The 127,517-nt window shown below is 45.5% G+C and overlaps 1 protein-coding gene, 1 long non-coding RNA gene and 1 pseudogene across 4 annotated transcripts; 1 reads left to right on the plus strand and 2 right to left on the minus strand.

The window, feature by feature from the left end:
- Positions 1 to 52,308: 52,308 nt before the first annotated feature.
- Positions 52,309 to 105,385, minus strand: LOC140000909 (kinesin-like protein KIF27; annotated as a pseudogene).
- LOC140000910 (uncharacterized) lies at positions 93,674 to 97,228 on the plus strand. Its single transcript, XR_011806121.1, has 2 exons — positions 93,674 to 93,786; positions 96,515 to 97,228. It is a non-coding gene; the product is annotated as an uncharacterized lncRNA (long non-coding RNA).
- A 2,656-nt stretch (positions 105,386 to 108,041) lies between the features above and the next one.
- On the minus strand, positions 108,042 to 120,700 carry LOC140000908 (serine/threonine-protein kinase RIO2-like). Of its 3 annotated transcripts, XM_072032014.1 has the most exons (10): positions 120,543 to 120,699; positions 120,233 to 120,371; positions 119,294 to 119,410; positions 118,198 to 118,373; positions 116,138 to 116,517; positions 114,333 to 114,524; positions 113,844 to 113,936; positions 112,454 to 112,964; positions 111,669 to 111,762; positions 108,042 to 108,359 (listed from the first exon to the last, which is right to left on the minus strand). In XM_072032014.1, exons 2-5 carry the CDS (start codon positions 120,363 to 120,365, stop codon positions 116,428 to 116,430), a joined length of 516 nt encoding a protein of 171 aa, XP_071888115.1. In that variant the 5' UTR covers positions 120,366 to 120,371; positions 120,543 to 120,699; the 3' UTR covers positions 108,042 to 108,359; positions 111,669 to 111,762; positions 112,454 to 112,964; positions 113,844 to 113,936; positions 114,333 to 114,524; positions 116,138 to 116,427. The 3 variants fall into 3 exon arrangements, with proteins under 3 accessions (XP_071888115.1, XP_071888117.1, XP_071888116.1); XM_072032016.1 differs by lacking the exon at positions 116,138 to 116,517 and having other exon boundaries at positions 120,543 to 120,700; XM_072032015.1 differs by lacking the exons at positions 116,138 to 116,517; positions 119,294 to 119,410; positions 120,543 to 120,699 and having other exon boundaries at positions 120,233 to 120,253.
- Positions 120,701 to 127,517: the final 6,817 nt, after the last annotated feature.

The raw sequence follows: 127,517 nt of genomic DNA on the forward strand, positions 1-127,517 counted from the left end.
CAGAAAACGCATTCCGAGCCCCATTCGCCCATCCAGAAGTGCCCCCAAAGGAAGGCTTTGGGTACAACTGAACTCCCCAGGGGAGCCTTTATGCAGCCCTACATGCAACTGGACCCTCCGCGTTCACTCTTTCACCGCAAGCCTAAATATATCCCTCGGCGCAATGGGAGAAGACTGAAAAAGCGGGCTTGAGCGGGTCCAAAGAAGGGCGACGAAGCTGGTGAGGGGCCTGGAGAGCAAGTCCTATGAGGAGCGGCTGAAGGAGCTGGGCTTGTTCAGCCTAGAGAAGAGGAGGCTCAGGGGTGACCTTATTGCTCTGTATAAGTACATTAAAGGAGGCTGTAGCGAGGTGGGGGTTGGCCTGTTCTCCCATGTTCCTGGTGACAGGACGAGGGGGAATGGGCTAAAGTTACGCCAGGGGAGTTTTAGGTTAGATGTTAGGAAGAATTTCTTTACTGAAAGGGTTGTTAGGCACTGGAACGGGCTGCCCAGGGAGGTGGTGGAGTCACCATCCCTGGAAGTCTTCAAAAGACGTTTAGATGTAGAGCTTAGGGATATGGTTTAGTGGGGACTGTTAGTGTTAGCTTAGAGGTTGGACTCGATGATCTTGAGGTCTCTTCCAACCTAGAAATTCTGTGATTCTCAGAAAAACGCATTTCGATTCGCTTGGACCATCCAAAAGTGCCCCCAAAGGAAGGCCTTGGGTACAACTGAACACCCCAAGAGAGCCTTTACGCAGCCCCACATGCAACTGGACACTCCGGGTTCGCTCTTTCCGAGCAATACTAAATATAGCCCTAGCTGGCATTGGAGACGACTGAAAACTCGGGCTCCAGAAAACGCAATCCGAGCCCCATTCGCCCATGCAGAAGTGCCCCCAATGGAAGGCTTTGGGTACAAGTGAACTCCCCAGGGGAGCCTTTATGCAGCCCCACATGCAACTGGACCCTTCGGGTACGAATTTTCCGAGCAACCCTAAATATATCCCTAGCAGGCATTGGAGACGACTGAAAAATCGGGCCAAATAAAACGCTTACAAGCCCCATTCGCCCATCCAAAAGTGCCCCCAAAGGAAGTCTTTAGGTACAAGTGAACTCCCCAGGGGAGCCTTTATGCAGCCCCACATGCAACATGACCCTCCAGGTTCACTCTTTCCGAGCAATACTAAATATAGCCCTCGGCGCTATGGGAGAAGACTGGAAAAGCGGGCCTCAGAATACGCATTGCGATTCCCCTTGGACCATCCAAAAGTGGCCCCAAAGGAAGGTTTAGTTACAAGTGAACTCCCCAGAGGAGCCTTTATGCAGCCCCACATGCAACTGGACCCTCCGTATTCGCTCTTTCACAGCAACCCTAAATATAACCCTGGCCCGACTGGCAGACGACTGAAAAATCGCGCCCCCGAAAACGCGTTACAAGCCCCATTCGCCCATCCAGAAGTGCCCCCAAAGGAAGGCTTTGGGTACAACTGAACACCCCAAGAGAGCCTTTACGCAGCCCCACATGCAACTGGACCCTCCGGGTTCGCTCTTTCCGAGCAATACTAAATATAGCCCTAGCTGGCATTGGAGACGACTGAAAACTCGGGCACCAGAAAACGCATTCCGAGCCCCATTCGCCCATCCAGAAGTGCCCCCAAAGGAAGGCTTTGGGTACAACTGAACTCCCCAGGGGAGCCTTTATGCAGCCCCACATACAACTGGACCCTCCGCGTTCACTCTTTCACCGCAAGCCTAAATATATCCCTCGGCGCAATGGGAGAAGACTGAAAAAGCGGGCTTGAGCGGGTCCAAAGAAGGGCGACGAAGCTGGTGAGGGGCCTGGAGAGCAAGTCCTATGAGGAGCGGCTGAAGGAGCTGGGCTTGTTCAGCCTAGAGAAGAGGAGGCTCAGGGGTGACCTTATTGCTCTGTATAAGTACATCAAAGGAGGCTGTAGCGAGGTGGGGGTTGGCCTGTTCTCCCATGTTCCTGGTGACAGGACGAGGGGGAATGGGCTAAAGTTACGCCAGGGGAGTTTTAGGTTAGATGTTAGGAAGAATTTCTTTACTGAAAGGGTTGTTAGGCACTGGAACGGGCTGCCCAGGGAGGTGGTGGAGTCACCATCCCTGGAAGTCTTCAAAAGACGTTTAGATGTAGAGCTTAGGGATATGGTTTAGTGGGGACTGTTAGTGTTAGCTTAGAGGTTGGACTCGATGACCTTGAGGTCTCTTCCAACCTAGAAATTCTGTGATTCTCAGAAAAACGCATTTCGATTCGCTTGGACCATCCAAAAGTGCCCCCAAAGGAAGGGTTTGGGCACAACTGAACTCCCCAGGGGAGCCTTTATGCAGCCCCACATACAACTGGACCATCCTTATTCGCTCGTTCACAACAAGCCTAAATATAGCCCTGGCCGGCATCGAAGATGACTGAAAATTCGGGCCAAAGAAAACGCATTATAAGACTCTTTCGCCAATCCAGAAGTGACCCCAAAGGAAGGCTTTGGGTACAACTGAACTCCCCAGGGGAGCCTTTTTGCAGCCCCACATGCAACTGGACCCTCCGGGTTCGCTCTTTCCGAGCAACACTAAATATATCCCTAGCCGACATGGGAGACGACTGAAAACTCGGGCCCCAGAAAACGCTTTCCGAGCCCCTTTTGCCCATCCAAAAGTGTCCCCAAAGGAAGGCTTTGGGTACAACTGAACTCCCCAGGGGAGCCTTTATGCAGCCCCACATGCAACTGGACCCTCCGCGTTCACTCTTTCTACGCAAGACTAAATATATCCCTCGGCGCAATGGGAGAAGACTGAAAAAGTGGGCTTCAGAAAACGCATTGCGATTCCCCTTGGACCATCCAAAAGTGCTCCCAAAGGATGGCTTTGGGTACAAGTGAACTCCCCAGGGGAGCCTTTGAGCATCCGCACATGCAACTGGACCCTCCGTGTTCGCTCTTTCACAGCAAACCTAAATATCACCCTGGCCCGCCTGGCAGTGGACTGAAAACTCGGGCCCCAGAAAATGCGTTAAAAGCCCCATTTGCCCATCCAGAAGTGCCCCCAGAGGAAGGCCTTGGGTACAACTGAACTCCCAGGGGAGCCTTTACGCAGCCCCACATGCAACTGGACCCTCCGGTTTCGCTCTTTCCGAGCAAAACTAAATATATCCCTAGCCGGCATGGGAGACGACTGAAAAATCGGGCCAAATAAAACGCCTTACAAGACCCTTTTGCCCATTCAAAAGTGCCCCTAAAGGAAGGCTTTGGGTACAACTGAACTCCCCAGGGGAGCCTTTATGCAGCCCCACATACAACATGACCCTCCGTATTCGCTCTTTCACAGCAAAACTAAATATCGCCCTGGCCCGCTTGGCAGACGACTGAAAATTCGGGCGCTAGAAAACGCGTTACAAGCCCCATTGACCCATCCAAAAGTGCCCCCAGAGGAAGGCTTTGGGTACATCTGAAATCCCCAGGGGAGCCTTTATGCAGCCCCACATGCAACTGGACCCTCCGGGTTCGCTCTTTCGGAGAAGGACTATACTTAGCCCTAGGCGGAATGGGAGACGACTGAAAACTCGGGCCCCAGAAAACTCATTCCAAGCCCATTTCGCCCATCCAGAAGTGCCCACAAAGGAAGGCTTTGGGTATAACTGAACACCCCAGGGGAGCCATTACGCAGCCCCACATGCAACTGGATCCTACGCGTTCACTCTTTCTACACAATCCTAAATATAGCACTAGCCGCAAAGGGAGAAGACTGAAAAATCAAGCCTCAGAAAACGCATTGCGAGTCTCTTTCGACCATCCCAAAGGGCCCCCAAAGGAAGGCTTTGGGTACAAGTGAACTCCCCAGTGGAGCCTTTATGCAGCCCCACATGCAACTGGACCCTCCGGGTTCGCTCTTAGCGAGCAACACTAAGTATAGCTCTAGCCGGCTTGGGAGACTACTGAAAACTCGGGCCCCAGAAAACGCTTTCCGAGTCCCTTTCGCCCATCCAGACGTGCCCCCAGAGGAAGGCTTTGGGTACAACTGAATTACCTAGTGGAGCATTTATGCAGCCCCACATGCAACTGGACCCTCCGTGTTCACTGTTTACGAGCAACCCTAAATATAACCCTGGCCCGCATGGCAGAAGACTGAAAACTCGGGCCCGAAGAAACGAGTTACAAGCCCCTATCGCCCATCCAGAAGTGCACCCAAAGGAAGGCTTAGGGTACAACTGAACTCCCCAGGGGAGCCTTTATGCAGCGCCACATGCAACTGGACCCTCCGTATTTGCTCTTTCACAGCAACCCTAAATATAACACTGGCCCGCATGGCAGACGACTGAAAACTCGGGCCCCAGAAAACGCGTGACAAGCCCCATTCGCCCATCCAGAAGTGCCCCCGAAGGAAGGCTTTGGGTACAAGTGAACTCCCCAGGGGAGCCTTTACGCAGCCTTACATGCAACTGCACCCTCCGGGTTCATTCTTTCACCGCAAGACTAAAGAGAGCCCTAGCCGCAAAGGGAGAAGTCTGAAAAATCATGCCTCAGAAAACACGTTACAAGCCCCATTCGCCCATTCAAAAGTGCCCCGAAAGGAAGGCTTTGGGTACAACTGAACTCCCCAGGGGAGCCTTTATGCAGCCCCACATGAAACTGGACCCTCCTGGTTCACTCTTTCACCGCAAGCCTAAATATAGCCCTCAACGCAATGGGAGAAGACTGAAAAAGCGGCCTTAGAAAACGCATTGCGATTCCCCTTGGACCAACCAAAAGATCCCCAAAGGAAGGCTTTGGGTACAAGTGAACTCCTGAGGGGAGACTTTATGCAGCCCCACATGCAACTGGACCCTCCGCGTTCACTCTTTCACCGCAAGCCTAAATATATCCCTCGGCGCAATGGGAGAAGACTGAAAACTTGGGCCCCAGAAAACTCATTCCAAGCCCCATTCGCCCATCCAGAAGTGCCCCCAAAGGAAGGCCTTGGGTACAACTGAACACCCCAAGAGAACCTTTACGCAGCCCCACATGCAACTGGACCCTCCGGGTTCGAATTTTCCGAGCAATACTAAATATAGCCCTACCTGGCATTGGAGACGACTGAAAACTCGGGCTCCAGAAAACGCAATCCGAGCCCCATTCGCCCATGCAGAAGTGCCCCCAAAGGAAGGCTTTGGGTACAAGTGAACTCCCCAGGGGAGCCTTTATGCAGCCCCACATGCAACTGGACCCTCCGGGTTCTCTGTGTCTGAGAAACACTAAATATATCCCTAGTCGGCATTGGAGACGACTGAAAAATCGGGCCAAATAAAACGCTTACAAGCCCCATTCGCCCATCCAAAAGTGCCCCCAAAGGAAGTCTTTAGGTACAAGTGAACTCCCCAGGGGAGCCTTTATGCAGCCCCACATGCAACATGACCCTCCAGGTTCACTCTTTCCGAGCAATACTAAATATAGCCCTCGGCGCTATGGGAGAAGACTGAAAAAGCGGGCCTCAGAATACGCATTGCGATTCCCCTTGGACCATCCAAAAGTGGCCCCAAAGGAAGGTTTAGTTACAAGTGAACTCCCCAGAGGAGCCTTTATGCAGCCCCACATGCAACTAGACCCTCCGTATTCGCTCTTTCACAGCAACCCTAAATATAACCCTGGCCCGCATGGCAGACGACTGAAAAATCGCGCCCCCGAAAACGCGTTACAAGCCCCATTCGCCCATCCAGAAGTGCCCCCCAAGGAAGGCTTTGGGTACAACTGAACACCCCAAGAGAGCCTTTACGCAGCCCCACATGCAACTGGACCCTCTGGGTTCGCTCTTTCCGAGCAATACTAAATATAGCCCTAGCTGGCATTGGAGACGACTGAAAACTCGGGCACCAGAAAATGCATTCCGAGCCCCATTCGCCCATGCAGAAGTGCCCCCAAAGGAAGGCTTTGGGTACAACTGAACTCCCCAGGGGAGCCTTTATGCAGCGCCACATTCAACTGGACCCTCCGCGTTCACTCTTTCACCGCAAGCCTAAATATATCCCTCGGCGCAATGGGAGAAGACTGAAAAAGCGGGCTTGAGCGGGTCCAAAGAAGGGCGACGAAGCTGGTGAGGGGCCTGGAGAGCAAGTCCTATGAGGAGTGGCTGAAGGAGCTGGGCTTGTTCAGCCTAGAGAAGAGGAGGCTCAGGGGTGACCTTATTGCTCTGTATAAGTACATCAAAGGAGGCTGTAGCGAGGTGGGGGTTGGCCTGTTCTCCCATGTTCCTGGTGACAGGACGAGGGGGAATGGGCTAAAGTTACGCCAGGGGAGTTTTAGGTTAGATGTTAGGAAGAATTTCTTTACTGAAAGGGTTGTTAGGCACTGGAACGGGCTGCCCAGGGAGGTGGTGGAGTCACCATCCCTGGAAGTCTTCAAAAGACGTTTAGATGTAGAGCTTAGGGATATGGTTTAGTGGGGACTGTTAGTGTTAGCTTAGAGGTTGGACTCGATGATCTTGAGGTCTCTTCCAACCTAGAAATTCTGTGATTCTCAGAAAAACGCATTTCGATTCGCTTGGACCATCCAAAAGTGCCCCCAAAGGAAGGGTTTGGGCACAACTGAACTCCCCAGGGGAGCCTTTATGCAGCCCCACATGAAACTGGACCCTCCGTATTCGATCTTTCCGAGCAACCCTAAATATAGCCCTAGCCGGCATGGGAGATGACTGAAAATTCGGGCCCCACACAACGCTTTCCGAGCCCCTTTCGCCCATCCAAAAGTACCCCCAGAGGAAGGCTTTGGGTACAACCGAACTCCCCAGGGGAGCCTTTTTGCAGCCCCACATGCAACTGGACCCTCCGCGTTCACTCTTTCTACGCAAGACTAAATATATCCCTAGCTTTAAAGGGAGATGACTGAAAAAGCGGGCCTCAGAAAATGCATTGCGAATCTCTTTCGACCATCCAGAAGTGCCACCAAAGGAAGGCTTGGGGTACAACTGAACTCCCCAGGAGAGCCCTTACGCAGCCCCACATGCAACTGGACCATCCGGGTTCACTCTTTCACCGAACGCCTAAATATATCCCTCGGCGCAATGGGAGAAGACTGAAAAAGTGGGCTTCAGAAAACGCATTGCGATTCCCCTTGGACCATCCAAAAGTGCTCCCAAAGGATGGCTTTGGGTACAAGTGAACTCCCCAGGGGAGCCATTACGCAGCCCAACATGCAACTGGATCCTCCGCGTTCACTCTTTCTACGCAAGCCTATATATAGCCCTAGCCGGCATGGGAGACGACTGAAAACTCGGGCCCCAGAAAACGATTTCCGAGCCCCTTTCGCCCATCCAAAAGTGCCCCCAGAGGAAGGCTTTAGGTACAAGTGAACTCCTCAGGGGAGCCTTTACGCAGCCCCACATGCAACTGGACCCTCCGGGTTTGCTCTTTCCAAGCAACACTAAATATATCCCTAGCCGGCATGGGAGACGACTGAAAACTCAGGCCCCAGAAAAAGCGTTTAAAGCCGTATTCGCCCATCCAGAAGTGCCCCCAAAGGAAGGCTTGGGGTACAAGTGAACTCCCCAGGGGAGCCTTTATGCAGCCCCACATGCAACTGGATCCTCCGCGTTCACTCTTTCTACGCAAGCCTAAATATAACCCTAGCTTTAAAGGGAGATGACTGGAAAAGCAGGCCTCAGAAAATGCATTGCGAGTCTCTTTGGACCATCGAAAAGTGCCCCCAAAGGAAGGCTTTGGGTACATCTGAACTCCCCAGGGGAGCCTTTATGCAGCCCCACATGAAACTGGACCCTCTGTATTCGATCTTTCCGAGCAACACTAAACATAGCCCTAGCCGGCATGGGAGATGACTGAAAATTCGGGCCCCAGAAAACGCTTTCCGAGCCCCTTTCGCCCATCCAAAAGTACCCCCAGAGGAAGGCTTTGGGTACAACCGAACTCCCCAGGGGAGCCTTTATGCAGCCCCACATACAACATGACCCTCCGTATTCGCTCTGTCACAGCAACCCTAAATATAGCCCTGGCCCGCATGGCAGACGACTGAAAAATTGGGCCCCAGAAAACGCCTTACAAGCCCCATACGCACATCCAAAAGTGCCCCCAATGGAAGGCTTTTGGTAGAACTGAACTCCCCAGGGGAGCCTTTATGCAGCCCCACATGCAACTGGACCCTCCGCGTTCACTCTTTCTACGCAAGACTAAATATATCCCTAGCTTTAAAGGGAGATGACTGAAAAAGCGGGCCTCAGAAAATGCATTGCGAATCTCTTTCGACCATCGAAAAGTGCCCCCAAAGGAAGGCTTGGGGTACAACTGAACTCCCCAGGAGAGCCCTTACGCAGCCCCACATGCAACTGGACCCTCCGGGTTCGCTCTTTCCGAGCAACACTAAATATATCCCTAGCTGGCATTGGAGATTACTGAAATCTCGGGCCTCAGAAAACGCATTCCGAGCCCCTTTCGCCCATCCAAAAGTGTCCCCAAAGGAAGGCTTTGGGTACAACTGAACTCCCCAAGGGGAGCCTTTATGCAGCCCCACATGCCACTGGACCTTCCGCGTTCACTCTTTCTACGCAAGACTAAATATAGCCCTCGGCGCAATGGGAGAAGACTGAAAAAGCGGGCCTCAGAATACGCATTGCAATTCCCCTTGGACCATCCAAAAGTGCACCCAAAGGAAGGCTTTGGGTACAACTGAACACCCCAGGGGAGCCATTACGCAGCCCAACATGCAACTGGATCCTCCGCGTTCACTCTTTCACCGCAAGCCTAAATATATCCCTCGGCGCAATGGGAGAAGACTGAAAAAGCGGGCTTGAGCGGGTCCAAAGAAGGGCGACGAAGCTGGTGAGGGGCCTGGAGAGCAAGTCCTATGAGGAGTGGCTGAAGGAGCTGGGCTTGTTCAGCCTAGAGAAGAGGAGGCTCAGGGGTGACCTTATTGCTCTGTATAAGTACATCAAAGGAGGCTGTAGCGAGGTGGGGGTTGGCCTGTTCTCCCATGTTCCTGGTGACAGGACGAGGGGGAATGGGCTAAAGTTACGCCAGGGGAGTTTTAGGTTAGATGTTAGGAAGAATTTCTTTACTGAAAGGGTTGTTAGGCACTGGAACGGGCTGCCCAGGGAGGTGGTGGAGTCACCATCCCTGGAAGTCTTCAAAAGACGTTTAGATGTAGAGCTTAGGGATATGGTTTAGTGGGGACTGTTAGTGTTAGCTTAGAGGTTGGACTCGATGATCTTGAGGTCTCTTCCAACCTAGAAATTCTGTGATTCTCAGAAAAACGCATTTCGATTCGCTTGGACCATCCAAAAGTGCCCCCAAAGGAAGGGTTTGGGCACAACTGAACTCCCCAGGGGAGCCTTTATGCAGCCCCACATGAAACTGGACCCTCCGTATTCGATCTTTCCGAGCAACCCTAAATATAGCCCTAGCCGGCATGGGAGATGACTGAAAATTCGGGCCCCACACAACGCTTTCCGAGCCCCTTTCGCCCATCCAAAAGTACCCCCAGAGGAAGGCTTTGGGTACAACCGAACTCCCCAGGGGAGCCTTTTTGCAGCCCCACATGCAACTGGACCCTCCGCGTTCACTCTTTCTACGCAAGACTAAATATATCCCTAGCTTTAAAGGGAGATGACTGAAAAAGCGGGCCTCAGAAAATGCATTGCGAATCTCTTTCGACCATCCAGAAGTGCCACCAAAGGAAGGCTTGGGGTACAACTGAACTCCCCAGGAGAGCCCTTACGCAGCCCCACATGCAACTGGACCATCCGGGTTCACTCTTTCACCGAACGCCTAAATATATCCCTCGGCGCAATGGGAGAAGACTGAAAAAGTGGGCTTCAGAAAACGCATTGCGATTCCCCTTGGACCATCCAAAAGTGCTCCCAAAGGATGGCTTTGGGTACAAGTGAACTCCCCAGGGGAGCCATTACGCAGCCCAACATGCAACTGGATCCTCCGCGTTCACTCTTTCTACGCAAGCCTATATATAGCCCTAGCCGGCATGGGAGACGACTGAAAACTCGGGCCCCAGAAAACGATTTCCGAGCCCCTTTCGCCCATCCAAAAGTGCCCCCAGAGGAAGGCTTTAGGTACAAGTGAACTCCTCAGGGGAGCCTTTACGCAGCCCCACATGCAACTGGACCCTCCGGGTTTGCTCTTTCCAAGCAACACTAAATATATCCCTAGCCGGCATGGGAGACGACTGAAAACTCAGGCCCCAGAAAAAGCGTTTAAAGCCGTATTCGCCCATCCAGAAGTGCCCCCAAAGGAAGGCTTGGGGTACAAGTGAACTCCCCAGGGGAGCCTTTATGCAGCCCCACATGCAACTGGATCCTCCGCGTTCACTCTTTCTACGCAAGCCTAAATATAACCCTAGCTTTAAAGGGAGATGACTGGAAAAGCAGGCCTCAGAAAATGCATTGCGAGTCTCTTTGGACCATCGAAAAGTGCCCCCAAAGGAAGGCTTTGGGTACATCTGAACTCCCCAGGGGAGCCTTTATGCAGCCCCACATGAAACTGGACCCTCTGTATTCGATCTTTCCGAGCAACACTAAACATAGCCCTAGCCGGCATGGGAGATGACTGAAAATTCGGGCCCCAGAAAACGCTTTCCGAGCCCCTTTCGCCCATCCAAAAGTACCCCCAGAGGAAGGCTTTGGGTACAACCGAACTCCCCAGGGGAGCCTTTATGCAGCCCCACATACAACATGACCCTCCGTATTCGCTCTGTCACAGCAACCCTAAATATAGCCCTGGCCCGCATGGCAGACGACTGAAAAATTGGGCCCCAGAAAACGCCTTACAAGCCCCATACGCACATCCAAAAGTGCCCCCAATGGAAGGCTTTTGGTAGAACTGAACTCCCCAGGGGAGCCTTTATGCAGCCCCACATGCAACTGGACCCTCCGCGTTCACTCTTTCTACGCAAGACTAAATATATCCCTAGCTTTAAAGGGAGATGACTGAAAAAGCGGGCCTCAGAAAATGCATTGCGAATCTCTTTCGACCATCGAAAAGTGCCCCCAAAGGAAGGCTTGGGGTACAACTGAACTCCCCAGGAGAGCCCTTACGCAGCCCCACATGCAACTGGACCCTCCGGGTTCGCTCTTTCCGAGCAACACTAAATATATCCCTAGCTGGCATTGGAGATTACTGAAATCTCGGGCCTCAGAAAACGCATTCCGAGCCCCTTTCGCCCATCCAAAAGTGTCCCCAAAGGAAGGCTTTGGGTACAACTGAACTCCCCAAGGGGAGCCTTTATGCAGCCCCACATGCCACTGGACCTTCCGCGTTCACTCTTTCTACGCAAGACTAAATATAGCCCTCGGCGCAATGGGAGAAGACTGAAAAAGCGGGCCTCAGAATACGCATTGCAATTCCCCTTGGACCATCCAAAAGTGCACCCAAAGGAAGGCTTTGGGTACAACTGAACACCCCAGGGGAGCCATTACGCAGCCCAACATGCAACTGGATCCTCCGCGTTCACTCTTTCTACGCAAGCCTATATATAGCCCTAGCCGGCATGGGAGACGACTGAAAACTCGGGCCCCAGAAAACGATTTCCGAGCCCCTTTCGCCCATCCAAAAGTGCCCCCAGAGGAAGGCTTTAGGTACAAGTGAACTCCTCAGGGGAGCCTTTACGCAGCCCCACATGCAACTGGACCCTCCGTGTTCGCTGTTTATGAGCAACACTAAATATAACGCTAGCCAGCATGGAAGAAGACTGAAAACTCGGGCCACAGAAAAAGCGTTTCAAGCCCCATTCGCCCATCCAGAAGTGCCCCCAAAGGAAGGCTTTGGGTACAAGTGAACTCCCCAGGGGAGCCTTTATGCAGCCCCACATGCAACTGGACCCTCCGCGTTCACTCTTTCTACGCAAGACTAAATATAGCCCTATCCGCAAAGGGAGAAGACTGAAAAAGTGGGCCTCAGAAAACGCATTGCGATTCCCCTTGGACCATCCAAAAGTGCTCCCAAAGTATGGCTTTGGGTACAAGTGAACTCCCCAGGGGAGCCTTTGAGCATCCGCACATGCAACTGGACCCTCCGTGTTCGCTCTTTCACAGCAAACCTAAATATCTCCCTGGCCCGCCTGGCAGTGGACTGAAAACTCGGGCCCCAGAAAATGCGTTAAAAGCCCCATTTGCCCATCCAGAAGTGCCCCCAGAGGAAGGCTTTGGGTACAACTGAACTCCCAGGGGAGCCTTTACGCAGCCCCACATGCAACTGGACCCTCCGGTTTCGCTCTTTCCAAGCAAAACTAAATATATCCCTAGCCGGCATGGGAGACGACTGAAAAATCGGGCCCCAGAAAACTCATTCCAAGCCCCTTTCGCCCATCCAGAAGTGCCCGCAAAGGAAGGCTTTGGGTATAACTGAACACCCCAGGGGAGCCATTACGCAGCCCCACATGCAACTGGATCCTACGCGTTCACTTTTTCTACACAATCCTAAATATAGCCCTAGCCGCAAAGGGAGAAGACTGAAAAATCAAGCCTCAGAAAACGCATTGCGAGTCTCTTTCGACCATCCCAAAGGGCCCCCAAAGGAAGGCTTTGGGTACAAGTGAACTCCCCAGTGGAGCCTTTATGCAGCCCCACATGCAACTGGACCCTCCGTGTTCGATCGTAGCGAGCAACACTAAGTATAGCCCTGGCCGGCTTGGGAGACTACTGAAAACTCGGGCCCCAGAAAACGCTTTCCGAGTCCCTTTCGCCCATCCAGGCGTGCCCCCAGAGGAAGGCTTTGGGTACAATTGAATTACCTAGGGGAGCATTTATGCAGCCCCACATGAAACTGGACGCTCCGTGTTCGCTGTTTACGAGCAACCCTAAATATAACCCTGGCCCGCATGGCAGACGACTGAAAACTCGGGCCCCAGAAAACGCGTTACAAGCCCCATTCGCCCATCCAGAAGTACCCCCAAAGAAAGGCTTTGGGTACAACTGAACTCCCCAGGGGATCCTTTATGCAGCCCCACATGAAACTGGACCCTCCGGGTTCACTCTTTCACCGCAAGCCTAAATATAGCCCTCAACGCAGTGGGAGAAGACTGAAAAAGCAGGCCTTAGAAAACGCATTGCGATTCCCCTTGGACCAACCAAAAGTGCCCCCAAACGAAGGCTTTGGGTACAAGTGAACTCCCGAGGGGAGCCTTTATGCAGCCCCACATGCAACTGGACCCTCCGGGTTCACTCTTTCCGAGCAATACTAAATATAGCCCTAGCCGGCATGGGAGACGACTGAAAACTTGGGCCCCAGAAAACTCATTCCAAGCCCCTTTCGCCCATCCAGAAGTGCCCCGAAAGGAAGGCCTTGGGTACAACTGAACACCCCAAGAGAGCCTTTACGCAGCCCCACATGCAACTGGACCCTCCGGGTTCGCTCTTTCCGAGCAATACTAAATATAGCCCTAGCTGGCATTGGAGACGACTGAAAACTCGGGCTCCAGAAAACGCAATCCGAGCCTCATTCGCCCATGCAGAAGTGCCCCCAATGGAAGGCTTTGGGTACAAGTGAACTCCCCAGGGGAGCCTTTATGCAGCCCCACATGCAACTGGACCCTCCGGGTTCGCTCTTTCACAGCAACCCTAAATATAACCCTGGCCCGCATGGCAGACGACTGAAAAATCGTGCCCCCGAAAACGCGTTACAAGCCCCATTCGCCCATCCAGAAGTGCCCCCAAAGGAAGGCTTTGGGTACAACTGAACACCCCAAGAGAGCCTTTACGCAGCCCCACATGCAACTGGACCCTCTGGGTTCGCTCTTTCCGAGCAATACTAAATATAGCCCTAGCTGGCATTGGAGACGACTGAAAACTCGGGCACCAGAAAACGCATTCCGAGCTCCATTCGCCCATGCAGAAGTGCCCCCAAAGGAAGGCTTTGGGTACAACTGAACTCCCCAGGGGAGCCTTTATGCAGCCCCACATGCAACTGGACCCTCCGCGTTCACTCTTTCACCGCAAGCCTAAATATATCCCTCGGCGCAATGGGAGAAGACTGAAAAAGCGGGCTTGAGCGGGTCCAAAGAAGGGCGACGAAGCTGGTGAGGGGCCTGGAGAGCAAGTCCTATGAGGAGCGGCTGAAGGAGCTGGGCTTGTTCAGCCTAGAGAAGAGGAGGCTCAGGGGTGACCTTATTGCTCTGTATAAGTACATCAAAGGAGGCTGTAGCGAGGTGGGGGTTGGCCTGTTCTCCCATGTTCCTGGTGACAGGACGAGGGGGAATGGGCTAAAGTTACGCCAGGGGAGTTTTAGGTTAGATGTTAGGAAGAATTTCTTTACTGAAAGGGTTGTTAGGCACTGGAACGGGCTGCCCAGGGAGGTGGTGGAGTCACCATCCCTGGAAGTCTTCAAAAGACGTTTAGATGTAGAGCTCAGGGATATGGTTTAGTGGGGACTGTTAGTGTTAGCTTAGAGGTTGGACTCGATGATCTTGAGGTCTCTTCCAACCTAGAAATTCTGTGATTCTCAGAAAAACGCATTTCGATTCGCTTGGACCATCCAAAAGTGCCCCTAAAGGAAGGGTTTGGGCACAACTGAACTCCCCAGGGGAGCCTTTATGCAGCCCCACATGCAACTGGACCATCCTTATTCGCTCTTTCACAACAAGCCTAAATATAGCCCTAGCCGGCATCGAAGATGACTGAAAAATCGGGCCAAAGAAAACGCATTATAAGACTCTTTCGCCAATCCAGGAGTGCCCCCAAAGGAAGGCTTTGGGTACAACTGAACTCCCCAGGGGAGCCTTTATACAGCCCCATATGCAACTGGACCCTCCGGGTTCGCTCTTTCCGAGCAACACTAAATATATCCATAGCCGACATGGGAGACGACTGAAAACTCGGGCCCAAGAAATCGCTTTCCGAGCCCCTTTTGCCCATCCAGAAGTGCCCCCAAAGGAAGGCTTGGGGTACAACTGAACTCCCCAAGGGGAGCCTTTATGCAGCCCCACATGCAACTGGACCCTCCGCGTTCACTCTTTCTACGCAAGACTAAATATAGCCCTCGGCGCAATGGGAGAAGACTGAAAAAGCGGGCCTCAGAATACGCATTGCGATTCCCCTTGGACCATTCAAAAGTGCCCCCAAAGGAAGGCTTTGGGTACAACTGAACACCCCAGGGGAGCCATTACGCAGCCCCACATGCAACTGGATCCTCCGCGTTCACTCTTTCTACGCAAGCCTAAATATAGCCCTAGCCGGCATGGGAGACGACTGAAAACTCGGGCCCCAGAAAACGATTTCCGAGCCCCTTTCGCCCATCCAAAAGTGCCCCCAGAGGAAGGCTTTAGGTACAAGTGAACTCCCCAGGGGAGCCTTTATGCAGCCCCACATGCAACTGGACCCTCCGTGTTCGCTGTTTATGAGCAACACTAAATATAACGCTAGCCAGCATGGAAGAAGACTGAAAACTCGGGCCCCAGAAAACGATTTCCGAGCCCCTTTCGCCCATCTAGAAGTGCCCCCAAAGGAAGGCTTTGGGTACAACTGAACTCCCCAGGGGAGCCTTCACGCAGCCCCACATGCAACTGGACCATCCAGGTTCACTCTTTCACCGAACGCCTAAATATATCCCTCGGCGCAATGGGAGAAGACTGAAAAAGTGGGCCTCAGAAAACGCATTGCGATTCCCCTTGGACCATCCAAAAGTGCTCCTAAAGGATGGCTTTGGGTACAAGTGAACTCCCCAGGGGAGCCTTTGAGCATCCGCACATGCAACTGGACCCTCCGTGTTCGCTCTTTCACAGCAAACCTAAATATCTCCCTGGCCCGCCTGGCAGTCGACTGAAAACTCGGGCCCCAGAAAATGCGTTAAAAGCCCCATTTGCCCATCCAGAAGTGCCCCCAGAGGAAGGCTTTGGGTACAACTGAACTCCCAGGGGAGCATTTACGCAGCCCCACATGCAACTGGACCCTCCGGTTTCGCTCTTTCCGAGCAACACTAAATATATCCCTTGCTGGCATGGGAGACGACTGAAAAATCGGGCCAAATAAAACGCCTTACAAGACCCTTTCGACCATCCAGAAGTGCCCCTAAAGGAAGGCTTTGGGTACAACTGAACTCCCCAGGGGAGCCTTCATGCAGCCCCACATGTAACTGGACCCTCCGGGTTCACTCTTTCCGAGCAACACTAAACATAGCCCTAGCCGGCATGGGAGACGACTGAAAACTCGGGCCCCAGAAAAAGCGTTTAAAGCCGTATTCGCCCATCCAGAAGTGCCCCCAAAGGAAGGCTTTGGGTACAACTGAACTCCCCAGGGGAGCCTTTATGCAGCCCCACATGCAACTGGATCCTCTGCGTTCACTCTTTCTATGCAAGCCTAAATATAGCCCTAGCTTTAAAGGGAGATGACTGGAAAAGCAGGCCTCAGAAAATGCATTGCGAGTCTCTTTGGACCATCGAAAAGTGCCCCCAAAGGAAGGCTTTGGGTACATCTGAACTCCCCAGGGGAGCCTTTATGCAGCCCCACATGAAACTGGACCCTCCGTATTCGATCTTTCCGAGCAACACTAAACATAGCCCTAGCCGGCATGGGAGATGACTGAAAACTCGTGCCCCAGAAAACGCTTTCCGAGCCCCTTTCGCCCATCCAAAAGTACCCCCAGAGGAAGGCTTTGAGTACAACCGAACTCCCCAGGGGAGCCTTTATGCAGCACCACATACAACATGACCCTCCGTATTCGCTCTTTCACAGCAAGCCTAAATACAGCCCTGGCCCGCATGGCAGACGACTGAAAAATTGGGCCCCAGAAAACGCCTTACAAGCCCCATTCGCACATCCAAAAGTGCCCCCAATGGAAGGCTTTGGGTAGAACTGAACTCCCCAGGGGAGCCTTCACGCAGCCCCACATGCAACTGGACCCTCTGCGTTCACTCTTTCTACGCAAGACTAAATATAGACCTAGCATTAAAGGGAGATGACTGAAAAAGCGGGCCTCAGAAAATGCATTGCGAATCTCTTTGGACCATCGAAAAGTGCCCCCAAAGGAAGGCTTTGGGTACAAGTGAACTCCCCAGGGGAGCCTTTTTGCAGTCCCACATGCAACTGGACCCTCCGCGTTCAATCTTTCTACGCAAGCCTATATATAGCCCTAGCCGGCATGGGAGACGACTGAAAACTCGGGCCCCAGAAAACGCATTCCAAACCCCTTTCGCCCATCCAAAAGTAACCCCAAAGGAAGGCTTTGAGTACAACTGAACTCCCCAGGAGAGCCTTTACGCAGCCCCACATGCAACTTGACCCTCTGTGTTCGCTGTTTACGAGCAACCCTAAATATAACCCTAGACAGCATGGCAGAAGACTGAAAACTCGGGCCCCAGAAAAAGCGTTTAAAGCCCTATTCGCCCATCCAGAAGTTCCCCCAAAGGAAGGCTTGGGGTACAACTGAACTCCCCAGGGGAGCCTTTATGCAGCCCCACATGCAACTGGACCCTCCTCGTTCACTCTTTCACCGCAAGCCTAAATATATCCCTAGCCGCAAAGGGAGAAGTCTGAAAAAGCGTGACTCAGAAAACGCGTTACAAGCCCCATTCGCCCATCCAAAAGTGCCCCCAAAGGAAGGCTTTGTGTACAAGTGAACTCCACAGGGGAGCCTTTATGCGGCCCCACATGAAACTGGACCCTCCGAGTTCACTCTTTCACCGCAAGATTGAATATAGCCCTAGCCGCAAAGGGAGAAGAATGAAAAAGCGGGACTCAGAAAACGCATTGCGATTACCTTTGGACCATCGAAAAGTGCCCCGAAAGGAAGGCTTTGAGTACAAGTGAACTCCCCAGGGGAGACTTTATGCAGCCCCACATGCAACTGGACCCTCCTTATTCGCTCTTTCACGGAAAGCCTAAATCTAGCCTTCCTGGCATCAGAGATGACTAAAAAATCGGGCAAAGAAAACGCCTTACAAGCCCCTTTCGCCCATTCAAAAGTGCCCCCAAAAGAAGGCTTTGGGTACAAGTGAACTCCCCAGGGGAGCCTTTATGCAGCCTCACATGCAACTGGACCCTCCGCGTTCACTCTTTCACGCAAGCCTAAATATAGCCCTTGGCGGAAAGGGAGAAGACTGAAAAAGCGGGCCTAATGAAAACGCATTGCGAGTCTCTTTCGACCATCCAAAAGTGCCCCCAAAGGAAGGCTTTGGTACATCTGAACTCCCCAGGGGAGCCTTTACGCAGCCCCAAATGCAACTGGACCCTCCGGGTTCGCTCTTTCCGATCAACACTAAACATAACCCTAGCCGGCATGGGAGAAGACTGAAAACTCGGGCCCCAGGAAACGCGTTGCGAGCCCCTTTCGCCCATCCAAAAGTGCCCCCAAAGGAAGGCTTTGGGTACAAGTGAACTCCCCAGGGGAGCCTTTACGCAGCCCCACATGCAACTGGACCCTCCAGGTTCGCTCTTTCTGAGCAAACGTAAATATATCCCTAGGCGCCTTGGGTCAAGACGGAAAAACCAAGCCCGACAAACCGCGTTGCGAGCCCCTTTCGCCCATCCAAAAGTGCCCCCAAAGGAATGCTTTGGGTACAAGTGAACTCCCCAGGGGAGCCTTTACGCAGCCCCACATGCAATTGGACCCTCCGAGTTCGTTGTTTCCGAGCAAGCCTTAATATATCCCTAGCTGGCATAGAAGACGTCTGAAAAATCGAGCCCCAGGAAACGCGTTGCAAGGCCCTTACACCCATCCAAAAGTGCCCCCAAAGGAAGGCTTTGCGTACAAGTGAACTCCCCAGGGGAGCCTTTACGCAGCCCCACATGCAACTGGACCCTCCGTGTTTGGTGTTTACGAGCAACCCTAAATATAACCCTGGACAGCATGGCAGAAGACTGAAAACTCGGGCCACGGGCCACAGAAAAAGCGTTTCAAGCCCTATTCGCCCATCCAGAAGTGCCCCCAAAGGAAGGCTATGGGTAGAACTGAACTCCCCAGGGGAGCCTTTATGCAGCCCCACATGCAACTGGACCCTCCGCGTTCACTCTTTCACCGCAAGACTAAATATATCCCTAGCCGCAAAGGGAGAAGACTGAAAAAGCGGGACTCAGAAAATGCATTCCGATTCCCCTTGGACCATCCAAATGTGCCACCAACGGAAGGATTTGGGGACAAGTGAACTCCCGAGGGGAGACTTTATGCAGCCCCACATGCAACTGGACCCTCCTTATTCGCTCTTTCACCGCAAGCCTAAATATAGCCCTAGCCGCAAATGGAGAAGACTGAAAAAGCGGGCCTCAGAAAACGCATTGCGAGTCTCTTTCGACCATCCAAAAGTGCCCCCAAAGGAAGGCTTTGGGTACAGCTGAACTCCCCAGGGGAGCCTTTATGCAGCCCCAAATGCAACTGGACCCTCCGGGTTCGCTGTTTCCGAGCAACACTAAACATAGCCCTAGCCGGCATGGGAGACGACTGAAAACTCGGGCCCTAGAAAATGCTTTCCGAGCCCATTTCGCCCATCCAAAAGTGCCCCCAGAGGAATGCTTTGGGTACAAGTGAACTCCCCAGGGGAGCCACTACGCAGCAAAACATGCAACTGGAACCTTTGTATTCGCTCTTTCACAGCAACCCTAAATATAACCCTGGCCCGCTTGGCAGACGACTGAAAATTCCGGCATTAGAAAACGCGTTACAAGCCCCATTGGCCCATACAAAAGTGCCCCCAGAGGAAGGCTTTGGGTACAAGAGAACTCCCCAGGGGAGCCTTCATGCAGCCCCACATGCAACATGACCCTCCGGTTTCACTCTTTCACCGCAAGCCTAAATATACCCCTCAACGCAGTGGGAGAAGACTGAAAAAGCGGGCCTTAGAAAACGCATTGAGATTCCCCTTGGACAATCCAAAAGTGCCCCCAAACGAAGGCTTTGGGTACAAGTGAACTCCCGAGTGGAGCCTTTATGCAGCCCCACATGCAACTGGACCCTCCGGGTTCACTCATTCCGAGAATCCCGAAACATATCCCTGGGAGACATCACAGACGACTGAAAAATTGGGCCCCAAAAAATGTGTTGCGAGCCCCTTTCACCCATCCAAAAGTGCACCCAAAGGAAGGCGTTGGGTACAAGTGAACTCCCCAGGGGAGCCTTTATGCAGCCCCAAATGCAACTGGACCCTCCGGGTTCGATGTTTCTGAGGAAGCCTTAATATATCCATAGCCAGCAGAGAAGACAACTGAAAAATCAGGGCCCAGGAAACGTGTTGCGAGCCCCATTCGCCCATTCAAAAGTGCCCGCAAATAAAGGCTTTGGGTACAAGTGAACTCCCCAGGGGAGCCTTTACACAGCCCCACATGCAACTGCACCCTCCGAGTTCGCACTTTCCGAGCAAACCTAAATACATCCCTAGCCGGATTGGGAGAAAACTGAAAATCAGGCCCCAGAAAATTCGTTGCGAGACCCTTTCGCCCATCCAAAAGTGCCCGCAAAGGAAGGCTTTGGGTACAAGTGAACTCCCCAGGGTAGGCTTTAGGCAGCCCCACATGCAACTGGACCCTCCGGGATCACTCATTCTGAGCAACCCAAAAACATAACCCTGGCCGGCATCAGAGACGACTGAAAAATCTGGCGCCAGAAAACGCGTTGCGAGACCCATTTGCCCATCCAAAAGTGCCCCCAAATGAAGGCTATGGGTACATCTGAACTCCCCAGGGTAGGCTTTAGGCAGCCCCACATGCAACTAGAACCTCCGGGTTCACTGTTTCCGAGCAACCCTAAATATATCCCTAGACATCATCGAAGACGACTGAAAAATTGGGCCCCAGAAAAAGCGTTACAAGCCCCTTTCGCCCATTCAAAAGTGCCCCCAAAGGAAGACTTTGGGTACAAGTGAACTCCCCAGGGGAGCCTTTACGCAGCCCCACACGCAACGGGACCCTCCGGGTTCACTCTTTCATAGCAAGTCTAAATATATCCCTTACCTGCACGAAAGACTGAAAATCCGGGCCCGAGAAAACGCATTGCGAGCCCTTTTCGCCCATCCAAAAGTGCTCCTAAAGGAAGGCTTTGGGTACAACTGAACTCCCCAGGGGAGCCTTTACGCAGCCCCACATGCAACTGGACCCTCCGGGTTCGTTGTTTCCGAGCAAGGCTTAATATATCCCTAGCCGGCATAGAAGACGACTGAAAAATCGGGCCCCAGGAAACGCGTTGCGAGCCCCTTTCGCCCATCCAAAAGTTTCCGCAAAGGAAGGCTTTGGGTACAAGTGAACTCCCCAGGGGAGACTTTACGCAGCCCCACATGCAACGGGACCCTCCGGGTTCGCTCTTTCCGAGCAAACGTAAATATATCCCTAGCCGTCGTGGGTAAGACTGAAAAACCAAGCCTGAGAAAACGCGTTCCGAGCCCCTTTCGCCCATCGAAAAGTGTCCGCAAAGGAATGCTTTGGGTACAAGTGAACTCCCCAGGGGAGCCTTTACGCAGCCCCACATGCAATTGGACCCTCCGAGTTCACTCATCCCGAGCAACCCAAAACATATACCTGGTGGGCATCAGAGACGACTGAAAAATCGGGCCCCAGATAACGCGTTGCAAGGCCCTTACACCCATCCAAAAGTGCCCCGAAAGGAAGGCTTTGGGTACAAGTGAACTCCCCAGGGGAGCCTTTACGCAGCCCCACATGCAACGGGACCCTCCGGGTTCACTTTTTCACAACAAGCCTAAATATATCCCTTACCGGCATGGGAGAAGACTGAAAATCCGGGTCCCAGGAAACGCATTCCTAGCCCCTTTCACCCATCCAAAAGTGCCCGCAAAGGAAGGCTTTCGGTAGAACTGAACTCCGCAGTGGAGCCTTCACGCAGCCCCACATGCAACTGGACCCTCCGGGATCACTCATTCTGAGCAACCCAAAAACATAACCCTGGCCGGCATCAGAGCCGACTGAAAAATCTGGCGCCAGAAAACGCGTTGCGAGCCCCATTCGCCCATCCAAATGTGCCCCCAAAATGAAGGCTATGGGTACATCTGAACTCCCCAGGGGAGCCTTTACGCAGCCCCACATGCAACTGGACCCTTTGCGTTCACTGTTTCGGAGCAACCCTAAATATATCCATAGCCGTCATCGAAGACGACTGAAAAATTGGGCCCCAGAAAACGCGTTGCGATCCCCTTTCGCCCATTCAAAAGTGCCCGCAAAGGAAGGCTTTGGGTACAAGTGAATTCCCCAGGAAAGCCTTTACGCAGCCCCACATGCAACTGGACCCTCCGGGTTCGATCTTTCCGAGCAAACCTAAATACATCCCTAGCCGGATTGGGAGAAAACTGAAAATCAGGCCCCAGAAAAAGCGTTGCGAGCCCATTTCGCCCATCCAAAAGTGCCTGCAAAGGAAGGCTTTGGGTACAAGTGAACTCCCCAGGGGAGCCTTTACGCAGCCCCACATGCAACTGGACCCTCTGGGTTCGTTGTTTCCGAGCAAGCCTTAATTTATCCTTAGCCGGCATAGAAGACTTCTGAAAAATCTGGCCCCAGGAAACGAGTTGCGAGCCCCTTTCGCCCATCCAAAAGTGTCGGCAAAGGAATGCTTTGGGTACAAGTGAACTCCCCAGGGGAGCCTTTAAGCAGCCCCACATGCAATTGGACCCTCCGAGGTCACTCATCCCGAGCAACCCAAAACATATACCTGGCCGGCATCAGAGACGACTGAAAAATCGGGCCCCAGATAACGCGTTGCAAGGCCCTTACACCCATCCAAAAGTGCCCGCAAAGGAAGGCTTTGGGTACAAGTGAACTCCCCAGGGGAGCCTTTACGCAGCCCCACATGCAACGGGACCCTCCGGGTTCACGTTTTCATAGTAAACCTAAATATGTCCCTTACCTGCACGTAAGACTGAAAATCCAGGCCCGACGAAACGCATTCCGAGACACTTTCACCCATACAAAAATGCCCCCAAAGGAAGGCTTTGGGTACAAGTGAACTCCTTAGGGGAGCCTTTACGCAGCAGCACATGCAACTGGACCCTTCGGGTTCGTTGTTTCTGAGCAAGCCTTAATATAGCCCTAGCAGACATAGAAGACGACTGAAAAATCGGGCCCCAGGAAACGCGTTGCAAGCAATTTTCGCCCATCCAAAAGTGCCCCCAAAGGAAGGCTTTGGGTACAAGTGAACTCCCCAGGGGAGCCTTTACGAAGCCCCACATGCAACTGGCCCCTCCGAGTTCGTTGTTTCCGAGCAAGCCTTTATATAGCCCTAGCCGGCATAGAAGACGATTGAAAAAATCTGGCCCCAGGAAATGCGTTCCGAGCCCCTTTCGCCCATCCAAAAGTGCCCGCAAAGGAAGGCTTTGGGTACAAGTGAACTCCCCAGGGGAGCCTTCACGCAGCCCCACATGCAGCTGCACCCTTTGGGTTCACTGTTTCTGAGCAACCCTAAATATAACCCTAGCTGGCTTGGGAGAAGACTGAAAATCTGGGCCCGAGGAAATGCGTTGCGAGCCCCTTTCGCCCATCCAAAAGATCCCGCAGAGGAAGGCTTTGGGTACAAGTGAACTCCCCAGGGGAGCCTTTACGCAGCCCCACATGCAACTGGACCGTCCGGGTTCACTCTTTCACAACAAGCCTAAATATATCCCTTGCCGGCATGGGATAAGACTGAAAATCTGGGGCCCTGGAAACGCATTCCGAGCCCCTGTCGCGCATCCAAAATGCCCCCAAAGGAAGGCTTTGGGTACAAGTGAACTCCCCAGGGGAGCCTTTACGCAGCCCCACATGCAACTGGACCCTCCGAGTTCGTTGTTTCCGAGCAAGCCTAAATATATCCCTAGCCGGCATAGAAGACGACTGAAAAATCGGGCCCCAGAAAACGCGTTGCGAGCCCCTTTCGCCCATCCAAAACTGCCGGCAAAGGAAGGCTTTGGGTACAAGTGAACTCCCCAGGGGAGCCTTCACGCAGCCCCACATGCAACTGGACCCTCCGGGGTCGCTCATTTCGAGCAACCCAAAAACATAACCCTAGCCGTCATCAGAGACGATTGAAAAATCAGGCCACAGATAAATCGTTGCGAGCCCCTTTCGCCCATCCAAAAGTGCCCCCAAAGTAAGGCTTTGGGTACAAGTGAACTCCCCAGGGGAGGCTTTACGCAGCCCCACATGCAACTGGACCTTCCGGGTTCACTCTTTCACAACAAGCCTAAATATATCCCTAGCTGGCATCGAAGACGACTGAAAAATCGGGCCCCAGAAACGCGTTGAGAGCTCCTTTCGCCCACTCAAAAGTGCCCCCAAAGGAAGGCTTTGGGTATAACTGAACTCCCCAGGGGAGCCTTTACGCAGCGCCACATGCAACTGGACCCTCCGGGTTGACTTTTTCACAACAAGCCTAAATATATGCCTTACCTAATGGGAGAAGACTGAAAAATCAGGCCCCAGGAAAAGCGTTGCGAGCCCCATTCGCCCATCCAAAAGTGCCCCCAAAGGAAGGCTTTGGGTACAAGTGAACTCCCCAGGGGAGCCTTTACCCAGCCCCACATGCAACTGGACCCTCCGTGTTCGCTGTTTCCGAGCAAGCAGTAATACAGCCCTAGCCGACATAGAAGACGACTGAAAAATCGGGCCCCAGGAAACGCGTTGCGAGCCCCTTTCGCCCATCCAAAAGTGTCCGCAAAGAAAGGCTTTGGGTACAAGTGAACTCCCCAGGGGAGCCTTTACGCAGCCCCACATGCAACGGGACCCTCCGGGTTCACTCTTTCACAGCAAGGCTTAATATAACCCTAGCCGTCATAGAAGACGTCTGAAAAACTGGGCCCCAGGAAACGCGTTGCGAGCTCCTTTCGCCCATCCAAAAGTGCCCCCAAAGGAAGGCTTTGGGTACAAGTGAACTCCCCAGGGGAGGCTTTACGCAGCCCCACATGCAACTGGCCCCTCCGAGTTCGTTGTTTCCGAGCAAGCCTTTATATAACCCTAGCCGGCATAGAAGACGATTGAAAAATCTGGCCCCAGGAAATGCGTTCCGAGCCCCTTTCGCCCATCCAAAAGTGCCCGCAAAGGAAGGCTTTGGGTACAAGTGAACTCCCCAGGGGAGCCTTCACGCAGCCCCACATGCAACTGGACCCTCCGGGGTCACTCATTCCGAGCAACCCAAAAATATATCCCTGGCCGGCAACAGAGACGACTGAAAAATCTGGCCCCAGAAAACGCGTTGCTAGCCCCTTTCGCCCATCCAAAAGTGCCCCCAAAGGAAGGCTTTGGGTATAAGTGATCTCCCCAGGGGAGCCTTTACGCAGCCCCACATGCAACTGGACCCTCAGAGTTCACTGTTTCCGAGCAAGCCTAAATATACCCCTAGCTGGCATCGAAGACAACTGAAAAATTTGGCACTAGAAAATGCGTTGCGAGCCACTTTCACCCATCCAAAAGTGCCCGCAAAGGAAGGCTTTGGGTACAAGTGAACTCCCCAGGGGAGCCTTCACGCAGCCCCACATGCAGCTGCACCCTTTGGATTCACTGTTTCCGAGCAACCCTAAATATAGCCCTAGCTGGCGTGGGAGAAGACTGAAAATCTGGGCCCGAGGAAATGCGTTGCGAGCCCCTTTCGCCCATCCAAAAGATCCCGCAAAGGAAGGCTTTGGGTACAAGTGAACTCCCCAGGGGAGCCTTTACGCAGCCCCACATGCAACTCGAACCTCCAGGTTCACTCTTTCACAGCCAGCCTAAATAAATCCATAGCCGGCATAGAAGACGACTGAAAAATCGGGCCCCAGGAAACGCGTTGCGAGCCCCTTTCGCCCATCCAAAAGTGTCCGCAAAGGAAGGCTTTGGGTACAAGTGAACTCCCCAGGGGAGCCTTTACGCAGCCCCACATGCAACTGGACCCTCCGGGTTCACTCTTTCACAACAAGCCTAAATATATCCCTTACCGGCATGGGAGAAGACTGAAAACTAGGGCCCCAGGAAACGCATTGCGAGCCCCTTTCACCCATCCAAAAGGGCCCGCAAAGGAAGGTTTTGGGTACAAGTGGACTCCCCAGGGGAGTCTTCACGCAGCCCCACATGCAACTGGACCCTCCGGGGTCGCTCATTACGAGCAACCCAAAAACATAACCCTTGCCGTCATCAGAGACGATTGAAAAATCAGGCCCCAGGAAAAGCGTTGCGAGCCCCTTTCGCCCATCCAAAATTGCCCCCAAAGGAAGCCTTTGGGTACAAGTGAACTCCCCAGGGGAGCCTTCACGCAGCCCCACATGCAACTGGACCCTCCGGGTTCGCTGTTTCCGAGCAAGAGTTAATATATCCCTTACCGGCATAGAAGACCACTGAAAAATCGGGCCCCAGGAAACGCGTTTCGTGCCACTTTCGCCCATCTAAAATTGCCCGCAAAGGAAGGCTTTGGGTACAAGTGAACTCCCCAGGGGAGCCTTTACGCAGCCCCACATGCAACGGGACCCTCTGGGTTCGCACTTTCCGAGCAAACCTAAATATATCCTTAGCTGTCTTGGCTCAAGAATGAAAAACCAGGCCCCAGAAAATGCGTTGCGAACCCTTTTCCCCATACAAAAGTGCCCCTAAAGGAAGGCTATGCGTGTATCTGAACTCCCTAGGGGAGCCTTTACGCAACCCCACATGCAATTGGACCCTCCGGGTTCACTGTTTCCGAGCAACCCTAAATATATCCCTAGATGGCATCGAAGACGACTGAAAAATTGGGCCCCAGAAAACGCGTTGCGAGCCCCTGTCGCCCATCCAAAAGTGCCCCCAAAGGAAGGCTTTGGGTACAAGTGAACTCCCCAGGAGAGCCTTTACGCAGCCCCACATGCAACTGGACCCTCCGGGTTCCCTCACTCCGAGCAACCCTAAATATAGCCCAAGATAACATCGAAGACGACTTAAAATTCAGCCCCAGGAAACGCGTTGCGAGCCCCTTTCGCCCATCCAAAATGCCCCCAAAGGAAGGCTTTGGGTACAAGTGAACTCCCCAGGGGAGTCTTTACGCAGCCCCACATGCAACTGGACCCTCCTAGTTCGTTGTTTCCGAGCAAACCTTTATATAGCCCTAGCCGCCATAGAAGACGATTGAAAAATCGGGCCCCAGGAAATGCGTTGCGAGCCCCTTTCGCCCATCCAAAAGTGCCCGCAAAGGAAGGCTTTGGGTACAAGTGAACTCCCCAGGGGAGGCTTTACGCAGCCCAACATGCAACTGGACCCTCCGGGTTCGCTCTTTCTGAGCAAAACTAAATACATCCCTAGCCGGATTGGGAGAAAAGTGAAAATCTGGGCCCCAGAAAACGCGTTGCGAGCCCCTTTCGCCCATCCAAATGTGCCCCCAAAGGAAGGCTTTGGGTACAAGTGAACTCCCCAGGAGAGCCTTTACGCAGCCCCACATGCAACTGGACCCTCCGGGTTCACTCTTTCACAACAAGCCTAAATATATCCCTAGCTGGCATCGAAGACGACTTAAAAATCGGGCCCCAGAAACGCGTTGAGAGCTCCTTTCGCCCACTCAAAAGTGCCCCCAAAGGAAGGCTTTGGGTATAACTGAACTCCCCAGGGGAGCCTTTACGCAGCGCCACATGCAACTGGACCCTCCGGGTTCACATTTTCACAACAAGCCTAAATATATGCCTTACCTAATGGGAGAAGACTGAAAATTCAGGCCCTAGAAAAAGCGTTGCGAGCCCCATTCGCCCATCCAAAAGTGTCCCCAAAGGAAGGCTTTGGGTACAAGTGACCTCCCCAGGGGAGCCTTTACCCAGCCCCACATGCAACTGGACCCTCCGTGTTCGTTGTTTCCGAGCAAGCCGTAATACAGCCCTAGCCGACATAGAAGACGACTGAAAAATCGGGCCCCAGGAAACGCGTTGCGAGCCCCTTTCGCCCATCCAAAAGTGTCCGCAAAGAAAGGCTTTGGGTACAAGTGAACTCCCCAGGGGAGCCTTTACGCAGCCCCACATGCAACGGGACCCTCCGGGTTCACTCTTTCACAGCAAGGCTTAATATAACCCTAGCCGGCATAGAAGAAGTCTGAATAATCGGGCCCTAGGAAACGCGTTGCGAGCCCCTTTCACCCATCCAAAAGTGCCCCCAAAGGAAGGCTTTGGGTACAAGTGAACTCCCCAGGAGAGCCTTTACGCAGCCCCACCTGCAACTGGACCCTCCGGGTTCACTCACTCCGAGCAACCATAAATATAGCTCAAGCTAACATCGAAGACGACTTAAAATTAAGCCCCAGGAAACGCGTTGCAAGCCCCTTTCGCCCATCCAAAAGTGCCCCCAAAGGAAGGCTTTGGGTACAAGTGAACTCCCCAGGGGAGCCTTTACGAAGCCCCACATGCAACTGGCCCCTCCGAGTTCGTTGTTTCCGAGCAAGCCTTTATATAGCCCTAGCCGGCATAGAAGACAATTGAAAAAATCTGGCCCCAGGAAATGCGTTCCGAGCCCCTTTCGCCCATCCAAAAGTGCCCGCAAAGGAAGGCTTTGGGTACAAGTGAACTCCCCAGGGGAGCCTTCACGCAGCCCCACATGCAGCTGCACCCTTTGGGTTCACTGTTTCTGAGCAACCCTAAATATAACCCTAGCTGGCTTGGGAGAAGACTGAAAATCTGGGCCCGAGGAAATGCGTTGCGAGCCCCTTTCGCCCATCCAAAAGATCCCGCAGAGGAAGGCTTTGGGTACAAGTGAACTCCCCAGGGGAGCCTTTACGCAGCCCCACATGCAACTGGACCGTCCGGGTTCACTCTTTCACAACAAGCCTAAATATATCCCTTGCCGGCATGGGATAAGACTGAAAATCTGGGGCCCTGGAAACGCATTCCGAGCCCCTGTCGCGCATCCAAAATGCCCCCAAAGGAAGGCTTTGGGTACAAGTGAACTCCCCAGGGGAGCCTTTACGCAGCCCCACATGCAACTGGACCCTCCGAGTTCGTTGTTTCCGAGCAAGCCTAAATATATCCCTAGCCGGCATAGAAGACGACTGAAAAATCGGGCCCCAGAAAACGCGTTGCGAGCCCCTTTCGCCCATTCAAAACTGCCGGCAAAGGAAGGCTTTGGGTACAAGTGAACTCCCCAGGGGAGCCTTCACGCAGCCCCACATGCAACTGGACCCTCCGGGGTCGCTCATTTCGAGCAACCCAAAAACATAACCCTAGCCGTCATCAGAGACGATTGAAAAATCAGGCCACAGATAAATCGTTGCGAGCCCCTTTCGCCCATCCAAAAGTGCCCCCAAAGTAAGGCTTTGGGTACAAGTGAACTCCCCAGGGGAGGCTTTACGCAGCCCCACATGCAACTGGACCTTCCGGGTTCACTCTTTCACAACAAGCCTAAATATATCCCTAGCTGGCATCGAAGACGACTGAAAAATCGGGCCCCAGAAACGCGTTGAGAGCTCCTTTCGCCCACTCAAAAGTGCCCCCAAAGGAAGGCTTTGGGTATAACTGAACTCCCCAGGGGAGCCTTTACGCAGCGCCACATGCAACTGGACCCTCCGGGTTGACTTTTTCACAACAAGCCTAAATATATGCCTTACCTAATGGGAGAAGACTGAAAATTCAGGCCCTAGAAAAAGCGTTGCGAGCCCCATTCGCCCATCCAAAAGTGCCCCCAAAGGAAGGCTTTGGGTACAATTGAACTCCCCAGGGGAGCCTTTACCCAGCCCCACATGCAACTGGACCCTCCGTGTTCGTTGTTTCCGAGCAAGCCGTAATACATCCCTAGCCGACATAGAAGACGACTGAAAAATCGGGCCCCAGGAAACGCGTTGCGAGCCCCTTTCGCCCATCCAAAAGTGTCCGCAAAGAAAGGCTTTGGGTACAAGTGAACTCCCCAGGGGAGCCTTTACGCAGCCCCACATGCAACGGGACCCTCCGGGTTCACTCTTTCACAGCAAGGCTTAATATAACCCTAGCCGTCATAGAAGACGTCTGAAAAACTGGGCCCCAGGAAACGCGTTGCGAGCTCCTTTCGCCCATCCAAAAGTGCCCGCAAAGGAAGGCTTTGGGTACAAGTGAACTCCCCAGGGGAGGCTTTACGCAGCCCCACATGCAACTGGCCCCTCCGAGTTCGTTGTTTCCGAGCAAGCCTTTATATAACCCTAGCCGGCATAGAAGACGATTGAAAAATCTGGCCCCAGGAAATGCGTTCCGAGCCCCTTTCGCCCATCCAAAAGTGCCCGCAAAGGAAGGCTTTGGGTACAAGTGAACTCCCCAGGGGAGCCTTCACGCAGCCCCACATGCAACTGGACCCTCCGGGGTCACTCATTCCGAGCAACCCAAAAATATATCCCTGGCCGGCAACAGAGACGACTGAAAAATCTGGCCCCAGAAAACGCGTTGCTAGCCCCTTTCGCCCATCCAAAAGTGCCCCCAAAGGAAGGCTTTGGGTATAAGTGATCTCCCCAGGGGAGCCTTTACGCAGCCCCACATGCAACTGGACCCTCAGAGTTCACTGTTTCCGAGCAAGCCTAAATATACCCCTAGCTGGCGTGGGAGAAGACTGAAAATCTGGGCCCGAGGAAATGCGTTGCGAGCCACTTTCACCCATCCAAAAGTGCCCGCAAAGGAAGGCTTTGGGTACAAGTGAACTCCCCAGGGGAGCCTTCACGCAGCCCCACATGCAGCTGCACCCTTTGGATTCACTGTTTCCGAGCAACCCTAAATATAGCCCTAGCTGGCGTGGGAGAAGACTGAAAATCTGGGCCCGAGGAAATGCGTTGCGAGCCCCTTTCGCCCATCCAAAAGATCCCGCAAAGGAAGGCTTTGGGTACAAGTGAACTCCCCAGGGGAGCCTTTACGCAGCCCCACATGCAACTCGAACCTCCAGGTTCACTCTTTCACAGCCAGCCTAAATAAATCCATAGCCGGCATAGAAGACGACTGAAAAATCGGGCCCCAGGAAACGCGTTGCGAGCCCCTTTCGCCCATCCAAAAGTGTCCGCAAAGGAAGGCTTTGGGTACAAGTGAACTCCCCAGGGGAGCCTTTACGCAGCCCCACATGCAACTGGACCCTCCGGGTTCACTCTTTCACAACAAGCCTAAATATATCCCTTACCGGCATGGGAGAAGACTGAAAACCTGGGCCCCAGGAAACGCATTGCGAGCCCCTTTCACCCATCCAAAAGTGCCCGCAAAGGAAGGTTTTGGGTACAAGTGGACTCCCCAGGGGAGTCTTCACGCAGCCCCACATGCAACTGGACCCTCCGGGGTCGCTCATTACGAGCAACCCAAAAACATAACCCTTGCCGTCATCAGAGACGATTGAAAAATCGGGCCACAGAAAAATCGTTGCGAGCCCCTTTCGCCCATCCAAAAGTGCCCGCAAAGGAAGGCTTTGGGTACAAGTGAACTCCCCAGGGGAGGCTTTACGCAGCCCCACATGCAACTCGAATCTCCAGGTTCACTCTTTCACAGCAAGCCTAAATATATCCCAAGCTGGGGTGGGAGAAGACTGAAAAACCAAGCCCGAGAAAACTCGTTGTGAGCCCCTTTCGCCCATCCAAAATTGCCCCCAAAGGAAGGCTTTGGGTACAAGTGAACTCCCCAGGGGAGCCTTCACGCAGCCCCACATGCAACTGGACCCTCCGGGTTCGCTGTTTCCGAGCAAGAGTTAATATATCCCTTACCGGCATAGAAGACCACTGAAAAATCGGGCCCCAGGAAACGCGTTTCGTGCCACTTTCGCCCATCTAAAATTGCCCGCAAAGGAAGGCTTTGGGTACAAGTGAACTCCCCAGGGGAGCCTTTACGCAGCCCCACATGCAACGGGACCCTCTGGGTTCGCACTTTCCGAGCAAACCTAAATATATCCTTAGCCGTCTTGGCTCAAGACTGAAAAACCGGGCCCCAGAAAATGCGTTGTGAACCCTTTTCCCCATACAAAAGTGCCCCCAAAGGAAGGCTATGCGTGTATCTGAACTCCCTAGGGGAGCCTTTAAGCAGCCCCACATGCAATTGGACCCTCCGGGTTCACTGTTTCCGAGCAACCCTAAATATATCCCTAGATGGCATCGAAGACGACTGAAAAATTGGGCCCCAGAAAACGCGTTGCGAGCCCCTTTCGCCAATCCAAAAGTGCCCCCAAAGGAAGGCTTTGGGTACAACTGAACTCCCCAGGGGAGCCTTTACGCAGCCCCACATGCAACTGGACCCTCCGGGTTCCCTCACTCCGAGCAACCCTAAATATAGCCCAAGCTAACATCGAAGACGACTTAAAATTCAGCCCCAGGAAACGCGTTGCGAGCCCCTTTCGCCCATCCAAAAGTGTCCGCAAAGGAAGGCTTTGGGTACAAGTGAACTCCCCAGGGGAGCCTTTACGCAGCCCCACATGCAACTGGACCCTCCGGGTTCACTCTTTCACAACAAGCCTAAATATATCCCTTGCCGGCATGGGAGAAGACTGAAAACCTGGGCCCCAGGAAACGCATTGCGAGCCCCTTTCACCCATCCAAAAGTGCCCGCAAAGGAAGGTTTTGGGTACAAGTGGACTCCCCAGGGGAGTCTTCACGCAGCCCCACATGCAACTGGACCTTCCGGGGTCGCTCATTACGAGCAACCCAAAAACATAACCCTTGCCGTCATCAGAGACGATTGAAAAATCAGGCCACAGAAAAATCGTTGCGAGCCCCTTTCGCCCATCCAAAAGTGCCCGCAAAGGAAGGCTTTGGGTACAAGTGAACTCCCCAGGGGAGGCTTTACGCAGCCCCACATGCAACTCGAATCTCCAGGTTCACTCTTTCACAGCAAGCCTAAATATATCCCTACCTGGCATCGAAGACGACTGAAAAATCGGGCCCCAGAAACGCGTTTAGAGCTCCTTTCGCCCATCCAAAAGTGCCCCCAAAGGAAAGCTTTGGGTACAAGTGAACTCCCCAGGGGAGCCTTTACGCAGCCCCACATGCAACTGGACCCTCCGGGGTCGTTGTTTCCGAGCAAGAATTAATATCCCTGGCCGGCATAGAAGACGACTGAAAAATCAGGCCCCAGGAAAAGCGTTGCGAGCCCCTTTCGCCCATCCAAAACTGCCGGCAAAGGAAGGCTTTGGGTACAAGTGAACTCCCCAGGGGAGGCTTTACGCAGCCCCACATGCAACTCGAATCTCCAGGTTCACTCTTTCACAGCAAGCCTAAATATATCCCAAGCTGGGGTGGGAGAAGACTGAAAAACCAAGCCCGAGAAAACTCGTTGTGAGCCCCTTTCGCCCATCCAAAATTGCCCCCAAAGGAAGGCTTTGGGTACAAGTGAACTCCCCAGGGGAGCCTTCACGCAGCCCCACATGCAACTGGACCCTCCGGGTTCGCTGTTTCCGAGCAAGAGTTAATATATCCCTTACCGGCATAGAAGACCACTGAAAAATCGGGCCCCAGGAAACGCGTTTCGTGCCACTTTCGCCCATCTAAAATTGCCCGCAAAGGAAGGCTTTGGGTACAAGTGAACTCCCCAGGGGAGCCTTTACGCAGCCCCACATGCAACGGGACCCTCTGGGTTCGCACTTTCCGAGCAAACCTAAATATATCCTTAGCCGTCTTGGCTCAAGACTGAAAAACCGGGCCCCAGAAAATGCGTTGTGAACCCTTTTCCCCATACAAAAGTGCCCCCAAAGGAAGGCTATGCGTGTATCTGAACTCCCTAGGGGAGCCTTTAAGCAGCCCCACATGCAATTGGACCCTCCGGGTTCACTGTTTCCGAGCAACCCTAAATATATCCCTAGATGGCATCGAAGACGACTGAAAAATTGGGCCCCAGAAAACGCGTTGCGAGCCCCTTTCGCCAATCCAAAAGTGCCCCCAAAGGAAGGCTTTGGGTACAACTGAACTCCCCAGGGGAGCCTTTACGCAGCCCCACATGCAACTGGACCCTCCGGGTTCCCTCACTCCGAGCAACCCTAAATATAGCCCAAGCTAACATCGAAGACGACTTAAAATTCAGCCCCAGGAAACGCGTTGCGAGCCCCTTTCGCCCATCCAAAATGCCCCCAAAGGAAGGCTTTGGGTACAAGTGAACTCCCCAGGGGAGCCTTTACGCAGCCCCACATGCAACTGGCCCCTCCTAGTTCGTTGTTTCCGAGCAAGACTTTATATAGCCCTAGCCGGCATAGAAGACGATTGAAAAATCGGGCCCCAGGAAATGCGTTGCGAGCCCCTTTGGACCATCCAAAAGTGCCCCCAAAGGAAGGCTTTGGGTACAAGTGAACTCCCCAGGGGAGCCTTCACGCAGCCCCACATGCAACTGGACCCTCCGGGGTCGCTCATTCCGAGCAACCCAAAAACATATCCCTGGCCGGCAACAGAGACGACTGAAAAATCTGGCGCCAGAAAACGCGTTGCTAGCCCCTTTCGCCCATCCAAAAGTGTCCGCAAAGAAAGGCTTTGGGTACAAGTGAACTCCCCAGGGGAGCCTTTACGCAGCCCCACATGCAACGGGACCCTCCGGGTTCACTCTTTCACAGCAAGGCTTAATATAACCCTAGCCGTCATAGAAGACGTCTGAAAAACTGGGCCCCAGGAAACGCGTTGCGAGCTCCTTTCGCCCATCCAAAAGTACCCGCAAAGGAAGGCTTTGGGTACAAGTGAACTCCCCAGGGGAGGCTTTACGCAGCCCCACATGCAACTGGCCCCTCCGAGTTCGTTGTTTCCGAGCAAGCCTTTATATAACCCTAGCCGGCATAGAAGACGATTGAAAAATCTGGCCCCAGGAAATGCGTTCCGAGCCCCTTTCGCCCATCCAAAAGTGCCCGCAAAGGAAGGCTTTGGGTACAAGTGAACTCCCCAGGGGAGCCTTCACGCAGCCCCACATGCAACTGGACCCTCCGGGGTCACTCATTCCGAGCAACCCAAAAATATATCCCTGGCCGGCAACAGAGACGACTGAAAAATCTGGCCCAAGAAAACGCGTTGCTAGCCCCTTTCGCCCATCCAAAAGTGCCCCCAAAGGAAGGCTTTGGGTATAAGTGATCTCCCCAGGGGAGCCTTTACGCAGCCCCACATGCAACTGGACCCTCAGAGTTCACTGTTTCCGAGCAAGCCTAAATATACCCCTAGCTGGCGTGGGAGAAGACTGAAAATCTGGGCCCGAGGAAATGCGTTGCGAGCCACTTTCACCCATCCAAAAGTGCCCGCAAAGGAAGGCTTTGGGTACAAGTGAACTCCCCAGGGGAGCCTTCACGCAGCCCCACATGCAGCTGCACCCTTTGGATTCACTGTTTCCGAGCAACCCTAAATATAGCCCTAGCTGGCGTGGGAGAAGACTGAAAATCTGGGCCCGAGGAAATGCGTTGCGAGCCCCTTTCGCCCATCCAAAAGATCCCGCAAAGGAAGGCTTTGGGTACAAGTGAACTCCCCAGGGGAGCCTTTACGCAGCCCCACATGCAACTCGAACCTCCAGGTTCACTCTTTCACAGCCAGCCTAAATAAATCCATAGCCGGCATAGAAGACGACTGAAAAATCGGGCCCCAGGAAACGCGTTGCGAGCCCCTTTCGCCCATCCAAAAGTGTCCGCAAAGGAAGGCTTTGGGTACAAGTGAACTCCCCAGGGGAGCCTTTACGCAGCCCCACATGCAACTGGACCCTCCGGGTTCACTCTTTCACAACAAGCCTAAATATATCCCTTGCCGGCATGGGAGAAGACTGAAAACCTGGGCCCCAGGAAACGCATTGCGAGCCCCTTTCACCCATCCAAAAGTGCCCGCAAAGGAAGGTTTTGGGTACAAGTGGACTCCCCAGGGGAGTCTTCACGCAGCCCCACATGCAACTGGACCCTCCGGGGTCGCTCATTACGAGCAACCCAAAAACATAACCCTTGCCGTCATCAGAGACGATTGAAAAATCAGGCCACAGAAAAATCGTTGCGAGCCCCTTTCGCCCATCCAAAAGTGCCCGCAAAGGAAGGCTTTGGGTACAAGTGAACTCCCCAGGGGAGGCTTTACGCAGCCCCACATGCAACTCGAATCTCCAGGTTCACTCTTTCACAGCAAGCCTAAATATATCCCTACCTGGCATCGAAGACGACTGAAAAATCGGGCCCCAGAAACGCGTTTAGAGCTCCTTTCGCCCATCCAAAAGTGCCCCCAAAGGAAAGCTTTGGGTACAAGTGAACTCCCCAGGGGAGCCTTTACGCAGCCCCACATGCAACTGGACCCTCCGGGGTCGTTGTTTCCGAGCAAGAATTAATATCCCTGGCCGGCATAGAAGACGACTGAAAAATCAGGCCCCAGGAAAAGCGTTGCGAGCCCCTTTCGCCCATCCAAAACTGCCGGCAAAGGAAGGCTTTGGGTACAAGTGAACTCCCCAGGGGAGGCTTTACGCAGCCCCACATGCAACTCGAATCTCCAGGTTCACTCTTTCACAGCAAGCCTAAATATATCCCAAGCTGGGGTGGGAGAAGACTGAAAAACCAAGCCCGAGAAAACTCGTTGTGAGCCCCTTTCGCCCATCCAAAATTGCCCCCAAAGGAAGGCTTTGGGTACAAGTGAACTCCCCAGGGGAGCCTTCACGCAGCCCCACATGCAACTGGACCCTCCGGGTTCGCTGTTTCCGAGCAAGAGTTAATATATCCCTTACCGGCATAGAAGACCACTGAAAAATCGGGCCCCAGGAAACGCGTTTCGTGCCACTTTCGCCCATCTAAAATTGCCCGCAAAGGAAGGCTTTGGGTACAAGTGAACTCCCCAGGGGAGCCTTTACGCAGCCCCACATGCAACGGGACCCTCTGGGTTCGCACTTTCCGAGCAAACCTAAATATATCCTTAGCCGTCTTGGCTCAAGACTGAAAAACCGGGCCCCAGAAAATGCGTTGTGAACCCTTTTCCCCATACAAAAGTGCCCCCAAAGGAAGGCTATGCGTGTATCTGAACTCCCTAGGGGAGCCTTTAAGCAGCCCCACATGCAATTGGACCCTCCGGGTTCACTGTTTCCGAGCAACCCTAAATATATCCCTAGATGGCATCGAAGACGACTGAAAAATTGGGCCCCAGAAAACGCGTTGCGAGCCCCTTTCGCCAATCCAAAAGTGCCCCCAAAGGAAGGCTTTGGGTACAACTGAACTCCCCAGGGGAGCCTTTACGCAGCCCCACATGCAACTGGACCCTCCGGGTTCCCTCACTCCGAGCAACCCTAAATATAGCCCAAGCTAACATCGAAGACGACTTAAAATTCAGCCCCAGGAAACGCGTTGCGAGCCCCTTTCGCCCATCCAAAATGCCCCCAAAGGAAGGCTTTGGGTACAAGTGAACTCCCCAGGGGAGCCTTTACGCAGCCCCACATGCAACTGGCCCCTCCTAGTTCGTTGTTTCCGAGCAAGACTTTATATAGCCCTAGCCGGCATAGAAGACGATTGAAAAATCGGGCCCCAGGAAATGCGTTGCGAGCCCCTTTGGACCATCCAAAAGTGCCCCCAAAGGAAGGCTTTGGGTACAAGTGAACTCCCCAGGGGAGCCTTCACGCAGCCCCACATGCAACTGGACCCTCCGGGGTCGCTCATTCCGAGCAACCCAAAAACATATCCCTGGCCGGCAACAGAGACGACTGAAAAATCTGGCGCCAGAAAACGCGTTGCTAGCCCCTTTCGCCCATCCAAAAGTGTCCGCAAAGAAAGGCTTTGGGTACAAGTGAACTCCCCAGGGGAGCCTTTACGCAGCCCCACATGCAACGGGACCCTCCGGGTTCACTCTTTCACAGCAAGGCTTAATATAACCCTAGCCGTCATAGAAGACGTCTGAAAAACTGGGCCCCAGGAAACGCGTTGCGAGCTCCTTTCGCCCATCCAAAAGTGCCCGCAAAGGAAGGCTTTGGGTACAAGTGAACTCCCCAGGGGAGGCTTTACGCAGCCCCACATGCAACTGGCCCCTCCGAGTTCGTTGTTTCCGAGCAAGCCTTTATATAACCCTAGCCGGCATAGAAGACGATTGAAAAATCTGGCCCCAGGAAATGCGTTCCGAGCCCCTTTCGCCCATCCAAAAGTGCCCGCAAAGGAAGGCTTTGGGTACAAGTGAACTCCCCAGGGGAGCCTTCACGCAGCCCCACATGCAACTGGACCCTCCGGGGTCACTCATTCCGAGCAACCCAAAAATATATCCCTGGCCGGCAACAGAGACGACTGAAAAATCTGGCCCCAGAAAACGCGTTGCTAGCCCCTTTCGCCCATCCAAAAGTGCCCCCAAAGGAAGGCTTTGGGTATAAGTGATCTCCCCAGGGGAGCCTTTACGCAGCCCCACATGCAACTGGACCCTCAGAGTTCACTGTTTCCGAGCAAGCCTAAATATACCCCTAGCTGGCATCGAAGACAACTGAAAAATTTGGCACTAGAAAATGCGTTGCGAGCCACTTTCACCCATCCAAAAGTGCCCGCAAAGGAAGGCTTTGGGTACAAGTGAACTCCCCAGGGGAGCCTTCACGCAGCCCCACATGCAGCTGGACCCTTTGGATTCACTGTTTCCGAGCAACCCTAAATATAGCCCTAGCTGGCGTGGGAGAAGACTGAAAATCTGGGCCCGAGGAAATGCGTTGCGAGCCCCTTTCGCCCATCCAAAAGATCCCGCAAAGGAAGGCTTTGGGTACAAGTGAACTCCCCAGGGGAGCCTTTACGCAGCCCCACATGCAACTCGAACCTCCAGGTTCACTCTTTCACAGCCAGCCTAAATAAATCCATAGCCGGCATAGAAGACGACTGAAAAATCGGGCCCCAGGAAACGCGTTGCGAGCCCCTTTCGCCCATCCAAAAGTGTCCGCAAAGGAAGGCTTTGGGTACAAGTGAACTCCCCAGGGGAGCCTTTACGCAGCCCCACATGCAACTGGACCCTCCGGGTTCACTCTTTCACAACAAGCCTAAATATATCCCTTGCCGGCATGGGAGAAGACTGAAAACCTGGGCCCCAGGAAACGCATTGCGAGCCCCTTTCACCCATCCAAAAGTGCCCGCAAAGGAAGGTTTTGGGTACAAGTGGACTCCCCAGGGGAGTCTTCACGCAGCCCCACATGCAACTGGACCCTCCGGGGTCGCTCATTACGAGCAACCCAAAAACATAACCCTTGCCGTCATCAGAGACGATTGAAAAATCAGGCCACAGAAAAATCGTTGCGAGCCCCTTTCGCCCATCCAAAAGTGCCCGCAAAGGAAGGCTTTGGGTACAAGTGAACTCCCCAGGGGAGGCTTTACGCAGCCCCACATGCAACTCGAATCTCCAGGTTCACTCTTTCACAGCAAGCCTAAATATATCCCTACCTGGCATCGAAGACGACTGAAAAATCGGGCCCCAGAAACGCGTTTAGAGCTCCTTTCGCCCATCCAAAAGTGCCCCCAAAGGAAAGCTTTGGGTACAAGTGAACTCCCCAGGGGAGCCTTTACGCAGCCCCACATGCAACTGGACCCTCCGGGGTCGTTGTTTCCGAGCAAGAATTAATATCCCTGGCCGGCATAGAAGACGACTGAAAAATCAGGCCCCAGGAAAAGCGTTGCGAGCCCCTTTCGCCCATCCAAAACTGCCGGCAAAGGAAGGCTTTGGGTACAAGTGAACTCCCCAGGGGAGGCTTTACGCAGCCCCACATGCAACTCGAATCTCCAGGTTCACTCTTTCACAGCAAGCCTAAATATATCCCAAGCTGGGGTGGGAGAAGACTGAAAAACCAAGCCCGAGAAAACTCGTTGTGAGCCCCTTTCGCCCATCCAAAATTGCCCCCAAAGGAAGGCTTTGGGTACAAGTGAACTCCCCAGGGGAGCCTTCACGCAGCCCCACATGCAACTGGACCCTCCGGGTTCGCTGTTTCCGAGCAAGAGTTAATATATCCCTTACCGGCATAGAAGACCACTGAAAAATCGGGCCCCAGGAAACGCGTTTCGTGCCACTTTCGCCCATCTAAAATTGCCCGCAAAGGAAGGCTTTGGGTACAAGTGAACTCCCCAGGGGAGCCTTTACGCAGCCCCACATGCAACGGGACCCTCTGGGTTCGCACTTTCCGAGCAAACCTAAATATATCCTTAGCCGTCTTGGCTCAAGACTGAAAAACCGGGCCCCAGAAAATGCGTTGTGAACCCTTTTCCCCATACAAAAGTGCCCCCAAAGGAAGGCTATGCGTGTATCTGAACTCCCTAGGGGAGCCTTTAAGCAGCCCCACATGCAATTGGACCCTCCGGGTTCACTGTTTCCGAGCAACCCTAAATATATCCCTAGATGGCATCGAAGACGACTGAAAAATTGGGCCCCAGAAAACGCGTTGCGAGCCCCTTTCGCCAATCCAAAAGTGCCCCCAAAGGAAGGCTTTGGGTACAACTGAACTCCCCAGGGGAGCCTTTACGCAGCCCCACATGCAACTGGACCCTCCGGGTTCCCTCACTCCGAGCAACCCTAAATATAGCCCAAGCTAACATCGAAGACGACTTAAAATTCAGCCCCAGGAAACGCGTTGCGAGCCCCTTTCGCCCATCCAAAATGCCCCCAAAGGAAGGCTTTGGGTACAAGTGAACTCCCCAGGGGAGCCTTTACGCAGCCCCACATGCAACTGGCCCCTCCTAGTTCGTTGTTTCCGAGCAAGACTTTATATAGCCCTAGCCGGCATAGAAGACGATTGAAAAATCGGGCCCCAGGAAATGCGTTGCGAGCCCCTTTGGACCATCCAAAAGTGCCCCCAAAGGAAGGCTTTGGGTACAAGTGAACTCCCCAGGGGAGCCTTCACGCAGCCCCACATGCAACTGGACCCTCCGGGGTCGCTCATTCCGAGCAACCCAAAAACATATCCCTGGCCGGCAACAGAGACGACTGAAAAATCTGGCGCCAGAAAACGCGTTGCTAGCCCCTTTCGCCCATCCAAAAGTGTCCGCAAAGAAAGGCTTTGGGTACAAGTGAACTCCCCAGGGGAGCCTTTACGCAGCCCCACATGCAACGGGACCCTCCGGGTTCACTCTTTCACAGCAAGGCTTAATATAACCCTAGCCGTCATAGAAGACGTCTGAAAAACTGGGCCCCAGGAAACGCGTTGCGAGCTCCTTTCGCCCATCCAAAAGTGCCCGCAAAGGAAGGCTTTGGGTACAAGTGAACTCCCCAGGGGAGGCTTTACGCAGCCCCACATGCAACTGGCCCCTCCGAGTTCGTTGTTTCCGAGCAAGCCTTTATATAACCCTAGCCGGCATAGAAGACGATTGAAAAATCTGGCCCCAGGAAATGCGTTCCGAGCCCCTTTCGCCCATCCAAAAGTGCCCGCAAAGGAAGGCTTTGGGTACAAGTGAACTCCCCAGGGGAGCCTTCACGCAGCCCCACATGCAACTGGACCCTCCGGGGTCACTCATTCCGAGCAACCCAAAAATATATCCCTGGCCGGCAACAGAGACGACTGAAAAATCTGGCCCAAGAAAACGCGTTGCTAGCCCCTTTCGCCCATCCAAAAGTGCCCCCAAAGGAAGGCTTTGGGTATAAGTGATCTCCCCAGGAGAGCCTTTACGCAGCCCCACATGCAACTGGACCCTCAGAGTTCACTGTTTCCGAGCAAGCCTAAATATACCCCTAGCTGGCATCGAAGACAACTGAAAAATTTGGCACTAGAAAATGCGTTGCGAGCCACTTTCACCCATCCAAAAGTGCCCGCAAAGGAAGGCTTTGGGTACAAGTGAACTCCCCAGGGGAGCCTTCACGCAGCCCCACATGCAACTGGCCCCTCCTAGTTCGTTGTTTCCGAGCAAGACTTTATATAGCCCTAGCCGGCATAGAAGACGATTGAAAAATCGGGCCCCAGGAAATGCGTTGCGAGCCCCTTTGGACCATCCAAAAGTGCCCCCAAAGGAAGGCTTTGGGTACAAGTGAACTCCCCAGGGGAGCCTTCACGCAGCCCCACATGCAACTGGACCCTCCGGGGTCGCTCATTCCGAGCAACCCAAAAACATATCCCTGGCCGGCAACAGAGACGACTGAAAAATCTGGCGCCAGAAAACGCGTTGCTAGCCCCTTTCGCCCATCCAAAAGTGTCCGCAAAGAAAGGCTTTGGGTACAAGTGAACTCCCCAGGGGAGCCTTTACGCAGCCCCACATGCAACGGGACCCTCCGGGTTCACTCTTTCACAGCAAGGCTTAATATAACCCTAGCCGTCATAGAAGACGTCTGAAAAACTGGGCCCCAGGAAACGCGTTGCGAGCTCCTTTCGCCCATCCAAAAGTGCCCGCAAAGGAAGGCTTTGGGTACAAGTGAACTCCCCAGGGGAGGCTTTACGCAGCCCCACATGCAACTGGCCCCTCCGAGTTCGTTGTTTCCGAGCAAGCCTTTATATAACCCTAGCCGGCATAGAAGACGATTGAAAAATCTGGCCCCAGGAAATGCGTTCCGAGCCCCTTTCGCCCATCCAAAAGTGCCCGCAAAGGAAGGCTTTGGGTACAAGTGAACTCCCCAGGGGAGCCTTCACGCAGCCCCACATGCAACTGGACCCTCCGGGGTCACTCATTCCGAGCAACCCAAAAATATATCCCTGGCCGGCAACAGAGACGACTGAAAAATCTGGCCCAAGAAAACGCGTTGCTAGCCCCTTTCGCCCATCCAAAAGTGCCCCCAAAGGAAGGCTTTGGGTATAAGTGATCTCCCCAGGGGAGCCTTTACGCAGCCCCACATGCAACTGGACCCTCAGAGTTCACTGTTTCCGAGCAAGCCTAAATATACCCCTAGCTGGCATCGAAGACAACTGAAAAATTTGGCACTAGAAAATGCGTTGCGAGCCACTTTCACCCATCCAAAAGTGCCCGCAAAGGAAGGCTTTGGGTACAAGTGAACTCCCCAGGGGAGCCTTCACGCAGCCCCACATGCAGCTGGACCCTTTGGATTCACTGTTTCCGAGCAACCCTAAATATAGCCCTAGCTGGCGTGGGAGAAGACTGAAAATCTGGGCCCGAGGAAATGCGTTGCGAGCCCCTTTCGCCCATCCAAAAGATCCCGCAAAGGAAGGCTTTGGGTACAAGTGAACTCCCCAGGGGAGCCTTTACGCAGCCCCACATGCAACTCGAACCTCCAGGTTCACTCTTTCACAGCCAGCCTAAATAAATCCATAGCCGGCATAGAAGACGACTGAAAAATCGGGCCCCAGGAAACGCGTTGCGAGCCCCTTTCGCCCATCCAAAAGTGTCCGCAAAGGAAGGCTTTGGGTACAAGTGAACTCCCCAGGGGAGCCTTTACGCAGCCCCACATGCAACTGGACCCTCCGGGTTCACTCTTTCACAACAAGCCTAAATATATCCCTTACCGGCATGGGAGAAGACTGAAAACCTGGGCCCCAGGAAACGCATTGCGAGCCCCTTTCACCCATCCAAAAGTGCCCGCAAAGGAAGGTTTTGGGTACAAGTGGACTCCCCAGGGGAGTCTTCACGCAGCCCCACATGCAACTGGACCCTCCGGGGTCGCTCATTACGAGCAACCCAAAAACATAACCCTTGCCGTCATCAGAGACGATTGAAAAATCGGGCCACAGAAAAATCGTTGCGAGCCCCTTTCGCCCATCCAAAAGTGCCCGCAAAGGAAGGCTTTGGGTACAAGTGAACTCCCCAGGGGAGCCTATACGCATCCCCACATGCAACTGGACCTTCCGGGTTCACTCTTTCACAACAAGCCTAAATATATCCCTACCTGGCATCGAAGACGACTGAAAAATCGGGCCCCAGAAACGCGTTTAGAGCTCCTTTCGCCCATCCAAAAGTGCCCCCAAAGGAAGGCTTTGGGTACAAGTGAACTCCCCAGGGGAGCCTTTACGCAGCCCCACATGCAACTGGACCCTCCGGGGTCGTTGTTTCCGAGCAAGAATTAATATCCCTGGCCGGCATAGAAGACGACTGAAAAATCAGGCCCCAGGAAAAGCGTTGCGAGCCCCTTTCGCCCATCCAAAACTGCCGGCAAAGGAAGGCTTTGGGTACAAGTGAACTCCCCAGGGGAGGCTTTACGCAGCCCCACATGCAACTCGAATCTCCAGGTTCACTCTTTCACAGCAAGCCTAAATATATCCCAAGCTGGGGTGGGAGAAGACTGAAAAACCAAGCCCGAGAAAACTCGTTGTGAGCCCCTTTCGCCCATCCAAAATTGCCCCCAAAGGAAGGCTTTGGGTACAAGTGAACTCCCCAGGGGAGCCTTCACGCAGCCCCACATGCAACTGGACCCTCCGGGTTCGCTGTTTCCGAGCAAGAGTTAATATATCCCTTACCGGCATAGAAGACCACTGAAAAATCGGGCCCCAGGAAACGCGTTTCGTGCCACTTTCGCCCATCTAAAATTGCCCGCAAAGGAAGGCTTTGGGTACAAGTGAACTCCCCAGGGGAGCCTTTACGCAGCCCCACATGCAACGGGACCCTCTGGGTTCGCACTTTCTGAGCAAACCTAAATATATCCTTAGCCGTCTTGGCTCAAGACTGAAAAACCGGGCCCCAGAAAATGCGTTGCGAACCCTTTTCCCCATACAAAAGTGCCCCTAAAGGAAGGCTATGCGTGTATCTGAACTCCCTAGGGGAGCCTTTACGCAGCCCCACATGCAATTGGACCCTCCGGGTTCACTGTTTCCGAGCAACCCTAAATATATCCCTAGATGGCATCGAAGACGACTGAAAAATTGGGCCCCAGAAAACGCTTTGCGAGCCCCTTTCGCCAATCCAAAAGTGCCCCCAAAGGAAGGCATTGGGTACAACTGAACTCCCCAGGGGAGCCTTTACGCAGCCCCACATGCAACTGGACCCTCCGGGTTCCCTCACTCCGAGCAACCCTAAATATAGCCCAAGCTAACATCGAAGACGACTTAAAATTCAGCCCCAGGAAACGCGTTGCGAGCCCCTGTCGCCCATCGAAAATGCCCCCAAAGGAAGGCTTTGGGTACAACTGAACTCCCCAGGGGAGCCTTTCGCAGCCCCAAATGCAACTGGACCCTCCGGGTTCACTCTTTCACAGAAAGCCTAAATATATCCCTGGCGGGCTTGGGATAAGACTGAAAAACCGGGCCCCAGAAAAAGCGTTGCGAGCCCCTTTCGCCCATCCAAAACTGCCGGCAAAGGAAGGCTTTGGGTACAAGTGAACTCCCCAGGGGAGCCTTTACGCAGCCCCACATGCAACTGGACCCTCCGAGTTCACTTTTTCACAACAAGCCTAAATATATGCCTTACAGGGTTTGGAGAAGACTGAAAAATTCAGCAGCAGAAAACGCGTTGCGAGGCCATTACACCCATCCAAAAGTGCCCCCAAAGGAAGGCTTAGGGTACAAGTGAACTCCCCAGGGGAGGCTTTACGCAGCCCCACATGCAACGGGACCCTCCGGGTTCGCTCTTTCCGAGCAAACCTAAATACAGCCCTAGCCGGATTGGGAGAAAACTGAAAAACCGGGCCCCAGAAAAAGAATTGCGAGCCCCTTTCGCCCATCCAAAAGTGCCCCCATAGGAAGGCTTTGGGTACAAGTGAACTCCCCAGGGGAGCCTTTACACAGCCCCACATGCAACTGGACCCTCTGAGTTCACTCATCCCGAGCAACCCGAAACCTATCCCTGGCCGGCATCAGAGATGACTGAAAAATCGGGCCCCAGAAAACGCGTTGCGAGGCCCTTACACCCATCCAGAAGTGCCCCCAAAGAAAGGTTTTGGGTACAAGTGAACTCCCCAGGGGAGACTTTACGCAGACCCACATGCAACGGGACCCTCCAGGTTCGCTCTTTCCGAGCAAACCTAAATACAGCCCTAGCCGGATTGGGGGAAAACTGAAAAACCGGGCCCCAGGAAACGCGTTGCGAGCCCCTTTCGCCCATCCAAAAGTGCCCGCAAAGGAAGGCTTTGGGTACAAGTGAACTCCCCAGGGGAGCCTTTACGCAGACCCACATGCAACTGGACCTACCGGGTTCACTCTTTCCGAGCAAACCTAAATACAGCCCTAGCCGGATTGGGAGAAAAGTGAAAAACCTGCCCCAGAAAACGCGTTGCGAGCCCCTTTCGCCCATCCAAAAGTGCCCGCAAAGGAAGGCTTTGGGTACAAGTGAACTCCCCAGGGGAGCCTTCACGCGGCCCCACATGCAACTGGACCCTCCGGATTCACTCTTTCACAACAAGCCTAAATATAACCCTTACCGGCGTGAGAGAAGACTGAAAATCCGGGCCCCAGGAAACGCATTCCGAGCCCGTATCGCCCATCCAAAAGTGCCCGCAAAGGAAGGCTTTGGGTACAAGTGAACTCCCCAGGGGAGCCTTTACGCAGCCCCACATGCAACGGGACCCTCTGGGTTCGCACTTTCCGAGCAAGCCTAAATATATCCCTAGCCGGAGTGGGAGAAGACTGAAAAACCAAGCCCGAAAAAATGCGTTACGAGCCCCTTTCGCCCATCCAAAAGTGCCCGCAAAGGAAGGCTTTGGGTACAAGTGAACTCCCGAGGGGAGCCTTCACCCACCCTACATGCAACTGGACCCTCCGGGTTCACTCTTTCACAACAAGCCTAAATATATCCCTTACCGGCATGGGAGAAGACTGAAAATCCGGGCCCCAGGAAACGCATTCCGAGCCCCTGTCGCCCATCCAAAATGCCCCCAAAGGAATGGTTTGGGTACAAGTGAACTCCCCAGGGGAGCCTTTACGCAGCCCCACATGCAACCGGACCCTCAGAGTTCACTCATTCCAAGCAACCCTAAATATATCTCTAGCCGTCATCAGAGACGACTGAAAAATCAGGCCACAGAAAAATCGTTGTGAGCCCATTTCGCCCATCCAAAAGAGCCCCCAAACGAAGGCTTTGTGTACAAGTGAACTCCCCAGGGGAGCCTTCACGCAGCCCCACATGCAACTGGACCCTCCGGGTTCTCTGTTTCCGAGCAAGAGTTAATATATCCCTTACTGGCATAGAAGACGACTGAAAAATCGGGCCCCAGGAAACGCGTTTCATGCCACTTTCGCCCACCTAAAATTGCCCGCAAATGAAGGCTTTGGGTACAAGTGAACTCCCCAGGGGAGCCTTTACGCAGCCCCACATGCAACGGGACCCTCCGGGTTCGCTCTTTCCGAGCAAACCTAAATATTTCCCTAGCCGTCATGGGTCAAGACTGAAAATCCGGACCCCAGGAAACGCATTGCGAGCCCCTGTCGCCCATCCAAAATGCCCCCAACGGAAGGCTTTGTGTACAAGTGAACTCCCCAGAGGAGGCTTTACGCAGCCCCACATGCAACTGGACCCTCTGAGTTCACTCATTCCAAGCAACCCTAAATATATCTCTAGCCGTCATCAGAGACGACTGAAAAATCAGGCCACAGAAAAATCGTTGTGAGCCCCTTTCGCCCATCCAAAAGTGCCCGCAAAGGAAGGCTTTGCGTACAAGTGAACTCCCCAGGGGAGGCTTTACGCAGCCCCACATGCAACTGGACCCTCCGGGTTCACTCTTTCACAGCAAGCCTGAATATATCCATAGCCGGCATAGAAGACGACTGAAAAATCGGGCCCCAGAAAACGCATTCCGAGCCCCTTTCGCCCATCCAAAAGTGCTCCCAAAGGAAGGATTTGTGTACAAGTGAACTCCCCAGGGGAGCCTTTACGCAGCCCCACATGCAACAGGATCCTCCGGGTTCTCTCTTTCTGAGCAACCCAAAATATATCCCTAGCAGGCATCGAAGACGACTGAAAAATCGCGCCCCAGAAAACGCATTGCGAGCCCCTTTCACCCACCAAAAAGTGCCCCCAAAGGAAGGCTTTGGGTACAAGTGACCTCCCCAGGGGGGCCTTTACGCAGCCCCACATGCAACTGGACCCTCCGGGTTCGTTGTTTCTGAGCAAGCCTTAATATAGCCCTAGCCGGCATAGAAGACGACTGAAAAATCGGGCCCCAGGAAACGCGTTGCGAGCCCCTTTCGCCCATCCAAAAGTGCCCCCAAAGGAAGTCTTTGGGTACAAGTGAACTCCCCAGGGGAGCCTTTACACAGCCCCACATGCAACTGGACCCTCCGGGTTCGTTGTTTCCGAGCAAGCCTTAATATATCCCTAGCCGGCATAGAAGACGACTGAAAAATCGGGCCCCAGGAAACGCGTTGCGAGCCCCTTTTGCCCATCCAAATGTGCTTCAAATAAAGGCATTGTGTACAAGTGAACTCCCCAGGAGAGCCTTTAGGCAGCCCCACATGCAACTGGACCTTCCGGGTTCACTCTTTCACAACAAGCCTAAATATAGCCCTTACCGGCATGGAAGAAGACTGAAAATCTGTCCATCAGTGTCACCATTTTATCGTGCTGGAGAGAGTGAAGCAATGCAACAACAAATCTGTAAAAATATGATCTTGTCCTTGTTCTTTCCTCCTTTGAAAGAAAGTTTGTCTTGCAGTCTCCTGTTGGATGTCCTCTTTCATCCCAGGGTGTTAGTTGTCATGCCAGAATTTGCATTCCCATTTCCATCCAGTAGAACAGCCGGACTTGTCGAAGAATGCAGCCAAAGCTGGTTGCAATACCACCACCTCCAATCCCAGCAGTTTCTGTACTTCCTCGCAGGTGTTTTTCTTCCATGGGGGTGACAGCTGAATTGTGTGCAGAAGGATTGACTGAGGCTGGCACACATACAAAGGCAAGTCTCCTCTTGGCTTCCTGTCTTCCTCTGGCCAGATGTTGCCACTGTGGAGCAGAGGCTGCTGGAAACAAATTCTTGTTCAAGCAGTCATTTGCTCAGTTCGGACAACAGGCTTCCAGCACTAAGTCTTGAGCAATCTTCACTAGGAAAGCTATGTGTTTCTGCAGCAAGGCTCTTTTTTCTTTCAGTGGCTTCTGCTCTGAGACGATTTGGAGTAGAGAGAAGCATTTTCTGAAAGACTCTTCTGGGCAGAGGATCTTCATTGTTAGTCTTGTAGTAGCACATGCTCTGAGATTTCCATCAAATTAGGTTTTGGACATAGTTGTAGATAAGATTGTCATTGGGTTTCTAGGTCTGTATTTCTTGATGTCAACTAGGTACGGAACAAATCAAAGAGGCACACTGTATTCTTGTGCCTCTTTCCTCCTAATGAATGAATCCTTCCCTTTTTCTACAAGAATGGGTGAAATAAATGTCATGCTCATGTAAGGTGATCTACAGCTTATCTTCTGGCACAACCGCAACGTTGTCATCTGAAATCCAAGGTTACTCTGCACTGTAACCTAGTCATCAGCTGTCACCCAACTTGCGAGCATTTCTAACCAGTCCTACCTTACCAGTCAGGCATTTTTGTTAAATGCTCCAGGGAATTCTATACATATTGTACAAGTGTGACTTTTGCTTCAATATGCACATTACAGACCCTTCACTTCAGAATGAGAACTACCAAGAATTCACGAGCTTCTTCCTCTAAGCCCAGAATGCACGTTGATGTGTTTGCGTTCTGCTCTGCAAAATGGCATGGCAACTTTACAACAGCTACAGACTTCTGCGTAGTAGCTTTTTACTTATTGTCAATCCCAGCTAAGATGCTTGCTTTTCCCACCCAGCTAAGATGCTTGCTTTTCCCATGAGTCTTGTTTTCCCCATTATTTTTCCACTTCAAGAAAGACATTTGGTTATCTCTTTTCCTTTATCCGCACGTGACACTGCTACCTGTGTTTTTCTCAGATCTATTTCATGGCTGATCTTTGTCTCCACTTCCTCTGTTATAAATCCCTACATCTGTTAGATTTGGACTCCTGTTTTCAAACACCTTGGTAACTTTTTGCTTTTTGAGATGCTTCTACTTTCTTAAAGAAGAAAGACCTGGATGTACAAGTCAAGTATCTCCAAAGAAAGGAAGCATGCAGAATTCATGAGAAAAGCCACAAAGCAAATTGCCAGCTGATTCACAGCATACCTGATCATTTTGTTTTCCAAGATATTAAAAACACCACGGCTGTGCTGGCCAAGAGGAAATGTGGCAATTCCCTTCGGGCTTGGAGTACTTACGACACTCAAGATACTAATGCTTATTTGGTATCTTTTCAATATTGAGTACCTTGTGTTCTTTTGCCCAAGGTGAAGACAGGCAGTTTTGGAACCAACAGACTACACCTGGGTAGCCAGATAGCATACCATATAGGCATCCTTCTTCACTTCTATGAAATTCTGAAGTGGTTCACCTGGGAAATACAACAGCAGCATAGTTGTTAGACAGCCAGTCATGTGAAAGGCTTTGTTCAATTGACTGCTGCTTGTAAGCAATAATTACATCATGACAGAAAGTGACAGAGTGACATAATTTTTTAGTGCATAACTCCGGTCTGTATGTGAATAGCTGGATTAGTATGAATGGGAAAGAACCACTTAAGTAAATCTACACAGGAAATAAAGATAGATAGAATCATTTTTGTCTGTTCTTCTAAAAGCTGTCTATTAATTATGAAGCCACAGCACTGCTTCAAATGCTGGAATTGACACTGTTCCTGTAAATTGACACTGTTCCTTTCATTTCATTAGACCAACTATACAGAGTTGTATAGAGAAGACTATTCTTGTGAAGAAGAGTTGTATAGCATAGCCTAAGTACCCTAAATCTAAGCAGGTAAAATCATACCTAGTAAAGAACATGTCTTTCTTTCATGAGGTAAGTGTAAGAGCATTCCCAAAATTCCGTCCTGACTTGGGGAACAACAAACCAAAACTGTGCAAAAGAAATCATGAGCCACTGGGATGAGTGCTCTGGCAAGCAGACCCAGATTCTTCAGATTCTTTGCAGCAAATCTACCCAGGCTATCATTTGCACTTCCTATCTACTTCAGTGCAACCAACTTTTGATTTATCCTCGGAGTATTTCTCAAGTTTTTCAGTCCTTCCCCAGACCTCTCCCCTTCACACGGTCCATGAAGCCCACCTTCAGCCAGAGAGGAGGCATGGCCACCCTGAAGAAAGAAAATGAATGGGGACAGTCCCTGCCACCTCATCCTAGTACTACGTACTGGGACCAGGTTGCCATAGGCATCTGTCCCTGGAGTGGAGCAGGGTGGAGCATTAATCAGAAAGGAATTTGTCTCTATTGCCGAGAGCAAGCCACATTCCTCATGGATATCACAAGTCTTCTTTTCATTCCCTGTGGAGCTCTTGAAGCCCTCTGCTCAGGGAACCTCACTGCTGGAGACCCCTGTATGTTCTACAGGGACTCCTGGTACCTCAAGTGACCTGAGGCGTGGATTTCACAGCTCAACTGGAAGCTTGAGCGATGCATAAGCCTTAGGTATTGCAACCTGTTCCTTCCTTAGATCTCTCCTTACCTACGTATGGACAAGATTGTCAGGTGTTGTTTTTGAACCTTCCAGTACCCACTAATCACTGAATTGAAAAAGCCAATCTGCAAGCAAGGACTGGATTTCCAACAAAAAACGGAGAGAAGCACTGGAAAAGCTGTTGTGAACAATAGCCCCCTCTTGTGTGTCAAAGGAGCAGCAGGTCTGTGTCTGCATAGGCCTGAGCTTTGGAGCTTTACGCAAACTTGGTAAACTTGTGAGGAAAGCAACCAGTGCAAGTGGCTTCCCCAAGGGGCGACTGGACAGAAGCGAACGCCTGACAGTGGCTGCCCAAGCTGACGGCTTAGCTCTGGTCTGGATATATCATAAGCTTTGTTGTGCAGGGTAGAAGTGAATTTCCGTCATGAAAAACAGCCCGGTGCTGTATGATATCATGTTTATTTCATAAAGAAGCAAGGAGGGAGGAAAACTTGACTGTTTTCTAAGACTCTTGCACATCCTCAGCACATTGAGCACGTAGGTCCTAGCACTGCACTAGTAAGGGAAGACCTCAATCAGGAGCAGATTATTCTTGATTAATTTAAACTGGGGGAGCGGGAATCACACCAGACAAAGACGTCCTTTTCACCAACATAGTTTATTTTGCCTGTCACGGCTCTACACGAAGACAGTAAAAAGGTAACAAATAAGGCAATATTCCCTCCTTCCCCTTCCCTCTCCTCCCCTCCACTTCCTTCCCCGACTCTCTCCTCCCCTATACTCCCGTACATTCCCCCCACACACACTCCCCTACACTCTCCTCACCTACACTCCCCTACACACACCTCCCCTACACACTGCTCCCCTACACTCCTCTACACTCTGCTCCCCTACCCTCTTCTTCACCCAGTTCCCCTACACTCCCCTACACTCTGCTCCCCTACCCTCTTCTTCACTCAGTTCCCCTACACTCTCCTACACTCTGCTCCCCTACCCTCCCCTACATTCTGCTCCCCTACCCTCTTCTTCACTCAGTTCCCCTACACTCCCCTACACACACCTCCCCTACCTTCCCCTTCACTCTGTTCCCCTACACTCCCCTTCCCTACACTCCCCTCCACTCTCCTCTCCTACACTCCCCTATACTCTCCTCCCCTACGCTCCCCTACACTCTCCTCACCAAACAATCCCCTCCCCTACACTACCCTACACTACCATACACTACCCTACACTCCACTACACTCTGCTCCCCTGCCCTCCCCTGCCCTCCCGTGCCCTCCCCTGCCCTCCCCAGAACTCCCCTGCCCTCCCCTGCCCTTCCCTCCCCTCCCATTCTCGTTTTTACCCTTCCCTCCCCTCCCTCCCGTTCTCTTCATTCCCTCCCCTTCCCTCCCGTCTTCTCCTTTCTTCTTCTCCTCTCTTCTCCTTTCTTTCACAAATTGCAATGGAGAACAGGGAGAAGCATCACTTCCAGTCACTTCCGTCGTTCTCGTAGCTTGTGTCACTGCCTGATTCGTGGCAATCCATCAGCAGTATCCAGAAGCGTTCCAGCTGCTGTGCTACTAGGTGAGCAGCAGTCTCCAAGGGGCAATCACGGACTTCTTGCTGTGGCTCGGACACGGCACTTTCAAGTCCACCCTGGCTTGGCCATGTCCTCTTGCTACGTCCCCACCTACATTACAGTTCTGTTTAGAAGCCGAAGCACGGTGCTGAAGTAGTTCCACTCCTTCCATTTGCAATGATTGAGTTTATCTAGCCAAGTGGTTTCTGTCCATAGAACACAAGAAAGAGGTTTTGCTTAGAAACAACGCAAGGAGGACTTCTTTTCCACATGGGCAAGGAATAGTCACGCTTTTCTAATGGAGACTCTAGTGGAAGAGAGAATGACAGATCATTCCGAGAGCTTTGAAATATCCCTTGGGGATGCTTAGTGCAGAGGACCAGAGGAAAGCTGTCCAAAGGACACCAGAGAATCACTCTGAATTACTTCCTCACAGACACATGTCCTTACTATGTCTGATATGGCTTCATGTCTGATATGGCTTCAGCTGGTTTCAGGGTTCTTGTTCACCTAAAACCTAAATTCGGAGTTGTAAATGAAGATGGAAAGATTGACAAATGTATAAATCACTGATGGGGAAAAAAAAAAAAAAGAAAAAAAAGTGCTTTGAGAACTTTGGCCATTAGCCCTGGAAAGCATCAAAGTACTGTCCTCTGAAGCAAATGCCTTCTTCTCTTGACACCTAAAGAGGTAAATCAATCCAATGTTGTAACATTAGAAAAGCAAACACTAAACACAAGCAAAGGAGAAGAACACAAGTAAGCAATTGCAATGCCTATGGGGCTATTGCAGGGTTAGGCAAAGAACTATTGTACCATGAAATCTTGGGATAGAAGAAATATTATGTGCATTTTTTACTGTTTCATTTGTTGAGCTAATTTAGAAGTGGATATAAAATTGTTTTCTTTTTTTTTTTTTTCCTCTTGAGTTCACTCCTTTTTATAGGATTTCATAATAGAATAGATATATACTAAAAAAAAAAAAAAAAAAAAAAAAGATTCCAAGCAGGTAATCATATTCACAATTATTTTTTCAATCCAGAAACAATAGCAAGGATGAGCTGAAAAGTATTTCTATGCCATTAGAGTGTCAAGGTGTGTCCCATACGTTAGTAACAGTCAGAGGATTCATTTTGGAGAACAAAAGATATCTTGAAAGAAGTAAAGACAGAAGTAAATATGTATGCATGTACATCTCTCTCTCTCTACAGAAACCTAAGAAACTCGTATGCAGGTTAGCTTCTTGTGCTCTCTTCTCAAAGTTCTAGTGAATACAGCATCAGTGTGTGTTCCAAACATTACCCTCAGTCCAGCACGGATACACACGAGAGGTCAGTCTGCAGGTTGTGCAGGCCAAGAAACTGCTCTGGCTTGATGGGAAGAGCCAAGGCAGAAGTTGCTGTCAGAGAAAAGATGCTGTCAAAGCGTGTCACGTCCATGCTAGAGCCTCTCTCCCACCATCTAGCTCTACTGCATCTAGATGCATCTATACTAGAGCGTCGCTACTTAGCCAGTCTGGGGGATCTTAGGAGCCTTCTGAAGACCCAGAGGAGGGGCTCTTTGTCCTTTCTGTTTTAACAGCCAGTGAAAACTCTTAGCGTTTGACACAGAGTGGCTGAAAAACACAAAGTGGACTTGCAATCTTCACAGCTTCGAAGCAAGTGGAGATTGTGGAGGTTGTGGAGTAACCAAGGAAACTGTTGATCTAGAAGCAGCCTACAGATTGTGTTTAGCCAGGGCCTTGTATTGCCCTTCTGGCTGATCTGCCAGCAATTCAAGAAAGTCTCCCTGGCAAGCCAGCCCTGGAGTCACCCAAAACTTGGTGAAACCCATGAGATTAGAAAGGAGACAGTTGCACTCCATAAACTGCAGGTTTCTGTGCTTTTTGATTGCTTGCTTGCTTGCTTGTTTTCCAGGCTGAATTGGATTAGCTGGACAAGTTGGCAGCTGCCTACAGACAAATACCTTATCAGGAGTCTAAACTACGGGATTGCTCTAACTGAGAACAATGAATTGGACTTGACGTTCTTAGGAAGTCTTTCCAGCTACGCTTTCTACCACTACAGAAATGCACCTGATTCTTTCACAAAGCTTACGCGTGCTGACTGCAAATAGTCCTCATCATTCTCCATTGCCTTCCTCATCTCCATTCTCTTTTGGCCCGTGAAGCTTTTCCGAGCAGAGATGAAGAGCAGCTCTAATACGCAGTCTGGGATTCTGCAAAGGAAAAGAAGAATCCTCCTGAAAACTCTTTGCAACCTCACCCACCATCCCCAAAGCAAAGAAGAGCAAAAGAACACCGCTTGATCACAGCAAGCATCAACTCGAGCATAGGTCTCCTGCAAGTGTAGCGGGGTTCAACAGCTGCCGAACAAGCTTAAGGAGCACACCCAGAATCAAGTCCATCAAACCGTGTCTTCAAACAGGTGCTTGAAAGAGTTAGGTTTTCTTAGGCGTGAGGAATGAAAAAGAAAGCAAGAACTGACAACTTACCAGCACACAGTTTCCCTCGAGCTTGCTTGGCTTCATTCCGCACCTGAGGCTGGGCTCCCAAGCAGGATTGAGCAGCATTGTGCAGAAATGCCAAAGCCTCCCCAGCTGTGCTGGATCTTCAGCCCGAAGGGCTTTGGCTCTGTTGCCTCCTCAGCAACATGGGCAATTGCCCAGGCAAGCCGGAGTCCAGCAGCTTGACTCAGGAAGCACAGCCCCCCCTTGCCACCGCTTGCCGCTCACACCAGGAGCCCCCGCGGTGGTGGCAGCCGTTGCGCGGCGCTTGGTGCAGTGCGGTGCGTTGCGGGCAGAGGGCTGCGGGCTCCTTCTCCTCGGGGGCGGCTCTGCCATGGGGCGTCCGCCACGGGGCTGCTGAGGCGGCGGGGGGCTCCATGGGGGAGCGGAGGGCGACGTGCGCTGGGGCTGGGATGGGCCTGGGGCTGGGGCACCGCGCCGCCGCCGCCATGCCAAACAGCACTCCTGGCATCTGTGCTGCAGAGCCAGCCAGTGTGATGCCTTGGCGTTTGTGACTTCACAGAATCACAGAATGTCTACGTTGGAAGAGACCTCAAGACCATCGAGTGCCAAACAAAGGCAACTCTGCATTTCCTTCTTAAACACCCGGTTTCTTCAGAAAAACAAAACAAAACAAAACAAAACAAAACAAAAACAAAACAAAAAACACAGAACTTCATCCCTCACACGGGATTCCCGAAGTGAGCCTGCAGGGGCTGCCAAAGGCAGCAGCTCCTCAAGCACTGCTCCCACATGGCTCCCTACCACGGGCTCCATCCATCCCCCAGGAGCAAACTTGGTCAAACTAAGCCCCTTTGGAGATATTGGATGGCAGGCCTTACCAAATGCCGGACAAAGGAGAAGATCTAACCCATTTCGGAAACCAATATTTGCAACAACATCTTACAGTTTGGTGCAAGCAACTAGAACAAATCAATGTTTTAGGCACTAGACCTTTTATTTGCCTCCCAAGGGGAAGGATGCACTTTAATCAATATTAGTTGCTGTATGTGTGTAAATGAGGCAGGAGGAATTGAGACTGAGCACGAAAACATTTGGGGAAAGACTACGGTAATAAGGTGATTAGTCTAAGGTGATTACATAAGGTAATTCAAGATGACACCTCCTGGGGTTTTTGAGAATTATGCAACAAAATCACCTTTTTGGTTACCCAACTTTTCTTGGCTTAAGCAATCGTTTAGAGGAATCCTGATCTTCTTTTTAAGAGTAGTAGTCTTGACTTGTGTAGTGGTACAATGTGCATTTTGGTGCTGTATGAAGGACTGGATTATGATACCTGGAAGTGTAACTGAAACAAGCACCAAGTCAAAACTGGTAAGAATTTAATGAAAACTTTTAATCAAGAAGGATTGTAATAAGCCAAAGAATTTGCTTAGGCTCAAGAAAAGGGGGGACTTGAGACAGGGAACAAGATAAAGACTGGTGATTCCTAGGTCTGAGCTAGCACCATTGTATGTTAAGGACCCGAAAGACAAGGAAGTAAAAGACTGTGTCTTTTACTTTCCGCTGGCTCTTTGCTTGTAATACAAGCTTCACCATTCTAACTTGCAATTTAGGCAATCTTAAAACAACTGAACCATGACAGTAAAATATGAAATTCTTCGTATTTTCAAAAGTAGTCTGCAATTTCAGTAGCAGAACACACAAAACATAGTCTTTGAATGTGACTTTAATGTACACAGGGATTTTTGTTATTTTTAAAGCTCATCACTTTTTTATTGCATTGTATTATGCCCCAAAATATATTCAGAGGAAAGATAACTAAAGGTAATTATACAAAAATACTGAGCGCTTCTTACAAACGTTACAAACATATGGATTTGAAAAAGTTAGAAATTCACAGGGACATTCATCCTTCTACATTTCGCTACAGTTTGGCTGCGATGGATGTTTCCTCACAGCAAAACATGTCCTGGACTACATGCTTCTTTGTGTATTAGACACAGAATAATCTTCCCCATGCTCATTTACAGTCCAACCTGTGCAATATTCATGTTCACACCGTCACAGCATACTTTCGAGTAATGAACCTCTAGGCTTATTATCCTGCCTGGAGAGCTAAACCTCAATTCACTCTGGTAGCAACAGATGCATATGTGACCAGCATCTACGTGTTACAAAGACATGGCACTACCTCAAGTGTGACGAAATAGAACCATCAGTTAAGAGGAAGAATGAGTCACACTGAGCCTTAAGACGAAACACGGGGCCAAGAAGGCTGCACTGTGCGTGTGAAGTGGTGGTGGTGGCAGTGTGAGGTGTAAGACAACCAAGATAATGACAATGATTAAACCATTTTTGCTTCTACACTAGAACTACTTCATTTTAAGTTTGAGTTGTGGTTAGTAGGACCTGGAACAATCAAAAAAACTTTTCATAGTTGTTTGTTGGTCCTTTTTTTTTTTTTTTTTTTTTTTTGGTCAAAGCATAGATCACATTAGGAAGCTTATCTTCTTACTACAAATATCTAGGTCTTTTAACCTTAATAAAGAATGATTTTAGTTAACTGGAAGTATGGACCTCCTCATTGACAATCTTCCAAGAAATAACTTCTATGAAATCAAGTGCTGGCAGCAAAATCAAGTTGATTGTTTAAAATACTGGCATCTAAAAGCATAGCATATTACACATTTGTTAATTATAATGCCATTCAGAGTCTTTCAGATCATAAAATACCGTTTTCTCAACCACAACAGTGTGAGACTGTAGCTTCTGAAATTATGCTCGAATCCACAGAAAACCAAACACGAATTTAGAACAGTGTTATACCACTGCCTCTATTACAAACTGATGTTGTCTCTCCTTTGCAAGTGTGGGGAGATGTAGTACCTTCCTGGATAAGAGTTAGTTCAGTAAAAATATGAGTTTTATGTCTATCTGATATACTTCTGTCTGTTTGCTACCCCTCAAATGATCTACTGACAAACACAAAAGCATTTTAAGATCATGTACTTACATTTAGTAGGTGCCATTAGTTGATGGGGTGACTCTCCAAAAAAGCCCTTCAATTTCTTCTTCAGCTCTCTGCTGGTTTTCTCTAGAATAAAAGAAGTCTTTTTCCAGCTGCTGGACTTTTACTTCATACTCTTTCAAGGTTTCTGCAATACCTTCACCATCTTGTTCTAGGGCAAGTAAAACTAGTATGAGAATCAAATCTTCACTTCACTTCTCTGTGCCAAAATCAAGATGCCCAGCTAGAGAATGTCCTGTATTTTGCTGACACTCTGCTTTCATGGTGTACATTTAAACTAGTATGACAGAGGAGCAAAAAGCCCATGCCAACCCCAATTCTCCATTTTAATAGGAGCATTTAGAGGATAAAGATCAAGGGGATTGCTATCTTTCACCTTTCCAATGTCAACAAATTGAATATAAAAATGTGACAATTCTGACCGTTTTTTAAAAATGGTCAGCTTTTTTCTTTTATACAAGCACCTTGTGTCTGTTCATCAGCATCCTACACGACATCAGAATTAGTAACAGCCAAAATGTTATCTTTCTACCTCATATCTTCTTTTTTCTTTCATATGAAACACAGTATTTCTCAACAGTGACTAAAGATAATATCTGCTGTACAATTCCCCTTGGAAAACAAACAAGCACCCTTGAAATGATGCAGTATCAACTGTAGTTTTTTCTCATGTTCTCTGTGTTGTAGCATCAGCTGCCTGTCACACTGCAACTTGATGTGCTCAAGTGCAGATTCCAATTCACGTTTTATATTTTCCTGGTCTATGACCTTCATCTCCTGTTCTTCAGTCTGCAGTTGTAATTTACGTTCAGACTCTCGCAGGCCAACAATCTAAGACAATCTAATACACTTCTATCAAACCATTTCAACAAATGCTTTTACAGTTCTGCTTAATAGATGAATGGATACAAAAGCAATTGTCTGTATAAGCTGTAAGCTTATACTGGAAACAGATTTGCCTGCTGACACGAGTTCACACTTCAGAATTGAGCTCTGTAGATTTTGATCACATGGACTAGTGGATTTTTTAATGCCCTGTGCAGAACTTAAACTGATACAAGAGTTTTTTTCCTGTTTCTGGAAAACTGCCAATTTGTGTACCACAGACAACTTGTTCACAAAATCACCCAAGGTTCACCCATGGGCAAAGAGAGACACCAAGTCCTAATGCATTTCTTTTTTATGTTTCCAGGTGTCATTACGATTCTTCAGTATATGGTGGTAAGCGCTTGTTTGCAGAAAGATTTTATAATGGATTTGGAAAAAAGAAATACTATCCTGAGGTTAATAAAGACTGCAGGTGGGAAGAATTTCGATACGACACCACTGTTTAAATATGTTGCTACTTGAGAAGTTAGCAGCATAAAGCAGTGGAAAGGAGCAAGGAAATTTCCAGAGTTGCAACACCTTTTAAGCTAATGACACCAAAACAAGATACAAACAAGTAATAGAAAAGCATCCTTTTTTATGTTGATGTCAAGATGCAAAATATCCAAATTAACAACAGATGTGAGTAACCTAAGCAGGCTTTCAAGGAAAGTGGATTAAATTGACTTTACTTCTTGACACTATTTCATTTAACTATTTAGTGCAATAACAGGTAATAGGATAAAATATTGATCATTAGCCAAAGCAAACCTTGTTAAAGTATTTGAAGAGGATAGCTCTGAGCTCATCAGCAGACAAGGAAACTAGTTTTCCTATTGCATTATCCTCACTCTGTGAAAGGATCTGTGAAGAGGATCTAAGCAAGTACTGGCGACTCTGAATACTTTCATTCTTGTAATTAATAGCAGCCTCCAGGGCTTCAATTCCTTCTTCCAGCTGCAAAAGGACATGTTCTTCCTACACAGAAACACAGGAGTGAGATTGTAAAAAAAGTACAAAACAAACCTTTGTGTGCATAAGACATTAACTTCATTCTCAAAGGTGAATCTAAATTGAAGAGCAAGACTAACTAGTAGTAGTACAGAGAATGGAATGGGAAAAATAAGAGGAAGAGTACAAATCTAGAACCTGCTTGGAGCAAGCAGGAAATGTCTTGATATCCCTTCCACAGACCAGAGTTCAAACAAATGGTTCATCACCACAAAAGCCTACATTCTATTCTTCCTCCATTTTCCCCTCCCCACAATTTGATGACTTCTATTACTTTTTCAGTTGAACTAGTTTTCTAATTAGCGATTAATGAACCAATCAGATCTGTAAGCAGTTTGGTGACCATTATCTGTGCAGGAAGGTGGCAGAAATTCATGCCCTGAAGTATTGCAGAAGATTCTGTGGAGTGAAGCAAATAGGATTCTTTCTGGCATGCTATCAGCTCAGTAATAGGCCCCAACTGCTGCTTCTCAAGACCTAAAACAAATCTGTGTATTTTACATCAATTTATTCAATCTTCAACTTAATTATACTGATCAATTCAAGTGTGTAACATCCACAATATGGCTTATTTTCATTGTAACTATATGGAGGCCTTCAGGTGAGGTTTGGTCTTTCACAAAAGCCTATGAAAAAAAAAATCAAGGGACATCACTATTAGAGTACTTCACCTTGTTCTATGTCCTGATAGGAAAATAGCTGCCTAAGATAAATTGATGGACATCCTGTTTCATTATTTCTAATTATAGAATTGTTAGGCCAGCGACATTTGTCCGGACTCTAGCTAAAGTAAGTAAGTTCCTCTGAAAGTATATGTTGTTCACTGTTATGGAAGTAGTGCCATTATAGCAGTATTTTCATGTCGGCTGTTAACAAAAACACCCAACCTCAGTTCCTTGATTCTCTACTGTCTAATACTGGGAGACATTTTAGGTCATGATTGGAATACTTTATTATACAACATTGCCTAAAACTTTGATGTATCTCAGAGATAGTTACTTACTTCAGCTGACAACACTTTTCAGTTACCCTCTTTCAGTTTCTCATCCACACTATTTCTTCTTCTGAGTAGCTGATCCCTTTCCTTCTGAAGAACCTGAATTTTTTCCAGAATGTCTGTCTTATCTTCAGTAGTGCTGTCCTGAAGCTGCATACCTTTATCACACAATTCCTGGTCCAGCATACTTAAGCGAGTAGACAATTTCATACTATCTTTGTTTAAAGCCTTTAAAAAAAGAAAAAAAAGAGAGAGAGAGAGAGAAAGAAATAAGAGGAAGAATGAAAGAAACCGTAAATATAAAACTCCTTCCCCATAAACATGTACATGAGACTGTCGCATCCTAAAGTGGAAGACCTGTCTACTTCTTGTAAAGGGATGCCATTTAGGCTAAGTAGACAGCTACCATAAAATTTACTATTTAATCAAAAGATGAAAGAAAACAAAGAAAAGCAATGTGCAGTTTTCTACATATCTTACATGAGTTAGTCATTACGGTGACAATGACATTTCAATTTCTGTTTCTCAGTAGCCAAAGTAAATAATACAGAATGTTTCTCTGCCATGTTCTCTACTTTGCAGGCATTGAGCAATTTTTTAGATATCGTTATTTAATGTGCTGCAATAACAGAACTTTGGAAGTCAGATTTTGTTTTGTTGTTAGAATTTCGGGGATATCATGTAAATAAAGGTTATTACATTCTATTATTCATGTTTAAAATGTTCATTTGATCAAGCCACACAATAATGTAATGGCAGCGCTAGAGATACAAGTCGCATGGCTTAAACCTCTTCTGTTATCCGGCTGCCCTCCTCCCATAGTCTTTTCAGGCAGCTCTACAATTGTGTTAAATTTCTTTCTTTCTTTCTTTTTTTTTTTTCTTAAATCACCTGGCTAGATCTCAGTTTCTTGATTTCTAGGAGGCTCTTCTCTTGCAATAATGCTTCTTTTTTAGCTACAATGGCTTCTCTTTTCTTTAAATCTTCTTCTAGTTCCGCTAACTGTTGGTGCTGTTGAAGAATTCTTTCCATTTCTTCATCCAGCCATTTCTTTTGCTCTTCTAACTTCTACAATTTAAACAGAGATCCAGAGAGCATTAATGAGGACTATTTGGGTCAGAATTTTATGACTATGTTTTTCCTCTTTTAGAGTAACTGATAAAACGTGAGAAATCAACATTTCAATTCTTAACATTAAGTGATCAACAGAATCCTGATTCAGGATAATACAGAAATAGGACTGACTTAAGGAGAGGCTCAGCAATGTTATATTACTACATCTTATGCAAACAATTTTATCAGATGCTTTTAAGGAAATGTATTATTTTCCTAAAAACAGTTATAGAAATAGATGTCATATATAGAATGACAACAACTAAGTTTGAAAGGTACCACAAGAAATCAGCTAGCCCATCCTCATTGCATGATTCTTGCCCAAGACCAAGATTTGTGGAAAAACACATCGTGATGAGAAACTGCGATGCTGAAAGAAAGAAAAAATGGGAGTTCTGATCCTGCTAGCAGAGTCTATTATAAGTCTCTTCTGAAGCAATGGTTTATCAGTGGGCATATTGCTGGTATGGCTAAGAAGTTGCTTTTATTTCGTTTTTTAAATTGATTTTCACCTCTAAAGACTTTGGTTAACTCATGAAACTCTCATGTTCCAATGTCTAGTTCTGAAATCATGCAGGTAGCACTGTTGCACAGGAAACCTACTATTCTAACACTGTCATGAACAACCAAAACCATAGCCGTCTGTCATATTTGTCAGATGGGAAAAGAAATAAACAAACAAACCGTGCAACATTTATAACAGAGCTCATCAGAATCACCTTCAAGCCTACCAGACAACCAAACTCGTTGAATTTCCAGCTATCTGAATTACTACCTTTGACAAGTCATAGAAAAAACAAAGACATTACAGCCCTCTCCTTTCGTTCATTCAAAACCAGTTAAAGAGCTTCTTGACTTGTCTCAGTTTTTGCTACAAAAAAAAAAAAAAAAAAAAAAAAACAATTTAAAAAAAAAACAGGGGAGGGAGGATGGAATACTCTTCTTCCAAACGCTTTACAAAGATGACACGGGGTGAATAAAGACACCTTTCTTTTCAGTGTCCACACAGATCTGGAATAGATTAGCTACCTCTGATTTCTGTAAAGTCCACACCGAGTTATTTTTCTTCTTTTTAAATGCAGCAATCTCTCTGTCTTTAAGAATCTTCTGTTGCTGTTCCATCTTAAGCTGAAGTTCCTCTAAACAAAAACAAACAAACAAAACTTTCTTTCTGCCTCAGTCAGTGTGTTTTTCAAACACATTTAATGACAGAATCTACACAATCATGAAATCAGAAATATTGAACTAATTTACATGCAAAATTGCAACTCAGGGCTAGACATCACATAATAACATTCAAAAAAATAGCTGAAGAGAAAGGAAGAATGAAGATTTCTGTGAAAATACTTATACACAATTTCTTCAGTGTCAAGTAAGCAATTACTTAAAAGGACAAAATCTGGTAGTATAGTACATTGCCTTTGGGAAAACAAAGGTCAAACTGGTTGATCTTATTCTTTGTCATAAGGAAACAGAAAGAATCCTACTTTAATTTGTAGCTGGTCCCGCTGAAGCTCTGCTTCTAGTTGCTTCTTTTTTTTCACTCTCCTCACGCAGTCTTTTCTCTAGCAGGGTCTGCTGATGCTTCATCTGAGCCACGTTCTGTTCAAGTTCTATTGCTCGTTTTTCACTTTGGTTAGATAGAGAAGCCAGATTCTTAGTGTCTTGCTTCTTCTTCTGTAAGGCCTGAATGTTCATGGAAAATTTCAGCTTAACAACAGGAAAACTTAAAACTAAAACCCGACTCAGGTTAATTCTCTATTTCACTGAGTTAGGACAGTGAGCAAGACTTGCTACATTTTGCCACAACAATCACACATTATCTCTAAGGTCTCTGAGCCTTCGTAAAATCATCAAAGACAGAACTATCTAACTACTTAGTTGTTAAATAGTAGTGGGTATAACTGTGTGAAGGTTCTCATTGGCTACTTCAATCCAACTAGCTTCAATTGTGTGAAGCTGGTGAGAGTTTCACAAGCAGAGTGTACGGATTTCAAAGGTGATGCTGAGACAGGAATTTGCAAATCCTAATGGTCATATTGGAAATACCTGCACTTTCAGCTTAGCTGCATCCATCTTCTTTCGGAACTCTCTTTGCAGCTTGGCTTTCTCAGCTCCTTATTCTCCAGCTCCTGAAGCTGCTTTTGAGTTTCGGCCAGTTCCATTTTGGCCTGCTCGGATTCTTGCTCCGGTTTAGTTATCTTCAAAGAATATTGCCTGCTTACACACTCTGCATCCTTACCTTAAAGACATCATATCCAAATAGTTTTAAAACAGCAAGCTAATAATTTGCAATGTATCACTTAAACCTGTAATTGAATCGTTACTTACTTCATCCTGATTAAACCAAAAATTTCTGAGACATTTTCCAAACCTAAACAAACAGCTCCCTTATAACACTGAAATATAGATGAACAAAGGAATCTTAAATCTGAACTCTTCATAAATCATCTGATGTCACCAAAGAAAGTAACACCTGAGTGCCACATCAAGTGAAAATTTTCTGCCTACTGCAGTCCTTGACAAAATAGCTTGCCTGTATTATTATGTTTTTTGTTGTTTGTTTGTATGTTTGTTTGTTTGTTCCCCAGAAGAATATGCTACATATTTCTCAGCTTTCAACTTGGTAATCAGCAAAAAATTCTCGATTGTGTTTCTACTGATTTGCCCTGTTCGGGCAATCTGATTTGCTCTGTTTGGGATTCCGTAAGTACTGTTACTGGGGGCGCACAATGTTTCTCAATGCCAAAAGACTGCCTCAGGAGAATATGTACACACTAGAAGAGTGTGATTGAAACAGGTAAGCACAGATCTTTAGGGTCATCACAATGATAAGTTTCTGGCAAGCATATATATATCAGGACAGGTGTGTAATGATATAGGCTAACAGGGACACTGACCTTTTCCCTCATCCACTTCTGACTCCTGCTTCTCTACTGCTATGATGGCAATGCAAGCATTCCCAGCACAGTGTCGTATCTTCTCTCCTATCCCAGACACTGGGTGACAAACACATGTCCATGAAGAGATCAGTTGCACTAAGCATACATGAAAAATTACACTATAGGTGGACAAACACAATAAGCTACAAAACACAAAAAAATATTTAACAAACAAATCTGCAGATCACAGCTGAGTAGGACACAATAAAAATTTGCAGCCTTCAATGCACTCATAGCAAGTAATTCATAGAAGTTAGGAAACTGTAAGTTACCAGAAGTATTCCCGCAGAAGAAAATTACCCAAAAACTAAGATATGCAGGTCTTCAGAAGTTTTGTGTCTTTTTTCTTGCTTATTTCTGAATGTCTTCATTTCAATTTTTCAGTCACTTACCTGTTCTTACTAATTCCTTAATAAGTTCTTCTTTCATTTTGATGTTAAGTGCAAGTTCTCCCATTTTTTGCTTGGCCTCAGTGAGTCTCAACTCTGAATTCTTTAACTTCTGCATGTTAAAAACATGACTTTTCTGGAGGCAGTTGATTTCTTCACCTTGAAAGAAAACAAAACAATGTGGAGACCAAAAAAAAAAGGAATAAAAAAGGAATAAAAGGAATACACTCTTTAGCCAAAAGACAGTGATCTGAAATATAGTATGTATAGAATTCTTACAAATGAAGCGAAAGAGCCAAAAAGAGAGAGTATTGCAAAGAGTCTTTTCCCTGCCGTCTAAATATGGAAATGACAGCATGCATTAGCATTTCAAGAATGCTAATGAATGCTAATCTGAGAGAGAAAAAACATATTTAATTTAAGCATTTTCAGTGCATCTCTGATGAAATAATAGCATGTTTCCTTTTCTTGAACTAGTACTAGATTTGTAGGTCAAGTGCTTTCTCGCTAGTAAGTAGTACTCAAACATTAAGGTCACTGATGTCAATTTCAGAAAAGGGAAAAGGAAAATAATTAAAAAATAAATTTATGTTGAGCTATAATGAAAAAAGTATTTGTAGCAAATAAAGACATTTTGATGAGAAAAATAATTACATGTGATAAAGACATTATTGCATATTCTAGTATTATATCTAACACAATTTACTCTCATGACTTCCATTTTACCTGTGGCTGTATCAGTCTGTGGCACAGATTTGTCACATAAGCTGGACTTGTCAACTTGACATTTCATGTCACTTTGCTCAAAGGGAAAGCACAGAGAAGCCTGTTTTCGTGTCCATTTTTTGTTTATTGAATGCCTAAGAAAGAATGGAAAACATGATACATTCTAAACACAAAGGGATTTTTTTTTCTTTTAACTTTATATAAAGTACATGATATTAAAGAGAAGAGTGCCAAACTGAGAAAGCTTACATAAGCATTTGCACCTTCTTCTTCCCATGCTTGATCTTGTTGGATGATGTCCCCAAAACAAAGATTATGCAATCTTTATCGCATCAAAAAAATGTGGTTTTTAAACTAGTTTCATAATATGCCTAGTTGGTCCTGCAAATTTATTTTAAGTAGTATCACAAATGGCCTCACATTACAGTAGGATTAGGCAGTAATATTATATTTGCTATATATTTATCTGTAACAAAAGTTAAAGAAAAAATTACCTAAATGAGAAAAAAAAAATAAATTACTTTTGACTGTCTGTATTTTCTTTCTCTTCATCACTCTGATAGAGAGGTGGCAGTGAAGGACTTCATCTTGATCTTCTATGTAGCTCAGTATCATCTGGCTACGAGCACGGAATCCTGCCATCATCCGAGCCAGGGAAAAAGCAGGGGGACTGGTATACACCTGCCAAAAAGCACCAAAAAAACACTTGGAATAGTTCAGTAATTCTTCATTGATATTCCAATAGTATTTCAGTTTAAAAGTCTATCACTACCTGACCTTGTATGCAGAATTGCAGGTGTTTAAATAATATTTCTGAGTACCTGTGTACCAGAAGGTTTTGCAAGAGAAGGTTCTGCTTAGAACACTTGTCCCAAGTGCAAAAGAAGGTACTGTTACCAACTTATTACCCAAAATGTTCAGTTTATCAGTACAGAATAATCATTCATTTTGGGAATGCTTCCTATCTGAACTGTTAAACATTGCACAAAAAGATCACTAAAGACTACAGCTTTATGACTGTGATAAATTCTGTGTTTTAAGTCAATTTGTATGGGGCTTTGAGCAACCTGATCTAGTGAAAGGTGTCTCTGTCCATGGCAGAGTTGGACTAGATGATTTTTAAAGGTCCCTTCAAACTCCAGCCATTCTGGGATTCAAAATGTAAGCCCATAGATTTTGGACAACTGGGACATAGCGTGTGTTGCAAGACATTCAAAAGTACTTTTTCAGTCTTCAATGCTAAAATGCTTCAAAGCTAAACAGCAGCTGACAAGAGGTCACCATAATTTGTCACGCCCAATAGAATTATTGAACAATAACTGTTAAAAAAAATATAATGCTTAGGTAGACCTTACCTTTCGTGTCTCTGTCCCTGAAGATGGGTAAAGCGAGTGTAGCAGACTCTTTGTGAGTGGGACACTGTATGGCCTTCTTGCAGATGCCGTAACAGCAGGCCCATCTCCACAAGCACTTGAGAAGTCCCAAGTTTTCACAACCATAAACTTCTCTAATTTTTCTTTTAGCTGATCAATAAAGATTTGCTGTTCCACCATTTTTTCATTCTCATATGAAAAAAACAAAAACAAAAACGGTTGCTGATCATCAGATTTGCATCATACCTTTCTAAATTCATTATAAAGGTCAGTCTTCTTGTATATCATTCACTAACTCTAAATTCTTCTGCAATGCACAGGCAAATTCTGCAACAAACTGAAAATTCTCTGGCATGACAGGTAGAATCTTACCTCTCCCCAAACTCCAATCATTTTTTTGAGACATTTTTGTCTCTAAAGGACCTGTCCTATATAAATTATGTCAGCTAGATTTAGACATCTAGTGAGAAGTAGATGACATATTTATCAGCCCTTGCTTGCCTTATTTGTGTGTTCATGGATAAATAAAACGGTAATTCAAGAAAAATGTTCAAATGAAGCACATGGTCTGAGTTTAAAGAATGAAATGTACATACATGTAGGCTTCCTCTTCCTCTTGGAGTGGTCCAACTTGAAAGATTATTTTTATTAATTAACATTCATAAAATTGGACGTGACCCCAGGATCCCCTGTATCAACCGTTACTTTCTTTTCTACCCAGCCTCAAATTTGTCGGTAATGCTAGTTTGAAGAACTTACTTGCCTTTCCTACAGCAATCTCTGTGCATTGTTCAAAATTACATATCTTCACTGAACTGATTTATCCATAAGGCCAAGACCATACAATTTTCAGTCTTCTCTGTTCCTTTCAGAATACATCGAAAATCTTGCCTACCAACAGGAAATTTGAATAACAGCTAGAGATAGTTAACTAAAGTATGCATTCTCCTACTTTGAATCATATATTTTTTATTTATTCTTTTTTTCTCATCTTCTTAGACTGCAAGTCCTTTCCCCATACATAGACAATGCCCCACAAATTGACATTTTGTTGGAATACAATACATAATATTTCTGTGTCATAGCAAAAAGAATATATATGTCAATACCATACATTTTATGATTGTGGAAGTAGTAATGGGCAACTCCACCTTGCAACTTTTTTTTTTTTTTAATCCCTATAAGACTCTGTCCCTTATGCCCTTGTACATACAACCCCATAGTGCATAACCTGTTACATAAATACATGGGTACAAACATTTACATGCTACTTTTACAGTTCTTATTCTGTCATGTATCATTGAAACGACACTTTCCTGTGCATACAACTTTAAGCCATTTGACACAAGCATTTGATTTAATTATTATACTGATTTTTCTGTTTTTAAGTAAAAGTGAGAGCTGCGATCTTTTGCCTACAGTACAACTGTTTCTGTTCATAACATCTGCCTCGTATCCTCCATAGGATACAATTATAAGCATAATCGTATATAAGCATCTATGTGTATTAGAAGCATGGATTATTTCAGTCTAATAAGCTGACAATATGCAGTATGGGTTAAAAAAGGAAAACACACAAAAAAAGCCTATCCAGAGATGACAGAACAGAAAAAAAGTTACAGAGGGAAGGAAAAGATGGTGACCAGTGTACTTACCTTTCATTCATTGACTCTCCCCAAGCCATCAGCAAAGAAGAGGAAAAAGGAGGAAAAGGAGGAAAAGGAGAATAAGGAGGAAAAGGAGAATAAGGAGAATAAGGAGAATAAGGAAAAAAAGGAGAAAAAGGAGAAGAGTACTAACTAGCCATGTTTATGCTGTTCCCTTTAAAAAAGGTCAGATCTATCATCCTATAAAGTCAGATCTATCAACTATCCTATATATGGTCTCCTGGATCTTGAAATGCTATTCACTTACTACCCATTACAATTTCATTAGCATATACAAGATCTAGAGAGGGAAGGAGGCAAGCAGTGTTTCCACTGTGTCACTCAGCTTCTTGTAATAGTAAACTCTCAGAATACTAGGATGAAATTCTGTCTTAAAAAGTCAAAAGGCAACAATACTTTACTCTCACACTGAATAAAGATATAACAAAGCATGTTTCTACACAGCCTTTCAATTAAAGCATTCTGTAGGAACTTGATGGTCTTTTTGAGATTCTAAACAAGCTTTTAAAGCCTTTCAAGTCCTAAATCATGAATCGTCCTGAAACAACTTAGCAACAACACAGATCTGGAGGAAGGCAGGAAGCAAAGAGAGGGTGAATGAATCACTTAATATCATACAGGAAGGCTGTGGCGGTTAGGCTGATACACAAACTTCAGGAATCACAGTACTGTGATTCACCCACTAGATGATCTCAGCTCATTAGGGAATACAGCTCTAATTCAAACAAGGTGCTTGTAAGACTGGTAGGTGTTTACATCCAAAAAAATTCTGAAGGATCTGTCTTGAAATCATGAGTACATTCCTATAGTGGATGGATGGTTCGATATAGATACATGTAATATATGCCAGAGGAAAAATACCTGTAATCTATGTGTTTCTTCAGCCTTCTTTAAAGATTCCAGTTGCTCTTCATTTTCCTGTATTAATGTCTTTATCTGATTCTGCAATATCTTCAATTCATGATCCTTCTGGATGAATACTTCCTCATCCATAGCTAGAGCCTGCTAGATAATAAAAGGAAAATTCAGCCAGTGGAAAAGCAGGCATTGTTATTCTTGAAGTTGGAAAATTAAATACATACATATATTTATTTGTTGTTCAAAGATGTGATTGGAACTGCAAAGTTGGGACGTATATATGGCAAATTCTCCCACCATAGAATCACAGAACAGCTGAGGCTGGAAAGGACCTCTGGAGGTCACCTGGTTTAACCCCTGGCTCAAGCAAGGCCACCTTGAGCAGGATGCCCAGGACCATGTCCAGGTGGCTTTTGATGGTCTCAGAGGATGACTCCACCTCTTTGGGCAACTTGTTCCAGTGCACAGCCACGGCCACCACACAGTACACAAGTGCTTCCAGATGTTAGCCTAGAAGCTCTTGTGCCCACTGCCTTTTGTCCTGGCTGCACGTTCACTGCACCTTCCCTTCAGGTATTTGTAAGACATTGCTAAAATCCCCCACTGAGCCTCCTCTTCTCCAAACTGAACAGTCCCATCTCTCTCAGCCTTTCCTCATTGGAGAGGTGCTCCAGTCCCTTAAGCATCTTTGTGGCCCTCTGCTGCACTTTTTCCATTATGTCCCTGAATCTCTTGCATGGGGGAGCCCGGAACTGAACAGAATCAAGCAGAATGCAGTAGAGAAGTTGGAAAGGACCTACAAAGATCATCAAGTCCAACTGGCTGACCACTTCAGGACTAACCTAAAGTTACAGCATGTTATTGCGGGCAGTGCCCAAACGCCTCCTGAATACTGACAGGCATGGGGCACCAAACAGCTCGCTAGGAAGCCGGTGCCAGTGTCTGACCATCCTCATGGTACAGAAATTTTCCCTGATGTCCAGCGTGAACTGGACATCCCCCACAGCTTTGTGCCATTCCCATGCATTCTTCCCTCAGTTACCAGCAGCACAGACCAGCACCTTCCCTCCTCAGCAAGTTGCTGAGAGCCATGAGGTCGCCTCTTGGCCTCCTATTCTTCAGACTGGACAACACAAGTGTTCTCAGTCTCTCCTCATAGGACCTGCCTTCCAGCCCTTCTACCAGCTTTGTTGCCTTCCTTTTCACACTTTCAATTATCTTCACATCCTTTTTCAACTGGGGTGCCCCTGAGCACACGATACTCAAGGTGAGGCCACATCAATGCTAAATATGGTGGGAGACTCCTCTTTTGACTGGCTGCCTATGCTGTGTATAACGCACCACAAAATACAGTTTGCAACTGCAACTGGACACACTACTCCAGCTGTGGCCTCACTGAGCGGAAGGATCGCATCTGTTGACCTGTTAGTGACACTTTGCCTAGTGCAGCCAACAAAACCACTAGCCTTCTTAGGAGGAAGGGCACATGGCTGACTCATGTTCAACTTGGTGGCCACCAGGACGCCCAGCTCCTTTTCTGCAGGGCTGCTTTCCAGCAGGGTGGCCCCCGGCATGCACTAGTGCCTGCAGTTGTTCCTCTTCAGGTGCAGGACTCTGAACTTGCCCTTGCTGAACTTCATGAGGTTCTTGTCAGCCCACCTTTCTAGGCTGTCAAGGTCCCTGTGGCTATGGCAGCATGGCCCTCTGGGGAATCAGCTGCTCCCTTCAAAAGTGGTTTCCACCAGTCGTTTCTTTACTTCTGTTTCTCATCTATTGATTTTGTTTTGACAAGTTTCTTTCTCCCAAAGGAAATAATGGACCCATAACCAACACTACCTTACAAAGTGGGTATTTAAATCCAATTACTTTCTTCGGTGTGCTGTGAGATTTGGCTGTAAAATCTCAGCATCAATCATAATATTAATACACTTCTCAAACAAAAAAATAAGGATGGCCCTCCTCATTTTTCATCTCAAAGAAGAGCCTAAAGATTAAAGAAATTATAATGTTATTTTTTTTCAGATGTTTTTCTGGGTAAGTGATCCAATAGTGATTGAAGGTTACTTCCAAATGTAGTTGGCCTTCCAGAAAACCTTTAGGAGCCAAATGCAAAGTATAGACACACTATGTCTTACCATTCTAAAGACAGATACTTCTGTACAACTGTATCTTTTCTGTACAACCTATATCTTTCAAGTAAATACAACTCTTAAGAGCTGCTCAAGAGCCTTTATTGCCCTGTTTATTTTAGCATCTCCCTAACCATCTCCTCCGAGCTGTGGATGGCATGCTTACCTGGGTATCTTTCAGTTTAAACCCAGCTCTTACACTGTTTTGAACCTGGGAAGCAGAGCTTTACAATAAGCCAGAGAAAAAAAATGAAGAATAAATAACAGAGCTGTAATTTAGGATGATGAGAACCAAGAAAAGCCAGAATTTGTGTATGCGATTGCGAGGTAACAATCTACAGGCTTACCAGAATTCAGTGTGAAAAATGAAAATAGGTTGATTTTATAAAATTCTAACTTGTTGGAACTCTATCTCCTCCTCCTACAAGACAGACACATTAGCTTTCCTGATTTGTTCATAGGTACCTAAACAATCAACTTAGAATGAAATACCTGGCAGTTCTTTAGTTCTCTCCTCAGCTGAAGAATTGTGATATGATGGGGCTCTTGCATGGTGCCAGTTCCAGTGTCAATTTGCTGCACGGTGAGAGCTTCCTGCTTTTTAAGCTAACATCATCATTCAAATCAACAAGGAATGGGAAGGCTTCGTCCAAACAGTTTCTGTAGCTGAAGCACTGAACTTGAAGCTGGGTGAGCTGTTCTTCTAGCAAACTGATTCGGGTTCTTTCTTGATTTAAGTCATGTCAACACTGATTACCAACTTGTTGGTTCTGCAAAGCTTCTCGGAGCAATCTGATTTCAAGTTCCATCTCATCAATCCGGTCTTGATCAGGGTTGTAGTTGACAACTGGTTTATTTCTAATGTTTTTGGCTCTGTTTGCATATTTGAGCGAATTTAAAGATTCATCAAAGTCTGATGAGGATGGACTTATACATGTTATCATGACAGTCTTGGTGTTCCCTCCTAGGGAGTCTTTCAGAATGCGAGTGATTTTAGCATCCCTGTATGGAATATGTACGCTTTTCCTTTTTGGGTCTCCAAGAGCACTGATGACATTTCCCAAGGCCAACAAACCACTATTGATTTGAATTGATTCTTTGAATCCTTCACTGGTATTTCCAGTCTTTGTCACCCTCTCTGATCCTGCCAAATCCACAAAATGGAACTTTGAAGCAATCATCTGGACTGATTTCCAAGATGAATCCTGTGGATCACTATTTTTTTTGAGACTCTGCAGATTGTTTCTGACAAATACTGATAGTAAAAATGGCATGTGATCGACTAGAGTGTTCGTTCATTTGTGTTGTGCCTGCGTGACGAGCTGCATTGCCACTTTCCAACAGGCTCATCACTTCATCTGCACATTCTACTTGGAATTCCTTAGCACCAACAATCACTTCAAACACCAAAAGAAAATCAGAATAATTACATTAATTTTAAACTTTTCAGTAAAAGTTTACTGCAATTATGAAAAGTCAATCTATAAACACAAATCACAGAAGCATACAAGCCTGCATTATTATAAGGTCGTAGCACATAGCTAAATAAAATAAAACAGTATGTGGAAAGCATGAAGTACAGCACATCTGAAACCTGCAGAAATAGAATATATGGGTGTATTTTGTCACACCATTTGAAACAGTATTGTAAACAGAATACACAGAATACACTTAGGTGTTTACACATCGTCTTATGCAATTTGCAACCTAGTGCTATCTAGAAAAAAAGTATGAGCAAACCTAGCTCAAAGCTTACTTCGTCAGTTAAAAAAAAAAAAAAAGACAGAAATTTTGAAAGTTTGTAGTAAAAGTGACTCCCACCCTATGTTAAGAACATAGTTCTTAGTGGAATGGAAGCAGATATTTACAGCATAAGTAGCTTAACAAATATAACTTTGAAGTGAGAAGCAAAGGCTTAATCTTAAAGCATTCATTCAACTGAATAATCATGCACAATTGTGTTTCTATGCTGAATTTGCAGAAACAGTAACAGTACTACCTTACCACCTGATGCTGCTTCTGGAGGAACATTGATATTGTTCATAGGAATCTCAAATGAAGGCTGCTTCAGATCAGCTAAACTGAATTGATATTTTGAAAACGTGACTTCGTCTAGTATTAGTCATCGGTAAGCTCTCTTTTCAAGAGATGGAAACAATAATTTGTGCACACAACAGAAATCAAATGCACGAAGTTCTAGAGCTGAAATCCTACCTGTATTTCCGTTTTCATCTTCTCAGATATGTAAATCTTTCACAGAGGTCTCCAACTCCAATAAATCTCAAAGTTCTTCCTCGTAAACCTCTATATAAGATACCTTCACTCGGAAATTGATGTTATGGTTTTCAGAAATATGCTGAAATAACTCCTGAATAGCCCGTGGGATTATGCCTTTTTCATCCTCTGAAAATGATGCTAAAATAGAAACACAGATGTCACAGACACTTGCAGTCATTCTGTCACACAAATTACAAAGACTAAAACTAAAGAGAAGTCTGCGAGGTTTATCACTCAATATAATAAGGAATAGGAAGAGCTCAGTTTTCCCAAGTTTTCATGTAAAGATTTGCTTTTCTGTTGATCAGAAATGCATGGAAATGATACAGAACTTTACTACTTTCTGCGGGTACGAGACTACAAGAAAATTAAATTAGTAAAAAATCACGCTAGAAGAAAAAAATATTTTGAACTTGCTAATGAATTAATGATAAAACTTCAAATCCTTTATGCAAAAAGAACGAATACATAATTTTCAGGGTTTCAAATTCAGAATCAAGGACCAAGAAAAATCCAGATAGTCTTCTAATTCCTGCTACTCCACTTCTTCTCTCTTATTCAGCAGAACAGACAAACAAATTGTGACTTCTCGATACGGAAGGGAAGATAACCAGAGCTGGTGATACACGATTTCAGGGAAAGTCAGAAAGCAAAATTGTATACATGCAGAAGCTGAAGAATTCTTCTGCGAACTAATACAGAAAAATAGTAGTTTCCAGTCTCAGGTGTTTGAGAAACACTGACTTGGAAATACCAAGTAAGTCGAATAGTAGAGTTTCAGATATCTGCCTTTAAAAAAGCAAAATTTGAATTCCACATAAAGTTCAACAAGGCCAATATGCAAGGTTCTGCACTTGTGCTGGAACAGTTCCAAGCACAACTACAGTCTGGACAGAAAACAGATTGAGAGCAGCCTTGAGGAGAAGGACCTGGCGGTGTTGGATGATGAGAATCTCCACCTGAGCCAGCAATGTGTGCTTCCAGCCCAGAAAGCCAACCATATCCTGGGCTGCATCAAAAGCAGCATGGCCAGCAGGGGGAGGGAAGTGATTGTCCCCCTCTGCTCTGCTCTCGTGAGACCCCACCTGGAGCTCTGGGTCCCCCAGCACGAGGACGTGGAAGTATTTGAGAGAGTCCAGGAGGGCCACAGGGATACTTAGAGAGATGGAGCACCTCTCTTACGAAGACAGGCTGAGGGAGTTGGAGTTGTGCAGCCTGGAGAAGAGGCTTTAGGCACAGCAGCCTGCCAGTGCCTAAAGGGGGCCTACAGGAAAGCTGGGGAGGGACTCTGGAGGGACTCTTTGGCAGGTGGTGTAATGATAGGACAAGGAGGAATGGCTTTCCAACTAAAAGAGGGTTGATTTGGATTAGATATTCAGAAGAAATTCTTTACTCAGAGGGTGGCAAGGCACTGGCACAGGTTGCCCAAAGAAGCTGTGGATGCCCCATCCCTGGGGGTGTTCAAGGCCAGGCTGGATGGGGCCCTGGGCAACCCGGTCTAGTGGGTGACATCTTTGCCCGTGGCGGGGGGTTGCAACTGGGTGATCTTTAAGGTCCCTTCCAACCCAAACCATTCTAGGATTCTATTCCATGAAATTTATCTATGAAATCTCTTTGTCAGACTCTGAAAAAAGTCCAAGAGTGAGTTTGCTTCATACAATTACCTAAAGCAGATACTTTCTAAGTAGGATAAATGGAGCCAAAATTTCTAAAGCACTGTGTTTCAGAAAGTAGGGTAAGTTGCCTGTTAGAATAGAGAATGGGAAAGAGCACTTTAATTTTTTTTTATTTTTTTTTTCTCTCATACTTTTGGTATAGCCTAACGGACACAGAATTTGTGTTTAGAACACAACCATCACATAAACTTTGGAATATATATGTCTTTTTTTGCTATACATTTTTTCATTATCTCTTAAAAATTCTCAAGCATCATCTGTTATGTATTAAATACTTAATTTGCAGAACTACATTGTTCACGCACACACAAAAAAAGACTTTTTACAACGTACCAATGTGACCTCCTCCAATGGTGTAAGTCTTCCCAGAACCTGTCTGTCCGTATGCAAATACTGTAGCATTATATCCCTCAGCCAAAGACACTAGAAGAGGTTTAATGCAAACTGGATAAACTTCTTCTTGGGTTGAGTTTTTGCCAAATACAACATCAAAAGTGAAGACACGGTCTTTCCCAATGATTATTTGTTGTGTATTTGGGACTAATCTCACGCATACTTGGTGGTTATGAAGTACTTCCTTGGAAAGCAGAGGTCTGACCCTTACTGCAACTTTAACCAGGATCTCCTCCATGCCGGCCTCCATCTCTGTGCTCCCCACTCAGTATTCAGGAAGTCATTACGAGATCTGTTACAATTCCTCTGTTCACCTCATTTGCAATTTTCTGCACCTAAGAAAAAATGTTCTCCGAGTTAAATAATAAAGAATTAACTCCCTGCTGAAACAGAATGTTGAAGAGTTTCCCAAAGAATACATAAGCATCATTACACCCTGGAAAGGAACTGTGATAAAAAAGCGGATATGTTAACAACTGTTAAACCAGTGCAGAAACTAATTTTGCTTCTATTACCTTCTAAGCTAGCAGACTTAACCTTTGGTCTGAAAGTGGTCAGACTTTCTGTTTGGATGTTATACTGCCGGATGAAGCAACAATATTGTAAGATCTTGTTAATGAACTCTTGATAAAGCATAGACTTACAATGAACCTCATTTTCTCACTGCTACAGTACCGATGCATAGGCAACAGAAATTATTCAAACAAAACCTTTTTATCCTGAATTTATACCTACAGACACATACGTGCTTGAAAGCCATCTTCTGCTTACAAGGGCCAAGTATTTAGAATTTCAGAAGCACAGAAAGCTGTCGTGTTGCTTACATGGGGGGTATGATTTTAAATAGTTGTGATTACTACACACCAAGCATTCCTCTGATTTTAATCCGTCTCTTTATGCCCATATGGAACTATTTTTTATTAGTTATATATTTCAGCAACCATGGTTCCTTATACTGCCCCCCATCTATTAATTCTGAAGCACAAGAAGAAGCATCGAATAGGATTTCTTTACAAATGTCTACCAGAAACACTCCAAAGCCTCGATGGGTATCAAATGCTGCCGGATCCCAAACACATCTTCTGCTCTTGCTGATTCTCAGTCAAGGAGGCTTTGCCATGCAAAGGACAGTTTGCTGAACTTCCTTCTTGCTCAACTCCCACGCAGCCTTTTTGCTCTGTTACCCAACGGGCAGAACTCACCAGCTAAGCACATCAAATTCAGCCTGCATGAAAATGCAACCAGATTGAAACACAAGTCTTCTGTGGTTGCAAAGAGAAGAGTTTTGGCATTTCACTCACACCCATTTGCATTGAGGGCTTGTCCATTCAGAGCTGAGAAACTTTGGAAGCTGACAAAAAGCCTTGTTGTACAGAACAGAGCAAAGGGAAGCCAAGAAAGAGAAGCAAGAGCCTGAAATCCTGCTCATTTCAGAAAGGGCACGGCAATCACGAGCACATACTGAAAACTTACTGACTCCCCCTCCCCCGCCCCCCCCTCCCAAAATGACACCCAAACCAGTCGCGGGAGGGGAGGGGCGGAGGAGGGGAGAGATCCCATTTCCTACTTCCTCAAACAAACACCAAGCAAAATGCCGGCTCAGCGGCGCTGTGGGGCGGCTCCCCCCAGCCCCAGCCCCGGCCCCGTCGCTCCCCGCTCCAAACCTGCTCCGGGCGGCGGGAGGCAGCCTCCGGGCGGGCTGAGGGGCCGGCGGGCCGCGCCTGCGCCGCCCGCGCTGCTGGTGACAGCGCCTCGCTAGGCAACGGCCGCAACCTTCAGCGGCGCCGCCCCGCCGCGCACAGCGGCCCCCCGCGGCAGGAGGGCGCAGGCGGAGCGGGGGTTGAGGGGTGGGTGTGAGGGGACACCGGGGGGCAGCCCCCGGCCCCCAGGGACGCGCACAGCTCGCCCTCGAGTCCTGGGGAGGGTGGAGGGGGCCGTCTGCTTGTGGTCAAAGCAGGGGTGCGAAATGCGGCTTCCATCGCCGCGCTCGTCATGGAGGAGAGCGTCTCCTTACGGCTCCGGTGGAGCTCAGCGGTAAAGGCTGAGTTTTCCCTCAAACACAAGCGGTCTCCAAGTAGGCGAGCCACGCTCACAACTGCTCGCAGCTGCTGGCCCAGCAGCCGCCGGGAGTGCCCAGGCACACGTCCACACACAGACACATCTGTAGACACAATGACGACAGAGCTCAAGGAGCAAAACAAGAACGGATTCTGTCCGATTTGTATATGAAAAACAACAGATAAGACCGAGTCGGTCCCATTCATGACATGGAACACTGCTTTAGCAATTTGTAAGTGCACAGAGCTTACTCCACCCTAAAGACTTGATAAACAAAGAGACATTTAGAAAGCTAAGCTGTGAAATGACTGAAACAAAAAGGTGTATTTCCAGCTTCAGTTCCCTAAAGCGTGTAAGTACTTCTCAGAAACATAAGACAGGACAATGTAAAGATGTAATCTGCGATTAAGTAGTTCTTCTTTCACAGGGAAAACCAAAACCAATGACTTTTCAGGGACAGCAAAAACTCTTGATGAGACAACAACCTTACTCACTGTTGAAAATACAATCCCTTTACATCATTGGCCTCACTCTGCTGCTGTTCTCTCCTTTTTCTTCTTTTCTCTCTTTTCTTCACATTTATAGATCTACACCCTGAAGCTAGAGATTTACCAGCACGTCGGCCACTTCTGCCTTTTCCAGGCTCTGAATCAGTATCACTTTCCAGTTGTAGTAAGGCAAAACGAGACGCAATGGTAGGGACTGAACTGATTAGAGCAGATTCCATTGCCATGTCTGAAATTCTAGGGAGCTGGCTTCTTTTAATTATCAGTTTCCTGGGAAAGTAGCACAGAAGGTAGAATGAAAACATTGTTTGATCAAACAAGCAATAATTCATATCATTAAACCACAGAAGTGGGTTTTTTTGGCTCAGAAAGCATAAGACAGGGCTGGAATTGGGGGAATGAGGGAGAAATCAAAAAGATACAGTATAATTTATTTATATTTTAACCGACTACACTGTATTACCTTAGGTAACTAAAGAAGAATTACATAAAAAAAAAAAAAAACAACAATCTACCAAACACATTTTAGGCTAATACATTCGCTCTTGAGAGATTTCGTGGAAAAAAGGTGGCTCTACAAGAAGCTGGTCTTCATGTTCTGGGTGGAAATAGACACAATTAGAATAGAATAGAATAGAATAGAATAGAATAGAATAGAATAGAATAGAATAGAATAGAATAGAATAGAATAGAATAGAATAGAATAGAATAGAATAGAATAGAATAGAATAGAATAGAATAGAATAGAATAATTTAGTGCTTAAAAACTATTTCAGATGCCATCCCCAGAGCCTGACAAACACAATTTAAAAATGAAGTAGATAATACACATACGCAAGCTCCAGTTTGGGGTAAGCAGCCTTATCTCTTCTTTTACAAGAAGTTTAATTTTGTTTGCAATGCACTGGAGATTCAGCAAGCAGTTTTCTCCACAGGGAGGTGAACCCAGCATTTCAGCTGGTACCGTCCACAAACATCAAGTTCACCTGTTCTTAGAGCAAGACACAGAGGATACGTTGGGAGGAGACAGAACTAAGTAACACTTATGCCTTCTGTTGTTGCCTGTAGCTAAAAGCAACATGTACATCCCTGGGACACCATTCTAAAGATCAAATCATTTACCTAGCATTAAAGATAGATCCTGGGTATATCTATGTTTGTCCAACTGCAATTTTTCCATGCAGAGTTTGGTCAATTAGCAGAGTATTGAAAGTGATGATATCCATCTCTGATTACAAATTTCATAGAAAACAGACATCTAGATATGCTGACATATTATGACAGCGGTGTAGTGAGATAATACATACTTCTTGAAATTACTGTTCAAAAGGGATCTTTAGATTTTGAAACAAGTTCTTGAGTTATCTGCTTAGATAACCTACAAATCTGTTCCTTATTAAGTACTATTACAAAAGAACATGAGACTCTGCAGAAGTTTCCACAGGCTCTCTTTACCACTTAACTCCAGAATTTCTCCAGTCCAAAATTGTATAGGTGCTCCATATATACTCAGGTATGTCAACATGCAACAATAGCATGGCAGAGACCATTCCCCAAAATAATGATTTAAAAGGAATATGTCATTTCACTTTTCAGAGATGAAAGAACCATGCTCTACTCTTAAGTTTACAGGAGACAAAAAGGTTACAGAAAAGAGCATTCTCATCACACAAAGTTACTCAACTCCATTTCTCTCAAAAGAAGAGAAAATGAAGCTGGTCATCTTAGGAGAAAACGGCCATTGAGCTGTGAATCTACTTGATGCTGATATTCAGATTAGCTGATGAGACCACAACTATGTATCTAGAAAATACAGGTCAATCATATCTACATCATAAGTAATTCATATTTGTCACTCTTTAAATGACAGAACAGGATACATTTGGATTTTTGTGCAGACAAGACTGTGCACATATGCACACGTGTGCATACATTGACAAATATTTTAATGCTAAATAACTATATAGTTAACCAGCTGAGGAAATTAGTTAAAGTTGAGAGACTTCATGCTCTTACTAGCTGGACACGAAATATGTTGAAACTTGAAGCTCAGAGAAAAGATTACAGGTGCATCTTTACAGCAAGAAAAAGCACCAGATAAAAGTGCTCAGTCATGTTCCACAAGACCTTATGATGCTGGATGTTGCTCTAAAGCAGACAACACTCAAAGTTTTGTCTGCAGACTCCCTGCTGTGCTTGGCTTAAGAAAAAAAAAAGAACTATAGTATGACTCTTCAGTAAAAGCTTGGAATTTCTAGTCTCTCTCTACTGTGGTGTATTTATAGTTAATGTAAACAGTACAACGGCACAACAGTCTTTATTTGTACAGTGGCAGCAGTGGCTAATGCTGCCAAATCCTTCTTTTTGCACATACAATCTGAAAATAATTACACATAGCTGAACCTCTACACAGGTACATAAAGTGGCTGCAAACTCCCTTCTTTCGTCTATAAATACACCAATATAAACACACCAATAAGTATACCTTTGCTGTCTTATCGTAGTTGGCATGCAATTAAGAGCCCAGCTGACAAGTACATTTAACAAGTACTACCCATGGAATTCTGCTGTTCCAATTCACTGAAATACTATAGTGACAACATGATATCAATTTACAAAACCTTATTCCTGAATTCGGTGTTTCTACATCATCATCATCATAATGGATGGCAATGAGTTTATAAAGTGAATTGCAAATACATGAGATTGCAGGTTATTTTCTAGTTGAGTCGCAGATAGTTGTTAACATTGCTAATTCAGTTGGTAGGACATTTCAATACTATTCATATTACAGCAGGATCAAATTATCCCACTTCTGCAACACCTAAAGATGGATCCAGTGATTCACCAAGGCCTACCACCATGCCAGGCTTCATATTTTAGCACCACACCTACAATTCTGGCAGACCCATTTTATTAAGCACCTAGCACTTCAGTTTCAAAGTATGGCTCCCATTCCCCCTTCCCTGAAAAAACAATGGGCTGATACCTCAAAAGCTTTCAGCTAATTAGAAGTGCTTGCTAGCACCCTTTCAGAGGCTGGTATAGTTCCCCCCACCTCAGGAATTATGAGCAGTGTTATTCTGTATTGCTATAGAAATAATCAGCCGTAGAAAATTAAAAACACACTGGTGTAATTGAGCTTGAGGCTGTGTTTAAGGAAGCTTTTTGATCACAGAAAGAAAGTGTTCAAATATGATTCAAAGATCGAAGCCGAAATTCCTTGAAGTGGTATAGTCTTTATTGCAGCGCTGGATGATGCACAGGGGATCTCTCCACCTATCGTGCATACCCAAGGCGGAAAGCAGTCTTGAATTTATACAATCAATCTATCAATATTCTACAAGCGCCTATACATATTCCTTACCTATCCCCGCCTTCCCTCGCTTCTCATGCTAATTAGCCTTTTGGCACCTTGCGCCTGCGTAGAGCCTCCCAAGAATTGTGGGCAGGGGTCTTTGGGACGTGGGCAGGGGTCTTTGGGAGGAAGACCCCGAGTCTTCCTCACAGTGTACTTTTCACCTTTGGTCAGGAATCTGCCGAGTTGGCATGTTTCTTAATTGCAAGCGCTGGTTGTTGCTAATTCTTCCATTTGTTGTATCTTTATAATGAATTCCAATGTCCAGTTTTGAGATTTATAGTCCTTCCATTTGTTTCTCTGTCTGTCTACCGCTTCCTTATCATGAGTTGCAGCGTCTTGTTTCGAGATATACAGTCCTTGTCTGGGGATTGTCCTTGCCTCCCCAATGCCTCCCCAATGCCTCCTTAATCAAATACCACAAGGAGTTTCATAATTCCACAGATCAAACTATGACCTGAAGCATCATTTCAACTTCTACAGTAGTTTTCAAGTAAGAGTTTTGAAGTGCGGTAAAATATTGGAAGTAAATAACAGCCTGTTGCCCAAACCCTATTTATCTGAACACAATATTCCCTACTACATAGGCTACAGGAAAAATCCGCATGAAGGTAAAAGGAAGCAAAGCCTGCTGGCAAGTATTTGAAATTGTTTCCATTTGTGTTATGTATTAGCAAGAGCCATAGTCTTGAGAGAAGGCTTTCACTAATGTGTCAAGGAAGTAAGTAACCCCGTTACAAAAAGAGCCCTCAATAATCCAACTTGCAACACCATCATGGCATGGATTGACAGCTCCCATAAATGACCCAGTTCCCAAACGTTCTGATCTGCATATCACTAGCAGGCTGTTAGTGCAACTCTCTGTGCAGTCTGCTCCAAGCAGTAAGAGTTGTGAACACAGCTCCTGCAGCCAAAAGTACCTGTTACTCAGATTCATGCATCACCAACAGAAGATGAGCATTATATACATGTACCATATAATTTTAAGGCAACATTATAGCAATGGTTATTTCTAGCAAGTAGTAATTTATTTATTTATTTATTTAGTGCTTTACTCATTTGTAGGTCATGCTTTTCTACAAACCATGTCAGCATACGTGAATGGATTATTTCAGATTTTTATATTAAAACAACAGATAAGACCAAGTTGGTCCTACTAATGACATGGAACACTGCTTTAGCATGTCTGATGCAGCAATTTGTAAGTACACAGAGCTTACTCCACCCTAAAGACTTGATAAACAAAGAGACATTTAGAAAGCTAAACTGTGAAATGACTGAAACAAAAGGGTGTATTTCTAGCTTCAGTTCCCTAAAGCATTTAAGTACTTCTCAGAAACAGAAGACAGGACAATGCCCTGAAGAGCTTCAGTCTAGTTTTAGACATGATGTAACAAAGCTAACTATGATAAAAGTAACATATCCAGTGTTTCAGTAACACCGAATCCCTTTTCTATGTTACCCACCTTAACCCACACTGCAGGTCAAATAGCTCTACTGTAAGCACTGCTGTAAGCCCCCAACACACATGTTAAGAGGAGCGTAATGCACACCCAGAAACTCAGTTGGAGCATCAGCAGCTTCCTGGTCTGCGTACAGCTTTGTATACATGCATGAATTTACAGTTAACTGGCAAATGTTCAAACACCACAAAGAAATGAGCAGCACATCACAATTTAGGACTCTAGGCTGACGTTAGGAGCAGACTTTCAAGCATTTGTGGAATAACCACATAGCTTTAAATACGGTGATCTACTGTTTCAAGGAAAATACGCTGAATAGCCCAAAAACACAACTCAGTTCCTCTTGAACCACTTCCATCTTCAACTAAACTAATAAAGCCACAGATTTCCAAGAACTTTGAAAAGAGCATCTTCCCACACGCTGTCTCCTTGTGTCTATTACTAACATGCTTATTTGCCACCATCTATCATCGAAACACGTGCTCAGCTAACACCTAAAGTACTGACTGTACTAACTCACCACTGTGTCTCTTATTTTTTTCCTTCATCTTCTGAGATTTGATTTCCTCAAGTGTTTTTATTCCAAAATTCAGATTGCCCTCTGAAAATAGGAAACAGTTCATGAGACTGGCTTAGAGGCACTCACTGAGGACCACAGCTCCTCAGGCTTCTTAGCGCTCAGCAACTTTCTGAAGTATTTAGAATAAAGCCTGTCAACACTCCTCACAAGTGAAAGAGCCAGAGAACCAAGGGCATTTTGCCCCTCCTTTCATCCTTCAGGCTTAAAAATGTAGTTTTAATTTTAATCCATTTACACGATATTAGATCCCTCTATCGTTAGATATGGCTTATCAACAGTGGTTGCAAGGCTGCACGTGCAGCCATTTCAACTCCATGCTGTGGCCCTGTTTTGTTCTCCAAAAATAAAGAAAAGGAGTTCACCTTTCTGACCCAATTGGCACATGATGGTATTCATGGCAGAAATGAGATCATGGAAATAACCGAGTCCATTCAGCATCCCTACATTTTGTTGTGTTTTTACACCACACTGCTTTTGAGTTAACTGTCAAGTTCTTCTGATTTATCCTACTAAGGTGCTGGAATACCTTGTTTAGTAGCAGTAGAACTGCCTTTGCGAGTGGAAATCACCCGTAATCCATTTTTGCCTTCCACAGCTGGTTGCTGGACAGGAGTTTTAGTTTCTTCTTCCTCAGAAAGTTGGTCTGAAGGGGAAAAATCTATTCAGTTATGCATAGACCAGATTGTTCATGATTACGTAGCTCATGCAGTGACACTTCAGCCCATGCTTCATATAAAAAACTTTGTTGCTCTTTTGTTTTGTTTTGTTTTTTAAAGAGCTACATTGACCTGATGAACTCCTAAGTAGAATACACTAGGACAAAACATCTAGGACTCTAGATTCTCTCTGCAGCTTTAACTACTACACAACACATTGCTCTTCAGACAGAAAAAAGAAATTTCCTTCCTAGTTTCACATAGAACTTTACACAACAGACCAGCTAAAGCCAGGAGTGGTTCTAAGCTTTCCTCCAACATTTCAGGTTCTGTCCACTGACTGCCGGACAAAGCCACCAGTGACCTGGCCACACTGCCTGCCCTATCGCTAGTCAGACCTCAGGTCATCTGTGATTTCTACATTCCTTTACAGCACAGATTCCTTCAAGAACCAAAGATTTACACAATCATTTACAGCACAAATTCCTTCCAAGAACCAAAACATGCTCACCATCATCATCTTCATCATCATCTGCAGCCTTGATTACAACTGAAGGGTGTGTAGGGCTTGGGACATTTTCAGAGTTTTCCACTTTCATCACCCCCTTAGCTGTGGAGAGGGATTTGACTGGACAGAAAGTTTGTTTTGCTGCAGTGACATCTGAGCCACTTTCAAATCATCGTCCGCGGACTCAGGCGGACTTGGCAGTGTAGCTAGAGGAAGAGGATGATCATCGGTAATATGGCAGTTTAAAACTTTGACCACAATTTAGCAAAGAGGTGGTAGGAAAGGCAGATAACCCGCACAGACAATGAATTCATCATCTCCTTTTGCCCATCCCATCACTGTTTACACCGTCAACAAAGACTTCCCTTCGAACAACAACACATCTCCCTACCACCCAGCAAAAGATGAAACAACAGGAAGCAAACTGCAAGGCAAACATCACACAAAGCCAAGAGAAGCTGAGCACGAAAGCAGAAAACAAACACCAGCAGTACACTCGGTGCAGTACACCTATGACTGCAGACCTTTTCCTGTACTCACAAATGAACAGTTACCTGATGCCCCCTACAGGATTGGCACCCACTAAGTAATACTCCAAATTAAGTCTTCAGCACTTCAAGAAAAAGGACCTAAACTCACTCTTGCTTGGTGGGAAGAATTGCCCATCGATGTAACGTCCCTTTGCATGATGAAAAGCACAGTTGGCTTTCTGACAGCCTCCCGGCTGCTTCTCCCAGTAGCAAGGAATCTCACTGCACTTTTTCTGAAGACAGAAAGAAAGAAAAGCTCGTGATAACATGCACCTGAGGCTTGCAAAGAAATGCGCAGCTCCAGATCATGACAGCTGTCACAACACAGTGCTGAAACATCATTCCAAAGGTCAGTTTCTCAGTTCAGTGGAGTATTTCTGGGCATATTCACAAAGTTTGCATAAGCTGGAACCACTATGCACATTTAGATTTGTCATCATTCAGTTTGAGAAGACAGGCACTCTCAGACACCAGATGAGGGTGGGTTAAACTAATACACCTAGGATTATACTAGCATTATTCAGAGGGAAAAAGAACATCTGAAATTGCCTAGGTTAACCCTGTCTAGAACTACTTCTTGGAGACTTAGTTCTTCTGCACCTTTAACTTTCCCCACTTCCTACCCCAGGCAGCTAGAACAGCATTATTGGAAGGACTGTGGGTCAGAAGAGACCTGAGAGTTCATTATCAAGCCTGCTCCCATGACGATAGAACAGCCTGTTTATTACCCCCCTGCTCCAGCAGGTTTTAGCAGTCTATTTAACAGCTATTCTGCATCTGTTGAGAAAACTGTCAGCATCTAATAAAAATATATATATATCTTGCTAAGACATACCTAAGGCATTGATTTTATTTTCCTCTGCTTCCTCCCACCCCCTCTCTTGGTAACAGAAACAAGTATGATTTTGAAGCAAACAAATCTATCCTGCAAAAGCACAATCAGTACACCTACGGCACTGAAAAATGCTTTTGTTGATTGATTTTGAGAACACATCGTTAGGCACTCACGTCAATTTCCATGTGTCTGAATCGGCAGACGTTCCTGAAACAACGACCCTCCTGCCACAGCTTGCAGACCGTCTCATTGCCCAGAGCAGCTTCGCAGTGGTGGTAGGCACATTTGTCTCCCTGGAACCAAAAGGAAACCAACGAGGAAAATAGAGTACAGCCTCAAAAATGGCCATGCTGCTGCCTAATGTTGCTACAACTGAATTCAGAATCTATCTGGTTCTCAAGTTAACCAAAGACCAGCGTGCTTCCTCCTCCTAATCTACTCCTTCCTGAAAAAAAATGGGAAAAAAAAAGCAAAGCAAAGGAAAGCCAGCCATACCTTGGTACAGGTAGAATAGAAATAGAAGTAGCAATCGTCTCCTTGTTTAGACATGCCGACGAGTTCTGCTAACAAGCTCGGCTTCTCTCCACAGGGCCTTCCTCTGCTCTTGGAGAGAGCTGTCTTCACCCTTGCTTGGGCTGAAAGTCTTCTACTGGCTTGTGAGCAGGGAAATCTTCTTTTGAAAAGTAACCCTAAAGAAAGTAACAAGTGAAAAATAATGAGGAACCAACATTTTTCCAGCTTTCTTCAGTTCATCAAATCAAGTTATCAGTCTCTCGAAGAGAGCAAAGCCTTGAAATCAGCTGTTACATGAACTAACTAAATATGAAAGTTCCGTAAAGCTGCCAGGAGCTTTGTCAGCAAGCGTTCTCTTCCACATCCTCAATAAGATGACTTGGAGCACATCTGGAAGCCTGAAAACGGAGTCACTCCTTAAAAAACCACCTGATCATACATGCAAGTCAATAATCAACTCTGGCTACAAATAACTTCTCTAGAACACAGTTAGGACGCATTAAACAGCACGTTCCAGGCACTGTGGGTCTTCCATTTCACCTACCTGGACAACCTCAGCAAAGTTATCGATCTTCAAAGACTTCCAGTTAACTTCTCCTGTAGGCCAAACCAAGACTGAATCCGTGAATTAAAAATAAAGGGGTAGGAAGAATTTTCCTCCTCACTTTGCCAAGGGAACCTCTCATCCACAATTCAAACATAGGATGTGCTTTTAAACGGCTTATAACTAATAGAGGAAGCAAGTCCATTTGAATGCTCTCTCAGACTGGAGACAGCCAGGGATAGTTAGCTCTTCAAAAAAATAAAAACCAAAAAACAAAACAAAACAAAAACAAAAAACCCAGCGCATTTAGAGATGAACTCGTGATTCAAAGTGGCTGCAAAAATGAGGCTCCATCTTCCACAGCCAGACAATTTAACTTTTTTTTTTTTTTTTAATTTAAAATTCAGTATGTTCCAATCTCTGGTCTTCAAGATTTCTTCACCTATTAAGAAAACACAAAAACCTTTCCCCGTCTTTATTACCTGTACAGCAAAAAACATACCAGTGCATATAAATCCACAGATGTGCATACGCATACACACATCTGTGTTTATACACACACGAGGAGGGAGTGAGAGAAAGTTAGCGAGAGCGACAGTGAAAATCAGAATTTTTGCCTTTTCGACACAGAGAGCGCGTAAAAATTCTCTCATTTTGAGGGAACTAGAAAAAAATGGAGGCTCTACAAAAGATTTTGATGAGTATGCCTTCGAGGCCGATGCTTTGTAAGATGAGTGATCTGGGGGCCAGCACACAAATATGCAGACGTATGTACATGCATACAGGATAAACAGATCTATACACACAAGCGTGCACAGTATATGTTGTATGATCTCCATAGCGAGAACAACTCGTAGCCCTGATCAGACACGTAGAGTTGCAATCAATTAACAGCAGGAAGACAGCAGATCAAGGGTACAGCAAGCTTTGAGAGGCAGGGGAATGCTCACTTTGCCAGTGGCATGACTGCATGATGCCAAGGATTTTGAATTAGTTGGATTTTTTGGAAGCAATTGGGTTTTTCTTTCTGCGCTGTAGCAAATACCACAGGTTTGCCACCACGTGCTGTTCCCTAATCCATATATCCATCCTCATCTATTGCTGCAGGATCATGAAAGGTTAGAGAAGACGACTTAGGTCCAATTTAACAGCCAATGATTTTTCGATGAGCAGAGCTGCAACAGATTTTATTTAGCCACAAGCATTTTTTTTTTCTTTTTTCTGAGATGAAGTCAGAAATTTTAATTATTATTTTTTTTAAAGACACTAAACACAAAACCTGCAACCAGACCAGATAAAGTTCAAATTAGAGTGATTCTGAAACCTTTCATTAAAACGCTGCACATTTCTGTGCAAATTATTTCTGACTCTTCTGGACAAAAGTGGATGAAATAGTTCTTACAAATTAATAATCAAAGGTTGGAACCTTTTACTCACACAAACACTAGTGAATTTTCCAGGAAATATTTTTTTGGCAGGGAATTTTCTCAAATCTAAAATAAAGAGAGGAAAAGTTGGCTTCTCATATTAGTTACTGCTTTTGACTGCTGGGCAAAGGGAATAAAAACAGTAGTTAAGTGCAAGCTTTCCTTCTCTTCTTTACTATGGATAGGAATCGTCACTTCGGACCTTTAGCACCTTCAGAAACACACCCAGTGCCATGCAGGTTCCTCTGCATCTACTTCTAACAATTACTGGTGCTCCTTAGCATGGAAGTTTGACTCAAAACACTCTCCAGATTTAGCTCTTTTGACTGCCCAAGGAGCTCATCATTTTGCTTGTTGCCTTCCAGTTTCCTGAACAGACCGGGAACGCTGTTCAGAATCTGAATGGATCTGGTCTAAGGAATGGGAAGAAAGCAAAACCAAGCATACCTCGCAGCCCTAAATTCCAAAAAAGCAGTCTCATTTTAAAAAGGACCTCAAAAGCTTTTTTTTTTTTAAACTGACACCTGCTAACACGGCAATCCGGGCGCTAAACCAACTGAAGTTGCCCCTGAAAGCCTGAATAAAAATGAGTAACTCTGGTGCACTCAGCAGGTCTGTAATAGAAGTTGGTAAGATTTTTAGATTTCTTTTTTTTGCTCCAGGGTGCTGGTAAAATGTTTGCATTAAGAGATTTTGAACCTTTTGTACCAAAGAATTAGAGATGCGCTACAGTGCCAGTAGCTGGGGGTCTGGAAATACACACCAACAAGTGTCATAAGCTTTGCCTTTGCTGAAGGAAGATAAATAGTACCAAGAAAATCTGTCTAGTTTGTTTTACAGGCTTGTCTTTCTCAGTATGGAACAAACTGACCTCCCTGGTCTAACTTTGCAGTTGCCTATTCTGCCTTTGTCCTGGAGAGAAGAGCAAGAAAGGAACAAATCTATTTTTGCACTCCAAAAACGCATTAGAGGAGGATTATCACACCCACCTAAGGGTACTTCCTTGTTTGTTTATAAAGCACCAAGTATTTCTCTTGGACAGTCTCTGTAGCTGGTCTGTTTTGTGCCTTCCATTTATAATAAAGATATTAAGATGCTTACCCCTTGTTTTTTGTTTTTTGTTTTTGTTTTTGTTTTTTTTCTAACGAACAGTGGAAGTGGAGAGTCGGATGACAAGCAAGAACAAACACTAGAAACTCCTTGTTCTGCCCCTGCTTTTTAATCACCCAGCATCACCCCGGCTGCAAAAGAGCCTCTGCTGATTTACCTGCTTGTTAAAGCACCCCACAGGCTGCAAGTGCGGTGTGCTAGGTGTCAAGTTCTATTTAACGGTGCACAGGTAACCATTCATCTTCCCACATTCGAAGCACAGAACAGCCTCTTGCTAACAGAACTCATCCCTGCTGCTGCAAGAAACCTCATGGCCTGCAGGAAAACCTCAAGCTAAGAGTTCCAAAGCAAAAGCAGAAAACGCATGATTTGTACTCTTTATATTGGAGTGAATTCTAGCTGCTAAACGCTGCCTACATCTGAGGGCACGTGCTGAGGCTGGGGGGAAGGACACTCAACACCCACTGACAGCAGGAGTGCAAAGATGACAGCCAAGAAGGCAAAGGTTAGAGCTGAACGCTGCCTCAGCTTCCTCCAGCAGCCAGCTGGGGGTCACCTTTCAGCACGCTCTCTGAGACTCTGAGCCCCGAGTTACCGCAGCCGCCAGGTACAGCTGCTCCTTGCTGGCCCAAACTATTGGAAGAGTCTTCAAACTTCAGGGACCTGTTTTATGACAGCCTCGAGATCCAATTAATCTGTTCCTGAAGGCGCTGATCGTCCTGGTGTTTCTGGAGCTGTCCAAGAACAATCCTGAACTGAGGCACTCGTCTGATCAGACAGTGCTTTGGCACAGATTTGTCTTTAGCTTGACACATCAAGGTGAAGAGGAATCGATTCTTGCAAGCAACCTCTCAAGCAGGGATCTGATAAGGTGACCAAAACGACAGATCTGTTGTACAGATCTGAGCACGTCCCTCTGCAGGGAATCACTTTCAAGCCTAAGATGTTTCACCCATCTCCCTGCCCCAGAGCGACACAAGTAAAGCTCTTAAGCAATTGCTAACCTGTTCTCAGTGCTCACGAGTCCCAAATCACTCATTTTACAATCTATAAAACATGGCAGCTGGCACCTAGTTGGCACACGGTGACACTGCACACGTTGGCAGTGTCGTCAGGAGCTGCAAAGTCAGGGCTGAGGGGGTTAAGGGAAAACCACACATCAGTTTAGCAACTTGGCTCCCGTAGGATACTTCCTACGGCAGGAGTTTCAGCAAAGCCACTCAGAGGGACCTGCTGGCTAATTCAAACGGGACTTCTGCTGGAGCAGTCAGAAGGCAGCAGGAGATATCCAGTGGGCATCGCTGTCAGTCTGTGGCAGTTTGGGGTCCAGGTATCAGTGGTTAGGTGGGGTTTTCTCTGCTTCACTTTCTCCAAAGCTGTGAAAAAATATTTCTTTTAAAGCACTGTACAGTCCCACGTTAAGGATGGAACCAGCTGCATCAACTTCCAGTACGACGGTGTTGGAAAAAGGTGCCTTTGGTGGTCAGGAGCACAACCGCTCTGCTGATGTGTTATTTAAGTGTGTTCTTACATCTGAGTTTCCTCACAGCAGTATGTAGCTGAGGGGGTCCTACTTTCCTAGGGAAGATTTATGGTTTTTCTCCTACCAAGCACCAGCTCAGTATACAAAGCTCTGTTAATAACACCCAAGCATGTAGATGGAATGCAATTGTTTTCCTTACAACCCCCCAGTTATTTCCATGTCTGTTCTGGACCTTGGGATCTCTTTTGGGAGCTACATTACGCAGAGAACTACAATAAGGCTGAGATCACCGCTGCCTCAATGTAATGCAAAGGTGAAGGCCTTTCTGACAGCCAGTTTGGAAATGAATGCAGCCCCATCTTGTCAGCATCAGAGCAGAGCCAGCTCCAGATGGCTCCAAAAAGGAGCTGCTGCTGGCCAGAGCCGAGGCAGGGAGTGCTGCTGGGTGGGCTTCGGGGGAGCAGATTTAAGGAAGGGGGGAAAATACTGCTGTGCAACAGCAGCTGGGAGAGAGGATTGTGAAAGCGTGAGAGAAGCAGCCCTGCAGCTCCCAGGTGAGCGCCGCAGGAGGGCAGGAGGTGCTGCAGGCAGGCAGCAGCAGTTCCCCTGCGGGCTGTGCAGGGAGAGGCCCCTGGTGGAGCAGGCTGTCCCCCTGCAGCCCATGGGTCCCCCATGGAGCAGATCTCCACGCTGCAGCCCCCCCATGGGTGGAGGAGCCCCCGGTGGAGCAGGTGGATGTGGCCTGGAGGAGGCTGCGGCCCATGGAGAGCCCCCGCAGGAGCAGGCCCCGGGCCGGAGCTGCAGCCCGTGGACAGGAGCCCACGTGGAGCAGGGGCAGAGAGGGACCGAGAAGGAGTGGTGGAGATGAAGTGCTACAGACTGAGCACAACCCCCAGTCCAGTCCCCCTGTTCCCCTGCGCTGCACGGGGGGAGGAGCTGGAAGAGGTCAGATGGGGGGAAGGAAGGTGTGTTTGGTTTCTTTCCTTTGGTTCTCACTTGTCTAGCCTGGTAGTAGTAGTAGTTAGGCAGGAAATCTTACTGTCTCCCTATGCTGAGTCTGCTTTGCCCATCACGATCCTTGTTGAGCGATCTCCCTGTCCTTGTCTCAACCCTTGAGCCCTTTGCCTCGTATTTTCTCTCCCTTTCTCTTTGAGGAGGGGGAGGGAGAGAGTGGCCGTGATGGAGCTCGGCTGCCCACCCACCGAAAAGCACTGCAGCTGCAAAGTACTGGAAAAGTTTTCAGAAGCAACAAGGTGTTTAACAAGGAAATTTATAGTTTCCTTTTGCAGGCTTCCTAAATAATTGGGCTTATTTCATATTCCCAACTCGGAGGAGGAGAATTGTTGATTTCACCTTCTTTTTTCTTCCTTGGAAATCAAAGGTGAACAGCTCTAAAAGGAAGGGGAACGTATCAGAAGCAAGCTTTTTTTGGCTTGTAATCCTTTCTTAAGGAAAAGATTTCTCACACACCTTCCCCAGATGTAGGGGGGCAGAGAATAATTTTGGAACTACTCCAATTAAAGTCAGCTTGGGGAGAGTGGGACTTCTCTACTTGTTTCTGAGACATTCGCATTAGCAAGAGAAAGTGTTGTGTTGCCGCTGCCAGGGGCCTACGGTGATGACTTCAGAAACAGAATTGAATGATGTCACTGTGACACCTTGGTAACAGCTGCCTCTGAGCAAGTTTAGCGAGGAGGGACAGAGAAGTGTGCTGGATGAAACCACGTGAGGACTTGTGGATCCCACGTTGAGGTGCATCGAGAGGGCCCACCCTCCTGTAAGTGTTTGGATGCTTCATTTTCGATTTCTGTAGTTTGTGTAAAGTCCTTTCACAAGCATGAAGTTTGGTACTTTGGCTCAGGGATGTAGCTGCACAGAGTGACAGGTGCAGCATGTGGCTGAGGGCCTCTACACGTTCTCTCTTTCCCACACACGATCAAGAAAGAAGGGTAGACAAATAAGAGTGTGCTGTGGTCCTGCCATAGACCTCAAGTACTACAGCATAAACAAGAGACTTAAAAGTAGCCCATCACATGAAACTTCAGGACAGCAATGCACTTCATCAGCTGGTCTGGCCTGTTGAGTGGAGTGTCTCAGGATGGAGTGTATGAAGATGCACTCCATCTGCTTTCAGATTAGCACTTGCAGTGAGCAAGCTGCCTGGCCTTAACATTTTTCATTCCATTTTTCACCCGACTTTTGCTGGTTCTTCTTGGTCTAGAAAAAAAAAAAAAAAAAAGTGAACTCAGATCAAAATAGAAGGATTTCCTTTTCATTAATTCCATGTTCTTAACTTGACAGGTTTGGTTATTGACGTAGAAGGGACATATCTGGCCTGACTTGAGTTACTCATAATGTTTCACTTCATTGTAGATATGACTGGAAACCAGAGACAAGACTGGTAAAATCATTCCTAGAACTCTGTGTTGTTTTCCTTCAGGTACCTTGTCTCTCAAGTCGGTGAGGGCTGGGACAGAATGAGATTGGAAAAGTCAAGTGTAGTATTCATTGTTACAGAAGTAGTTGTCCTGTATCTTCTATGGCAAAAGAATTTTCCTGAATAAATATATAAATAAATAGATAAAATTCCCCTGGCAAAGATTGGAAGCTGACACTTACCTGAAAGTTACCAAAGCAACTTCCTCCCGGCAAGGTAACATAGCTCACAAATGGTGGGCCCAGGGAGCTCAGTGATTCATACACAATGATGCCTTCGCTTGGGAATACGGCCTTCTGCTTCTGTTTGCTTTCCCAGAACTCCTGCAATATTGCTACGACATTCACTGTCAAAGACATAAAAATGCTGAATGTAGGATGCATACATGTCCTTGATCTTAGTGTTTTCTGTGTTACACAAGAAATGCAGACATATGAGCTTGATACATTTATTATTGATAATAAAATGTCTGTGATTATTTCTGCTGGTGTGAAAAATATGATTTTGTGGCAATTTTGGACTTTCTGGGATTGCAGGCTACTGTAGTACATAAATTGCAGGTCAGCAATATTGTACTATTAAGTCAATGTGTTGGAACTTTGATATCACAGCAGCCATTAAGCTGCTCACTTTCAAACATGAGAAAATGTTATACTCAGATTCCTCTTTTCCATTCTCAAAAAACAAAAACAAAAACAAAAACAAAAACACATGGTCATGCAAGGAAAGCAGCTGACTTTTAATGCAAAACTTTATGAAGTAGCTGGAAAAAAAGGTGTTGTATATTATGATGATAATAGTTGCAGGCTAATGTGAAAATAGAAATGTGAAAACCAGAAATCCAATTGACATCATGACTATTGAGCCAGTACTCCAAAGTTTTACGTTCTGTGTTGGGGTTTTCTCAACACTTTTTGGCTTGGACTCGAAAAGAATTTTAGTATAGTTTATCTAGACTCCTTTTACAGAGCCATGTGTAGCTTAGAGATAATTTTCTTTCTTTCTGGGCATCGTTCAGCAGGTGGTGAGCAATTGCATTGTGCATCACTTGTTTTGTACACATTAGTGGTATTAATACTCTTATCATCATTATTATTATTTTCCTTTTTTTTCTTCTTCTTTTTTTTTTTTTTTTCCTCTCTCCAAATAAACTGTCTTTATCTCAACCTACAGGCTTTCTTTCCTTTTTTTTTTTTTTCTTTTTCTTTTTCCTGATTCTCTCCCCCATCCCACAGAGGGAGGGAGGAGGGTAAGCAAATGGCTGCGTGGTGCTTAGCTGCCTAATAGGTTAAACCACAACACTATGCAAAAACAAACAAATGAACAAACAAACAAAAAAAAAAAAACAGCTGTGTATGATGTTCATCATTTCTCACTTGAAAATTTAAATTCAGAAGGTAAGAAGTATGTTTCTTAATTTGGACCTTCCAGTGGAAATATGGAAGCCCTAGGCAGCAGTATGGGTCCTTCAGAGTACTGATACTGGTTCAGTATCAAGTATTAGTGCATACAGGAATCAGTGGCAGAGATAATTTTCCTCATACATGTATAATTTTCCTCTTTCTTCATCTCGTCTGACCTTGTTAGTAGTGGAATAATGTAGAAGTGATCCATTTTGAGACAGTGTCACCCTGGTGGTAGCTCACATGCAATCTATGGACAGGGCATTGCTCTGTTTGCTGCAGGGTGAGCAATGTGAGCTCCAATATTGTCACCGCCTGTTTCCTGACTTCTGGCAGCTGCACTGCTCTCACAGACAACAGCTTTTCTTGGCATTTAGCCATGACAAGGGCAGACACACAGAGTGTGGTCATCACCAGTTCCCTTTTTGCTGTGCTCAAGCCATGAGGAAGTGTGGGTGGCGTGGTCTGAGCTCTGGGGAGGCGAGGCAGGGTGTTTGGAGCACACTGCTGTCTGCCACTGGATGGTGTCACGGATGCAGCAGCAGTGTTGGCTCCTACCAGTTCTGGCATTTTGGGCATTTAAAGCTGCAGAACTCTCATGGCATTGGAATATTGCTTCACCGTAAAGAAGAAAGCTATCTGAATAAATTTTGTATTTGTAACAGGAAACACGTTGGGATAACCACTGTCTCAGTGCAGCTGTGAGAAAAAACTGAAATATTGAGGAACTCTTAACCACAGAAACTGACTTCTGCTTTTCTAAATGATGATGAATGTGGGAGAAAAACTGGTCTACTAGCCAGGGAAACTGCTACCGGTACGGACTCCAAATGGTAATCCACCTTCAGAAATTGGTCTCTGGCTGAATACCTCACTGATGTAAACATCTGAGTGGTTTTTTTTTCTTCTTTTTTTTTTCTTTTTTATGAGACCTTCTGCTCCACAGAGCATGCACACATTGGGTAACAATCTAATTTTAAACCCATTAAGTGAAAACTGATATTTGAACATAAAATTCATGAATGTAAAATTTCCAAGTTTAAACATGACAATTCAGTAGGAGCTGTTGCTTCAGTGTGAGAATGGTATTGGTGACATTCAGTCCTTTACTGGTATTGAAATAGATAGCAACAGAAAGTATCAGCTTTAAGAATATCACTGATTTAGGATGTTTCCATAAAGTGCTTTGGTTTTTGAAACAACTGTTGTCCAAGAGTGCAGTCCTTAAAAACAATAATGCAAAGTCCACAGGAATAATGAATTTGGTGGTGTAGGTAACCCACAGTACTCTTTCTGGTCTCATCATTCAGCCTGTATGATACAACTTTTGGTAAAACAATAAATAAATAAATTTTAATAAAGCTTGATTTCTCCCACATCATGATGAGATCGATTATTCTGTAGGTAATAAACTGCTGAGTCTTCTAAGAAGATGTACAATGCAATTGGCAAAGCTGCACAGGGAAATCCCAAGCATGATCATTTTTTGTCCAGTCCAAGTCCCTAGATTTTAGTATCCTAAGCCCCTCATTGATGGAGGGGAAACTACCCATAAATATCATGCGTGCTTTTGCTTACCAAGAGGAAATTATACTGGTATAGTGGTCTATAAAAGAAACAGGTATTTAAACTGTTTAGTACCAATGATAGCAATAAGTGACCTAAATTGCTGTGTGTCTGATCCTTGCTTCTCTTCTGTTGTTAGTTTTACAGAAATTAAGAGTTCAGAGTGTAAAATTTCTGTTTTAATTTCCATTCTTGTTCATGAGTCCTTTCGATGGTAATTCAGCATTTAGACAGCCTCTCACTTGGCTGAAAGTTTCCACTCTGAAAACTAATATTCAAAAGACTTTTTAGAGCTATAGAGAGGTATCTACTTTCACTGCAATACACCAACAGAAATATATTTCCCTTCTTTTCCTGAAATCCTGAAACATGCTTTAAGCTGTCTCAAATTTTACAGATAAAGCAATATTTTACCAGAGGACTAGTAAGCAGTGAGTAGCTGCTACAGATTAAACTAATACGTGTATGACTAACACAGAAACAGTAGCTGAGCAGCATCATTTTTATTCTGTTTAGAATTTCTGTCAAATGAAAGCTATGTGCCTATCCCACAGTGCAGCTGGATATCTCTGTAATTAAGTAATTAAAAGTGCCTGGGTTTGTACTGAATTGGATAAACATAAAACCTGGCTTAGCTGTGAGGATGGTAGCAGGAAATACTTGATGGTATATATGTAGTGGCAGCATCAAATTATCACTGCAGTTTTTGCTGTGATTTTTTCAATCCTAGCCAAAACTAGCACCTCAAAACAGTGATGAACATGAAGATGCATCAGGTTAAACTACAGAATGCAGCCATGATATCAAAGCCTCAAACTTTTTTTTCCCCAAGAATTCTTTATGTTTTGATTTAATTAATTTTATTTTACTCAACTGTTTAGCTTGAATCAGTATGTTTATCATCATTAAATTAAAACAGCATATCAATTTCAAATATATAATTAAAACAATTTCAGCTAAACTTGTAAAAATTCGGTGTGTGTGAAAACAGTTCTCTACTAAAAAAAAAAAAAAAAAAAGATTTTATTTATGCCTAACAGCCACTACAGCCACTATTATTTTTTTTTCCTTCATTATGTATCACATGGATTTGTAGCAGTTTAGGAAGATGTGAAAAATGTATACATATGATCAGATGCACAATCAAATATACTAAGTTACTATTCTAAGATAGTAACTAATGATTACTAATATGATGATTACTAATGTTGTATTAAGATCTCTCAATATTCATTTTTCCTGCAATCACATGCATTGTTTGCCTTCATTTCTAAACATTCCAGGCAGAATGTTGTTCAGTCTCTATGCTGTATATCAGTATTTGGAATCCAACTGGCTTAAGTCTAAAAATGCAGTATGGAAAACAATGAGAATTTTCAGAAGTACATAAATGAAACAACAAGATTCATGGTTTAATGCAGCAAAATACTGTAATTTACGTCTCATTTTGAAAGGACATTCTCATTGTAATTGACTTTCGTATTTTGAAAGATGCCTATGATGTGGTTGAGTTTTTAAGATAATGCTTATAGTATTTGTATGCAATGACAAACAATTTTCTTCAGGATTAAATCATCCATGCTTTAAAACAATTTATTTTGTACACTGTCAGTTGCTGAATTAGTTAACAGTATTGATTTTGTTGTAGGCAATGCCAAGACCCCATTCAGACAATATTTTATCCACTTTATACCTCAGATCTTTCTCAGTTAGAGTTTCATAGTAGTACGTGCATCACCAAGTTCAAGAGCAAGAATTCCATATACCCTCCTTTAGTACTCTCCCATCTGTGAATATTAATGGTTCCACAATAGTCTATTTGAAGCTGGCTGTAATGCCTAGTTACGAGGTGAGAAGATGATTTTTCTTCTCTACTTTGCTTTTTACTCAGCTGGAAAAGCCTCTTGCCCAGGGGCTGAGCATTGTACCAAATGAAGCTGTCCCCAAGTGCAAATCCTGGTAGAGTTCTTGAAGTTTTCCTAGACTCTAAGGACTTTTTATTATTTATTTATTTATATATATATATATATATTTGAATTTAGGACAGGCTGCGAGTTCTGTGGAACAACAAATATGTGGGTTATACAGCTGCATTTACCCTAAATGAACCCTGAGCTCTTTTGAGAGTTCAGAAATACAGTTTGATGTGAACTGTGTTTGAAAGAGGATTAAATGATAACACATTTATTATAACACAACATTGTTTTCCAGACAATTTCTCACCTTTCAGTAGCAACTGTCTTGCCTCTGCTCAAGGAAGTCTGTGAGTCAAATTAAATATCATTCTAAGTGGGAAACAGAACTCTCCAACTTGGATTATGTCAGTAAGTTTGCACTGCATTGATGCCAGAAAAAAAATAGCTCCAGGTTTCTGTGAATTACTGCTAAAAATACTGGCTAGGCATTCACCTCAACCAAGGCAAACAAACAATGCCATAAACAGGAGGCTGGCCAACTGGGAGGGGGGTGTTTTGGCCAAGACTGGAAGGGCAAATCGGAGTGGGAGCCAAGTGACTCTGCCACTGAAGTGGAATGGAGTCATATACTTGACAACGTCTCACTGCCGAGAGAGTGGAGTATAAAGAACACACACACAAGATAACCACCTACTTTGTCATTTTAAAACTTAAAACAGCTGTTTCTAAAAGTCCTTTTAACTGCCTTCGTGGATTTAATTTAATACGTGAATGCAGAAGAAAAATACAAGCTTTTTGAATGAAAGAAATATGTAATATGAAATCTATTAAAGAAGATTCTTCAGTGAGAGGCTAGTAAAGTTCCCTTACATGTCTTAAATCAAGCCATGGCACATAATCAGTAAAACTATATCGTTTAAACAAAGTTCATAAGTTACAAGTGCACCCTTCCCCAGCTGCAGCCTATTAAGGCTTGTAACTTAATGCATACATCTTAGGGAAGCTGTTAAATTGGGCTCAGGCTAGCAAAGAGATACTGTTTAAATCTCTAGGAAAAAAAAAAAAAAAAAAAGGCAGCAACTGGAGTGGGATCCAGCTGTTTTGAGGGAAGGTTTTATTGCTTCTCTTTTGATTTATTTTGCATATTTTTAAACATATAAATAATAGCTTTAGGAAAAAAAAGGTACAAATGCGAGTAGGCAATATCAATTAATTTTCCCATGATCTTACTATGCATTTATCATATATATTATGTTATGTATTAGCATGTTAGCAGTGATTTTGTTAGGATATTCTGGTCCATATGCTATACTATTCTGTTCTCCATGTATATGTACAAAAATAAAAAGCCCCATATCCTTACTAAACCTAATGAAATTAGGTATATTGTTAAATATATATAAAAACATTATCAAGTATCATGTACTGGGACACCAACAATATGCTGAGAGGACTTCAGGGGCATTTTTCCTTCTCCATGATGGATTTGGATGCTATATGAGTGAGCTGATCTAGCAGTGGACTACTAGGTGATTCTGTCTAAAACCCTTAAAAAGCACAAAAAGTAGCAAGATGTTGTTTCAGGAAAAGAAGATCTGATTGTGGGGTGAGATTCCACTTGTGAGAAGCAACATCTTTAATTGGCAATGGCTACCTTAAATCCAGCACTGACTGACAGTTCCTAGACTTCAAGGATTTGGAAAAAGAACAAAATAAAATTAAATAAATGAACTGGATGGCCTCCTCAAGAGCCATTCTGAACATGTTACCAAGTAAAGGAAGAAAGAAGAAGATGTTGGAGGCAAGCAGCTCAGAGAATGGTGTAGGCTTTGTGAACCATTGGTATGTTTGTAGTCACAGCAGATTTAGATGCAGCTAGGGAAAGGAAGGGTAGAGACTGGGAGGGTTTCACTGACACCACCGTTGGACTGAGGCAAAAAGTCAATCCCTGCAGTGTTATGAATTGAGTAAGCAGGTTATCACTTGGAACAGAATGAGTAGACATACTAAAGTCAGGTGTTTTTAAGCTGATAGTCTGAAGACAACTGTTAACCATTGCCGAACAGCTTGGCTTGGTCTACATTCTTATGTAGCATTACATGGGAAAATGATAAGAACCTTGGTATAATTTCAGCATCTGAATATAGCAATAAAGAATTATAAATTGGTCAATCTCCTGTGATAACCAGAAGTATAACTGATTCGCATAGGAATAGTATAGTAATAATAACATTAATCTAGAAAGGAAAAGACTGTTTGTTTGATAAAACTTTTAATCTTGTAATATTTCTCCAAGGCAACTGACTTACTCTGGCTATAGTGCACTTCAATTTAAAAGCTTGTATCAGAGAGCTAGTATGGTACCCACTGACAAATCTATTTCAATGTTAAATGAAGAAAAGTGAGCTGGGCTGATTCTACCAAAAATTATGGGCAGATCCCCATAAGTTAACATACTTTCTTATTAAAAACTCTACAGTCTAACCTGTCCATCTATTGCTGACCTGAAATCTTTGCTGGCAAAACGTGCAAAGGAAAATGTGCGATTTGTTGCTACCAGTAAAAAGAAATGGAGACACAGTGCTGTTCAGCTGATGTAAAATCACTTTGCTAAATGTTCACAAACCAACCAAGTAGCAATCCATCTAGGAACCATGAATTCAAGTCAGGGCTTAAAAAGACTTTCTGGAAGTACTTAGCTTTTTTCCAAGCTTTATCGTAACTCCTACCTGATACCATAATATTTTTTGATATGAAAACGAAGTCGTAATAAGGTCAGCATATGGATTAGACCAGTGCTGGGGTTAATTAGGTCTGCATGGTAGAAAGCATTATCTTTTTATCATGTTATCTGGGATGGAAGCTACATACAGCGCACAGTTCAGGGAAACACACACACCAAAAAGCAAACACAACTCTTGCAGTAGCATGGGTTGAGCACTGGGCTCCTTCTTCTTGCCTTCCTCCTCCATGTCTTTGCCTGTCCCATTCTTGCTGGAGCTGCCAGCCCCTCTGCAGCCCACTGTTCCCCGTCCCCCATCAGTGGGCTGGTGACAGGCCTGCACCACGGGGTCTTGCTCAGACCCCTGCTCTCTGCCAAAGATTGTTTACCACTATAAGGATAAAGCATTCTCATGGCAGGGAGGAACTTGTGAGAAACAAATTATCCCTGCTGTCTTGTTGCCAGGGCACCCAGCCATGATCTTGCATCTTTCCCAAATCCCATCATCTCTGCCTCTGCTGGGCAGATGCTAGCCCAGAAGGAGCACTGCTGCAGCAGGCACAGCACCACTCACTGTATTTGCTCCTGCAAGCTGCACCCAGGAGGGCAGGGACTTTCTTGTCTCTCCCTGCTGCTGTTGAAGAAAGCCCTCTGTGAGACATTCCCAACAGAACAAAGTGTTGGGACAGTGCAAGCCAAGACCTCTAGGTTGGAATGGGAACAAAAAGTGTATGTGGTGCTGAGCAGTGATGAGCAGACTTGCTCTGACATCTTGCTCTAGCAAAACTCAGTCCTGTTGACATACTGAGTCACACCACATTGTGAAAAGGGTAGATGCTGCTGCAACAAAGTAGATCCTGAATGGACTTCATTCTTACTTTGTTCTTTCCAATAAGGTCTGAAAGTAATGCGTTTGTAAGAGATGTGGACGTGGTCCCATGGGGAAACATGAGACACTATGTTCTTTCTAGTCTAATACTTGCTTGCTGTATTTAAATCTGATTACAAGTCAGAGATGGACACCACCTAGATCTAAAGATGACTTTTTGCTGAAGATAAAAAGAATGCATGTAAATTCTCATCTGACTCATCAGACAAAGCACTATGAATGTCTGTCACCAGTCAGAATTAGTGGCACACACTCACAGCAACTTCAAGCCTGTATAGGTTAAATTTATATTAGAATGCCTTCAAAATTCTTTTCATACCTCAGAAAATCTAAAGTAGAAAAAAAAAAAACAAAACTACTCGAATCCACTCGCACTTTTGTTTCTATTTAATCATCTCGCCCTCCCTTAGATCTGTGGGTGGTCACAAATGCATTGTCCAAGCAGCTTGTACATACACTTTCAATAAAAGCCTTGTCAGTAGACCTGCAGGAACTGGTTACCAGTGGAAACTTATGAAAGGGAATGCCCCTCTCCTCGAGCCCACCCCCCACACTGCACCCCGATCAAATTCTTTGTTCCTGTGATGTGTGTACATTCACAGACTGCTCCACGAGGTCCCAAGACTGCAACAGTAATACAAACCTACCCAGCAGCATACAAACCTCCTGCAGGGTGGCCTGAGAAACAGATGTCAGACTCCTAAGCTCTGGGACAGATCCTTATGCTACATTCACACAAGAGTAACATCCTTCTACAAGAGTAAATCCAACTTAGTCCCAGGGAACTACTGGGTCAGCCTCTGACTTTTCAGTGTGGCTATGAGCATAAGAATCTGGCAAGTGGAGTTGTTTAATGCAGATGTACATGGGTTTTTCCCCTAGGTCCATCACTAGCCATGTCTTTAAGTCTTTATTCCTTTTACAGCAAGTTTAGAAGGCAACAGTTGACTGTATGAGACTGATTTTATTAACTCTAACAGAGCTGTTGACAAAAGAATGAAGTGGAGATTAAATAAATGTCTCTGCAGTGTGCCTCAGGTCACACGGGAGATTACGATTAGAAGTGAATGTTAAATAAATAAATAAATAAAACTCCCTTCTAAAAATCTAACATTGTTCCAGCATTGTTTGCATGTTAAATGATTGACTAGGTGATTCAGACTGAAATGACACCCAGCAAAATACTAATTTTACAATCAAATTGTTTATGTAGGACCGGATTTGGGGGCATGACATCAAGAGATCTCATTCACCTGTGAAGAAAACTGAGAACAATGGAATTTAACTATTGTTTCATTTGATCTGTTGAAGAGGGTTTTTTCCATTGTATGAAATCTGTGGATGTATTTTCTAAGAAATTACTAATTAAATAGCACTTTGTTCCATGCATAGCCCCACTCAAATCATAAATTCAAATTTAAATACTCTTATTTCCGTGATGTGAGTTGCATTGAACTCTGTTTCAAGGGATGCATCAGGCCAGTTTATTATGTGCCATCTACTGAAAGGTACTTCAGAACATTTCACAAGGGATAGTTTGTAAAATGAGAGAGAAAGAGAGAATAAAGTGTTTTGGCCAGGTTTAAAAAGTGCATCCATAGTCAAGTCTGATATGGGGGGGGGGGAGGGAAATCACATTCCATATACTTGCAGGAAAACATCTTATGTTTTAAGATTGCAATATTTGATATTTTGCAGTACTACAGTCAAGAAAGGTAATTTATAGGACAAACTAACCACAGAAAGAGAGTTGGCATAAAGTTTTCCAAAATTGTCAAGCAGTAAAGTTTTTACCATGTTATTAGAATGTAATTAAATATCCTAGGTAAAAGTTGTGAATCAGTTTTCTGAAATGCAAACTTAAAAAATAAGCAGCAACACTGCCTTCAAATAGGCAAGATAAAATAATGATAGTTTGTGGTATGCACACGAATACATGTACAAGCATGTTAATTACTTCTCTCTCTTAATTTGTTGGGTACAACAGACATTTGAATTAACTACACTCACTATCAGGGAAATAAAATCATTATCTTTGGTACTTACAGTCTTTAAAAACCAGGGCAGGGTCTCGAGGAGGCAGAACTTGGGCAATTACAAGTTGCAGAGACTCCAAGGTTCTGTCCATCTCTGCTCTGCTTTTCCAGAAAGCAGCCACAAGCTGCCCTCATGCCTGAGTCAGGCAAGTCCTGTACCAACTCTGGATTCCTGAGGAATCTCCCCACGTCTCCCAATCAGGCATTGCCTCAAATCCCACGACCCTCCGCAGGGTCCACCTCCCCGGACTGCTTATCTTTGCTGTATGCTGAGCTAATTAGCTGCAAAGGCAGGCTGACAGGCGCATTCCTACTCCTTCCTTCTGTTAAACACACCCACCTACAGGCCAGGGAGAGAAGCTAATCACCAGAAAGAAGTTTGTTTCATCGGTTTATTGGCGATGTGCTGAGGCAAAGACCTCTGGTTCATACCAAATGAATAAAGAGACTCTCTTGCTCACCCAAACCCTCAAATTATGGAAAAGATTGCAAATATAAGGAAATACTTATGTAAAGCTATACTAAACGTGATAGCCTGAAAGCAGCATGCAGGCTCTTGTTTAAAAACAACAAATTCGATAAAAAGTATGGTGTTTTTTTTTTTTCTTCCTGTAACTATGTAACTGGAGAAGAAGGATATTAATGGCAAATAGAAAATTAATCCGATTAGCAAAATTAAACTTGTGATATATTAGGTTAACCCAATTTGAATCTGGTTTCCTGAAAAGCAGTTTCCTTACTCCCTATACAATAAATGTATTAAAATACCAGTGAATTAAACTGTTTACATCTAAAAGGACCTGTGGGATATGCAGAGGTCTGAAGAGGCACTCCAATCAAGGCAAACACAGATGCAGTGGCAAAAGCTTGAAGCACGAATGTAAATACATTGCTGTCACACACATTTGTGTAAGAGTCATAAACTGTACAAAATAGTTGCTTTGCTCAGCTTACTTTTATTTCAATTCCAGTAAAGTCTTCTTTTTGATTTGGAAAAAATCCCAAAGTAAGGATGTGTGTTCTTTAATTACTGTACAGTCTTTCCCAAAGAAAAATTATTTTTTTCTTTTTTTCTTTTTAAAGATGCAGCAGTGGAAAACTGCTGGGCAACCTTTTATCTCCATCACTTACAAGTTTCAGTACATACTGTTTCATTTATAGAGTGTGCATTGCACAAGGTGTATCTACTCTTTATCTTCATGTTTTGTTTACAAATTAATGAACTAACATTGTGTTTGTTTACTAAAACATTTAAAACCCATTTTGTTATTACCCGCACATTCCTTGCTAGGTGAATTCGCTAAGATAATCAATAATGCTATTGTCTTAACCTCTGCATTTTCCCAAGTTCACTCTAAGAGAACTCTAAACTTCATCCCATGTGTAAACTTTGTGGCGACCTTTGATGACTTCAGATATTTCAGGAATTCTGCTGCTTTGAAAAAAAAAAAAGGCTTAATAAAGATATATTAAGCTGTAACTCCCTCACTTACTCTACTCTCTGAAAAGTCTCGTCTGGCAGAGTAAATGAAAATGATAACTTACAGCCATCCATTAGAATACCTTTAAAAGAGTTAATGGATGCTTTAAAGGAACATTTTGAAAATAAACAGCATGGATTTCCATCATTCCATCCTTTCTATTCTCATGGAGCACAATCAAACGGGACAGGCTTTGTATATTTTTGGAACCCATTACCAAGACAGACTTCAGGTCATGCACCAGAAAGAACTCACCCACTGTGAAAAGCTCTAAATTAGAAGCCAAAAAGTGTGTGCACATCTTATGCAAAGAGCTTCAACTGAAATCTCATTAAGCAGTCACTGAAACAACCCCTTAACAGATAAGAGTGTAGAAACATAAAAATATGTTTTTTCCCTTTACATTTAAAATGGAAATAAAATTAAATTCAATTAGGCTGCTTTTCTGCCCGTGCTAAAAAGAGCTATTTGCATCAGGAAACAGCCCTACATACCTTGATAACAATCACATTTAAGATTTAATTGGACTTCCTTACTTCTGTCACCAGACCTTCCTGCAGCTTTGATGCTAAAAGAAACACTTATCTATTACATCTCTGCTCCGGCCTGCCATGCTTTTAAGAATGTATACCGCTGCTAGCTAAGACTAGTTTTTTTATTGTAAAAGCAAAAAGACAGAAGTTGAAAACTTTCAAAGCAGAGCATGCTGCAAGACAGGACAGAGGCTGTAATTCTCAATAGACTAAAAGCTGATTTTCAGTTAGGGTAAAGTAGAATATAGATAGTATCAGGTGTGAGTAAAAAATCAACCTCAAATCCAAACTTCCTCATTTCCCCAGCCAAGTAAAAGATTTAAAACGTTGCAAACTATGGGTTGATGACAAACTTTACCATGTCATACGTCTCTAGGAAGGCTCTTCACCTAAATCACAGATACATCAAGATACTTGTTTTTCTAGGTCTTCAGAGACCCAAAATAACATAAAAAAAAACATGGTAATATTTTTTAAAAAGAGAAGTTCAGAATGCTCACCACTTTATGTAAATTGTTAAATGAATTAGATTTATTGGTAACTGCACAGCCAAATTCAAAACCTAAGTGACTGCCAGATCTCTACAGCACTGATTTATTCCTTTTCTCTTATCTATAGATCTTTTCAAGATCTATACAAGATCCTGGAGTGAAAGGAAAAACAAGTAAGAATTGCTTGGTTCAAAGAATGTACATTATCATGTTGTTTGATGATCCTTGTACAGGTTCAAAAGAAATTTTAGAGTGTTAAAAGCTATCAGTTTTTATTTCCTTTTGATTTTTAATTAAATCAAACAAATATCTGTTTGTAACCTGAGGGCAGAATTTCACATTTAAATTTTATGTTGTAGGAACAAAGGAAAATTTTTAAAGAGGAATCCTCTGCACATCAGAAGATTCTTAATCTATACAAAAACAGTAAAATTGACCTAAAACAAGATACTGTTGGAAATACTGTACTTAAATGATCGTACCTAGTACTACTAATTTATTTTAAATCACAGTCGATATTTTTAACTAGGAACACAAAATAAAATCATGCAAACAAAACCAGAGGAACCAGCGTGATGTTTATTAGTTTCCAAAAATACACGGTATTGTTAAGAACTTTTTCCTCCACTGTATAAAAGGATGCTTGGTTATTAGGTAACTGTTTTAGCTGTATGTACTGTGAGTTTTCTCATGTTCGGTGGCAGCTATGATAAATTATCCCCAGAAACTAGCTGCATCCAAGCTTGACTTAATGTTGTGCATATTTTCTCGACGTTGTTTGGTATAAACGTTTGCCTCTCCTTTCTGTAGTCGTCGCCTCAGAGCAGACTTCTGCTGTTTTGTCAGCTGACATTTTATCTTCCTTTTCACCAGTTCCTACAAATAAATAAACAATTCAGTATCAGAAGTTTTTTAACATCATTTAGTACTAACATTACCATAATGATACTGTATTCTCAGTACTAACATGAACATGTGGTAGTGAACCTGTCGAGAAGACCACCATGCGCTGAGCAGCTGGTGATCCACACCAGGGTTAACTCGAGTTTGCCCAGGCCTGCCCTGTGCTGTGCTGCCCATACTGTGTGGCCCCAGAACCCCCTGTGGGGCTGCACAAATCCCTTGGCCTGGGGCAAACTCAGCCAGCTTCTTGGGACAGAGGAGCCTGCAGGCAGCTTCCGCCTGGTTCCAGTGATTACCACTGCTCTGTGGTCTTGCCTTTATCTAACAGAGCAGAAAGAAGTTATAATAAGAACTTCACCTCTTCTCAACAGCAGAAATTGAGCAAGCAGAGTTGTTTCTTTGTAAGAAAATCATGTAATTATCTCAACTGAGTGAAAGGGGAGAACCTCTGCTACAGACAAGGTCTACAGTATAGCTATGTGGTTTGGAGTCAGGGTCAGGGCTCTAGCATTTGAAGGGGTGTACGATCACCTGTGCTATTTTTTTTTTCTTTTAGCGTTAGCTCTAATAAAAAGCATCTTAGGTGATATCTTGCAGAGTTTAGGTGCCTTTCATTCAGGAATCATAATGAACCAGTACTTTTCAGTGCAAAACATATGCCTTCAGCAAAAATGATAATGTCCTGTGCTTGCAGATTTGACAAACATCTTGTAAGTAGAAAAAGGACCAAGAGAGTTTGCTCCAGCACAAGGAGAGATCTCCTTGTCCTTATCACAACCCATGAATATTTTTTACATCATCATGTTTTCTCCCCCTTTTTCCACCTGAGGACAGGGCTAAGAGAAGCATGGAGGAGCTGAGGTACCTGCTGGTGCAAAATTACCCCACAATCTAGTAACATTTCTTTTGCATTTACCCCAATTTCTCTTGCCTTGTTTTTTGTTTATGATACTGTCAGCACATTAAGTAGTAAGTTGGTAGTTAAGTCAGGAACCAGAAAGAATTCTTTTGGCACTGTTTAAAAACTGCTGTGACTAATACAACTAAATTATGCAAATACAAGGTAGTAAATAAATCCAGGTACCCAATGCTGATTTCAGTAAGAATGCTGTAGTAATTACATAGTATTCACCTGAATAGTAGTTTCCTAAGCTTTACCACATGCAGGTTGACTATCAAAAATGTGAATAAAAAGAGTAGTATAAGATCTGTCTTTCTTTCCTCGGAAGCTTAGCAGAACTCAGTATTTAAACAAGAGCATTTTGGAAATTAAATCTGTGAATGCTCTTTAAAAATATTCCAGAAGAAATTCCTGAGGAAAGCTGGTAAGAACTAGTTTAAACTGGGCCACTGATGTTTTTCTTCTGTCAGTAAGACAATTGTCATCCTCTGCTTTTTATAGGCAGAGCTCTGAAAGAAGGCTTCTCTACTTCTCCCACTTCAGTGGACAGATGACTTCCTTCACAGTTCATACAAGGCTCGCTAGAAGAAACTTTGCAATACAAATACCAGATATTTTCACTATGCAAAAATGTAAATTCACAAAATACTACTGCTCAACCACAGCATGCAAGTCTCACTAGTCTCTCCATCATCCTAAGCCTGACTGTAAGCAAAATGAATAAACAAATCTATCATTTATTATTTAAATTTTTGCATAGTTTGCATTATTTCCTATAATTAAATTGCAGCAGTCCCTACAAAGATTTGTACAAGCACAACAAGACATTTTATTTTGTCTGGAATAGCTTATTGTCTGTAACTCATAAGGCTTTCTTTTTGGCACAGTCACCCAGCTATGACTGCACCTACTGCTATTACTGCTATTGTTTATACATGCCCATATGAATTCCTTCTGTGTGTTTAATCTGGAAACCTGCTTATGTTTTAATGTGTTTCTTCATTGAGAAAGCTATATAAACAACAGAGAAGTGCTAGAAGCAGTAACAGGCATTGGCTCTAAGCAGCTCAGTGGGTCTTACTGCAGTGCCTTTTCTGTTTTTCGTTTTGCAATCACGTTCTGATGTTACAAATAGCTCATCATGCATATCCTTTCTTTAGTTCTAGTATTCAAAAGTTCAAATAAGATTTAACAATGGGCAGAAACATTTTACTTAGCGTAAGAGCATATAAATGGAAAGATTACACAAAGTAAATTGACACAGGATGTTTATGTGGCTGAATCTCTTGAAAGCTGCTTCTGCTTTTATCTTTCTTTTAGAACAGAATATTAGGTACTTAAATGCCATTTGAATATTTTAACAAGTTCGATGTGTCTGCCTACAGAAAAAACATGTGTTCGCTAAACAATCAGGAAGGTTTCTACAGTGAGTGACCACTGCTACCACCTACTGGTGTACAGAAATATAATTTCAAATAGGGATCTATAGGCGATTCCAAAAGAAATCCTACACATTTAGGTTAGCAAACTGAAAGGGAAAAAATATGTATCGCATGGATCAGAAGCCAGGCGATTCCTAGCATTTATCCTAGCATTTATCCTAGCTCTTCTTTACTTCATTTCATAATTCAAGGCTAATTCTTTTTCTCCTTAATAAGGCACAAGGCCATGTCCTACAGTAAGAACAGGGATGACTAACAAAAGTCTCTCTTTCCTTCACACGAAGTCCTGTAAAAGTCTTACACAACTTGCAAACATGCTGTTCCCTAACACATTTATTTATGCATAAAACTGGCCTTTCTTCCATTTAAAATTTAGACACACTCTTTAAAATGTGATAGAGGTAGCCATACTGGATAGTATACTGAGTAGGGATGAAGAAAGATGTAAAATTCTGCCACAAAGTATTGATTTATGTAATGCTGAATGTCAAATTCATATTGCCAAAGACACCATGACTACAATGAATTCATATCTATGTTTCAGAAATGTGGTAAGAGATGTGTTAAAAAGACAGATGAAAAAAGGCCAAGTTAAATCTTTACTCACGCATGCAAATTTAAAATACAAAAACATTAATTATGGGCAACAGAATTGATTTCTAGCAACAGAAATGAAATTAAAGTTGCTAATGCCGGAGTAGAGCTTTTGTGAAAGAGCAAAGAACAACACATGAAGTACAGCACTGGATATAATTCACTTGTAAACATGTAGAAAGCATCAGACCTATTTTCTGTGAACATGGAACTACAAACCAAAGATGTACATAGTAGTAATCAATTAAAGACAGTTACTGCTAACTACGTATTTGTAAAAATATCTTCAACAGCTACGTCCTAAGATGGTATCAGAGTAAACTAGACAGTAGCAGTAATAATTACCGGTGGAATGGTTGAACAGCTCCCAACACTGCTGGCTGACGTACTTTTAGTTCTTGTTCTGTGCTCCGCAATATGAACCATACTGTCTTCATTTCTAAAATATGTAAATTAATGTTTTATTCCATTCAGTGAGCATCATGTTTCAGTCATTTTTTTGATATACAATCAAAAGTGCTAGCAGAACATTTGAGTACTACAGAAAGAACATTTACATTTGAAATATTAACACTAGTTCAAAAAACACATTTTATGACAGGAAGGATTATAGTGCAATAGCCACATACATACTACACAAAGTAGTGTAAGAAAAAGAAGCTTCAGAACACTAAAAAGATTAATTCAGATTCTGTACATTGCCTAGGCGTAGAATTTCATGAAAAAGGAAAAATTCAAAAAGAAAACAGGGTATATGAACTTTATATATGCATTCAGGTACATGGGGAGCTTGCAAACTAATAGTTTGAATTTTATATAAGAAGGGGTTAGCTTAAAGGTAAGAAGGAATTTCCAAGTGTGTCAGTAAAGGCATTAAAAGCCACATGGTATGACGTTCAGTAAAATATATTTGAATAATATATTCCAAAGAGCTTGTTCTTGCTAATTTCAGCCGAATGAGGGGCAGAGGCTGAGAAAGAGCACTCTAATTATAAACTCACTTGTCAAAGCTACTTAGCAGCAGCAGCGTTTTAATATAAAAAAAAAACTTTTACTCACATTATTACTAGAAATAAAGAAAAAAGAAGAAAATTTCACCACACCACTAGACAGTAAATATAAGTATTTACCTGTAAGGTCTCAATTCCTTATTTAAAGTTGACAAGTCAACCAGATCAGGGCATTCATCGTTGTCCTTATCACTGCTGCCCTCTGTCTGATTTTCAGCAGCATTGTCAGGTATTCTTTTGTGCTCAGAAAAACCAAGTGCACAACTCTCTGCATCTTCACTGGACTTCGAAAGCACAGACTGCCCTTCAACCTTTTCTAAGGCTGAACTCAACTCTGACATACTCAGTCCTTGTGAATTTTCACTACTTTCTGTGGCTTCAGCATCTTCACTGTGATAACAAGTCTTCAGAGGTTCTGCTTTCAGAAACCACTTCATATATGAAGTCTGCATTGTTTTCTTTATCTTGGCTGAGGAAGTTGGCGTTACTTTCAGCATCTTCTACAAATTCCCTCTCCTCTGTTGTATGATCATCCTCATCAGAGCACTCTGGGAAAAGCAGCTCATCATCTTCCTGCATTTCCTTTGTATAACCACTGGCAGCAATCTCTATGTCAAGAGAACTCTCTCTCCTGAAAGAAATAGAAGTGAGCTTTCTTTTAATATATCAAATCATTATGCTGTATTTTGGATTAAAAATACTATCCAGTTAGACTATAATTACCATGCTATTAACAAAAAGAGTATACTCCATTGGAACATAGGTAACATATTACAGTGCAGGGCTTTGGGTAGTTAGCAGAATGTAGCCTGACAGAACCAGACTTTCATACAAGATGATTCCATCTTCATAATCAGCACTTACTGAAAGCAAACAATTTGATTTTAACAAATATAATACTTAAATTATGCTTGTGCAAACAGAACGATGAAGGACATGTTGACACACACACAGACAATTCCCCTTTGAGAAAGGGCTCAGAGTGATATAAAACCCTTTTAACTGAATCAGCTTTGCTCTTAAAATATGTGAGAAAATTGTTTGCTTTTCAAAAGGGACAAGCTACAGTAGGAAAATTTTGAAGATAATATTTGAAGAGGCGGTCACCACATGTACTAGCATTTTGAAAATTAAATTTAAAATTAAAAACTAAGTTAATACTTGATCCCCCAGGACTGTTAAATATGTTTTTAAGAGTCAGAGAAACTAATTCTGCGTCACCGTAACATTTACGGCATTTGGATGTATCTCCTTCCCCTAGCTGCAAGAGGTAAGACAAAGGAGACAGCAGATTTTAAGACGTGCTTCAGTTTTTGGAAACCACTTTTAGTAACTGCCAGTGAAGAAAGTATGTATCCTTTTTACTGTAAGAATGACAAAAATATTTCAAATTGGCTCTTTTTCCCCCTGTTCACTTCTAAAATCATCTCTCAGAGGCATCCATTTTTCTCAGAAAACCAACGTAACTACCATAACATGGGGGAATTACGAGTCAGCTGGCATTTTTTACCTGATATCTTGGAATGATGGGAAGAGCTCACTCTCATAGTTGAAGCATTTCTTAAAAAACTCCTTAATGCAGTTAACATCCCTGTCAAAATACCTGTTTAAAAAATACAGAATTGTAAAAATGCAATAATCAAGGAAATTAAGTCTACTGGTATGACAAACTTTTACTCTACTTTCTTGCCTTTTATTTGAATATTAATGACCATCAGTGACTCAAAGTGAGAAAGTACACGTGTAGGTATACATACATAAATGCAGATTATTTCTATTCATTTCTTAATTGAAAGAAATAATATTAACTGAGAAGCAATTAATTACACATTTATCCTAAGGAGATTTCTACTCATTCATGAAACAAATTGCATTTGTAATGTATGGTGAAAACAGTAGAAAAAGAATTTGAAGCAGGCTTATGAAAACAAATCATGGTTGACTATTTGTTGTTATCAGCACTTAACTGGTTTATTTTGCATACATCATTTGTACGTACCATTCAGCATTTGGATGTGATGTTGATATCATCTGAGGGAAATCAATCATAGTGACATGATCATCATTATCCAGTATGAGATTAAATTCATTGAAATCCCCATGAATCAAACCATGATTGCCAAGTTTTACAATTAGATCCATTAATTCACTGTAGACAGCAGCAGGGTCTTCGATGTGGTGTACTTGGCATCTGGAAAGTTAAATAAAAAAGAAAATATCCTGAACCCTGAAGGAATTAATTTAAAAATATAGACAAGGCATATGAGTTACATCTGAGAGAATGACAGGGTCACAATTTGAGTCATAAGGGATCTCCAGAGGTTACTAGTCCAATACTCTGCTCATAGCTATGTCAATTCTGAGATTAGATGAGACTAATCAGAGCTCTACCAATGCGGGCTTGAAAGTTTCCAGGGATGGAAACATACTGTGCAATCTCCACCACACTGCCCTCATGGGGAGAAAGCTTCTCCTATCTCCAGGTTAAATCCCTCGTTTTAACTAAAGCCCTTTGTCTCTTGTACTCCTATCAAACACGATGGTTATGCTGCCTAATTTAAACAATGGATCAGCAAATTTTTATGTCTGGATTGTTTTAGGTAACTTAGGTCTTCTTGTATTCAAATGCCATTCAAATGTCTCACAAAAAAGTGTTTTCAAGACTAAGCTGGGGATAAGGCAAAGCCAAAAAAAAACAAAAAAAAAAAAGCTTAAAGCACTCCAGAATATACTCCAGCATAAACTCCAGAATAAAAGCAAAGTATATGTTTTGCCCCAAAAGTGCGCAGAATAGACATCACCTTATTTTTACAAGCAGAATAAATAGGCAGCTATCTTATTATACCAGGAGCTGTCAAGAAGCCGTCATTTACAGCTAATTTGTGATATATTTTGGCCTGAATGCAACACTGTAGTGTTATGAGAACATATCAGTTGCACATACAAACAAAACACAATGGAATTCAAGCAGCTCTGTAATAGGCTGCTGTTGAATATTTTCATATTAACAGCAAAATTAATTGGTGACATTTCTTATAGCCAGAGGTCTGTATCATAAAATATATCATTTGTTCTTTGAATTTGGAAGTCATCTAAACTGGTATCTTCTGAGATGCTGATCACCTGAAATAATTTCTCATCTAGTACAGCATCTCCTTCAGGAAATGCTTAGTTAAAATTGCAGAACTGGGATAGCATGGTAAGCCTCACCTGCAATGCCCACATGTAACTTTAAAGCTTTCTGTCTACAGGACAGATGTGGAACTATTTAACAAAGGCGGGGAAACGGGATAGAATAAAGTCTTCAAAGGCACTTCTTCAATGTAACTCTTCAACTGTATACTTTGGGATTAATTACACTGAACCTTTGTTACTGTACATTATACAGAGTATCAAATAGCTATTTTGCATTCTGCTATGGAAACAAAACAAGCCATTCATTCACATACAAAATTCAACATTTTTTCATGTTTCTGGATGTTGAAAAACTGAAGAAAAGTAATCTTCCTTGAGCAAAAAACAGCGTTCAATGCACACAAATACATAAAATAAAAAATAAAACAAACAAAAAACAAACACCCCCAAAAAAAATCAACACAGAAGTTCTACAATGGCAACTGTACAAGTTGTAATCCTACCTGAATCTTTACCACAACATGGATCATGAACTGGAGCTCAGAACGTGGAGGATACACAACTCAATACTGAATATTTGATATACTGAATATATCAATATTGAATATCATTGAATAGATAACATATAGAACATAAAATTTCTGTGTAGAAAATGGTTGTAGCACTAACCTCTGTATCAAATTGCTCCTCTGATGTATTCCGTACTTAAAAAAAAAAAAAAGTCTATTTCCACCAGTCTTTTTGGACAAAGAGAGTATGTTTTTAGTTTTCCTTCTCTCACCAATTTCTCCAAATATAATGAAGCAGAACCCTAGCTGTTCTGGGCCTGACTTTATTCATGCTTTATTCAGCATGATCAGAACTAACTCACACGATAAGGAAAAACGTCATCCCTGCTGTCTTACTGAACCTATCGTTGTTAGGGTTTCTGTAAAACAGACTTCAAGCTTCCAAACTTATTAAGGGTAGCCATCAAGGAGTTCCATAATAACTGCATGCCTGTTGTAGTCTACAGGTTTTGGAACAGGAAATCCTCTGTCATACAAAGCCTGGAAAGAGACAACATATTGAAAAAATAAAAGATAACCATTAAGAAAACATTACATACCTGACAAACTACAAATATAAGATAAGCAGTTAAGCACCATTGCGGAAGCAGCATCCTACACATTATTCAACTGCTAACTGTAAAAGTCAAATCATGTGCTTAAGGAGGAAGAGCAATCTGAACTTTCACTACTAACTATGCTTCTGTATTTTCCAGAGTTTAGTTATCCTGCAGGTGGCAGGAAAACACAACGGGATAGAAAAACAGCAGAATCGTATCTGGTCTGTTAGCTTAAGAAACCACCAGCAGATAATTGGGAATAGGGTGTTAGAAAAAGGTTCAACAGTTCTTGTAAATACAGTTTGGCCTGGTCAGGTAATCCACACTCAGTCTCAGTAAGGCAAAAGTTTCTTCTTAAATATTAATATCCAGTATTACACTACATTAAAGATTAACTAAAGGTAGGTCATAGTATTTTGTAGCTCTGTTAGCTTGCTCTAACCATATTTACCAAATCATTCACTTGATTCACAGAATGGCTCAGGTTGGAAGGAACCTTAAAGACCACCTGGTTCCACCCCTTCTGCCATGGGCAGGGACACCTCCACTAGACCAGGCTGCTGAAAGCCCCATCCATCCTGGCCTTGAACACCTCCAGGGATGGGGCATCCACAGCTTCTCTGGGCAGCCTATGCCAGTGCCTCACCATCTTGAGCACAGAATTTCCTCCTAGTATCTAATCTCAATCTACCATTATTTTAATTTAAAACTGTTACTCCTTGTCCTATCACAACACTCCCTGAAAGAGTCCCTCCCCAGCTTACCAGTAGGCCCCCTTAAGTACTGCAGGCTGCTATTAGCATTCCCTTAAGCCTTCTCTTCTCCAAGCTAAATAACCCTGACTCTCAGCTTTTCTTCACAGGAGAGGTGCTTCACCCCTCTGATCACCTTTGTGGTCCTCCTCTGGGCCCACTCTAACAGCTCCACATACTTCTTGTGCTGGGGGCCCCAAACCTGGATGCAGCACTCCAAGTGGGGCCTCACAAGGGCAGAGCAGAGGGAGACATTCACCTCTCTCCACCTGCTGGCCACTCCTCTGTTGATGCAGCTCAGGAGGCTGCTGGCCTTCAGGTATGCAAACAAATACTTCTGGCTTATGTCAAGCTTTTCATCCACCAGAACATCCAAGTCCTTCTCTGCAGGGCTGCTCTCAGTGTGCTCTCCTCCCAGTTTGAAACTCATCGCTTACAGACCTAACAAATACTCTGTAATTATGTTTGTGGAAGTGATCCAAATTGACAAGACTAAAATACTAGTAGATACTTCACGAATTTTCCCTAGCATATAGTCTTTCCTAAGACAAGGTTAAGTGAAATGGCAATAGTTTATTCACTGCCTTTATTAAGACTCAGATGACTGGACAGCTTCACCTGAAATTTTATGGAAATTGCTTCAGTTCCATACGACTTCCATGGCAAAGTTTGATTTTGTCACTTGAAAGTATACAAAATGCATCAGCACTGTCATTCTCTGAAATGTATACTTTAAGTCCACTAAAAAAAAACAAATAAAAAGCATACATCCTAACATATACTGCAAATATGAAGTGATGAGAAGATAATCTGAGAAGTACATTCCAGACTATTACATCGTTGTTAATATGGTGCAAACAACCACCTACCTTCATGTAGGCAAACTCTTTCATTGCTGCTAGCCGGGATAAATACAGCCATGACATTTTGTGCCTGTGCTTATGGTAGTCACGCTTATTTTTCAGGCTGCGAAAGGAAGTTCTTCCAAGCCTGTGCAATTTCATTGCAAACTGCTGCTCGTCTTCATTTGCAACAATATAAATATCTAGGAGAAAAAACAGCAGCACAGATCTGAGAAATAAATGGTATCTGACAGGTATATAATGCAACAGTGCAGTGAGAAATCGGTTACTTGACTTCTTGTAACTGCTATTTCTGGAATAGCAAAGTCTACTACACTTCTTTTAACAGAAAAGACAACCAAATTTGTATATTATGTATTACAAATCTTAACAAGAAGAAGTCATTGGTGAAGAGATTATGCTGCTCCACTAGTAGAATATCATAGAATCATTACGGTTGGAAAAGACCTCCAAGATCATCTGGTTGAACCATCCATCTGATCTGAAACATATTTCAGACTAGGGGATAAGAAGTAACTTAATGGCACACTAGAAAAGACTTCTCTTGACTGGACAGAAAACTCAAGGTACCTCTTACTTTAAAACAGTGTTAGCAATTGGCTATGTTTCATTTTTACCATTTGTCCCCAATAATCCTCTTTTTTTTTTTTTCGTCATTTTTTAATGACAAAAGACATGCTGTGCCAAATTACAATCAACATATGAGCATGAGAAACCAAGATAGCACTCCAATAGTTTGGACTGTATATTACTTTTTTTTTTTTTTAGGTGGGATGAAACATTTGATGTTAACCTTTTTGACAGAAGGCTTCAAAATTCTTTGCAAGTCACAAGACAACTGTCACCTGTTTGCAAAATACCTTTTAAGGAACCATCCAAGAATTGTACAAAATGGTCAAAGTGGAACAACACTTGTGAAAAAAATCAGATGTAGTCAAGACTCACACAGAACTTGAAGTGACCATAAATTTTGGTGTTTGACAGATTAACTGATATGACTATCCAAAGGTAAATTCACCAAGTTTCCAACAAATTAACAAAAATACAGACCCATTTCTTCTAAAAAAAAAAATTATATACTGAAAACACTTTTTTAAATTACCTGATTCTTTGCCAACACCCATCTGGTTTCCAGCAGAACTGATGACTTGCCGGGAAGACAGAGTTCTCAAGGCAAGGTAATCATATCCCGCATTAGTTAACCGATAGCCCTGGACAGCTAGGAAAAAATAAATTACACAACATTTCATTCCATATTATGCATGTGTTTCTTTTAAAAGAAGTTTCATTTTGGTCTCTCTTTTTTTTTTTTCCTGCTTATGGTACACAACACTCAAATAGTATTTTCACTGTTGGCTAGTATCAACCCAACTTGACAGTAAGTTTAAATTCGTGCAAGCCTTTTGAAAACTAACTGGATAAAAAGTAGACATTTTGTTAGCCCCTTGGTAACGCAGGCAGTGACAATGGTTCAAATTGCATAGGATTACTTTGAAAGATGATTACTTAGGAGACACGGCAAGGATTCAGGATTGTTTCAAAGACCTAAACCAAACCTTAATGGTCTGAAAAACGGAGACAAAAAGGAGATGAATTTCATGAAGACTCCCACATTGTGCTTGCAAAGCCAGATGCAAGTGCAAGACTAAAGGAAATCCAACGCTACTAACAGAATGGGACAGAATAAATACTACTTTAGTGATCGTTCCTGACCGGCTGAAGGTATAAGGCTTTTGCAGTCCGCTCCAGTTTGTCTGCTGTAAGACTGTAACACATTTGGGCTGATCCCTATGTGAACTTAAATACTACCTTAGCTAACAATTATTTATTTTATCCACGAATTTGGACGAACGAATCCATGAATTTCAGAAATCACCAACACCATTTGTTGCTGAAGGAGTTCACATTCCCCAGCTAGCCCCAAGGCGAGACGGGGCTCACAAACGCCCCGGATACCCGAATGACCAAGCTACCGCACTTCTGTGGCGCTGAAGAACCGGGAGGGCCGGGAGGAGGCTCCCAGCGCAGGCCCCACACTCACTTTTGGTCCGCTCGTAGGCCAGGAGCTTGTGCTTGGCCAGCTCCCGCAGCACCTTGTTGCAGCCGCCGTGCTTCAGGCTGGCGATGGGCGCCACCGGGCTGCCAGGCACGATCTCGTGGTTCTTCATGCCCATCTCCACCTGCCGGGGGGCGAGAGGGAACGGTCGGCGGCATCAGCGGGGAGGGGACGGGAGGGGAGGGGGGGAGCTGCGCCTTCCCTTCCCTTCCCTTCCCTTCCCTTCCCTTCCCTTCCCTTCCCTTCCCTTTTCCCTTCCCCTGTCCCCGTCCCGTCCCGTCCCGTCCCGTCTCACCGCGGTGAGCACCCTGAAGTGCTGCCCGCTGAGGTACCGCAGCACGGCCACGTTCGGCTTCCCCACGGCGGCCGCGCCCGCACCCCCCTCACAGGGCTGGCCGGCCTCACGCGGACGCACCGCGCATGCGCACGCCCCCCTCTCCCCTACCTCGCCCTACCGGCGGAGCCTGTTTTGGGTCCTGGCAGCTACATAGAGACGCGTGTCCTCCGAAGTATCTTCGCATACCGAGCCGGTAGCAAAGTCACTTACAACTCAAAATAGAGACAAAACAAGCCTCTACGAATCGAGACAGAATAAGCCTTAAGGTGATGGCTTAACCCCTCGCTCTACTCTAAAAGAGTTAATGGGGTTGCGTGTGTATCTGCCCAGACCGATCCAGTGGGAACACCACCCAGGGCACCAGACACCCAGAGCGCTGCCCCCGGCTGCAACTGCGCATGCGCGGCCACCGCCCATGGCCATGAGGGGGGTGTGTGTGGGGGTGTGTGTGGGGGGGGGAGGCTCCCAGTGCGCATGCGCCTGGCAGCCCCGCTCGGTGCGCACGCAGAGGGCAGTGGGGCGGGGCGGGGCGGGGCGGTTCCAGACCCGGGGGTTGCGGGTTCGAGTGCCGGGGCGGACACGTTTCTTCGCCGTGACACCCCGTTATTGCCATAACTAATACCGGGGCCCAAAGAGGCAGAAATACAGCTGCAGCCATCCCATCCGTGTGTGGTTAGGTAGCAATACCTGGGAACAAATCATGTCTAACCTGCGGTGTGATGTTGCTCACGGAGGCTGGTTTTCCATTATATGTTATCACGGTTACCTCTGTCTGCACCGGTTAACGCGAAAACGCCCAGCAATGTTTCTCAGGCGCTCAAATTTTGCTCGAATTTTGCAAATTTTAGCTGACAGAGCTGCAGCTCGCGAAACGCTGCCTCTGGGGGGCGGCAGTGTTTTAGAGATGAAACTGAAGTGTTTTTTGGTGGTGGTTCCTTCCCCCTCCGTCCTGCAAGATGGCATGGCAGAGAAATTATTTTCTGGTTTCTCATGTAGGTCCTCGTGTAGTCCTTCTTACAAGCTGCCTATATGGACTAGTCTATAAAGTATTTCTGCTAGAAACATGAGGAATATGTGACTGCAACGTGAGTATCCAAATGAGGTAACTCCATGCAAAAAAAGGGGATGTTAACTCCCTGTATAATCAGCTAATTAAGAGGCTGGCTGTTTCAATATATGCATAATATAGTGGACAGTAAGGCTATCCAGAATTTATTTCTTGGCTCTTAAGGCATCTGGAAAGTTGAATTTGTGAAATCAGATCTTAAATTTCAGCATGAACAGACGAACAGTTCAAACAAACAAAAAAGCAAAAAAACAAAATGTGATCTTAAAGTCAGAAGTTTAACCATGAAACTTCTCTAGAAGTCTGTACTGATGTAACTGTTAATAAGCACTGTAAAAAATACTGTTATTTTTGACTGGTCAGTATACTTCTAAGGACCTGGCTGACATCATGAAGAATACACATAAGTACATTCAATTTTTTGTATTTTTAAGCATTATAGGTTTCACCCATTTTATATGCATGCATGTATATGTGTATGTACATGAATGATCATTGTGGTGTCAGAAAAAACTCAGCGTTTATAAAGTTTTTCTAATGAATAGCAGAATCCATGCCAAGTGTACAAATGCTGCACATTTGTTGCAGGAAGCACGGCCGAAAGCACGACAGACACACAGTAGAGTCAGATCATGCTCCATTTTATTGCCCGAATAGCCTAACTTTTATAGAGAACTTAACAGGGGTGGACAGTGTTTCACACAAGATTATTGGTCAAAAGCACTCAGACAAACAACTGCAAGAAAACAACCCCACCTGCAAGAAAACAACCCCCTTGTGATTAGCAGTCACATAGACCTTGTCCTTGAAGCCAGCTACTGGTAACAATATTTTTCTGAATCCCTCAATTGGGCGATGTGGGAACACTGTCATGGGAACTTCTCATAGTTGCCCTGGTAGCTTGGTTTGCTCAGCTACAGCAAGCCATGGGATTTTTGCTGTTTCAAGAAATCCCTCAACAATTCCCCCTTCTTCTTTTGAGCAAACCAAGCCCGACACAGCAGTTTTACAAGTGACTCTATAGCTGTACTTACAACACACAACGATGATTACCACCACCATAAACCAAATCCTTAATCCCCTTGTGACTAAACCCAGCAACCATCTACACCTTGTTTCAAACAAGTCAGTGAACCATTGATTGAAAGGATTGATACCATACTGAATCTTTCTCATATGCTCTTTCAGGAAAGTAATGGATTTGTGAATTGGCTCATTATGATCAGAAAGGTTTAAACAGTACATTCCCTTAAAGTCCTCACACCCATTCCTTTGAGCCAAAAGCAAGATGTCAATAGCAGCTTGATCCTGTAAAAGCAGATGTCGCAGACTATTTTGATCTGGTAACATCTCCTCAAGTATCTCTGTCGTGGCATAGGCTTGCCTCTCGGCCCAGCATTCCAATTTTTCTAAGTTGTTATGTGCGGCCGCAGATGCCACTCCAGGCACTGAAATTGCTAATGCCGCTCTAGCTGCAACCCCACACAATTCAACATTATCATTGCAATCCGATGCAAGCAATGCCCATTTATGTCTGGTGATCTCACGCAACTGTAACAAGCTAGGAGCAAATACAATGAGTTTATCTAAGTAACATGGACATCTGATAGCATTTGCAGGGATACCTTGCCAGGCCCCATCCCCACAAATCAGAAGCACATCAGGAGGTAAGGCCAAAGCTGCACAATTGTTCCAAACACTGTAGTTGTTACCCCTTGTCTCCATGCTACAAACCCCTAAACCCTGCTTAGCAGCGTCATTGTAATCACAGGTGTTATTTGTGTTTTTGTACCAGTATGGCCCTTTCCCGGTTCCTGTAGCAGGATTCACCTGATAGCCACGGCTACGTTCACATTTGTAGCCACCTTTCAGGTTGATACAGATTTGACTACAGATACCAGGGTTTTGACATTCATCAATATCTCCACAGTTTCTCTTGTCTACAAACTCAAACCCAGCTGGACAGTCACATTCATGTATGTTGCATTCCTTCAGGGGCTCATCACCCCAGTCCTTGCAGTCTCTCTGCTGGTTACACACTTTATTGATATCTATGCATTCTCCACTTCTGCACTTGAATTTGCCAGGTCCTGAGCACTGAATAACATCGTTACAGTTTGCTTCATCAGTGCCATCCAGACAGTCTCTCACACCACTGCACTGCCTTCTTCCGTGGACACAGTTCCCATCTTCACATCTGAACTGGTCTGGCCTGCAGGTCTGAGAAGGGCAGTTAATTTCATCACTTCCATCCTTGCAATCAGGATCTCTGTTACAGTCTTTTTCACCATCACATTTCCAGGACACCAGGATACACTGGGTTGACTGAGGACCACAGCTGATTTCATTTACCTGGCATGTTCTCATATAACACAGATCAGCAATCTCATCAGACCCATTTTCACAGTCCGGATCCCCATCACACTGCCATCTGTTTGGCACACACTGACCACTGTTGCACACAAAGTCAGATTCAACACACATCTTCTTCACACAAGCACTTTTATCACTGCCGTCTGAGCAGTCTTCACATTTTGCTCTAGCACTGTCGGCAGCAGTGCACAGGCAGGTGAGGGCGAGCAGCAGGCAGAATGCCCCACAGCGCGGCAGTGCCTGCCGCCGCCCTGCACCTATGTCACTTATACTACTCCTATTACCTGTGCTAGTAGTGTCAGTGGCATCCTCCTGGTACCGTTTCTGTCTTTGCCGCCCCTTACTCTCCCCCTTTTCTTTTTGCCACTGACCATTCACCACAAATGGATGAGACACATGATTACTAGTTAGGAAAGAGAGTGTAACGTCTGCTATATGGCTGCAGGCAGTGCCGGCTGCAATCCTAGAAGCTGTTTGTGAACGAGCCTGCCGGTGGGCATTTGGCAGTGTAATCTGCGTCTCTGCACTCCTGCCCTGCAATAGAGCTAAATCGTCATTAATAGTCCGTAGACTGAGGCAACCCCACAGAATGTTATCCAGAAACATAGTTATAACACCGATCTGGGGACGAATAGTCTTTTTTGCATTGCAAGATAAACCTCTTATAAAAAGAATGCCAAAGAGAAGCAGCACAGCCGCCGCTGCCTCCATGGTTACGTCAGACAGGCTGCAGGGTCCTGATGTCCGCCCCTCTGCTCTGTGCCGACTCGCCACACGGTGAGGGTCGGCTGCCGTTGTCCACTGATGCCTCTGGTCTCCCGTAGCAACTCGATCTCGGATGTCCCGCATCACACCGTGATCACGTCAATTTCCCGCGGCCCTCCGCAATTCCACGTCCCGCCGCAACTCCGTTTCCCGCGGCCCTCCGCAATTCCACGTCCCGCCGCAACTCCGTTTCCCGCGGCCCTCCGCAATTCCACGTCCCGCCGCAAAACCCCGTTTCCCACCGTTTTCCGCGTCTCTCAGCAGGAGTACCGCGTCTCACCGTGAGGCGTGTGTACCGTGTGTCCGGGCCGGTGTCCGGTCTGCTGAAGCGCCGGTCGGATGGGCGCTCCGAAGTCCCGACGGCGCGGCGAGATCGCGGCGCCGCTGGTCCCGGCGCCGCCGGTCCCGGCGCCGCTGGTCTCCTGGTCTACCTGCATTCGGATGTGCCGGTGCTGCTGGTGTCCCGCTGCGCTGCGATGTTTGCCCCGGCGCCGCTGCGATGTCCGTGCTCGGCTGCGATGTCTGCTCCGGTGCTGCGATGTCCTGCTCCGGTGCGATATCTGTTCAGGTCTCCCGCTGCGATGTCCTGTTCAGGTCCTGTTCAGGTCTCAGCCTGTTCGGGCGCCATATGTTGCAGGAAGCACGGCCGAAAGCACGACAGACACACAGTAGAGTCAGATCATGCTCCATTTTATTGCCCGAATAGCCTAACTTTTATAGAGAACTTAACAGGGGTGGACAGTGTTTCACACAAGATTATTGGTCAAAAGCACTCAGACAAACAACTGCAAGAAAACAACCCCACCTGCAAGAAAACAACCCCCTTGTGATTAGCAGTCACATAGACCTTGTCCTTGAAGCCAGCTACTGGTAACAATATTTTTCTGAATCCCTCAATTGGGCGATGTGGGAACACTGTCATGGGAACTTCTCATAGTTGCCCTGGTAGCTTGGTTTGCTCAGCTACAGCAAGCCATGGGATTTTTGCTGTTTCAAGAAATCCCTCAACACACATTCTCTTCTGCAAGGAGTTTTATAAATCCCCAAAAGCTGTAGGTTAGTGTAAGGTTTGAACAGTGCAGTTCATATAGTGGGCTCTTTCATAGTAGTTTTAGGAAACTACTGTTCTCAAGATAGATATGAATGCTTAACAGTTTTATTGCTTCAGGTGTTCCGTTTCAAATGAAAATTAGTAATAAACCTAAAGGGAATAGATTGTGGGAGCGTTAAATTTTTATAGTTTAGGTAATTGCTAAGGTGTGTGAATTAGTAAAAAAAAAAAAAAAAAAAAAAAAAAAAAAAAGTAATTGCTGTATGTATAAAGAGCCCACAGTGGTGGCTCTATGTTACCTACATGTTTATATCTGGAATTTTAGATCAGCATTTGGCACTTGTCAAGTGTTTAGTCACTTCATGAGCCTTAGTTGGTGGTCAGACAGCTCCGTTTGCATTGGAGTTGAGGCTTGTCTGATACGTGTGAGGTCTAGCTGGGGTCTATTCCCCCATCGTAGCTGAAAACAGCCTCCAAAAGGCTGTAAAGCAGGGTAGTGGATATTTTTAGAGTGGATAACATGGGAACCTTTCAGCTTTAATTCAGTGATACAGAATATTTAACACTTAAGTCTTTCCTAAAATACTTACTAATTCAGCTTTTCAGATTCTTTTATTTGTTAAAAACTATAGGGCTTGCAAAGCACACCATTATTTTAATGCTCATGTTGAGCAGTATGTAAAGCTTAGTGCTTGTGCAGTACATTAGTGAGGTTTCTTTCCACACATGCAGGCTTCTCAGCTCTGCCTCATCGTGGTGGTACTGCTCTCAGTAGTAGGGATAAACATAAAGTCTGAAAGGTTGGCTCGTTTGCTAAGCTAGTTAAGTTTCTTATGTTTGGTGAGAGACTTCCAACAAGTTCTATACACGGTAGTGTGTTTTTTAGACATTAAACATTTAACATTAAAGGCAGGTAACAGCCCCTTCCTGCAGACTGAGTGGTGCTAACTTAAGGTGTGTGGCAGTCAGAGGTGGGTACAAGTTGATGCCATGTGGTAAAATTGTATACATGTATATGCCATTGGCAGTTCTTCTGACTGGTTACTAAGGTTCTGTAAGCCAAATTCTATAATCATCAATCATCTGTTGTTTGCATATGTCTTAAGGAGGGCAGTCATTTTTCTTTGTCATTGTGATAACTGCTTAGTTTTCAAAAAAGGAAGGAAAGACAGAGAGCTTTATTATTATTATTATTATTATTATTATTATTATTATTATTATTATTATTATTATTATTATTATTATTATTTGAATTTGAATTGCTGTCCAGCCAGAGACATGGGTGCAGAGGGAGTTTGTCTGTCAGATGCCATTTAGAGAGCTCTGGTACATAAATTAGAGTGGAGAGATCAGAATGAGCCTCGATACTACTTTATTTATTTGATCACAGTGTGGGGAGAATTGAGACTTTGAAGCCAGTTTCTATGTGTTCAGATGGAGAATAAAACCATGAGAAGAAAAAGAGTAGAGCTCTCTCCTGGGCATAGAAAACTGGCAGGCTGTGACAAAGCGAGAGCTCTCAAAACCTTCCTATCAAACCTCAAACTTGGACCTGTCATTTTCTGGATGGCCAGTTTCCTGCCAGCCCACCTATTAGGTCATTAGAGGTTGGAGGTATGTCCCTTCTAGGCCCTGGGTAGACTACCAGAGGGGCAGTGTCTAGCATCAAATGAACCTA

Source organism: Anas platyrhynchos, chromosome 35 (genome assembly GCF_047663525.1).
Source record: "Anas platyrhynchos isolate ZD024472 breed Pekin duck chromosome 35, IASCAAS_PekinDuck_T2T, whole genome shotgun sequence".
In the NCBI taxonomy this organism is placed as follows: Eukaryota; Metazoa; Chordata; class Aves; order Anseriformes; family Anatidae; genus Anas; species Anas platyrhynchos.

Bases quoted from the DNA above. Each gene is read 5' to 3' on its own strand.
- LOC140000908 (XM_072032014.1), bottom strand. From the start codon at position 120,365: ATGGGCATGAAGAACCACGAGATCGTGCCTGGCAGCCCGGTGGCGCCC. The intron at 119,411-120,232 runs GTGAGTGTGGGG...ATTTTTTCCTAG, and splicing joins GGCCTACGAGCGGACCAAAA to CTGTCCAGGGCTATCGGTTA. The intron at 118,374-119,293 runs GTAATTTAAAAA...TTTTTCTCCTAG, and splicing joins GGGTGTTGGCAAAGAATCAG to ATATTTATATTGTTGCAAAT.